This window comes from Acomys minous (assembly GCF_964271855.1).
Source record: "Acomys minous genome assembly, chromosome: 2".
Classification (NCBI taxonomy): domain Eukaryota; kingdom Metazoa; phylum Chordata; class Mammalia; order Rodentia; family Muridae; genus Acomys; species Acomys minous.
In genome coordinates, this window is record NC_140484.1 from 139,478,471 (window position 1) to 139,621,894 (window position 143,424).

At 46.9% G+C, this 143,424-nt stretch overlaps 2 protein-coding genes across 8 annotated transcripts; both read right to left on the reverse strand.

The window, feature by feature from the left end:
- Nucleotides 1-3,651: 3,651 nt before the first annotated feature.
- Nucleotides 3,652-29,775, reverse strand: NRIP3 (nuclear receptor interacting protein 3). 2 transcript variants are annotated; one of them, XM_084756547.1, is made up of 7 exons: nucleotides 29,508-29,775; nucleotides 13,324-13,464; nucleotides 12,490-12,572; nucleotides 10,117-10,256; nucleotides 7,664-7,716; nucleotides 7,472-7,566; nucleotides 3,652-7,003 (listed from the first exon to the last, which is right to left on the reverse strand). In XM_084756547.1, the coding sequence occupies exons 1-7, from the start codon at nucleotides 29,679-29,681 to the stop codon at nucleotides 6,988-6,990; spliced, it is 702 nt and encodes a 233-aa protein (XP_084612673.1). In that variant the 5' UTR covers nucleotides 29,682-29,775; the 3' UTR covers nucleotides 3,652-6,987. The 2 variants fall into 2 exon arrangements, with proteins under 2 accessions (XP_084612673.1, XP_084612672.1); XM_084756546.1 differs by having other exon boundaries at nucleotides 13,324-13,485; nucleotides 29,508-29,771.
- A 12,804-nt stretch (nucleotides 29,776-42,579) lies between these two features.
- SCUBE2 (signal peptide, CUB domain and EGF like domain containing 2) lies at nucleotides 42,580-115,636 on the reverse strand. Of its 6 annotated transcripts, none has more exons than XM_084772514.1 (23): nucleotides 115,373-115,636; nucleotides 114,116-114,238; nucleotides 105,731-105,856; nucleotides 100,023-100,157; nucleotides 94,219-94,344; nucleotides 91,974-92,090; nucleotides 91,092-91,181; nucleotides 85,479-85,589; nucleotides 84,021-84,143; nucleotides 80,127-80,243; nucleotides 78,395-78,517; nucleotides 77,851-77,967; nucleotides 77,555-77,638; nucleotides 75,731-75,835; nucleotides 71,709-71,864; nucleotides 71,099-71,305; nucleotides 54,702-54,872; nucleotides 53,255-53,422; nucleotides 52,608-52,769; nucleotides 51,239-51,436; nucleotides 48,947-49,099; nucleotides 46,337-46,416; nucleotides 42,580-45,041 (listed from the first exon to the last, which is right to left on the reverse strand). In XM_084772514.1, the coding sequence occupies exons 1-23, from the start codon at nucleotides 115,518-115,520 to the stop codon at nucleotides 44,889-44,891; spliced, it is 3,093 nt and encodes a 1,030-aa protein (XP_084628640.1). In that variant the 5' UTR covers nucleotides 115,521-115,636; the 3' UTR covers nucleotides 42,580-44,888. The 6 variants fall into 6 exon arrangements, with proteins under 6 accessions (XP_084628640.1, XP_084628641.1, XP_084628639.1 ...); XM_084772515.1 differs by having other exon boundaries at nucleotides 51,239-51,352; nucleotides 85,473-85,589; XM_084772513.1 differs by having other exon boundaries at nucleotides 85,473-85,589.
- Nucleotides 115,637-143,424: the final 27,788 nt, after the last annotated feature.

Genomic DNA, 143,424 nt, shown 5'->3' on the forward strand with positions numbered 1-143,424 from the left:
ATGTCATTTCTCTTCTCAGAGCAGCTGGTGCCACCATGGCTGCTAAATTCTTGGGTTCCTAAAATAACAAAACAGTTTTAACTGGTGCAAGAGCAGTAGCCAGTGCTCTTAACTACTAAGCCATCTCTTCTGCCCTGCCCCCAGCCATTGTCATCTTGAAATCAGCAGCTGTGACCATCTGCTCCAGACCTTCCCAAGAAGACCTCACCTCAGAGACGAAGTAGACTCCTGTCCCCTCCCTGCTGCCAGCAGTACAAACCCTGTCCCAGATGATGTGGGTTTTGGGGCAGGGTGCTAGGGGAATACAGGTGGTGGAAGGTTGACTGGGGTTGGGATGCCAGTGACAGCTGCCCAAAGTCGTCCATGCTTCTGAGTTTGCCAGCTGAACTTGAGTTTGTCTCTTTTTTCAGCTGCTGTCTCTGGGGGTAAGTAGGTGTTTCAGAGTTTCCCAGGAAAGGTTGCACAGCATTAATTTTTATTCATGTAGTATCACTGAGACTTATAATGAAAAACAGCAGGATTGGCTCTAGCCCTCTACACTCAACTTCTCATCTCTAAAATGCCTTCTATTTTTACCTTCTCTGTGATTTAGCTCCATATTTCTGAATAGCGTGTTTTTATTGTTGTTTGTGGTACTGGAGGCTGGGTTGAACCTAGGGTCTTGTTCATATCAGTGCAGGACTCTAGCAATGCTCTTTTGGAGATAAGATCTCACTAAATTGTCTGGGCTAGCCTTAACTCACTCGGTAGCCCAGGCATGACTTGAATTTAAAGTACTCCTGCCTCAGCCTCTACTGAGTAGCTGGAATCACAGGCCTAGTGCTATTATTTCTTAATTTCTTGGTGCATTGTTTTACGTTTTAACTATAGGAAATAAGGCACACTTATACTGTAAGTCTAAAACTTTTTTGAAAAAAAATTTGCATCCTCTATCCTAATATACCTATTATTATATCATACTATTAAGGTAAATATTTATTATAAATGTATATATACTGTTCATAGTTGTTCCAAATAGCATATGATTACAGTCTCTCGGGAATAAAGTTAGCCATTTCCTCTTTCTACATGAAAGATAAAGCACCTGGCCTTCAAATATTTATAATTTATCTCATAGTCTCAGAACATCCAAACACATGAGACAGCCCCCCACCCCCACCCCATAAATGCTGCAGATTGAGCTCAGGGCCTCAAGTGTTCTGTTTCTGGCTTTCACTAGGGAACCTTCCCAGAATCACTCATTGTCTTTTGCACTGAAATGTTTCTTTATGTCTACTGCATGGTTTTGTTTTTAGAGACAGGGTTTCTCTGTGTAGCCCTAGCTGTCCTTAGAGACAGGGTCTCTCTGTGTAGCCCTGGCTGTCCTGGACTAGCTTTGGCCTCCGACTCACAGTGATCCGCCTGCCTCTGCTTCCTGAGTGCTGGGATTACAGGCGTGCGCCACCACACCCGGCTTACTGCACAGTTTTTGTTCTGGGATAATTTTACCATATCTTCCTCACCTCCCCTCTGTTTGCTTCTCTGTAGCGCTAATGACCAGAGCAGGGCTTTACCCATGGTAGCCACACCGCCACTGAGCTACATCCCCATCCCCAGAACTAGTCTCTTCCTCTGCTAAAAAAAAAAAAAAAAAAAAAAAAAAAAATTATTCCTCTCTGTGTCTCTGTCTCTGTCTCCCCCTCTCTCCCCCCAACAACCCCTGTGTATGTGTGTGTACAGCTGTGCATACATGGTGCACATGCTTGTACAGGTTTCCATAAAAACCCAGGAGAGAACATATGCTATGGAGTTGGAGTTGTAGACGGTTGTAAGATGACTGCGGTGTGTGCTGGGAACAGAACTCTGGTTCTCTGCAAGAGCTCCTAACCATCTCTCCAGCCTTCCTCCAGTCCCCTTTTTGAGACAGTCTTCCCGTGTTGCCCAGGCTAACTCTGAATTCAGAATCCTGCCTCAGCCCTCTAAGTCCTGGAATTTGGAATTTGTACCACCTCACCTGGCTTTCTAGCCCTAATGTTCTAGTCTTTTATAACACACCACACCCTAAATAAAAGGTCTCTGAGAAGATAGGTAAGATTCTGCTGTATTGTTTGTTGAGAAAGGGTTTCTTTCTCTATATAGCCCTTGCTGTCTTGAAACTCACTCTGTAGACCAGAAATCTGCCTGCCTCTGCCTCACAAGTACTAGGATTAAAGGCATGCACCACCACCACCCTGCCATAGGTAAAATAATTATATAGATTTTTCTGGACGTGGAATCTGATCTATCAAACTTTTTTTTCTTTTCTTTCCTAAAGATTTATTTACTTATTATTTATACAGTATTCTGCCTGCATGTATGCCTACATGCCAGAAGATGGCACCAGATCTCATTATAGATGGCTGTGAGCCAGCCAACATGTTGTTTCTCGGAATTGAACTCAGGACCTTTGGAAGAACAGTGCTCTTAACCTCTGAGGCATCTCTCCAGCCCTCTATTAAACTTTTGACATTTTTCATAATTAGAATTTAAAGAGCATAAAATGTTTGAGGTGGAATGGCAGTGCCTGCTGAGCAGCAGAAGCATAGTTCTAGAATGTGAGAGCCACTGTCACAGTTGAAGCTTGTTGCTTGTAGGCTTCTTAACCATATGTTTAAGTACTAAAGATACATACAAGGGGCTGGAGAGATGGCTCAGTGATTAAGAGAACTGGCTGCTCTTCCAAAGGTCCTGAGTTCAATTCCCAGCAACCACATGGTGGATCATAACCATCTATAAAGAGATCCAGTGCCCTCTTCTGGCCTGTTGGCTCACATACAGGCACAATATTGTATAAATAATAAATAAATCTTTAAAAAGATTTATACAAAATAAGCAATGTGAAATAAAAATAAAAATATATGTATACTTAAAAGGTAAATGTTTTTTTGTCTGCAAAATGCATTTCTTTGGAATACTATCTAATGATACAACTATATAAAGTTAATTCAACCCTCTCCCTCCCCAAGCCTAATTTATTATCCAAATAAACCCTTTCTTTCTTTCTTTCTTTCTTTCTTTTTTCTTTTCTTTTTTTTTTAAGATAGGGTTTCTCCGTGTAGCTTTGGCTGTCCTGGACTCACTCTGTAGACCAGGCTGGCCTCAAACTTATAGCAATCTGTTTGAGTGCTGGCATTAAAGGCATGAGCCGCCATGCCTAGCTTAACACTTCTTTTTCTTTATAATTTTTCATTTTTTAAGGTTTATTTATTATTTAAACAGTATTCTGCCTGCACTGGATCTCATTATAGATGGTTGTGAGCCATGTGGTTGCTGGGAATTGAACTCAGGACCTTTGGAAGAACAGCTAGTGCTCTCCAGCCCAACACTTTTTTTTTTTTCTATAAGTAACTCTTTTCGCACACACTGCTGATTGGTTCAACATAAAAGATTGTCCTTGTCCATGAAGGTTTGAGTACCTAGCACTTACATGGATGTTCTCATTCGCCACTGAGTTCAGTACCTTTTCTATATGTTCCATAGACCACAAAGCCAGTCTGTTCAAAGACTTTAAGGGGGAGCTGGAAACCACAAAGCCTTGTGGATGGAAGGCCCTAACGCAGAAATGCTGATGCACTCAGGCTGAGCCCTGGCTCCTCAGCTTCCAGGCGAGGACAGAGACCGTCACACAGGCACTCAGGGAAAGAGTCCACTTTATTGATACATCAGCGTCACAAATAAGCCCAGTTCAGCCAGAAACACTGAGCAGATAAAGTGCTAATGCAGAGAGACCTGGCAGCAGCAGGAGGAGGAATCCAGTTCATCTCCTCCACGTCCCCAGCCTGAAAAGGTATTTCTACTGCACAAGAGTGAGGACAGCTGGGTAATCCAGGCTACAGGTGCTCTGAGCTAAGGGACAGAAAACCACACCAGTGGGCTAGGTCAGAAAATACCCCTTCCTCAAATTAGACATAGAAGTACAAAACAAATCTCTTTCAACTTCCTGGGTGTGACATCTACTGCTACTTTCCAGGGACTCAGAACTATGATGGGGTAGACGCTTTCTTATATCTCTAGAGAGACTACCATTTTCTGCCTAGGAAAAACTCATTTACCTTCTTAGTTTGATAGCTCCCAAAGGAGAGCCAGAGTCCCCTGGTGAACACTGGAAAGACTGAAGCTATAAGAGTAATTAATTTGGCAGCATTTAAAAAGCATTAGTGATGAGAGACAGGCAGATTTCTATGAGTTCGAGGCCAGCCTCATCTACATACTGAGTTTCAGGCCAGCTTAGGCTACATAATAAGATCCTGTCTCAAAAACAAAACAAAAAGGCACTAATGTAACCCAAGACTTCCTATAACTATCTTGAGGCATTTTAGGTATCTCTATGCCTGGGGATTAAAATAATTTAGCTGGAGAGTTCGGATGACTTAAATGAACTGGGTGAACTATGACATGGAGTCCAGCTTGCCCCAGTTGATTCTAGTCCCAAATTAGAAAATCACTGAAAAAAAATTTTTAAAGAAAATTTAGAAAATCACTGACTGGTTTTCAGAGACCAGAAGAAACAGTGAAAGCCACCAGGTGCCATACAGTGCTAAACTCAAAGGGCCAGAATCAATTGCATCTTCCAAGAACCTGAGCATTCCTGGCCTCACTGGTCCACAGGAAATCCAAATAAGGAGATGCCAGTAGGATCTGCAGTATGCGTCCTTTGTGGCTGAGAGCCAAGGCTTGGGGTAGAACTCTCAAGTAGGGAAATAAGGGGTGACATCTTCCAGCTGTCTTATGAGACAAAGCAAACTGGTGTGATGTTGTGATAAATAGAAGTGCAGGGAGGCCTCAGTGGAGGGAGCATGCCCCCCTCACACACGCATAAACGGAGTGGCTCATAGGCAGGTTCAAGGCTGGGACTAGCCAAGCTAGTGGGTGGTACCTGACAAGATTCAAAGTTTGAGAACTGTTATGAGCCAAGGGTAGACCTAGAAATATCTTGAATGGTCACCCAAAGTTAGCTGTTTTTCTGACTTAGCCAAATAACTGAATGGAAGGAGAGATTCTGTTATAGGTACCTCTATGCTCGAGATGACATGCCAGAAAAAAAAATCTTAAAAAACAACTTTGTGTTTTCCCCCAATACACTGAGATGGGCCAGGAAATACTGAACAGTTATAAAGGTTATTCTTTGTTTGTCTTAATTTAAATTTAATTTAATTGTCTTTTGAGACTGTGTATCCATGACTAGCCTGGAACTCTCTATGTAGACAAGGCTATGTTTCCTACTCAGAGATCTTGCCTGCCTCTGCCCCTGCCTTCGGGTATTAAGGGCATTTGCCACACCCAGCTCTTAATGGTTCTTCATGCTGCCAGCTATCTTCTTTCCTTGTACTGAGGGGTTTCTCTCCCTGCCTGGAGGGTTTGCTCCCTATTTCAATCCCCGGAAAGTCTCCCAGGTAGGCTCCCCCAGACTTAGTGCTCAGTCTCCTCCCTTCTGTTCCAGTCTTGCTTTCTTTTGTTTTTGTTGTTGTTTTTTGTTTTTTCCTTTCTCTACCTCTATTTCTGGCTACTTGAATCCTCATGACATGTAACAAGACAGACAGGAATTCTGACTAGTTCTTTCAGGTAATACCTCATAGTGACAACTAGACTATCAGTGGTTTCTCAGCAGCTGGTATTCCTCCACATCTGTGGTGTCTTTTTTTCTCTTGTTCACTGTGAGAAAGTGCCTCATCTTTTGTAGTCTGTGTTTGCCTCCTCACTCTCACTTTTTCCTGTGGTGCGTGTCCATGAGGGTATGTGCAGGGATTTGTATGAGTGCATGTGCGGCTGTGCACCTGTGCAGGCTCATAGAGGCCATGTTGGGAGAACATGTTGCGTGTCCTCTGTTCCTCTATCAAAGATAGGGACTCTGGAGATGTCGCTCACTCTCTTGCTCTCTCTTTCCCCCTCCCCCCTCTTGGTTAGGCTGACAGCTAGAAAGTCCCAGCATTCATCCTGTCTTCAAACCCTCAGTTCTGGGGTTCAGATGTGTGGAACTACACTCAGCCTTTGTTTGGGTACTGGGATCCAAATGGCAGTCTTGATGATTGCTCAGCAAGCACTCTTCGTTTTTTTTTTTGTTGTTGTTTTGGTTCCTGGAGACAGGGTCTCTCCGTGTAGCCCTGGCTGTCCTGGACTCACTTTGTAGACCAGGCTGACCTCTAACTCACAGAGATCTGCCTGCCTCTGCCTCCCAAGTGCTGGGTAAAAGCGTGCACCACCACGCCAGGCTCAGGAAGCCAACTCTCTAGCTCTGGTGCTGTAATTGAAGCCAGCACTGTGTGCACATTAGACAAGCACTCCACCACTAAGCCACATCCAGTACCCCTCCGTTTTCTGCACTCTGACCTTGCTGCCTTCCTCTTAAGGCTTGGAAACAAACGAAGCAGCACAAGAGTGTTGGTCTGGATGCCCGGATTCTGGCTGGCTTCTGCCATTGACTTAATACGTGAATTTAGACAATCCATTTGCCTGTCTGGACTAGATGAGCTTCTGAGACATCTTCTAGATCAGTTACACTGGAAAAACCAATTACTTCAGAAGAGATTCTAATGTCAAGACATATGTGTCTACACCTCTTTGAAACAGCTGAAGAGAAGTTCCTATTTATTATATATTTACTATTTAAAGACAGCAAGTGCTATCTGTGAGGAAATAGAACCTGGCAGACTACACTGGACTAATAAGAGCAAGTTCTTGGAAGAAGCAGAGAAATAGGCCACAAATAAGACCTGGCAGTGTCAAAAAGGTCTATAAATTAAATATTCAAAGAAGTAAAAAACAATGGCTGTTTAACATTAAGCCATTAACCAGACAAGATCTCTAAGCACAGACTATAGTCTAGGAAGGTCTGAGTGGGAAGAAGCCCCTGCAGGGAGCACTGGAGGGAAGGACTTGGTCCATAGCAAGGTGCTACTGCATTTAGTTCAAACCCAGTCTTCTCAGTCTGTCAACCTGCTGCGTACACATGCAGACCGCCTCAGGCTGGGGTTATGCTTCTGAGGTGCTGAAACGACAAGGAAACAAAGAATCGATAGCAAATTCAAAGGAGTTAATCCAAAGGCAAATTAACTTTGGCTCAAAAACTTCTCATGCACACACCTATGATCCCAGCACTTAGGGGGCTGAGGCAGGAAGCTCATGCATTCAAAGCCAGCCTGGGCTACATACCAACACGCTAGCTCAACTCTCCCTCTCCCAACTCACATCCTATTCCATGCCTGGGCTATGTACTGAAACCTTGTTACACACACACACACACACACACACACACACACACACACACACACACACCTTAACAAGCTGTTCATTTCTTCCATCCGTCTGTGTGCCGTCCTTGTTGTTTATTATAGCGTGTGGGCTAGAGCTCTGCGGGACAGTAAGCTCTGGGCTGGGTAAGGGCTTACTTCCGCTATGACTGAAAGCTAACTCGTGGTAGATAGCTTTGACCTCACTGACTACTTTCAGTACTTACTTGTCTTCACTTGAAGAAACTGTCTCCACAAAAGGGATTTCTTCTTTGTCTGTCTTCCCCACGATCAGCCGGTGCTTGTCCAAGTTTATGATACACTAAAACAAGGAGGACCACAGGTCACCTGTCAGCGTTGCCACTCTCATTCCCTGCCTCTGAGAGGAAATATCAAAGGGAAAGTAAAGGCAGTCCTACCTTCAGGGATCTAAGAGTCTGGAGACCAAGCGACAAGGTTTTTTCATTATCATCTAATAAAAAGAAAACAGTAAGGTTTGACATTTCTATGCTGGCTCGGGCGTCAGCCTCATCACCGTTAGGCTCATCTGTTCCATCTGTCCACCCACCCACCCAACAAACCAGCTACCTGCCCAGTAAACATCTGTCGAACATTTTTACTGAGTACTTTCTCAGATCATTATAGCTAAAAGAAGGTAAGAGCCAACATTCAAGCCAGTCTTTTTCTCTCTCCAGTAACAAATAGGCAGGTGCTTGGTGTAGACTAACAGAGAACATGAGAAGCACAGAAGGAGAGTAGGCGATCCGGCACTTATGGCAGAGGAGTAAGAGGATCTTGCTTTCGCCAAAAACATGTTCATAAAAAGTGCCCATGGGGACATTTTAACTTGCACATAAAAAACATCTGTCTGCCAGGTATGGTGGCACACATCTTCAGTTCCAGCACATGGGAGGCAGATGCAGGCAGATCTTTGTGAGCTTGAGGCCAGCCTGGTCTACAAAGTGAGTCCAGGACGGCCACAAAAATGAATAAATAAATAAATAAATAAATAAATAAATAAAATCTGTCTTCAGGCAGGTAGGATGGCTCAGTGGGCAAGGTGCTTGCTGCCAGGTCTAATGACCTGAACTCAATCCTTGGAATCTACATGGTGGAGGGAAAGACCTGACCTCTGACTCCACAAAACTGTCACGTCACAGGAGTATACCTCTCCTGAAACAAATAAAGTAAAAAAAAAAAAAAGTCGGGTTCCTTGGCTTATATGCATAATTCAGGTTTTATCCACAAAGAAGAATGACACTATGTCACTTCTAGGGAAATGGATGCAAGTGGAGATAATCATAGTAAGCCAATTAGATCAGTCTCAGAAACACAAATATTTGATGGGCATGGTGGCGCGTGCCTTTAATCCCAGCACTCGGGAGGCAGAGGCAGTTGAATCACTGTGAGTTCAAGGCCAGCCTGGTCTACAAAGTGAGTCCAGGACATCCAAGTCTACACAGAGAAACCATGTCTCAAAAAACAAAACAAAACAACAACAACAAAAGAAAGACAAATGTTTCATGTTCTCTCTTCATGTGTGGCTTATTTCATATGGGCACATGAAGTCATATATAGACAGGAGACATAAAATAGTACTGAAGCTGTCTAGGGCATCGGTGAGGACTGTGAACAGAGAAGTGAGAAAGGAGCTGGGCTGTGCTCAGAGTGCACTTACATACTTGTATGAACATAGCCTTATGTAATTAAGTATAATTTTTCATTATTAAAGAATTTAATCGCATGTATCTATTTATGGGAGGCACACCTGTGCTGTGGAGCACGCATGGAAGTCAGGACAATTTGCAAAGGTCAGTTCTCTCCTCCCACCATGTAGGTTGTGGGGATCAAATTCAGGTTGACAGGCTTGGTGCCAACCATCTTAATCCACTGATCAATTCCACTGGCTCCACTTTATTTATTTATGTATGTTTTGTTTTTTCAAGATAGGGTTTCTCTGTGTAGCCCTGGCTGTCCTGGACTCCCTTTGTAGACCAGGCTGGCCTCCAAACTCACAGAGATCTGCCTGCCTCTGCCTCCTGAGTGCTGGGATTAAAGGCATGCGGTACCACGCCTGGCTTGGCTCCAATCTATTTTTAAAGACTGACTTGTTTGTTTACTTAATGTTAAGTGTGTGTACCTAAGCATGTATATACACCACATGTGTACAGGAGCCTGAGGATGTCAGGAGAAGGCGTCAGATCTCTCAGAACTGGAGCAATCCTCTATAGATGCTGGGAACCTACCCTGAATCTTCCACAAGAGCATGAAATACCCTAAACCACTGAGCCATCTCTCCAGCCCCTAGTAAAAACATTTTTAAAAAAATTTTAAAATAAGGGCTGGAGAGATAGCTCAGCAGTTAAGAGCACTGACTGCTCTTTCAGAGGACTTGAGTTCAACTCCCAGTACCTACACGGCAGCCCACAACTGTATTTCCTATGCCAGGGAATCTGACACTGTTACACAGACATACATGCAGGCAAAACACCAATGTACATAAAATAAAAATAAATTATTTTTAAAAAATTTTTAAATAATGTGCTGGGCTGAGCATGCATTTGATCTCAGCACTCAGGAGGTGGGACAGGAGAATCTCTGTGAGTTCGAGGCCAGCCTGATGTGTATAGTGAGCCCTAGGACAGACAGGACTATAGAGAGAAGCCCTCCCTGTCTTGAAACAACAACAACAAATGTGCTGGGTATGGTGGCATATGCCTTTAGTCCTAGCACTTGGAAGGGTAAAATTAGCACAAAGGTACACAGTCTAAGGAAATGGCTCTCCTGTGTTTTGAAGAAGTAAATATTATAGGCATGAAACCTCAGGAAGGTTTATGTACAGTCCAACAGTCTAGTCCCCAATTTAACTCACCAACCACAGCTGCTGGGCAGTCCAGCCGGAGAGAGCCCACTGTAATCAGCAGGTGCTCTATCTGGCCTACTACTTTGAGGTGCCGTGGCAGACAAAGCTTTTCTCCTTCATGTTTGTGAGATTTGACATGGTCCTTTAGTCTGAAACAGAAAGAAAACTTTCATAATTCCATTGGCATAATCCCGTTCTGTCTCAGAATCGGGTTCTCTAGGGACTTACTGGGCTAGCCGGATTGTGCTTGCTCCAGCCTTTTTTCCTAAACTTGCCGGGAATACAAAAGAAAGCATGAGATCTGTTTCTTGTCTTTGTTCCTATGTTTGTTTCTCTGTGTGGCCTTGGCTGGCCTGGAACTTGCTCATTAGACCAAGCTGGCCTGAAACTCACAGAGATTCGCCTGGCTCTGCCTGCCAAGTGCTGGGGTTAAAGGCGAGCACCACCACTGTCTGGCTTTGTTTCCTATTTTTAAGAAGCTCACTGGGCTGGAGAGACGGCTCAGCACTTAAGAGCACTGACTGTTCTTCCAAAGGGCCTGAGTTCAGTTCCCAGCAACCACATGGTGGCTCATAACCATCTGTAATGGGGTCTGGTGCCCTCTTCTGGCCTTCCTGTGTATATGTACACAGAGCACTGTATACATAATAAATAAAAAAATACTTGAATCACTACCTGCATTTGTGTAAAGAAGAGTTGACACATTCCAAGAATTCCACTCTGCATCCTGATAGTTTAATTAATCTGTCTTTTTACCCACTGCTGGGTAACAGATATCAGAGGGCAAATTAACCCTAATTTAGAAAAGGCTTCATTCAAGGTCCCATTTTTCCATCCTTTCTATTTCATTTTATTCTAATGAGATTGTCTTAGGCTATAAGGCTAATGGGGATAGGCAATTGTTTGGCAAGAGTGTTGATACTGGTAACAGCAAAGAAGATTATGGTGAAAATTCTCACTGATTTGACTTGCCTTTGCCAGGACAGGAATAAAAAGGAGTAGCACCAAGGTTTCACATAATTACATAAGCTGATTGCAATAGCTAGCACCCAAGCTGTTATGGGTTTGTGGATAAATACTTAATTGTGGACTTTCTGTGCCAGAGCTTCTGCTTTCCTCCACTTCTTCTCTTTTGGTGTTACAGCCCGTCCAAAAGAACACTAATTGCAGTTTTACAGATGGCTATTAATTCCTCCCTAATCATGCAGTCTGCTGCCTAATTATGCACCAGGACACCATTAGTCTTTCTAAAACCATCATATTGTGCATACCTCATCCCTTCACCTCACTAAAAACCAAAACCAAGAACTTGAGATTCTTCTCACCTGAGTCCTGGAATCTACTTTACCCCGACTCTAAATAGCAATGTACAGAACAATTCCCAGAGCCGACTTCAGAGAGTCACGGCAATGGTGGGGCAGGAGAACAAGGCAGACGTGGAAGGGACAGATCGTGTAGTGCAGGCAGTAAGAAGGAAATGGAGCCCTGCGTAAGCCCACTTGAGACTATGCATTATTCGGATGACATTCTAAACAGGCCACTTGGTCTGCCTCAGTAACTGATTTGGTCTAAGGAATGATTTGCTGCACAGCAGTGGTTCTCAACCTGTGGCTCATGACCCCTTTGGGGGCTGAACGACCCTTTCACATGCATCACCTAGGACCATTGGAAAACACAGATTTTTACATCATGATTCATAACAGTAACAAAATTATAGTTATGAAGTAGCAACCAAAATGATTTTACGGTTGGGGACCGCCACAACACAAGGAGCTGTATTAAGGGGTCACAGCGTTAGGAAAGCTGAGAGCCGTGGAAAGCAGCAGTAGGTTGACTCTGTTCACTCTAGGCTGGGCCTCAGGGATCGTCTGGTACTTTGGAAGAGTAGGAGGGAGAGAAAGGTAATAGGAAAGGTTGAGGGAAATGGTAGTAAGAACCAGAATGGCGTTCTCTGTCCAGAAGAGGAGAAGCCTGGGCTTTCTCTCTCCTAGTTAGAGAAAGTCACCCTTGCTTCTTACACATCACGAGTAACAACAGGGCAACTTGTCACCAGTGAATCAAGGCAGGGCATATGCTGAGCGAGAGTCCTACACTCTCATTCCACAGTCTACACACCTGCTTAGAAGTCAGAAACTGGGAGTTAACACAAGACCCAACTTCCTGCATTTCTTTCATTGTCTGACAGTCTGCAATACTCTTTATTAAGGAAACTGGTTCTTGCCTACATAAAAACAAAAAAGGACAAAACAAACAAACAAACAAAAACCCTTTTCATGTTTCTCTGTGCTTCTGTAGATACATCACGCATCTATAACCTTAAGCCCGATTCAGTCAAGGATTATAATTACATCTGACTTCCATTCAGCACAAGTGACTACGTACCCCAATCTGTCCACACAAGCTGAGGAGATGAGATTATATTGACAGCCGGTGTCAACCAAAGCTTTCACGTCCTTTCCAGCACACTGTGGGAAGGAAATATACTCTTTAACAGGCTCTAGAGAAGCAGAAGAGGAGACCAAGAGCAAATAGCAGATGGCAAATGAAGCCACGGTTTAAGAGCAACCTTCCAACTGCTTGGTCAGCGCTGTCCCATCCCCCCACTGCCAAGTCTGTCTTTGACTGGATCTTTTTCCTGCTAACAGAATACCTATAAGGAGCTCTGTGGGGCAGGGGAGGGTCATTCTATATACTAAATATTATAGGTTCATTTTTTTGTTTGATTTTTGAGGCAGGGTTTTTCTGTGTAGCCTTGACTAACCTGGACTCAGTTTGTAGACCAGGCTACCCTTCAACTCATAGTGATCTGCCTGCCTCTGCCTCCTTCAGTGCTAGGACTACTGTGCTCAGTGTGCCACAGAGCCTGGATTTACACAATTTTTTAAAAAAATCATTCTGGGGGTCAAATTCAGGGCCTTGAGCATGCTAAATGAGTTTTCTACCACTGAACTACAGGCCAAATCTTTAAAAAGATAAAAAACATTCTTCTGTAACTCTGATAAAAGCTTTTGTACTTCTTCCAACCCAAATGTGAACACATAAAATATTGTACGCATATCTAATATATATAGACTGTTCAAACCCATTTATTAATTCTATGTTAACAACCACTATCTATAAAGTTTTGAGGAAAGAGCCTACTAGTGGAGTCATAAATGACCCCCAAATTCTACTTTCTAGAAAACTTTAGGGGAAAAAATGTTCTCTGAACATTACCTGGCAAGACACTAAAATCATGTCATCTTCGTCACACTTCTTCAGCCCTTCAGACTTAGCCTGATTGAATTTGTTGGTCTTCGAGGCCCAAGGGACACGACTGCTCCGGAGCTTGGACAGGTTGGTTTCCATGAGGCGCCTCTGCAGAATGTTATGAGGTTGCTTGAGGGATACAAAGCAGAGGCTTCTTACTGCCAGGCCATTCCCTCCTCTCCCAACATCCCACCCCTGGCTCCACAGAGGTAATGAAGGAACCTCGCAAAACAGCTCCAACTTTGCTTCTTATTCTTCCCTCATGTAAGGATGTCATTGGTATTGTCAGGGGAGGGTACTAAAAACCAACGTGTGACAGACTACTCTGGAGTGTGATGCTTAGTTTTTTTGTTTTTTGTTTTTGTTTTGGTTGTTGTTGTTGTTGTTGTCAACTTGACACAAGCTCAGGTCATCTGAGAAGATGGAATGAACTGTAGTTGAGAAAATGTCCCCATCAGGCTGGCAGCAGATAAGCCTGTGGCACATATTTTTGACTGACAGTTGATGTGGAAAAGCCCAGCCTGCTTCCGGAGTGCTGTCCCTGGGGCAGTGAGCCTGGGATGTATAAGGAAGCTGGTTGAGGAAACCATGAGGAGAACGCCATTAAGCTGAATTCACCCATGGCTGGTGCTTCAGTTCCTGGCTCCCGGTTTCTGCCTTGAGTTCCTGCCCTAACTTTCTTCAGTGATGGATTGTGAGCTGGGAGTTGGAGGATAAAATAAACTCTTTCCTCCCCAAGTTGTTTTCGGTCCTTGAGGTTTTATCATAGCAATAGAAACCTAATGAAGATAGCAATTGGTGCCAGAGGGTGGGCTAGTGCTGTAACAGGCCTGACCATGCCATTTTTTGGAAAAATGTGAAAGACTTTGGAACTTTGGACTGAAAAGTGTTGTGGCTGTGAAAGAGTAGAAGCTTTTGAAATTGGACAAAGTGGGTTTTGCATTATGATATGGCTTCTGAGACTCGGGGGACAGGGAGTGGAATGTGGTGGTTTGAATGAGATGTTCCCCATATTCTTCAGCATTTAAATACTTGGTCCCTAGTTGCTGGTGCTACTTTGGGAGGCCTAGGCAGCATGGGCCCCATAGTCATATATCTGAATGCCTAGTGGACAAGAGGTGGGACTCCTCAATAGGCTTAGAAGGATTGCTGAGGATGGGTTTTGAGGTTTCAAAAAGCCCATGCCAGGTTCTCTCTCTCTCTCTCTCTCTCTCTCTCTCTCTCTCTCTCTCTCTCTCTCTCTCTCTCTCCCCTGCTTCAGCACTATTCATGCTGCATGCTCCCCACCATGATGATAATAGACTAAACCTCTGAAACTGTTTAAGCAAACTCCCAATTAAATGCTCTTATTTAGAAGAGCTTTCTTTTTTGTGGTGTCTCTTCACAGCAGTAGAATAATGTCTAAGGCAGACGGTATGGTCTTGTGGGAGGAAGTATGTCACTGGGGCAGACTTTGAGGTCTTCAGACCCTGAAACATACCCACTGTATCCTCTCAGCTTCATGTTTGCAGTTCAAGCTATGAGCCCTCAGCTCTCGGCTTCCACTTCCAATCACCATGCCTGCCTGTTACCGCATTTCCCCACTGCAATTGTGGTAGACTCATCCCTCTGGAATCCTCAGCCCAAATAAACCCTTCCTTCAATAAATTACCTTGGTCCTGGTGTTTTATCACAGTAATAGAGAAAGAATTAATACATGACTATAGGGCCAACTATGACTTAAGAGAATCAAAGGACCCTGATGATGTGGACTTCTACCTTCTTCCCTTTACAAGGGCAATTCAGGAGAAAGAAGTTTATTCTAGAATAGGTGATCTCTGTATTTACCTAGACAACTGTTAAGTCAGTGCCTTATGTCATGGGTATTCAGAAGCTCTGTGTATTGCTATACTAAATGTTACCCCTTATCCCCTTACTTTTCATACCTACTTTGCAAGTGCCTTGCGGGCCTGGCTCTTCTGAAGGTGGAATTACCAACAGGCTTGATGGAATAGAAAGACAGTCATGGCTGAGCAAACCTCTTAACATGTACATTTTGGAACAAGGCAAACCCCACAGGATGATCCGCACTGATAGCCTCCAGATATCAAAATACTTGTATCCCTTGGCCTATCTTGTTATTCATTTACCTACTTTCCTTCTTCCTCTCTCTCCTCTTTACAATCTCTTCCATCCCTCAACATCCTCCTGCAGTAGTGAGGATTTAACCTAGGGTATGCTAGTATTTGCGTACTAGTCAAACACTCTATTACTAAGATATATTCCCAGATTCTCCCACTTTTTAATGAACAAGAAAGTGGGGGCTTAAAACAAACTACCACTGATCAAGAACATACATGCCAGAAACACAATGTTAGGAAACAGAATGACACATGTACATTCAAGTTTGGTTTTCAGAAGAACTTAGTAGGTTCTATATCATATATATTCATGTTCCTCTGTTCCTACTCAAAGTGGCCTCCAGACCATCTAGAACACCTCTTTCTTTTTTTAATTTTAATTTAATTTAATTTAATTTAATTAATTTATTTATTTTTCAAGACAGGGTTTCTCTGTGTAGCCCTGGCTGTCCTGGAACTCACTCTGTAGAACCAGGCTGGCCTCGAACTCACAGAGCTATGCCTGCTTCTGTGCTGGGATTAGAGGCATGTGTCACCACTCCTTTTTTGTTTTGTTTTGTTTGTTTTTTGTTTTTTGTTAAGTCATTTGACTTGAGACATTTTCTACACATATGTATCTTATGCCCACTTTATAATAACATTTCAAAACTCTAAAGAACTAAAGAGCATACTCATCATTCCTAGATCCTGGAAAGAAGAAATCCCCGCAAAACTCAAAGAGGCCAGAAGAGGTATTGGAGCCCCTGGATCTGGAGTTACAGGCAGTTGTGAGCTGCCCAGCACGGGTGCTGGGAACAAGTCCTCTAGAAGAGCAGCAAGCACCCTAACTGATGGCCCATCCCTCAGCCTAATTTTATTTAACTTCTCCAGTGCATGCAGCCCTGCTGGTTTCTCCCTTCTAACTTCATTATCATTGAATAAAAAACATTTAACCATATGCTCAATGCAAAATATTGAAATATCACTAAAGTATACAAAGTTAAAAGTGAAGGCCTTCTAATTAAATTAGGAGCAAGTCCAAAGAAGCATATCCAAACAAAGCAAGCAAGCAAACAAAAAGACCCATCTTTGTAAACATGTTAAAATTGGGACAATAATAATTAAGCTGTCAAAAATTATCTATTTTTAGTTAGTATATGAAAGACATTTTTCTGGGCTGGGGTACTGTAGCCCAGTTAGTGAGTGGTTGCCTAGCATGTAAATAATTTCATTTTCAGTACTGTACAAGCCAGATGTGTTGGTGCATGCCTGCACTTTTGGCACTTGGAAGGTGGAAGACGGAAGATCATAAGTTCAAGGCCATCTTTGGCTACATAGTAAGTTCAAGGCCATCCTAGGATACAACAAGAAAAAAAAGACATTTTATGTTAATGTATATAATTATTTTATTGATTTTTATACTTCTTTTAAGATAATTTTAGATTTATTTTGTTTTCTATGTTTTGTCTGCATGTATGTATGTGTCCCATATGTGTGACTGGTAAGTGAGGAGGACAGAAGAGAGTATCAGATCCCCTGGAATTGGAGTTATGGATATGGATGGTTATAAGCCATCATGTGGGTGTTGGGAATTGAACTTGGTTCCTCTGAAAGAACAACAAAACACTGAGGCACCTCTCCAGCCCTAACCAATTTTTGTGGGTTGTTTTGTTTAGCTTAAGACAGGGTTTCTCTATGTAACTTTGACTAGCCTCAAACTCAGAGAGATCTGCCTGCCTCCACTTTTATACTTCAAAAGAAGTATTCAAAGTACAAAATTTATGGACAACTAACCCATATCAAACTCAGATATTTCATCACTTTAATAAGCCTACATATTTTAAAATTTTACTTACGTATTCATCTTTATGTGTTTGAGTGTTTTGCTTGCCCATAAGTATGTGCATGCCTGGTACCTTCAGGGGCCAGAAGACGGCATCAAATCCTCTGAAGAGTTACAGATGGTTATGAACCACCATGTAGGTGCTGGGAATTCAACCTGGGTCTGCAAATATAGCCAATGCTTTTAACCTTTGAGCTACCATTTCAGTCCTATGTTCACTTGCTCCCAAACAAAATTTCCCTAACATGCTATTAAAGGAAAAATCCCACAAATACAAAAAAAAAAAAAAAAGTAAGAGAAAAAGAAAAACAGATTTTGATAAAATATTAACATCAGAACAGCATGTACTAGAGAAAATTTGAGTGCTTCACACTGTTTTACAGGAATGGCAGGGGCTGATAAATGCTCATTAAAATGTTCCCAGCAGGCATGTTGGCACACGCCTTTAATCCCAGCACCCAGGGAGGCAGAGGCAGGCAGATCTCTATAAATTCAAGGCCAGCCTAGTCTACAAAGAAAGTCTAGGACAGCCAGGGCTACACAGAGAAACCCTGTTTCAAAAAACAGAAACAAAGCAAAACAATCCTAGTTCCCTCTATCCTAGGCTGTTAACTATGATCTGCTTTCTACCCTTCCTTTGGCAGAGCCGCGTGACTGAGCTCTGGAGGATGGACTGTGAGTAGAGTTGACATGTGCACCTTTAAGCCCATATAAAGCTCCTGAACATATTGCTTCACATATTTCTTAAAAGTTCTGACTGACTGGAGAAGAGTTGACTGCTGTAGAAACCTTTTCAGGGGTCATTGTAAACCTTGGTCTCTAGAACTACATGCAGAGTAGTCTTGCTAAATTTCCCACTAGTACAGTCACCCTCGGAATTGATCCTAGGACCCTCAGGCATGGATATTTGGCCCTTATATAAAAAGATGGCATTATTTGCACATAATCTGGTCATATCATCCCCTATATTTCAACCATGTCTAGATTGTTTATAATACAAAGTAAATAGTTGTTATATTATATTGTTTAGAGAATAATGACCAAGGAAAAAGTCATCATATGTTTTGATTTTTTGTTAACCAGGGTCTCATTATGCAGCCCTGGCTGGCTTTGAACTCACAGAGATATCTGGCACACGCCTTTAATTTCAGTGCCCAGGAGGGAGAGGCAGGTGGATCTCTGTGAGTTCAAGGCCAGTCTGGTCTACAGAGAGAGTTCCAGGACAGCCAAGGTTACACAGAGTAACCCTGTCTTGAGAAACCAAAACAAAAGTATGTACTATCACTTGCTGCTCAGAAGTATTTTTTTATATGTTAATTTTATTTAATTTTATTTATTTATGGTTTTTCTAGACAGGGTCTCTCTGTGTTAGCCTTTGTTGTCGCAGACTCACTTTGTAGACCAGGCTGGCCTTGAACTCACAGCAATCTGCCTGCCTCTGTCTCCTGGGTGCTGGGATTAAAGACATGTGCCACCACACCCAGCTATTTTAATTTTTAGTATTTATTTTATTTTTAAGTGTGTGTGTGTGTGTGTGTGTGTGTCCACAAGGCCAAAAGAAAGTGTCAAAATCTCCTGAAGCTGAAGTTGTTCTGGAAGAGAAAGTGCTCATAACTGCTGTGCCATTTCTCCAGCCTCTTTAAACAGTTTTTAAAAATATTTTTTCATCTTACAGGTGGGTGAATCGGTGGATACATATAGAACCCACACATGACAAGTGCCACTTGTACTGATACTTAAGAGAATGATGTTTGAGCTATTACCTGTATAGTGGTGTCTAGCTACAAAGGCAGTTTTCACAATCAGCCCAGAGCCCTGGAAAAGCTAAGAAGATAGAGGTACTGGAACTTCTACCATGGGGTATGAGTAGGAATAGAAACAGAGGAGTTTAAGGCCTGCATATGACTCCCACTTGACCCAAACAATTGGGAAGAATGCTAAAAGTTTACTCTTTCTCATTAAAAGTCTCTGGCTACTAGTTTGCTTTTCAGATGTGGATAACAGCTATGGGAGTATTGGGTACCACACTAAGGAACAGCTGAAGGATGTAGATTTAAAGATTAAGAGGGCAAAGCCTAGTACAAAGAAGGAAAAAGAAACTCTACCTCAAAATAAAACATGCTTAGAGGAAGAAAATACATAAAAAAGAAAACAGACCAAAAGATAACACATCCCTGTGAAACATGGTAAATGACACCAATCCCAAAAGCTTCCAAAGAGAAAAAGTTGAACCAAATACAAAGGATAAGAAACCAGAATGGGGCTGGAGAGATGGCTCAGAGGTTAAGAGCACTGACTGCTCTTCCAGAGGTCCTGAGTTCAATTCCCAGCAACCACATGGTGGCTCCCAACCATCTATAATGTGATCTGATGCCCTCTTCTGGTGTGCAGGTGCACATGCAGGTATAGCACTGTATACATAATAAGTAAACAAATAAATAAATAAATAAATAAATTTAAATATAAATAAATATATTTTTTAAAAAAGAAACCAGAATGATAAAAATTCTTCAAAGGTTAAAAAAAAGATGCTAAAATACAATGGAATAATACGTCCAAAAGTCCAACAGTGGGGCTGGAGAGATGGCTCAGTGGTGGAGAACGTGAGCATCTTGTCCAGAGGAGCCAGATTCAATTCCCTGCACCACATAGTAGCTCACAGCCTCCTATGAGTCCAGTTTCAGGGACTCTGATGCCCTCTTCTGGCTTCTATTGGCACAGACACAGGAAGATAAAAAACAAAGGAAAATAAAAATAAATATTAAAAAATAATCTAACAGTAAATCATTTTCATAATCGTAAGAAGCTATGGAAGGATATCCAACCAAAAAGAAGACAAAGACAAAAAGCATGAGATCCAAGAGATAAAAGCTCCAGTAGAGGTGTCCAGAGCTGGGTTAGTGGTTAAGAGCATTGGCTGCTATGTCAGAGGACCTGGGTTTGATTCCCAGCACCCTCGGTGACTCACAATATTTTATAAGTCAAGGCACAGAGTATCTAATGCTAGCTTCTGGCTTCAGCTGGCACCAGGCATGCATATAGTACACAGACATATATGCAGGCAAAACATTCATATACATATAAATAAAAACCTAAAAGAATCCAGTAGAGAAAGACAGCAAAGGAAATGCTGAGAGCAGTGCTGGGTGAAAAGTTTGACTATTAAGATGAACAGCAGCCAGACCAAAATGAAATGAGAAAATGGGATTCCAGGAAGAATGTCTCAAGGAAAAAAATGGACCAAGTATGGTGTCACATGCTTGTAATCCCAAACAACACTTGAGGCAGGAAGGTCAAGTGTTCTAGGCCAGCCTTAGCTATATAGTGAGCACAGGACAAGCCTGGGCTGCATGAGATTCTGACTCAAAAATAAAAATGAGTCATATATCCTGTGCCAGAGTCTAGCCATATACCTCACCCTTCATTAAAGAACTTTCTCTCTGCAATAGACAGGGCATTACAGAACGCACAACCGATTAAAATGTAAGGACCATATGATCATGGGATGCTCAGATCTAACTGATGCTACCGTAACACAGCTCCTGCTCCTAAGGCTCAAGGAATGCCAAGGAAGGGGGTGTGGGGGTGGAAAGAATGTAAAAACCAGAGAACAGGAATTCTGCTGTGAGACTGCATCTTCTACAAGTGCCAGGGAAGCTACAAGCATGAAATCTCCACATGGCTGCCTAAACAAGACCTGAACATGGACACCATCAACAGACATGCTACACAGAGGGGGAGATCTCATGGGGCCCCCACCTTAGGCCAAGAACAATAGGCAAATACAGAAAGCTGTGAGTGAGAGAAATGGTCTTCCCTGGGAAGACCCCCTCCACACACACACCAAACTGCTCATCCAATACCAAGTAGTCAGCCTCAAAATCATATACATATGAGAAACATTATACAGACTGAGAAGGTTGTATTTATATATTTATTAAAGAAAAAGAAGACATGAGATTGAGAGAGAGGAAAAGGAAGGAAAGGGCCAGGCGGGGGTGGTGTGTGCCTTTAACCCCAGGATTCTGGAGGCAGAGGCCAGGCTAGGCTACAGAACAGGTTCCAGAACAGCCAGGGCTACACAGAGAAACCCTGTAAATAGTAATAGTAATAATAATAATAATAATAATAATAATAATAATAATAATAATAATAATAATAATAATTAGGAAGAAAGAAGGGGGAAATTATGTAATTATACTTTAGTTTCAACTTTTTAAAATGAGCTTATAATCATTTAGTTTTAAAGCAATTTCACATTGAAAATTAAGTAAAAAAAACCCCTACCCAGATCTAGCCAATGGACAGAACATTCTCCACAGTAGAGTGGAGAGTGGGATATGACTTTCTCACATACTCTGGTGCCTCACATTTGACCATGTCCCCTGGAGGGGGAGACCTGGTGGCACTCAGAGGAAGGACAGCAGGTTACCAAGAAGAGACTTGATACCCTATGAGCATATACAGGGGGAGGTAATCCCCCTCAGGAACAGTCATAGGGGAGGGGAATAAGGGGAAAATGGGAGGGAGGGAAGAATGGGAGGATACAAGGGATGGGATAACCATTGAGATGTAACAAGAATAAATTAATAAAAAAATATTTTAAAATAAAAAATAAGTAAAAAAAACTTCAAAGAATTAATTTTGGAAAAATACATAACAAAAATTTGTATATTTGCCTCAGCTGTGAACAATATGAACATGGTCACAATATAACAGCAAATGCTGATTTGATTCAAAATAATAATTGAATAGAATGTTAGTATAACAGGAGAGAGGATATAGTGGGAAGATGTGGTAGTTTGAATAGCTATGGCCCCCACAGACACATTCATGTGTTTAAATGCTTAGCCTATAGGGAGGAGCTCTATTTGGAGGCGTCGCCTTGGTAGAGGAAGTGTGTCACTGTGGGGGCGGGCTGTGAGGTCTCACATGCTCAAGCTATGCGCAGTGTGGCACACAGTCTCCACACAGATCAAGATGTAGACCTCTCCGCTCCTTCTCCAGCACCATGTCTGCCTGCACGCTGCCATATTCCACCATGATGATAATGGACTAACCCTTTAGAACTGTAATCTAGCCCTAATTAAATGTTTTTCTTTATTAGAATTGCCATGGTCATGGTGTCTCTTCACAGCAATAGAAACTCTAATTTAGACATGACTTATTCTTAAGAGAGTGGATTTTTTTTTCCGAGACAGGGTTTCTCTATGTGTAGCCATGGCTGTCCTGGACTTGCTTTGTAGACACCAGGCTGGCCTTGAACTCACAACGATTCAATTCCTCTGCCTCCTGAGTGCTGGGATTAAAGGCATACGCCACCATGTCCCCTGAGAATGGAATTTTTACCCATTCCATGTTATAGCTTAGTGTGTGTGTGTGTACCCATGTCTGCATCATACATATTGGGGCCAGAGGGCAAATTTCAGGAGTGTGTTCTTTCCTTCCACCATGTGAATCCCAAAGATAGAACTCAGGTCATCAGACTCAGTTGCAGGTGCTTTTATCTGCTGAACCATCTTGCTTAATCCATTTAATCCATATTAACAAACTCAATCCATACTAGTAAAATCAATTAATCAGGAATGGACATAATGATAAGGAATCTGGGACAGAAGGATCACAAGTTCAAGGTCAGCCTAGACAATATAGTAAGACCTTTTCTGAAGAAAAAAAGTTGACACATCACCATTTATTTATAAATGTGGTGATTCCATATCATAGGAAAGAGTACAGTCACAAGAAAGGCCATCTTACAGAAGTTTAAGTGGAGTGTTACTTTTCTGAAGTAACAAGAGTCTTGAAAGTGGACACTGCCTACATTAACTCAGCAGATGAACAATTTCATTTCTCTTGCACATCCCCCCCCCCCGCCCCGTTATAAGCAAGGTACCCTAAGATCCAGGCATTCCATCCATATTCAAAAGAAGAGGGAAGAGGATGGGAGCCACCCTAAGGCCATATATCCCTTTTGTCAGGAAAGCAAATGTTTGGTTTTTTTTTTATAAGTTCCATTAGCAGGAAAATTCAACAGCCAATCCTTACTACAAGAGACCTAGAAAGAGAATTAGCTTTTCTAATCAGAGAATCAAATAGAAAAGGACTGAGGGGCTGGAGAGATGGCTCAGCGGTCGAGAGCACTGACTGCTCTTCCAGAGGTCCTGAGTTCAATTCCCAGCAACCACAGGGTGGCTCACAACCATCTATAATGTGATCTGATGCCCTCTTCTGGCCTGCAGGGGTACAAGCAGACAGAGTGCCATATACATGATAAAAAAATACATATTTTAAAAAGAAAATACTGAAAATGGAAAACCAATTAGATAATTAAAACATCTACCAGAACATGAAAGCCTAAAGTATGTGTTTGTATGCATACACAACACGGACACACTCACTGTAAAATTTTCAAGATTTAATTTTTAAGTATATGTATTTGTGTGTGCATGCATCTGTGTGTGTGCATGTGTGTATGTGTGTGTGTCCACTTCTTAACTGCAACACAACGGACCAAGGACCTCAAGTTTTCACTACCATATCTTATCTGCCATGATGGACTGGACCCTCAGTCCATGAGCAAATAAATCATTGTTTTCTAAAGTTCCTTTTGTCAGGTATTTCATCACAGTTACAAGAAAAATAACCAATATGCCCATTTAACACCTTTTCCCTCACAGCTGTCCTAATTGGTGCACTAAATTTATTTTATTTTATTATTTGTAATCATGTGGCAGGGTGGAGAGTGAATACACCTGAGTGCAAGCGCCCTCAGAGAAGAGAAGAGAGCACTGGAGCCCCTGGATCTGCAGTTACAGGTGTAAGTACTGGTAAGCAAACTCAGGTCCCCTGGAAGATCAGTATACATTACAAACCCTGAGCCATCTCGCCACCCATACTTGTGGCTATCATCTGCAGATACTTGAGTGTACTGTGCAAACACATACCAATTTCACTACTTAATTACTAGTGGATTTCTTCCACATGTATGTCATCAGAAAAGCAGCAATAAGCTCAACTTTGTATTTTTCTTGAATGTCTCTTCCAACTAGGCTCTAAAGCCATCTCTCGGTTTACTCTTTGTCTTGTCTACTGGATCATTTACCACTGCTCCTTTTTGAAATGTCAGTGTGGGGGCTGGAGAGATGGCTCAGTGGTTAAGAGCGCCACCTGCTCTTCCAGAGGTCCTGAGTTCAATTCCCAGCAACCACATGGTGGCTCACAGCCATCTGTGATGTGATCTGATGCCCTCTTCTGCAGATAAAGCACTCATATACAATAAATAAATAAATTTTTAAAAAAAGAAATGTCAGTGTCTGTCAGTGCTCAATATTTGGCCTTTTTCTCACTCTGCATACTTGCTACGGGCAACTTTATCTACTTTACTGCATAAATTACTACCTTCATAAGGATTCTCTCTCAAGCATAAGGACTGTGTCTCAAGCACAGCTCTCATAGACCCAACTGTGCCCCTCTACTTGGACATGGCACAGGCACTGCAGACTCAACTTGTCCTACCCATATTTCCCATAAATGTTGTTTTTCTTCTCTATACCCTTCTCTATCTTGGTGAACACAATTCTGCCTCCTCATATATTATTCTATACTTCTACCGCTACTGCTAAATCTAAGCATCTGTACTCCTAAAATATTACCTTCATGATCTCTTCCCCTTACAGTGATTCTCTTGCCAGCTGGATCAAGCAAAAATTCTCAATTTAGCATTCAAGATCCACTAACCACCACTCATCCCCTTCCCTAGCTCTTCTGTTTAATTATCGCTGCATGAAGGCGTTCTACTTTTAGCAAATTACCACTTGCCACATATTACCTTGGGCAAATCACTAATCTCACTAAGCTTTGCTTTCTTTAACAGTAATAAAGGAAGTTTGAGCTCCATGTTTGGTCAGTTACTTCTTCCTGCCAGCCTCAGCTGATGGGACTGCCACCTACTTGTTTTGGTTTGGCTTGATTAAGTTTTGAGAATGGTCTCACTATATTGCCCATTCTAGTCTAAGTAACCAACTCATACACACTCTTTTTTCTTTTAATTTCTATTTTATTTTATATGTATGGGTGTTGCGCCTTCGTGGATGTCTGTGTGTTCCAGGAAGGTCAAAAGAGGGGAGGAGCTGGGTCCCCTAGAACTGGAGTCACAGAAGGTTGTGAGCCACCATGTGGGTGCTGGGAATTGAACCCTAGTCAGCTGCAAGTGCTCTTAGCACCGAGCCATCTCCCTAGCATCACACACATTCTTGATTCTCTTCCTATTCTCCCCTTCCAAGTGCTGTTGCTCCTTCCTCCAAACCACAGCTACTGTCAAGACCCCTCCCCTCAGCTTTACTTCCTCCAGTCTAAGCAAGCTTCCATCATTTTCTATCTATAACGCAGCAGTTACATCCCTTGTCTTCTTGTTTTTATGCTTCAGTTCATTTTCTGCTAAGTCTGTTTGTTTTTAAATGCATGTCAGAGGCTGAGGACGCAGTTTAGTGGTAGACACTTATCTAGTACGTGCAAGGCTCTGGTTCAATGCCCAGCATGGCAAAGACAGATCTAGCCTTCCAATTTGTGTCTATTGCTTTCTCCTATCACCACACTCCTTGCTCATTTTCCTCTAGCCATACTGGTCCTCTCTCAGTTCTCCAACCCATGAAGCATCCAGATGGCGAGACCATTGTACCTGATGTATCGTTTGGGGTGGGGCTTCAAGACAGGCTTTCTCTGTGTAGCCTTGAATGTTCTGGAACTTACTCTATAGATCAGGCTGGCCTCACTCTCAGAGATCTACCTCCCAAGTGCTGAGATTAAAGGTGTACACCACTATCGCCTAGCATATTTTTTACCCAGAACATTCATTTGTTCCTGACATATTTTACTCCTTCATTTTCTTCAATATATCCATAAAAGCAATCCTTTTAAAATAGCATTTTATTTATTGACAATTTCATACATGTGTACAATGTATCTTGACCATATCCACCCCCAACTTCCACTCCTACTCTCCTCATCCCATCATAGGTCCCTTTATAGAGGCTGGTACTATGCTGGCATTTTAATGCTCCTTTTCTAAGGCTACAAAGTTCTCTAGTCCTATCTATAGGGCACCAGACTGAGCTGTTCTCATTTGACAAAGATCTGTTCTCATCAGATATTGGATAGTCACTTTCCCTCGCTGTGTTCTACTATCTCTCCCCTGGCCTTAATTCTAGTAAGTCTGGCTAAAGTTTTGGCTATATGCAGACTCAAACATAGAGAGGAAGGAAACCTTCTCTCTCTGCTACAGGTATGGAAGGATACAGCCAGGCAGGTCAGGAGTAGAATCATATAAGAAACACAGCATATCATCACATGGCACACTGCTTTCAAAAAGTAAAGTCTTTAGTGCAACAAGAACTTTCATTATCCTGGTAGCCAAAACAAGAAAAACTACAATAGGCAAAACTCCAAGAATAAGGATACTTTTGTCTAGCTTTATCAATTTTTTCAGTTAAAATAGTATGGCTAATAAATCTGGTTTTAGTTCTCATTTTGTTACAAAAACCACAACACAATGAAATGATAAAATAAGGCAGCCAGACATAAGGAATATGGTTAATTTCCATGGCAGATTTTGTAGCAGCCAACTCCACACACAAAGGAATTGGACAAAGGCACTATCCTGGGCCATCTTGGATTGCCTTACAGGTGCTATCTGCTAAACCAAAAATATTTGCTACCAAACTAAATATTACAGAAACACCATGGCACACGGTAGATAATTCATAAAAGCTAGAAGCATAATTAAAATATGGGATACTTATGTCATAAAAAACAATCCACAGGCTTAACATTGCTCAAACCATAGAGTCAGTAAAAGCTGGATTTGCATCCTCCTCTCAGGCCTACATCCTCCTCTCAAACCTACATCCTCCTCTCATGCCTCCTTTTTGTCCCATTTCTATTGGGTTGTTTGATAAACGACTTCAAGTAAGAACTACTGTTAATTTTATTACCCTTCAAATTACACATCATGGAAGAAAATGGAGTCAGCACAATCTGCCTTGTCTGTAAAATGAGTTGATAAGACCATGTTTCTAAAACCCTTTCCGAGATTGTACTGAGGTTGCAACACCAGCTCCAAGAGAGCTTTAAGCATGCTGTTTCACCCCAGCACTTGCAGCTCTCCCTACCCTCCCTCAGTCAGCCTTGGTTTCTGTGACGCGTTCTGCTTCCTCCCTGCAATAACTTGCACATTAAAGGTGTGAGAACAGTGAGAGAGGAAAATTAACGCTATGAAAATGGATAGAGAAAATGTGAAACATGGTTCAGGGTTTCACAGTCAACTGCTTTGTGTCATATCCATGGCTATACTCTGAAAGCATCCTCTTTGTAGCCTTCAGCTATGTTCGTTGCTGTCAACTCCTTGTGGTTCAGTTGTGATAGAAGGAGTTAGAACAGTTTTCCTTTCAGGGCTCAAAGCAATGTAAGGACCCTTAGGAAGAAGGGCACTGTGGTAATTCTCATTAGGCAGCTCCTTAGCCACCCAAACCAAGCACCAATGCCTGAGATTCAGCATTCTACAAGCCACACTGATTCCTCTCATAACACCTCCCACCTTACTGAAGAGATGACTTTGGTCTGAAGGAGAGAAGATTTGGACTGAGTTTGTCAAATGAATCATGGATGCTTTAAAGTGAAAGAAGGGAAGAGGGAGCTATCTCTTTGGTGGGAATACATTTCAACCACTCATCCCTCTCAGCATCACTGGATCAACTACACCCATGCTCAAGCAGAAAAACAGCTTTTAAAAACAGAGTAGGATATATGGAGTAACTTTGCTTTCATGAGAGTATCTAATGGCAGGGAGGAAAAAAAATCTTTAGTATTGATGAATCATTCAAACTATTGAAAGAAAGAAAAGAAAAAAAAAAAAGCAAAAGCGCTTGCTTCCTTTGTCATAATGGGGACAGAAATAGCAATGTCAGTGAACCAGGGCCAACAACCCCATTCAAAATTAAGTATTTCCGAAGCTCAAACTATAAAAATACTAGAAAGATTATTTAGAGCATTTATTTTTACTGCAAAGGACATTTAAGTAATGTTTCATAAGTTTCTCCACCGATAATTAAGGAAACTATAAATGCAAGAAAACAATCAAAGCTGGGAGTGGTGGTACATGCCTATATAATCTCAGCAATCATGACACTGAGGCAGGAGGATTAAGAATCAGAAGCCAGTGTGGGCTATGTGATGGGCAAGCTAGCCTAGGCTATATAGCAAGACTCCTGATGACGCTACAAAGTTACATATAAATTTGTGAGCAAAGGTGAGAATTAAATATAGGTCATATCCTTCAGACACCCTTATTCAATAGACGGAGGACAATATGGTTTTGGATTCTGGCTTCCGTCCTGGACGTCTACTTAAAACCAAGAATAATCCTGTCAGAAAGAAAAAGACTGTACCTTCCCCGGCTCCGACTATGTACACACATTATCTGGTCTGTACATGGAACAGTCAGGGCTTCCTCCCTCCTCCCCCTCTATAGAGAAAAAACTGAAGAAGAAGAAGGAGAGATGAGAGTGATGAAACAATGTTTAGGTACTGGAAATGTTCGAGCTAGACCTCCTCTTTTCCCCTGCCAGCACACCCCTCTCCCACCCCACCCCCCCACCCCGCGCCCAGGGTAGAAAATCAAAGGTAGATCAAGACCAAAACTAAACTAAGTAGATTTGGGGTGGCGAGGAGCGGAGAGCAGTAGAATCAACCTAAGTCATATAGATCCAGCAACTGTCAAGAAACCGCGCTTTCCACTGTTTGCAATCACCCACTGAGTCACCTCTGTCTGGGACACAGAACTGGCCATGCAGCCTACGAGGGGGGCAGTGAGAGCCAAGACTTCGCTGCGAGGCTCCAGCTCTGGGAGCCAAATTCAAGATTCCGAGTAAGTGGGATGAAAGGAGGCGATCTGGGGGAAATAGGGCAGGGTCTCTTTCTTCCTTGGACTAGGAAGGAGAGAGCCGGGTGGGAGGAGGCTGCGCTGAGGGAGAACAGGCGAGGAAAGCTACAAGGACCCCCAGGGATGTGAGACACAGAGGATTTTTGCGTTGCACCCGCCTAGGAGCGGGCAGAGTCAGGCCTGGCCGGTGACTCAGTGAAAGCGGCAGCGAGGGCCTGGGCGACAGCGGCAGCCCAGAGTCCGGTGGCGGGCGTGGCCTGGGTGGGGAGCTCACCGTGTCCTTGGATGAGCCCAGCTTTTTGAGGCCGTCCAGGGGCAGCAGGTCAGCGGAGTCCTTGTGGATGAACTGCACCGCCTGCTTCATCCGGCGCTGCTGCCGCAGGGACGCCGCCTCCCGCATGTCGGTCTCCTTGCGGCCGCCCTCGGTGAGGAGCCCTGAGTAAAACATCGCTGAGGCGCCCGCCGCCCGGCGGCCGGGTCTCCCCGCCCGAGCACCCTCAGCCTCGAGCTCCTTGACAGCGCCGCGGGAGCCTGCTCCCGCGCCTTTTATAGCCGAGCGTGACGTCACGGGGAGCAGCCAGTGCGCGCGGGAGAGGGCGTGGCCGACACGGCGCCCCGCCCCTCGGGCGCCCCGTTCAGGAGAGAGGCGGGGAGGGGGTGGGGTGTCCAGTGTCAATCACTCACCTCTGCTCCATTATCCACCCCGAAGAAAAAGCCAACCAGCAGGAGCCCACGGTGGACGGACTGACCCTGAGGCGCTAAGCGTCCAGCGGGGCTGCTTCGCCCACCTGACCCCTGTCTCGCGTGGGTTGCCATGCATGGGATGGGCTGTGCGACCCTGTGCTCCCGTAACCTCCTCCACCCCAGCTGCCGCCCTGGAACTATAAGTTCACCTGTCCACGCCGCGGCTGATCCCGGAATCACTGACAGCTGAGCCATGTTCTGCTTCTCAGAGTCGCACCTCTGTCTTCCAAAGTTGGGAGAGCTCGAGAGTCCTCCAACTTCAGGTCGGTCCCCACCCACCGGGCCACGTGACTGGGGAGGGGTTGCAGGAGGGCGGGCTGGAGCGGGACCTTCTGGGGGACCCTCCTCCTTTTGACATCCACTGTTCCAAGCCCAGCACCAGAGGTGGGGAGGCAGGTCTGATCTGAAGCCTCCACCACTCTGGGAATACACCTGCTCTTAACAACGCCAAGAAAGCACCTGGGCTTTCTTTCTTTCTTTCTTTCTTTCTTTTTTTTTTTCTCTGCAAACACTAGATTTTACCCTCAGGGATGGAAGTGGAATGCATCCTTGTGGGAAAGCCGTTTTTTCTTTGAGATTCATTCATACTTTCTATCCATTCCAAAAGGAGTGTTCTGTTCCTTCTGGGTTGGAGTCTTGACCTATGACAATACAAATCATATTTCTACGTGTGGAATCACCACACTTCTCTCCACCTCATAGAAACGGCATTGAATCAGAAAGATCTGCACTCTGAGAGCACCGGAAGTCACAACAATGACACTTATTTAGCTCTTGTGATTGGGAGCTAGATACGAGAATGAACACTTACAATGTGGTATCTTAGTGAAGGGCAGCAGTTATGAGACAGCGCCACCATTAATCCCCTTTATCCAGGCAAATACCCAACCCACCCAATCTGCGTTCGGAATGTCCCTGACCCCTTCCTATCCATTACTCTGCTGTTAAAGTGTCCTCCAAGTACATCATCTCGCAGTCCTGTTAAGAGCACTCCACTACCAAAGGCATGGCAAAAAGCTAAGCTTGTGTCTTCGGAAAACAAGAAGCCAGAGCTGCGGGATCTGTCCCTAGAATCTGTGCTGTGCTGGTGTTCCCAGATTGGGAATGGCTGGCCTCAACCTCACAGACCTGCCTAATTCCCTCTGCCCTCCCTCCAACTCCTGCCCTAGTTTTTGGAGTACGCAGACTGCTTTTAAGGAAAACAAATGCAGAAAGCTGCTCACCTCGCTTCAAGGAAGTCCCAGGACAGGGGGCTTTTCCGCATACAGAGATCAAGGGCTGTTCATCTTCCAATCCTCTGGCACACTTCCGTGACGGTTGCCCTCGTTCCTTTCTGTCCTGTTGCCTGGGTCCCTGCCTGGTTGCTCGTCCAATGAGTCGCCTAGGGAACCATGAAAGACAACCCTGCCTTGTCTCTCTAGGACAGGTGCCTCCAAGCTTGGCAGGGTGTCAGAACAGCCCAGCACAGAGGGCCCATGTGGTTTGGGTTGGGACATCGTTCCTCAAGAAATAAACTAGGCAGGCAGTTGCTCTGGGGAAGGAGTTGGGATTCTTGAGACAGTTCAGCTCAGTCTTGCAGCCTTTTATTGCTGAGGATGTTCTGACAGAAGACAGGGGCTCCTGTCATAGCTAGTCTCTCCCCTTGGGAACACCAGGAAGCAGAATCTGTCTGGGTAAACTGGAATTTGGCCATATCAAGTGTTGCTGAAAAATCAATGGGCCATGGGACCTTTGTGTGAATTTAGAGCACATTCCTGTAGTGGGGTTTGTGGTCTGCAATTGGATCCATGGCCATAGTACCCGCTAGGCCCCTTACCTCTTAAAGACCTTTCTTGCCAGACTGAGTCCCTCACCGTTCCTACGCGTGGTTGACATGATATGTGATGAGGCTTGGTCCCCCTACCACAGCACACACCCTGAGTTCCTGCAGACCATAGGGAGTCATTTTCTACTTCTGAGTCTGTTACCATGTGTACAAAAAAAAGATGTAGTGATATTGCATATTGAGTTTCACATTATAAACTCTGAGGACTGCATGGACAAGAAATTCAAATAGTAATTATTCACCTAGCCAAAGCCCTCTGCAACACTAGACCATGGGTGGTTTAAAAGTGGTTAAAAGCACACAGGCTTTAAGGCCAGGCAGTGGTAATGCACGCCTTTAATCTCAGCACTTAGGAGGCAGAGGCAGGCAGATCTCTGTGAGTTCGAGGCTAGCCTGGACTACAGAGCGAGTTCCAGGACAGCCAGGGCTGTTACACAGAGAAACCCTGTCTCGAAAAACCAAACCAAACAAAAAAATCACAGGCTTTGGAGTATGATACACTAGCTTTAAAGGATTACTTTGTCACTAATGAGCTGTGTGACTTCCCAACAACGAGAATTTGGTTTTGCCGATGTATTGGTAAATTGTCCTATGTTTGAGCCCACAGAGAACTTGGATCTGAAAGCGGGGGGGGGGGTACCCCCCACTTTCAGACCAAGTATATTTGTCTCAAGGGGTTCTTCAAGGCCTCCTCTGGTCTGGAAATGAAAGGCCCACCCCCAACTCGGTGACAAATAGGGAGACCAGCAAAACAGCCCGAGAGGAAAACTGCTGTGTCCTTGAGAAAGGCTGGGAGGTAAAGGGTTCCCTGCAGCTGCTCCTCTTCTGTACCCCGTGATATATAAGTGCCTACAGTGAGAGCGAGAAGGCGGAAGCTCACCTCCAGACGGCTTGTCCCTTGACAGAGGCTCAGTTGAGAATGCCAGCGGAGTGGCTCAACACCACCAGTCAGTTTCTGCTAGATGCTGTGAGCCCTTAGTTTGCCGTTACCTTTCTGCTGTTTTTTTTATTATTTTCTTTGAAGCCTCACCCAAATGGACTCACCCTGAAGGCTATCAGGATCTCCGGCTGACTGCCTCAACAGGCTCCCAAAGTCCAGATCTGCTGAATGTTTTGAGTGCATAATTTGATGTTTTTCTGCTTGTCTACCTACCTACCGGTCTTTCTGCAATTTGCCGTTTGTTCTTTTATTTGGGCTTGCTCCATACTTAATAAATTCACCCATTCAAAGCTAGATCATTCTCTGGATTTTATGGAATAACTACTAGAAAATGGTGCCAGTACTGTCTTTGTCTATCACGGTGCTAAGAGGATCAAATGAGATTATCCAGATCTTGGCTTGTACCAAGAGCCCAGCAGACAGGAACTATTGTCATTAATAGGCTTTAATTGGACAACCTCCAGAGAACCCATAGGCTGTTTGCTATGTTATGAGTGGGTCTGACTATTGCTCCCTGTAAAACTCCAGGCACACAAATCAGACCTGAAAATCCTTCTTGATCTTTGGGGCTGAGGCAGGGGACTGGCCAGCTTTTCTCTTCTCCCAATGCCTCCCAGATTATGGATTTCCCATGTGTGTTGGCTAGCTTATGTCAACGTGACACAATCTGGAGTCACTCACTGGAAAGGAGGGAATCTCAATTCAGAAAATGCCTCCACAATGCAGCTGTAAGGCACTTTCTTGGTTAGTGATTGGTGGGAGTAGGCCCTGGGCTGTTGATGGTCCTGGGTTGAGAAAAGCAGGCTGCCAGGCATGGTGGTGCATGCCTATAATCCCAGCACTCAGAAAGGCAGAGGCAGGCAGATCTCTGTGAGTTCGAGGCCATCCTGGTCTACAGATCAAGTCCAGGACAGCCAAGGCTGTGCCAGTAAGCAGTGATCTTCCACGGCCTCTACATCAACTCCTGCCTCCAGGTTCCTGCCCTTTTTGAGTTCTGTCCTGACTTCCTTTGATGATGAACTACAGTGTGGAAATGTAAGCCGAATAAACCCTTTCCTCTTCAACTTGTTTTTGGTCGTGGTGTTTCATCATAGCTATAGTAACCCCGAGTAAGACACCATGCTAGGCAGCTCCCATCGAAGGCTCTCTGCGCCCTACCTTGGCTGTTGCGGAGGATCTGTACTTAGAAGTCATAGCAGACAGGTCTGTACTGTTAAGATGTTTTTCACGTTCTTTCTCTTTTAAAAAGATTTATTTTTAACGTGTATGGGGTGCTGTGCCTACATATATATCTGTGTGCCACATGTGTGAAATTCCTGAGGAGGCCAGAAAAGGCTGTCATATCTCCCGGAACTGGAATTACACATGATTGTGATCTGTCATGTACATGCTGAGAATTGGACCCGGGTCCTCTAGAAGAGCAGCCAGCCCTCTTTAAGTGCTGAGCCAACTTTCCAGTGTCCCCTCCCCCCTTTATGTTAGTCTCATGAGTGAAGGAAAAACCCATTGTAACTTTCTTAAGTGAAAACTCAGAGTTGTTGTTGTGTTGTTGTGTTGTTGTTGTGGTGGTGGTGGTGGGTGGTGGTGGTTGTTCCTTTCATCAAAAGATGCAGAGACCGCAGACCCGGCTGGGTCCATGGGCTGCATGGTCTTGTGCATTTCAGGCCGGCTTCTTCCTGCCCAGGCACGGGCTTCCTGTCTTACTTGTCAGCAGTTCCTAGCTTACACTCTGCTCTTCCAGAAACCCTCCTTGCCCCTTCAGCTGACAAAGAGGCCTTTGAGAATGAAATACAAAATGGGAGCTGAGACTGGGTGGCCAGGAGAGAGGAGATGAGCAAAGAGGAGGAAGCTTGAAAGAAACACTCAGCCGCTTTCCCTTTTCAACCCATACGCGTTGCCCATGGTACCCTGAGGTTCGAATGCCCGTTCCCCGGAGCACTCTTATCTCACTTAGACCCATCCTTCCGGTCAGTCTTCCTCCTGCTTGTGCTTCCCACTCTCATGACTTCCCGTGGCAGGAAGATTCTGCAAACATTTGTCCTCTGCAAGTTCCAAGTGTGTGCCCGGATGTCTGGCTACACAACACCCAAGTCTCGGTGCTATCCTGGGAGACCTTTTCTAGGTTGCGGGTTAAAGTAGAAATAAGGCGTCAGTCCGTCCCCTCCTCTTCCCGCCCCACCTCAGAGACATTCCTAGCATCACCACAGAATCAAAGTACAGAGCTGATGGCAGCCCTGTGGCTGCTTTCCAAAGTTGGCTGAGCCTTTTTGGGTCTGTTCCTGTCAGCAGTGATTTGGTTCCATTTCCTGGGATGGGGCCAGATTTTGATGTCAGATCACACAGATAGAAAGAGAAGAAAGAGGGGGAGACCTGGTGGCACTCAGAGGAAGGATAGCAGGTTACCAAGAGGAGACTTGATACCCTATGAGCATATACAGGGGGAGGTAATCCCCCTCAGGAACAGTCATAGGGGAGAGGAATAAGGGGAAAATGGGAGGGAGGGAAGAATGGGAGGATACAAGGGATGGGATAACCATTGAGATGTAATATGAATAAATTAATTAAAAAGAACTCATAAAAAAAAGAGAGAAGAAAGAGACGGAGAGGAAAGAAGAAAGAAAGGAAGGAGGAAGGAAGGAAGGAAGATCCAGAGTCAGAAGCCACGGTCCATTTTGGAAGTAGGAAGGAAGGAGTCTAGGCTTGGCTTTAAGTTCGGTTCAGCCCCTCCCTCCACAGCCCCCCTTGCTGTGCACCCCTGGCCAGGCTGCACAAGTTTCACCTTCCTTTGAGCATGCTGTCAGGGAAAGATGGTGGCAGGCCACAAACAGCAGAAAGATGAAGCAATCAGTACATCACAAGCAGACTGCTGGAAATGTAAATATGCACACATTTACTACACACACACACACACACACACACACACACACACACACACACACATATGTAGGGGCAGGGGAAGAGTATGTGTGTTAGGGGTCAACCTGGGCTATACAGAAAGTTCCAGAGCCATAAAGCTGCACCTCTAAAACCAGAAAGGAGAGAGGAGGAGCTTTTCTCTCACGTAACCACAGTACAGATATAAACTTCATAAATTTACATTGATATAATATTTTTATCTAAATTATTCATGTTCCAGTTTTGTCAGCTGGTGTGATAAAGTTCTTTATTATAATGTTTTCCTCTAGTATAGGAGCCACCTAGAGTCACAGCTCTTCAGTCTCTTTAATGCAGAATGTTTCCACAGCTTTCTCTGTCCTCCATGCCACTGACACAAAGAATACAATCCCCTGTGTTCATTGCTTCCTTTTTTTCCTATGCTGTGACTAAATTCCTGGTGAAAGCATTTGAGGAAGAAAGCTTTATTTTAGCTCATGGCTTATGAGGGGACAGTCTGCCGCAGCAGAGTTTGCAGTGTCAGGAGCCTGCAGTGGGGCTTCCCCGCATCCTGGAAGACCAAGAAGCAGAGAGATGCAAACTGGTGCTCAACTCACTTTCTCATTTTTTCCTTTTTATTCAGCCCAGGACCCCAGTCTGTGGGATGGTGCCACCCACCGTCAGGGTAGCCTGCCTGGAAACACCCTCATGAATACACATAAAGATGTGTCCAACAGATTAGCAAAGCTGTACAACCATCACCCCCAAAGAAACTCCATATAGATTAATTTTTTAAATATTATTTATTTATTTGTTATGTATACAGTGTTCTGCCTGCATTTATGCTTGAATGCCAGAAGGGGATATTAGATCACATTATAGATGGTTGTGAGCCATCATGTGGTTGCTGGGAATTGAACTCAGGACCTCTGGAAGAGCAGTCAGTGCTCTTAACCTTTGAGCCATGTCTCCAGCCCTCCATACCCGTTATTGACCACTCTGCACTTTCTCTAAAAATTTCCAGCCCTAGATGACCTATAACCTGCTTTCTGGCTCCATGGATTTACCTATTCTGGACATCTTATAGACCTGGAACCACTCAATGATTGTGTTTTTGTGAGTCGTCTCTTTTAATTAGTACAATGTCTCCATAGTTCATCTGTTTTGTAACATACCAGTGCTTTTCTGTGGCCACATTATATTCCATTGTGTGGACATCCCTTGTTTTGTTTCACTATTGATTACTGATGAACATTTGAGTTCTTTCTACATTTTGGGTGTAGCCTCTCTCTCTCTCTCTCTCTCTCTCTCTCGTGTGTGTGTGTGTGTGTGTGTATGTGTATAGATGTCTGGAGAGTGGAGATGATGCTGAGTGTCTAAGAAGTGGGCTCTAATCCAGTAACGGAATGGTCTTGCAAGTGAGAGCAAGCAGGAAAAGAGATCACGCTTCCTTCTTCCATGTCTTTTCTATAGGCTACTAGCAGGAGTTGTGACCCAGATTAAAGGTGGGTTTTCCCACCTCAAAAGATCTGGTTTAAAGGTGGATCTTCACATACCAAAAAAAAAAAAAAATCAAGATTTAAAGTATGTCTTCCCACTTCAAATGATTTAATTAAGAAAAAGTCCTTCACAGATGTGCCTAGCCACTTGGGTTTTAGTTAATTCCAGAATCGGTCAAGTTAACAACCCAGAACAGCAATCATAACAACTCAAAGGAGGGAGGAATCAGCCGGGTGTGGTGGCACATGCCTTTGATCCCAGCACTCAAGGAGGCAGAGGCAGAGGCCAGCCTGGTCTACAGGACAACCTGGTCTACAGAACAGCCAGGGTTACACAGAGAAAACCTGACTCAAAACAAAACCAAAAAAAAAAAAAAAAAAAAAAAAAAAAAAGAGGGTAGAAGCATTTTGCACGTGGCTTTTAGAGTATTACGTTCATAGTTTCCTGGCTCTGTGTCTCTGGACCCGTCACTGTGAGGCAGAGCAGAGAGTGATGGGAGCATGTGGAGAAGGAAGGGGAGGCTGTTCACCTGGAGACAGACAAGAGTCAACAAGCAAGGAAAGGCCTGGAAAAACCTTCAAGGGTACATTCCTTGTGGGGACCCACTTCCTCCAAGGCTGCACCTCCTACAGCGCCACCAGCTGGAAATCAGACTCTCAACACCTGAACTTGAGAGGATGCTTCAAATTTGAACCATAACATAGGGAAGGGACAGAAAACACCAGACTGTACCTCCGAATTACCCATCAGTCTTAGAAAATATTCTGGGCTAGGAGACCAATCCAAATTGGGGGATGTCATGGCCCCTAGAACCACAAATGCCAAAGCATTAGACACAATTACAAATTGGAGGTGATTTCCTCCTGTTTCTTTGATTTTTAATAAGGATTTAAAATTTTTTAAGTTGTGCACACATGTCTCTGTGTGAGTCTGTGCACCTATGGGTCTATGCACCTGTGTGGGGGGTGCCTTTGGAAGCCAGGGGAGAATATCGGAGCCCCCGAAGCAAGCAGCCATCCGTGGGTGTTGAGAATTGAATTCTGGTCCTATGCAAGAGCAGCAGGTGTTCTTAACATGGAGCCATCTTTGTAGCCTCTTCTTTCAATTCCTTTTCCTCACCAACTCAGGAATATATATCCAGCCTACCCTAATTCCTGTACCATAAAAGGGAATGCGTAGTGATGGTGTCTGCAGGGGCGGGGGGGGGGGGGGAGGGGGATGGGGGGGTGGTGAGGCATTGACACAGTATTGTTGATCCCTTGAAATCACCTAAATCGACGATGAATTTTGAGGCTAGGCAGAGTAAGGTTCTTGTTTAGATTTAGATCCAGGCATCCCTGGGTCCCGGTCTGCTGCAGGGCATGGCTGGCATACCCTGCCCTTACCCTGTATTCCCTAGCGCAGGGGTGGGGCTTCCCCACTCCCAGAGGCTCTTCACTGTATAATTAGACATTTTGGTACCCCACCCCACTCTGCTCTCTCTTTCTGTATCTCTTCCCCCCCCCTTCTCCCCACCTCCCAACCCTGCACTCTCCCCCTTCTCTCTCCCCCCCTCTACATGGTGGCCAGAGGAGAGCTGCTTCCAGTAAACCTACTTTTATATACTATAACTTCGTCTTGCCATTAGCTCATTCCATTATTTCAGTCAGTTCTAAGCCAGTATTCCCTGTGGTCTATACAGTTCAGCACGTGGCCAACCATTTATCAAAGATCAGCCTTAAGCTATTTGGTAGCATTTTATTTTGAATTTCCAGCATTTCAGTTTCCAGGCAAACAGCGTGGTCAACCGAAACACAGGTCACCTCTGCTTCCCGACCACTAGGTGGCACCAGTTCTAGGACTTCCTTGTTCTCTTGGTGCTATGGCTAGCTAGTGTGCCCACACAACGCTAAGTTCTTGCTGCAGTGAGTAAAGGAACTTGCCAGGGCCAGTGCTGCCAGGCGTGCTTTGAGGATCCAGTGCCCTTGATGGATCTATATTCAGACCCCAGTGATTATCTTATCCTAAAGAGAATAGCCACCGTGGTCACATTGCCATCACTGACACTCGTCATCACCTGCCTTTGTTATGTCCAGTTATGTTTTTGCCTCTCTGCACTGGACTCTCAGTTCACCAAGGGCAGAGACCTATTGGGTTCACTACTCTACCCTTAGCTCCTACAATGCCTAGTGCTTAGTGGGCCCTTGGAAAGTATACATTGCATAAATCAATGACTAAGCAGACGTGCAGCAAAGAAGTATTAATAACTGAGGACTGTAGTTGCATTTTCCTGGTAAACTGAAAACCAAGCAACACTGAGCTTTTGTCAGTGTTTGTGGTAAAGGGTACTTAATTTGTGTCATTTTCATTCAGCTTGAACAACTTGCCCGTAAATTAAAGTGGTTTCATTTTCTAAATCTCCTTTTTCCTACTGTGCTACTTGGGGGAGATCCTTGACAGGTATTTGTGTCTTTCATTATTTTCAGAGTCTTGCTCTGTAGTCTTGGCTGATCTGGTGATTGCATTGTGCTTAGGCCAGTCTCAAAATGACAGCCACACTCCTGCCTTCACTTCCTGAGTGCTGGCATTACATGTGGGAGCTGCCATATCCTGCATGCTCATGTCTGTGTGGCTCGATTCACTGCCTTTAACCTCTGGAATAGTCCTGCTGGGCCACCAGCCAGTCTCTTGCAGGCTGATATGAATACCTAGAGAAAGAAGATGGGATGCTACCTCACTTATCCCTAGAATAGAAGACAGTCACAGAAAGGAGGGCTAATGGTGGCCTCTAACTCCCTGTGGATGGGTCCCCTCTGGTCTCTTCCAGGACCTGCTTCGGGGACAGCTCATGGCTGGCCTATTAGGGATCCATGGGTAAGAAAACTCCCTCTACTTCATGAGGAACCATTTAACATCAGTCGATCCATTTGCCTCTCCCATGCTCCTGAGAAGTGGTATAGACATGGGCAAATCTCTCAGAACCCACCCCACCCCACCCCACCCCACCCCACCCCACTCTGGGGCAGGAAACAGATGCATACAGTCTTACACAAAGGCATCTCATTCTGGGTCAAGAAGATTGTAGCTGGGCCAGTAGGGGATGCTTCGGTTCACCAGGTGACTGACTGAGGCAGTCTGGAGCAGGTCACACAGCCCCGTTCCATCTTCCTGGAACCTTCTACCCAAGGACAAGTGAATCCTTACTTCTTGCTGCCTTTCTCAAGTTCCCACATGCCATGTGAGAATCATCTGCAAATTCAAATCCAGCAACCGCCTATAGGCATGGCACTTACCAGCTCAGAGGATGACTCAGAGGAAGCAATTTACCCAAGGGGAGGTAATCATCTGTCAGTGTGAAAAGGCAGGCTTTCATTAGCATTGGAAGTGGAGGGGGCGCTGCTGGATGCACAAGCGCAGCACTGCAGTACGGGGCTGTAGAACAATAGCCCAGCTGGAAGGTGGGGCTCACAGCCTCCCAGGCCTGCTCAGAACTCCCCCACAGAACCAGCGAGAACGGCAGGAAGGTGGACACTCGGCTTTGGATCCCCCCACCACCACCTGTGTCACCAACCTCCTGTGCACTGCTGCTTCTGTGTCTGCTTCCTCAAAGCCATGCACCATAGGGAGTCCTTGGTACCTTTTGAAAACATAGGTGGGGGGAAGGGATGGAGTGGGGGTGCTAGAGAGGTGGGTCAGTGGATAAAGTACTCTCTGTATGAGCATGAGGACCTGAGTTCCATCTCCAGAACCCTCATTAAAAAAATAAAATTAAATTTTAAAAAGTTAAGCTGGGGGCCGGGCGTGGTGGCGCACGCCTTTAATCCCAGCACTTGGGAGGCAGAGGCAGGTGGATCACTGTGAGTTTGAGGCCAGCCTGGTCTACAAATTGAGTCTAGGACAGCCAAGGCTACACAGAGAGACCCTGTCTCAAAAAACAAACAAACAAACAAAAGTTAAACTGGGTATGGAGGAGTGTGTTTGTAATCCCATTGCCTGGAGGGCAGACTCCAGAAAATCCCTAGGCTCACTTGATGAGCTTCTGGCTGGTGAGACCCGTGGTCATAACGAACAAAGTGGGTGGCATCTGAGAGTGACATCAGATTGTTCTCTGCCCTCCACATACATACCTGTGTACATACAGGTAGGCACACAGACACACACACACACACACACACACACACACACACACACTCCAGGCCTCTCTTTAAATCCATCATAGACTTCGAAGCATATTTGGGATTAAACCCAAACCTGACCTTCTGAGTTCCACAGCTGAGGGAATCCGGCCTGTCTGTGGCTCTCAGGTCCGCTTGCCTTCTAACTAGCCCTCCAAGCTCACAGGCATGTGCCTGCCTACACCTCTGGGTGCCTCTCTGGGATGCTTTTCCCCTTGGTTTCCCCAGGCTGGCACGTAGTTTTCAGCTGAGTTTCAGTTTACTTTCATCCTCGTATAGGCAGCATACTCCCTAAACCTGAAGCAGCCACTGTTACGCCAGCCAGCCTTTGTCTACAACACAACACCACTGGCGAGCTCAAGTTCACTGTCTCTTCCTTCTTAAATACAAGCCCCATGAGGGCTAGGGCCCTATCTTATTCCTGAGGCCTTTGGTCAATCTCTATGGCCTAAAATAGTACCTGGCACCGACTGGAGAATGCAATGTGAGTTGACTGAGCAGGTAGCCAACTGCCTGGCGAGCTAGGCAGCCTCCCAGCAGGGCAGCTGATGCTTCTAGAGTGGGAGCTTGGGGACCCCAGGGGCTCACGCTTGTAGCAGAAGCTCAGCTCTGGTGTATGACTTGCTCCTGGAGGGTCCTTCAAAGCCACTGGCTCCCTGCAGACCCCCCCCCACACACACACACACCAACCCTCAAGCATGTTCACCCCAGCCTTCTGGGAAGACAAAGCAACACACGTCATCATAAACATAAAGTCACAGGGCCTAGCCCTCCGATCCTCCTCACCATCCAGTGAAATCTGAATTTCTACCTTATGGTCAAACCCGGAAATGTAGGTTGACTTGTAGCCTATCGAACTCCAAGAGTTCATTTTAATGATTAAAAAAAAAAAAGATTTATTTTATAGCCAGGTATGATAGTGCATAGCTTTAGTCCCAGCACTCAGGAGGCAGAGGCAGGTGAGTGAGTTCAAGGCTAACCTGATCTACAAAGCCAGTTCAAGGCCAGCCAGGGATATATAATGAGACCCTGACTCAAAAAATAAAAAATAAAATATAAAAATGATTAGTGGCTGGAGAGCTAGCAAACAGTTAAAAGCACTGACTGTTCTTCCAGAGGACCCAGGTTCGATCCCCAGTACCCACACATTGGCTTAAAGTCAGTCAACTCCAGTCTCAGTGAATCCAACACCCTCTTCTGGTTTCTCTGAGCCGGGCCTGCCTGTGCTGCACAGACATACACGCAAACAAAAACACCCACACACATAAAACAAATTTTAAAACATTAAAAACAAAGATTTATTATTTTTAAATTGCATAGGTATGTGTGTGGGCCTGAATATATGTGCACCACATGCATTCAATGCCCAAAGAGGCCGAAGAGAGTGACAGATCGCCTGAAATGGAGTTCTAGATAGTGGTAAGTTATCTGGTGTGGGTGCTGGGAACTGAACCTGGGACCTCTGCAAGAGCAGCAAGTGCTCTGAACTGCTGAGCTGTCTCTCCAGCCCCTTAATGATTTTCGTTTGTTTTGGTTCCCCACCCCCGCCAAGACAGGCTTTCTCTTTTCTCTGTATAACAGTTCTGGCTGTCCTGGAACTTGCTCTGAGGACCAGGTTGGCCTCAAACTCACAGAGATCTGCCTGCCTCTGACCCCAAAGTGCTGGGGTTCAAGGCATGTGCCACCACACCTGCCTTTTGTTTTTGTTTTTGTTTTTGTTTTGTTTTCTTTTGGCTGTCCCGGACTTACTTTGTAGACAAGGATGAGCTTGAACTCACGGAGATTCAGCTGCCTCTGCCTCCCAGAGTGCTTGGGATTACAGGCGTCCGCCACCATATCAGGCTCACACCTACCTCTTAGTGTTTTTTTTTTTAACTTAATATGTTTAAAAAATATTTTTTTGTTTTGTTTTTGTCTTTGAGATACGGTCTCTTGTAGCCCAGGCTGGCCTCAGACTCCTATGTAGGTGAGGGTGACCTCGAATTCCTGATCTTCTTGCTTCTGTGTCCTGAGTGCTGGGATTACAAGTGCCACTGTGCCTAGCGAGACGTTCAAATTCTTGAAGAGAAATTTTATCCAAGTAAAAATGAAACATTTTATTAGGCCCTTTAAAAATGTCACCATCGCCGGGCGGTGGTGGCGCACGCCTTTAATCCCAGTACTCGGGAGGCAGAGGCAGGTGGAACTCTGAGTTTGAGGCCAGCCTGGTCTACATATAGAGTTCCAGGCTAGCCAGGGCTACATAGTAAGACTATCTAAAAAAGGAAAAAGGAAAAAGCCAACGTCATTAATCGATTGAAAACAACATTGAGTTGGAAAAGCAGGTCTAATAATAATGATACATTCTGTGTTCTTTTTTAAAATGCGTGTTAAACTTTTTTTTTTTTTTTTAGTACTTTGGTACACAGAACTTTGGGCTATATAATTGCCACAGAAAGAACGAAACCTTACGGCTGTATGCATATCCATTACAGAGAGGGCAGCTTGATTGACAGGACTGTTTGGGGGGGGTGGTATTGAGGGCCACACCCAGGCAAATGCCTCTACCACTGAGCTACATCACTAACCCAATAGAGTCCTCGTCCACTGTAATAAGAACTTGGCCTGAGGGAGGGTTTAAAATGTTGACAAGTAAAGTTCATGTGTGAAGGGAACACTGTTCAGTCGCACTGTACAGACCAAAGTGGCTCAACTGTGGGGCCTGTGAACCGGTGTGTGGCTGTACCATCAGAGAAGGACAGTGCCCCCCCCCCCCCCCCCCCGTGTGGCGCCACTTTCTTATCTCAGGCTCGGTTTCACCCTTGACAGAATGGAAAAGGAAGGCACCTGTGCCAGTCACTACGGCACTCGGGGAGCCCTGGCAGTACTGGCCCCGGACTGGTGGAGTCTCCCCTCAGTGACAGTGGATAACTGGCATCTGTTAAGATCACAACCAAGAATTCTCCGAGCCTAGCACAGTGCTCAGCATGACTGAGGGCACAGGGGTGCCACCAGCCCAGCCCTCTGCACTCGTTGTGTGTGTACTGATGCCTCCAGAGGGGCTACTCTTGCCTTTTTATTTCTACTTCTTTAGAGTCTTTTTTCTTTTTTAAGTCATCACTGCTTAAAACTCACACATTTAGGATTAAACTGGCGTCACTGAGGCTGGAGAAAGCTGAGAGGAGGGCCTGGGTGGCTCCTGGTGTGCTTGTGTCCCACTCCTGTTTGCCCTGGTCACCTCTGCGTGAGTACAGATGCTCCCTGGGAGGGGACTGGCCCGCAGGAAGTGGAGCTGCAGCCAGAGGGGCTCTTCTGTGGCCTCTTTTCCACTGCAGACCCATCAGAGGAGTGTGAACCCAAAAGGAGGCCAGCTGAGGCAGCTCATGCCACATCCAGGACAGGCGCCCACACAGGACTACTCAAAGCTGTGCGCAGTCCACGTCTGAAATGCTGGGAAAGAAAACCCAAGTTCAGTTTACCAAGATATCTGTATTATCATAAAAACTGAACTCTAATGAATCACAGATACTGGGCATAACGACAGTCCGATGGCAGGCCGGCACGTGCAGGGTAGACGGCTTCAGCCCCCCTCCGGAGCCCACAGTAGGAGGACGCTTCTGAGTGGCAGTGTGGGAAGAGTCATTTGTAAGGCCTCAGAAACCTTGACACTTTGGAACGTAGCAACCGGATGAAAGATCTTGGAAACATCTCTCGGGACTCCTGGGCTGTGTACTTGAAGTAGGTCTGGGGGTGAGCCAGAACATCAAACAGGGCCCTGATAAGCTTCTTATCCTGGGAAGAACACAACGTTTGTTACCAGGCCAAGACTCTCAAACCCTCTGACATCGTGCCAAGGGGCTCGCAGTGAATCACGTCAGAGGGAGGTTCACTAGCTAGCAATCAATCCCTCGGTGAAAATCCTTTCCTCCGATTGCTATCTTCTTCCCAGTTTTAATCTTTCTTAATTGTTAATAGTAAGTATGCATTAACTTATGAAAGAAGATTTGATATATGAAAGTTTTTTTTCTCCTAAACCAGATGAAAAAACAGTTTAGGGTTACAGATATGGTGAGTATTTGCCATTGGTTACTTACAAGTATCTAAAATGTGGTGAGTGTTTGGATCAGGGCATCCCTGAGTCGACAACCTGCTGCAGGGTGTGGCTGGCATACCCTGTCCTCCACCCTGAATTCCCCAGCCCAGGGGGCGGGCCTTCCCCTCGCCCAGACATTTCGGTTCCCCTCTCTCCTCTGCTCTCCTTTCTCTTTCTGTATCTCTCTGTCTCTTCTCCTCCTCTCTCTTGTGGTGGTGTCTGGGAGCTGCTTCCAACAAACCCGCATTTATACATTATAACTTTGTCTTGTAATTAGCTGATTCCCATGTTTCAATCAGCGGGCTTTGAGCCTGAACCATAAACTAGGAGCCAAAGGTCTTTCATTATCCAAGTTGAACATAAGAACACTGTTTCTTTGCTTGGATTTCTCCCAAGAACATAAAAACACTGTTTCTATGCTTGGGTTTCTCTGCAGGCACCCTCCACCCGTACCCAAGGTACACAGCAGCTATGTTTGCCTGCATAAGACCAGTACAAGATCAAGCCAAGGTTGCAGGTTGAGTGAGTGAGGAGTTCCCAAATCGCCACCCTCAACCGAGGAGCTATTGACAGTTGCTGGCTTAGAGGAGAGAGAGACGGTTTTCTTCAGGGAGATGGCCCATGCTCCGGTGGCTGGCCCTACAACATACCCTAACTGTATATACTATGATTGGACTAACTGAACTTAGCGGGTTATTTTAGAAAACCTCAGAGAGAACATGAGGTTGGGGAGGAAATACCTTGGGCAAGGTCTGGCAGGAGTTAGGGGAGAGGGTGGATAAGATCAAAATAGATTACGGATATATGAAAAAATATATATATAACACTAAAGTTTATATGCATAAAATACTAAAAACAGAAAGTTGATAATTAATAAATTAAGTCGTGGTAAAGTATTGAGCTGACCTTGGTCCCCATAGGCTCAGTGTCTGGAAGGTAGAGCTATATGTGGGGAGCGCATGGGTGACTTTCTGTGTGCTGAGGCAGTACCCACCTTCAGTATTTCCTGGTGGTTCTCAGATGCATAGAGCCTGCCATCTCGAACTATGTCTTCAATGAGTTCCTGGTAGTCTTCTGTTGAAATAAAGGACATGTGTGTGTATGTATGTATGTATGTATGTATGTATGTATGTATGTATGTACATATGTATATGTATGTATATATATGTATGTGTGTATATATATACATATGTATTTCAAGAGAGGATTTCCTTGTGTAGCCCTGGCTGTCCTGGACTTGCTTTGTAGCCCAGGCTGACATTGAACTCACAGTGATCCACCTGCCTCTGCCTCCCAAGTGCTGGGATTAAAGGCGTGTACCACCATACCCAGCTAAAGGACATATTTTTCTTCTCAGTGTTTAATTGTTTCTAAACTCGAGCCTTCCGTCTTTTTTAATTCCTAAGACGTCCCCTTGGGTGGCTGCTCTCAGAGAACTCTCCATTCTGGCACAGAGAAGACATTCGGCACCTCTGCTCAGCCGACATCTGCCCCTCCTCCCTCCTCCCTCCTCCCTCCCCCCTCCTCCCTCCTCCCTCCTCCCCCCTCCCCCCTCCCTCCTCCCTCCCCCCTCCTCCCTCCTCCCTCCTCCCTCCTCCGCGGGGCCTTCTGTGCTTCCAGTCAAGATGCATCTTCCCTCCCTAAATCAAGGCATGCACACCAGTCATTCTACACTTTTTCCCACACAAAAGTCATCCTATGATTCCATCAGCATGAGCACACGGGGATCTTAAGGATGCCTTGCTAAACTCCATCTTTCTTTCCAGCTTCCATCTCATGTCCCTCCTCCCTTCCAGAGAAGGGTCAACATTCACTGTCCACAGCTGGACCTTTCTTCTCCTCCTAAACCCACTGCTGTCAGTTTTGTCCCAACCACTCCTCCAAACTGCCTACTGAGGCCAGCAAGGGCCTTCTTGTTGTGTGTCCTGGTGTCAAATGCTGGGCCTCACCTTCCTGCGTGCGTTAGTAGTGTTTGCCCTGGCTGGCCACGCTCCTCCTCCATCCAGTTCCTCTCTGATCTTCTAGAACACGCTCGCTCTGGTTTTCTGGCTCTCTCACTGGCTGCTCCCTGAGGTTCTTGCTTTCCTCTTGTTCCCAGCTTTTTGCTGTCGTGGGGCTTGGGTGCTCCACGCTTGGCGATCTGCTCTTGCCTCTGCTTCCTCCCCTGGGAGTTCACCTAGGCTTCTCCTTCCTTCACTACCAGCACCTGCCACATCCCCACTCTCTCTGTCTCCACGCAGTGTATAAGGTGGCCAAGCTTACCACCAAGAAAGATTCCTCTCTTTAGTTGGCTTAGGGCTAGGGTGGAGAACTCGGCTGTCTGCGGAAGGAGAACATTCTTCTGCTTTCGCATCCATCATCTCTTTGGTCCTGGCATGCACACTGAATGCAGTGCATGCGGTACTACTCCTTTTCCAAATGTAATCTCGCCCGGCTTTGAAGTCTAGCCTGTTTCCCATAGTCATGACTCAAACAAGCATATGCAGAGCACAGCCCTCTCCAGAGACCAGACACGTACCACATGCTGAGAGGCCACGTGAATTCTGAGAGCATCTGTGGAGGGGGTTTGAGGCGCTCCCAAGAAGTTTCTTCTGTCCGGAGACGGTGACGGGACACCATCACAATTAGTATTTGAGACACACAGAACTAGTATTGCTACTACTGACGCGACACCTTCGTCCTCGCTCTCTTATTTTAATGAATATATAATGTAAGTGTACAATTTCAAGGCCAGTTTGGGCAACATATGGTGACTTTGTGAACTATAGAACCCTGTCTCAAAACAAACAAACTACAAAGTCCAAATAAACAAAGTATGCATTTTCTTTCTTTCTTTCTTTTTTAAATAGGGTCTACTGTAGTCTAGGCTAGCCTTGAATTCCTGATCCTCCTGCCTCCACCCCTTAAGTGCTGGGTTGCAGGTATAATGCCACTGTGCCCTGCTTATTTTTGGTGTCTGGACCTCAGAAGATTGGCTTCTTTCCATTAAGGGAATCTACTATTAGGAATTCAGGTGTAACAGAAAACCAAATGCTTCTAGAATATTGTCTTAAAAACAACAACAACAACAACAAAACCACATCCCTGTTTCCAAGAGCCTCCCATGCCTCCTGCCTTCCATCAGCCTTTCAAACACAGAGCGGGTTTGTAGGTAAGAACTCAGGCTCTGAAGTCTCTAGACTCGGGTCATCCCAGCTCGGCAACTTTGTCATGTCATGACCTCAGCTTGGTTATTTAAATCTCTAAGCCTGGGTGGCCTCATTTATCACATCAGAAAGTGACTGGGCCTGCTTCCTGGGGTGACCATGAGGGATGTGCCTTGTAAAAGGTAACTGTGGCACGGACCTGGCGCTCACACCTCACTCTACCAACTTTCCCTGTATTTTCTAACCCATTCTTTTCCATCCCCACAGTAAGTGTCCCCAAATGGCTGTTTAAAATGTGGCCCCACTGAGTCAGCCATGTCCTTTTGCCTCACCCTGCCTGGCTAGCTGAGTGGGTGTGCTTGCTAGCATCTGCCAGCTGGCTCAGAAGCCAATTTCTTCGGAGCAGAGCCACACCACCTGTGCCATGGCGCAGCGTGAGCATCACAGCTCTTGCTTACCATCATATGTCACATAGGGGACCTGAAAGCCTCGGGCACTGTTCCCTTCATTGGACTTGAACTGAATCCACAGTTTCTTTGACCTGGAGGTGAAGGCGATGGGGCGTTCGTAGGTCTGGCAGGTTTCATATGTGGTCACGGAATTTGATGAAGCTGCCAAGGGAAGACAGAGGGGGCGGGGCTTGAGAGGTGTCATGGTGCCGGCAGTCAGGGAATGCTCATCTTTAAAAACACTTAACCCAAGCCCAGCGCTGTGGTGCATGTCTTTAATCCCAGTACTTGCAGATCTCTGTGAGTTCGAGGCCAGCCTGGTCAACAAAGGGAGTCTAGGACAGCCAGGGCTGTTACACAGAGAAACCCTGTCTCAAAAAACCAAAAAAAGAAAAAAGAAAACACTTAACCCACACAATAAGTTAAACTCAAGAATTCTTGGGCTGAGGAAACAGCTCCCTTAGTAAAGTGCTTGCCTTGCAAACATGAAGCTGTGAGATTGATATCCAGAACCCATTGGGGGTGGTGGTGGTGGTGGTTGGTTTTGAAGTCAGACATAGTAGTCATGGGAAAGCTGAGACATGTAGACCCCTGAGGTTTGCTTCCCAGACAGCCTAGCCTGCTTGGCTATGAGAGAACCTGTTTCAAAAAACAAGGTGGATGGCAACTGAGGAATGACAACTTTAGTTGTCCTTAGGCTTCCACAGGTACCTGCATGTACACACACACACACACACACACACACACACACACACACACACACACGGACTCTCTGGCTCATCCTAACAAAGAAAGCCTTGGAAATAAAGAAGATTGCATGGCGGGGGTGGGGGGTGGGGGCAGGGAGGATGGGGGGGCCCAGGAGGGAGGGATTATACTTTACCCCAAGGAAAGCCTAAGCCCCACCTGCCCTCAGCCAGACAAACGGCTGCTGCCCAGGCTGTCCCCACCCATGGTAGGAGTGGAGAGAGGGCCCCAAAGTTCAGAGCCAGTTGCTCATACCCAGCAAGGGTCACCCCCACATACTGTAGCTTTCTGGAAGTACACTGAGCATTTTATGGGCTTGATCTCATTGATTCTTCTGAAAACCACAGAGGCTGACCAATGACTGACTCTGTTACAATAAGGACGCAGGGCCCATAGCCAGGATGTGGCAAGGACAGGATTCAAACCCTCAACTGACTTCAGGCATTTTAACCACGAGTAATGGTCATCACACTCTTGGACTCACACACGGCATCTGTACAAGACTGTGCTTATCAGCATCACTTGATGGAGAGGGGAGGAGCTCATGATCATTGCCCCTCCCCCACCCCACCCTATGATCTATACAATGAACGGCTGCCTGGGAGAGACATGTTTTGTCCAGTTGTGTAGTCACTGGGAAGGTTCCCATGTTCCTGTAAATAACTTTTCTCCCATGCTCGTAGGTCATAAAGAACAAGACAACAAACAACTCCCTCCCAAAGACAAACAAAGGAGAGACTAAGGGAAGAGGAAGGGGCTAGTTAGGAGGGGCACAAAAGGGTAATAGAGAGAGAATATGATCAAAATATATCATATATGTGCATGAAAATATCATAACGAAGCCCATTCTTTTGTACAAGTAGTATGTACCAGCACATTTTTAAAAAGAAGACAGATAGACACATGGCTCCTTCTGAGCATTCTAGAACCTGAACTTTTAGTCCTAACAACCCTACAAGGCAGCAGCTGTCATTTCTACCCGCTTCCCCAGAAGACTACAGTAAGAGGTTCCGTATGTCCAGCCAAGATCACAGACCCAATAGGAGGTGAGCCTGGGATCGAGCCCACTCTCGGCTCTGTCATCAAGCTGCATTGATGCCTAGCATCCCCTAGGCCAATGTCCTCAACCTTCCTAACACTGGGGCGACCCTTTCATACAGCTCCCTGTGTTGTGCTGACCCCCCAACCACAAGATCATTTTCATTGCTACTTCATAACTGTAATTTTTCTACTGTTATGAATCATAATGCAAATATTTGCGGGGAACAGAGCTTTGTCAAAGGGGCTGAGAGCCATAGGTTCAGAACTGCTTCTTCATAGACACCAGAGGCTGAGTCGGGATAACGGGAGGGGCCTTCCTTCCTGGCTGGATCATGCCTTTGGCCTTGGGCAATCCCTAACTATATGTTGCTACCTAGAGTGAACAGTGTCAAGCCAGCCCCGCTCAGCTATAAACTCATGTCCCATTTGTGTTCCGCTATGGGGGGGGGGGGGCAGGTCATCGGGCTCCCCAGGCTGCTTTGGGAAGGGAGGGACGCCCAGGGGGAGACGCACAGGTTTTCCGCATCACCAGGTAGTCACCGCAGTCATCCTCAACGGGCAGGAAGATCTCGGGGACCACAATCAGGATACGACGTTTGGGGGGTGGGTTGATGGTCCAGGTGCACTCTGAATTGGCGGGATAGTTCCCAGGGTAGTTTGGGGATTCAATATACCCTGTGAAATCCCCCAGCTCCCCTCCGCACTTTCTGTCTGGAAAGGAAGTGCATGAGTTAAGAGGGCAGAACACTGTGGGCCCTCCCAAAGCCTAATCTAGCAACACATGAGGCTCTCAGGGGCGCTAGTGAGACTGTCACCAAAGCAGGCCTTCAAGACCGGTGTCTTTGGCTACAACTACACTGAGACAGAGAGGACACTTGGGGCTTGGGCTGCAGCGCAGCGGAAAAGCCCTTGCCTCACATGCATGAGGCTGTAGGTTCAAGCTCCACTGCTGAAATGGGAAACAAGGCAAAACATGACAAACAAACTAACAGAAAACAACCAGGGAGAGAAAACTAATCTCTTACCCAGAAAACTCACAGGTTCACTGCCCCTCTCAACCTCCTGTTTGGGGAGGCCTCCTCACTAGCCTGGGTGGCAGGTCACCCGTGGGAGAGCTCTACTATCAGCCTTTACGATAGCATCTCGTGTAGGAGGGAATGCAGGAAACACCCACATTAGCAAGCCCTTGAGTGATTCTGTTTCTCATCGCTGGAGCTACAAATCCCACTCCTTAGCAGGCCCCACATCAGAGACTTCCTTTTCCTGGCCAGCCAGCCGAGATTCAGAAGTCAGCTGCCAGAGGCCTTCACTTGCCTAAGCTCCGGCTTCCCTCAGGCCTGTCTGGAGCATGAAGCTCTATCCTGTCTGTCCCATCCTCTTTGCATGCTGCCCAGGGTCCTTTCCTCCGCAAACCCGTCCCCTGCTCCTCCAGCAGCCCTGCAGCCTGGCTCCTGGCAGCTTGGCCAGGCTGACTTCACAGGATGCTGGGCACAGAGCAGACCCTCAGACAGTGCCTGTCGAGCCAGGCTGAATGAAAACTATCCTGGGGGAGATTACAGTTGTAAGTATAGAGAGATGGCTAGAGTGGGGCTCAGAGACAGAGGATGTGCTATGTATTAAGCATTTGGTTCAATCCCCTGCACCACACATATTAAAAGGGTAAGGAATTCTGGGGTCACAGCTATCGCTCCCTTTTTAACCATGAGCACTGCGGCCCCTCCCTCCCATAGCACTGGTCCACTTAGCTATGAGGGGAACTAATATCATACATGATCCTGAATGAAGCTGGGACCCAGCTGCCTCCTCACGCTTCCCTGCCCAGGTGTAACCCAGGCACTCACCCTCTGGTCCACCCTGAGAAACACCCTAAAGAAAAACCTACTTTTGCACTGTGTGATGTTAGTGGAGCCATCAAAGTCAGTGGTAGTATTGCCTGGGCAGGAAACACAGTTATTTTTTCCAAATTCAGGCTGGTATGTCCCCAGGGGGCAACGGATACATCGGTGTGTGGTGGTGTTATAGAAATGCCCAGGTGAACACTGAACTGCAAAGAAAGAGACTGTTTTTAGTCAAATGCTTCAAGGCTTATAAAATAAATTATTGCGCCTAAGTGAAATACTGCTTTCCTGGCAAGCTGGCATTAATCAACACTTGATCCCTCAACAGCCAGAGGGAGAGGTATTCAAAACACTCAAAATAACGATCACAAATGCACGTGGCCAGGCAGCAGTGGTCACCTCTTAAATCACCGGGGCGGGAGCACAGAAAGTGGCCCTCCCTCAGGAGAAACCAGGAAATGTTACTCTGGAAGGGACTGGTATGGGGTGGCTAGGCCACTGAGATGGGTGGAGCCCAGGAGGTCTATTTGCAAAATCTGCTCGTTGCTGCCCAATCATCACACTTGTGGGCGTGGCCTAGGTGGCCGAGGAGGCGTTCTAAACCCTGCTACAGGGGCGGGCTGGGCTGGGCTGGATCACGTGGAATTCAGAAGAGGCGTGGAGTTCCAGAAAGGGGCAAGCAAGTACTCACCTCTGGTTTCACAATCCTGGAAGGAAGTGGCTCCCAGATGTTTGGTGAGAAGACCTCCTCCACACAGGAGGCATGATGTACGGCCCGCATCAGGCTGAAAGGTGCCCAGGGCACAGAGCTGGCAAGGGGCAAATCCATCTGCTGAATATTCACCTGGTTGGCACAGGCCTGCAGGGAGTAATGGCATTGAGTGAGGCTCCCCAGAGCCTGTCTGCAGAAAGAGACAGGTCTTTGTGAGGCCGGATACCCCGTGCTGACTTCGGCTCACACAACGGTGAGAAGCCCTGGGCACTGCCATCAGGATCCTCAGGAGGAGATGGGCAAGAACATGAGGTGGGCACACAGGCGGACAGAGCCCACTGAAGAGATGGGCACGAGTAGGCCAGGCTGTCTGCTTCTAGTGTGAGAAAGGCCTAGCATGTGCAGAGCCTTGACCTGCACCCTACCCAGGGATCCCTCGTAATAGGCTTTGGTTGGGGTGGGTCTAGAGTGAGGAGGATGGGACAACGGCTGCTATGGAGCCAACCTGGTGACTAGAGGCAGAAACCTGACTTTGCCTAACTCACCCACATGGACAGAGGGACCCAGTGACACGGACTTTAAACCACGGGTCCTTTCCCCCCTTCACAATCAGAGAAAGGGCCAGACATTAATGAAAGACTCCCCGAAGCTCATCCTGGAGGAAGCAATTTGTCATTACCACGGTGCTTTATTGAGTCTGTGCCTCCTGCAGCCCCACCCAAATCCCATCTTTTGTTTATTCATGAGATTTTTGGCGCTTTTCCTATTCTTTCATTGGTTACTTTTGTACCAGCATGTGTCCAATGGACGCTAACTACTCTCTTGCTTTCTGCTTTTCTCTCCGTCTGCATCGCTACCTGTCCCTTTTCCAGATTCATGAGTTTTGTTTCTGTTTTGTGACCCCATTTAGTTAACCAGGGCCCTTTCAACTGAGAGATGGCCGGGGTCTCCGGTGTTCATATTTACAGAGTGAAGAAAGCACGTGAGTGCAACATTTACACTGCTCTGCAATCTTTTCCCCATCCTTTGGTCTTTATTTTCAAGACAGGGTCTCACGTGGCTCAGGCTGACCTCAAACTCAACTGTGCAGTCAAAGATAACTGTGAACTCCTGAGCTTCCTGCCTCTGCCTCCCAAGGACTGAGATGACAAGTGTCTCCTACCACACCCAGCTAACGCAGTGCTGGAGCTCAAACGCTACCAACCGAGCCGAGTCTCCACCTTCATTCATTGCTCCCGTGGGCACCAGGCCAGTATGTCAGGCACCAACCCAAGCACTAGCAACTAGTAATGAAGCCAGCATGGTTCCTGCTTGTGGGGAGACCAAGGTCCAGTGTGCATCATCTAGAGTCTCTGGGGCGCCACCCCACCTTAGTCTAAGCAATGACACTGGGGACTGGAGGAGCAAGAAGGGGCAGAGTCCTTACCTCCGCACTCAGATACATTCCAGGCTCCTGAGAGTTCCAGGGCCCCAAGAGTTTCTGGTCTGGGGCATGGTTCACAAGTGACTTGTCCTTCCTCGTTTTGGAAGGTTCCGTTTGGACATAAAATGCAGCGTTCTTGTGATCCGTCATAATACGTCCCAGCCCTGCAACTGACTAGCCAAAGGGGAAACAATCTGGTCAGTGTGGAAACAGAGGCCGAGGAAGGGCGATGTGAGCATCAGAGATGAAGGCGTTAAGATGAAGATAGGCCCCACTCCCCACGCAAACCCCTTAAAGACAGAGCTAGCCTTGTCTCTGGACTCCTGTCAGTAGTTCTGTTCCTCCCTAGACCAGCAAGGGCCATAGGTACCTTACTTATTTTGTAGCAGAATCACTTGTTGGTGAAATGTTTGTTTGTTTTTTAACTTTTGGATTGTCCTAGTTTATGGGGCTATCAACAGAGTATGCAGGGGAAGATTGCTCATTCTCTCTCTCTCTCTCCTCCCCCTCCCTCCGTGTGTGTGTGTGTGTGTGTGTGTGTGTGTGTGTGTGTGTGTGTGTGTGTGTGTGTGCATTCCACCTGGAAAAATTAGGGATTGGGCCGATGGCTTCACACATGCCAGTCAAACACTCTACCGCTGAGCTACCTACAGGTCCAGACCTGAGGGAGGTGTTCTGAGCTCTGCCTGGCAGAATCCTCCAAGGCTTCCTAGAGGAAGCCACATTTGAGGGAGGCCTTGAAAGATAGATAGGGAAGCTGGATAAGTCAAAGGAATTCCCGAATTCCAGACATTGGGGTGGGGAGGAGGCCCTGGAAGGAGGAACCCCATTAGAAGCCGTATTTTGTAAAGCTCCCCCTTCAGCTGCTGCAGTGGGTAAAACAGTGCACGCCTTTAATCCCAGCACTCGGGAGGCAGAGGCAGGTGGATCGCTGTGAATTCGAGGCCAGCCTGGTCTACAAAGTGAGTCCAGGACAGCAGAGGCTACACAGAGAAACCCTGTCTTGAAAAAAACAAACAAACAAACAAATGAAAAACCCCAGCATACTTCCGATGTGCAAAAAAAAATGCATAAACACTTGTAAATGTTCCAGAAAGAATAAGCAATAAAAAAATTCATGACTGTGCTTCTGATAAGATCTGTACTCTATTCTGCAGCATGAAAGTGAAGCAAGCCAGGCGTGGTGGTGCACGCCTTTAATCCCAGCACTGGGAGGCAGAGGCAGGTAGATAGATGTGGGTTCGAGGCCAGCCTGGTCTACAAAGTGAGTCCAGCACAGCCAAGGCTATACAGAGAAACCCTGTCTCGGAAAACCAAACCCAAAACAAAACAAAACAAAAAGAAAGTGAAGCAAATATACCCAATTTTGGCTTCCTAGTTCAACAGTCAAGCATCACTTTTTTTAAAGCTTTATTTATTTATTTGTTTGTTTATTTATTTATTTATTTTTATTGAGTATATATGTTCTGCCTGCATCCCAGAAGAGGGCACCATATGTCACTATAGATAGTTGTGAGCCATCATGTGGTTGCTGGGAATTGAACTCAGGACCTTTGGAAGAACAGCTGGTGCTCTTAACCTCTGAGCCATCTCTCCAGCCCAAGCATCATTCTTACAGCACCCCCATAAGTACCTACAGCATATATGACACCATGGCAGACACTTTACCTGTGATATGTCGTGTACGCCTGGGGAGCAGGTGACCTCACTGGCTCCAGTTTACAGAGAGAGGAGGAGGAGTTAAATAACCGGGTCCAAAGCCTGACAGCTATGCTCAGGAAACATCTCTGCTGAGGTTTAGAGCTTTGGAGTTAAGAGAGGAGCTTCCCTTGTGTGGTGGTTGGCACCATGGACTCTGAACTCAGGAGAGGAGAGGTTACTGGGCACAAGTGGAGACAGAAGCTCAATTCAGGACCTTGCTAAGCAGCTAAGAATCTGACTAGAACAAACGCATTCTCTTTTAAACTTAATTCTTTCAGGAAATAGAAAAAAAAAAGAACCACGGGACAAAGTTAACTGTTGTACATCTCAAGTGTTCATGGGGTGGGGGAGATATTTGTTTTTGTCCTATCCTAGGAATGCAATTTTCAGATGGGTTGGACATAGTAAATGATCTGTCATCAAATATCCAGCACTTGGCAAGATAGCGTGCACGCCTTTAATCCCAACTCTCAGGAGGCAGAGACAGATAGGTCTCTGTGAGCCCAAGGCTGACCTGGCCTTACACAGCGAGTTCAAGGCCCACATAGTAAAACCTCATCTCAAAAACAACAAAAAGATTTTATTACTCACTTTTCATTACTCTCTCAGAAACATTACTTAAAATGAGGTTTTTGGATCACAATGAGACTATTTAATACTTCATGTATTATTTCTACAGTTAAATGTACTAAACCAATAACATTTACATTTATATTTAAATCTTAATAATTTTTGTATTGTTCATATTTTCTCTTATATGAGTCTCTGATTTAAAAAAAAAAGACTTATTTTTTTATTTTATGCTATAGGCGTTTCGTCTCTGTGTATGTCTGTGCACCATGTGTATGCCTGGTACTTGCAGAGTACAAAGAAGATGTCGGATCCCCTGACATTGCAGTCTCACATGGTTGTTGCCACGTGGGTGCTATGAATAAAGCCTGGGTCCTCTGAAAGAGCAGCTAGTGCCCTTAACCACCAAGTTATCTCCCCAGCCCCCAAAGAGTTTGTCATGTTGTTATAACTGAAATTTTAAGTGTGAACCCACTTTGCTTCCTTGGTACTCAATATTATAATGAGCAGGATATATCTGTGGCAGAGTCTATACCTTACACTTCCTGTCTCTACACAGCCTCACTGCACGATGGTTGCCACAGCCGCTCTGCTTCTAGCCCATGTCTCATGGAAAGGTGGACTGAGTTGTAGACAAAGCATTCTCGTGTCATGCTGGGTCTCACCTGTCCACCCCAGTGTTTCTAGTGGCTGAGTAAATAAGTACATAACTCTTTTGTGGATTTCTCCAGCCAAACTGTCATGGAGAAATGCAGAAAGCAAATCAACGCTAGCCTGGCCAGAGTGCCTCTGACCTGAGCCATTTCCCACTGGAGGAAGAGCCCCAAGCTATAAACCATGGCCCCGGTCCTCATGTAGAGGCAGAGCACTGTGACTGGCTCCTCTGGAAGAAAAAACAGTGCCCATGGTCAGGCCTAGACCTGCGTCTCACTGGACAGGGTGACAGGATGGACAAAGGACTGTGCAGGTGTGACTCCGCCTTAGAGCCATTTGCCCAACTCCCAATCCTTGTCAGGGTTCCACTTGGAGAAGCTTCACATTATCCCATATCAGTTGGGATTTCTTAACCAATCACAGCTGCCCAGCGGCCAAGAAGGCCCTGTTTCTTTCTCCCCACAGTGAGAGGCCTGCTGCACATGGACTACCGCCCCCAGGGAAATAATTCATGCCACACACCCACGCACACTTGCTACTTTCACAAGGCAAACATGAGTGAACCCTGACTGTCCGTGACGGATGCCTGGGAACACTGCTGTGCACATGTGCTGGGTAGCACCTCAGTCACATGTCACAGTTGTTTCTCTCTTCCCCTGAGTGGCCTGCTTGTGTCACTGCCCTCAGACAAAGGACGCAATTGCCCCCAGAACACTTTCACCATCACAGTGCAGCTTTTGTGTCCTGTCAGTGACCATTAAAATCCCATTCTCAAATCCTGCACAGCTGTTTCTCCTCCACTTAAAAAAGAAAAAGAAAAAGAAAGAAAAAAATACAAGAAAGCTTTTCTGATGCAAAAGAGTAGAAATCAGCAGGGGCCAGGATTAATGGTGACAAAAAGGCCTAAAGGCTTGCCCTCTTTTCAGCACCCTAGCCTTTGAATATTTCAGGCTATAGGCAAACACTATGGTCTCTGCAGCTAAGAGGGCAAACCTAGTAAAAGGGGCCACTCTCCAGCATCTCCCGTTGTCTTAAGGATTGAGCCTTGACTTCTGAAGGAGAGCCACAAGCAACCCATGCGGATTCCCAGGTATCCCAGGGCGGCTGCTTTGTCCCAGCTCAGAGACAAGTCCCAAGAGTCCCAGGGCAGTGCAGCAGCCTCAGGAACCTGGTTTGAGCCCCCCTTTAAAGGTGCGCCCCAAGATAACAGGGCACAGTGGCTCCTTGGACTGAGAGATTGCTTCTACATCCTCTTTGCAGGAGTTTGGGGGTGCACTCAGGGTTGCTGTCTGAAAACATCCTCGTGGTTGGTGCCCAGAAATGAGCCCAGCTGGATACCTCCCTTGCTGGGGACCCAGCTGGGTGCTATGGTCTCTTCATGCCTAGTTAAGTGGAGCTAAAATTTTACTTCCTTCAGAGTGACTTTTTGGCCCTCTATTCAAATGCCTCCCCTACCCCCATAATTTTTTTTTTAACATTTTTATCTTGTGGGTGGGTGGGGGAGGGGGGAGTCAGCTCTCACCTGTGAGTCCCAGGGATTGAACTCAGGTCGTCAGGTTTGGTGGCAGGCACCTCTACCCACTGAGTTATCTTGCTAGCTCTGGCCTTCAGTGGTGCCCATGAAGAATTGTTTGCTTCTTCATTTGACAAGGAAACCAGACAAGAACTGTGTATCTCGTGTCACTCCAGGAGCTGGAGATGCAGCAGGGAGGTGGGCAGGCGTGGCCTTACCTAATAGAGCCTTTGCTCTCGTGCAGAGTATGGACAATAAACAGGCAAAAGAAGGCACAATAGAGCGCCAAGCAGTGGCCGTGGTGGTGCAAAGTAAACAGGGTACTAGTATAACAGGGCCCCAGACCTTAGCACAACTGACTCCATGATGGAAATGCCATTCAGGCTGTAAAACTCAGCACGTAGACAGCACCACAGCCCGAAACGAAAGCAAAGGCCGAATCCATCAACGTCCGTATAGTTCTTGGAAAGTCTCTAAACTTACTAACCTTGCTTTTTAGCTTCTGCAGTTCTGTATCTGGCCAACTGATCTTGTAAACTGACGTATGTCGACCTGGAACATGGTTTTTGTGCTTAAAAGGTCATCCTGAGAAAGGCTTGGGCTACACTGGGATCCCAAACACTCAGTGCAGCTGCCAGCTGGCTAATAAAGAGTTTCTGTTGGCTTAAACCCGTATCTGAACACAAGACCCAGCGCCTGCATGTGTGTCCTTCAGTAAGGTGGCTTGAAAGGACCACCCTGGGCAGAGACTGGATCAGAAGGAAGGAAACAGGCTGGCAATGAGACTGCCTCGCTGCAGATGCCCTGTGTCCCAAGGGCAGGAGGAAAGGAGCAGGGTGTCTGGAGGCTGAAGAAGCCAGAGAATTGCAGGGTTTAGGCCATCGTGTGCTCCACAGCGAGGCCCTATCAGAAAGAAAGAAAGAAAGAAAGAAAGAAAGAAAGAAAGAAAGAGCTAGGTGTGGCAGCATACACCTATAATCCTAACCCTTGGGAGGCTGAGTCAGGAAGATCCCTATGAGTTCAAGGCCAGCCTGTGCGGCATAGTGAAACCCTGAAAAGCAAACTGGCAAACAAGAACCAAGCAGACAACAGGAAACAAGCAAGGCATGTTGTGCTGGGTCTTGAAGGTCATGGTAAGGGAGGAAGGCTTTATAGCGTGTAGAGAGGGTCTGGATGGGCAGGCGGCGTGACAGAATTTCTGTCTCTAACCCATCTTTTGGCTGCTGTGTGAGAACAGATTGAGGGGAAGGAGAACATTAGGAGCCTGTGAGGACAGACAGGGGAAAGGAGGGCGGTTTGGAAAGCAGCAATAGCAGTGGAGGAGAGGGCACTAGCGCCTCAGGAGCCTATCTGCAGGAAGGCCTGACAGGATTGACCACGGGTGGGGTGAGGGGTACTGCGGGGGAGATACCAGAAAGACTCCAGGTTTGGGGCTTGGACCACTGTGTAAAGAGAAGGGTCATATGATGAGGGGAAGAAAGGCAGGTTTGGATGGGAAGGAGGAGGAAACAGTGAGTCTGGTACCCAGCCAGCCAGCCAAGTGCTGGTCCTGAGAGCACTAGCTAGCTCTCTGTGCTCTCGGAGGCAATACTGCACTGACTCAGAGGGGTAAGAAAAACATTCTCGGATCTCTACATATGCATGTTTCCCTACTAAGTAGGAGACAAGCCTCCATGGCTACATAGATGATGTAAGACTGGCCCCCTCATTCAACCCACCTGTTCAAGAGTCCCATGACACAGTTGTAGGGATGAAGGGTCTGGGTGGTGGCGGCGGCACATCCCTTTAATCCCAGCATTCAGGAGGCAGAGGCAGGCGGATCTCTATGAATTCAAGGCCAGCCTAGTCTACAGAGTGGCAGGAAAGGAAGGAAGGAAGGAAGGAAGGAAGGAAGGAAGGAAATTGTGAGCATTCCACAACTCTGGGGCTGATAGATTTATTTCTTGCCATACCCTTTGAGGAATTACAATTTAACTGTGTCTGGTCAAATAGACTTAATTAATTAGAATATCTAGTTTCTAACTAAGTGACTAGCCACCGTAAGATCACAGAAAGCAGCTGTGGAGGGCTGGAGGAGCCATCGCTCTGAAGGTTCACCAATGGCACAAACACTGGAGCAAGGCAGGAATGCGCTGGGGTAGACACATCTTCTGCTACTATCACTAGCTCTTGATCAAGCCTTATCATGAGACAAACAGTCATGACTCAATCAGATCTGACAGGAGTTCACACAGAGCATTAGCAACAAATGAAATGTCTGCTTTAGAAATGGATTTACACCAGTACAATCGCAGCGAGCCTTGCCAAGTAGGAAAGAGTATACCTGAAGAGGAATACCAATTGGAACTATGTTTATTTATGCTAATTATTGCCTTATTCTATCTTTTATTATGTATCACTTATATTAACTAATAGTACCAGAAGACAGTCATAAATTCAAATATATATTAAAGAGACACAGAGAGAGGAATGGGGAGAGGTAGACAGAATAAGAGACAGACAGACCTATAGTTGGATAGGGCAGTTAAGGGGTTGCTACCATATAGTGCTGTCTGTCTGTCTGTCTGTCTGTCTGTCTGTCTGTCTGTCCATCCATCTATCATGAGCATGATTTATGTGCACATTCATGTATGTATACAGGCCTGTGTCCATACATGTGGAACTCAGAGATAGATATCAGGTATCTTCCTTTGGTAGTCTCACCTTATTTTTTGTGGCAGGGTCTCTCACTGAACCTGAAGCTCACTGTTTTCACTAGCCTGCCTGGCCAGCAAGCTCCTGGGTGCTGTCTCTGCTTTCCAACATTGAGGCTACATGACATGCAGCCGTGCCCCAGCTTCTACATAGGTGCTGGGGATTTGCGCTCAAATCCTCTTGTTTCGAAGCAAATGCTCTTACCCACTTAGCCATCTGCCTAGTCTCTATAGTGGTATTTAAAGCAGAGGTTATCTAAGAGAGCAAGAAACTAGAGGAAGGAGACAGGACTGAGCCCTGGACCTTGATGCCAGATACTAGAAACTTGGGGCAGAACCAGTATTGAAAATGGAAAGGGAGCTGCCATCTAAGTAGAGAGACCAGAAGTGCATGGTGCCTGTAGCACACATAAAGAGTGTGTTTGCAGTGGGATGAGTAGTCTGCCTTCCTGTACAGGGAGAGTTAGCAATATGACGGCCATTAGGGATCCCGGAAAAAGCCTCTTCGGTGGTGAAGTTGGGATGAAAACCTAACTAAGGGGAAGATGAAAGGCAGGAAAGCACTGTACAGTCCTGTAAAAGAGTTCTGTCCCTGGAGACAAAAAACGCAAGGACAAGCAGGAGAAGGCAAGGGGGGGTGTTTTCTAAGAGAAGACGTCAGTGTGTGTGAAGCCAGCAATGGTCTCACAGAGAAGGAGAACTCTGGGAGGTAGGGCACAACCGCAGAACCACGTGGGTAAGCAATGGAGGGCATGGGCTCTGATAGAGGAGTGGAAGAGCAGGCCGCAGACAGGCACAGCAGTGGGCCGCAGACAGGCCACAGCAGTGGGCCGCAGACAGGCCACAGCAGTGGGCCGCAGACAGGCCACAGCAGTGGGCCGCAGACAGGCCACAGCAGTGGGCCGCAGACAGGCACAGCAGTGGGCCGCAGACAGGCACAGCAGTGGGCCGCAGACAGGCACAGCAGTGGGCCGCAGACAGGCACAGCAGTGGGCCGCAGACAGGCACAGCAGTGGGCCGCAGACAGGCCACAGCAGTGGGCCGCAGACAGGCACAGCAGTGGGCCGCAGACAGGCACAGCAGTGGGCCGCAGACAGGCACAGCAGTGGGCCGCACACAGGCACAGCAGTGGGCCGCAGACAGGCACAGCAGTGGGCCGCAGACAGGCACAGCAGTGGGCCGCAGACAGGCACAGCAGTGGGCCGCAGACAGGCACAGCAGTGGGCCGCAGACGGGCACATAGCAGTGGGACGACCATTACAACAGGACAAGGCAAGGTAGAGTTTGTGTGTACCAAGCGTGACAGGAGGGCTTGAACGGATACCTGACACAATTAATCTCAGCTGTCAACTTGACAACACCTTGGAATCACCTAGGAGACACGCCTTTGAATGTGGCTGTGAGATTGCTTCCTGAGATATTTAACCAAGAGGGAGGGCCATCTTAACGGTGGGTGGCACCATGCTCTGCCTTGGGGGTCCCAGGATAAAGAAAGAGGAGAAAGTACGCTGGGCACCAGCACTTCGTCTCCTTCTGCTCCTGACTGCAGCGATGATGCGAGCAGCTGTCGCATGCCCCTGCCACCTCTGTGTATTGCATACCCAAACTGTGATCCAAAATAGACCCTTCCTTTTAAAAATTGCTCTTTTCAAGCATGTTGTCACAATCGCAGGAAAAGTAAATAATACAATGCCTCTGCCCGGAGACTTCAAATTCACCTGGTGCAGGGGCACTTGTCTGCTTTCTGAGGACTTGACTTTACTCTTTTACTAAGTGGCATCCCTATTCTCCCTGCTACTAATGCTCCAAACCACAGCTATTCCTCACTCTCCATCACTTGGCTGCGGCATCCTCCAGGGCCTCTCGCCCAGCCCTGCTCCCATCTCCACAGCACCCAAATCTCCTCCTCATCTCTTATTTGGATTACTGCAAGAAACTTCCCCCTAACTCTCCTGTCCACCGTACCCCTAGATTCATCTTTACTTTAAAATGCTTATTATCTCTCTGTGTGTGTGTGTGTGTGTGTGTGTGTGTGTGTGTGTGTGTGTGCGCGCGCGCGCAGGTGCCCTCAGTGGCCAGGAAGAGGGCTGTGGCTATCCCGGAGCTGGAGTCTCAGGCATTGTGGGTCCAGTCTTCTGGAAGAGCAGCACACGCTCTTGACCCCTGAGCCGTCTGTCCACTCCCCAGTCTCTAATGGGCCCCTCTCTGCCTCGCTCCCTGTGCTCCCCTGCCCTTTTGACTCCATATTCAGTGCTGCATCTCCTCTCAGCATCCGAGTTCCAGGCTTTCTCGAGAGTCTGTTTTTCCCCTGCTTCTATAAATCTCGTCCTGTCTAACGTTGGCTCAGCCATTCAACCCACCCACTAGCTTCCTCTCAGCGCCTTCTGCATATGGAACAGGGCTGGGAGAGGTGAGGGATGTATGGGAGGCGAGTGGCAGGATCAGAGGCTACCCCAGCGCTTTCTCTTTACAGATCCTGATGCACACACTTAACAAATGCCACCCCTTCCTCCTAACTGCCTCGGAGATACTGTGTTCTCCCTCCAGACGATGCTCTTAACTGCTGAGCCACTCTCCAACTCCTCAAGACCAACCCCAGGCTCAGCAAAAACTTTACCGTGAGCTACAGCCTCAGACCAGGAATCTGTACTTTGTAAATAGAATTGCTTTTCTATTGAGTTATCTGTATTTATTTCTGTGTGTATGTCTGTGTCCTTGTTCATGTATGTACATGTATGTGTGATCACATGGAGAGGTCATATATGTTGGATGTCTTTGTCAATTGTCAATTGTCAATTATTTTTTGAGAAAGGATTTCCCACTTAGAGCTGGAGCTTGTCAATTGATAAGCTGGCTGTGAGCTCCAGCGGCCTTCCCGGCTCTGTTTCCCCACGCAGGGTTACAGGCACACACCGCCGTGCCTGGCTTCTTATGTGAGTGCTGGGGATGCAGACTCAGATCCTCGTGCTTGCACAGCGAGCACTTTATCGACTGAGCCATGTCCCCAGCCCCAGAATTGCTTTTCTTTTCTGACATCTTGCTAAAACCACTCACAGATGGTACAAAGGTTACTTGAAGAACAGGCTGTCCCTAAATGCCAAATTCATAAACTTTACTATGTACAAGTAGCAATAAGGAAGTTATTCAACTTGATCAGAAGTGAGTCCTTTTTTGGTGTAACTGGGACTTTAGATTTTATTTAAATTTTTTAAAAAAATTATTTTATATAAGTGTGTGTGCATATGCATGGCATAGCATGAGTGGGGGACAGAGGACAACTTGGGGGAATTGGTTCTGTCCTACCACATGGAAGTTGGAGACTGAATTCAGGCCATCAGGGTTAGTGGCACCTTTACCCACAGAACCCTCTTGTCAGACCTAAATTTTGTTTTATTTTTTATTAGTTGTTTTGTTTCAAGATAGGGTCTCACTACACAGCCCTGGCTGTACTGGAACTAGCTGTGTAGACCAGGCTGGGCTCAACTCACAGAAATCAGCCTGTAGCAATTAAAAGTGTGCACCACCATGCCTGACTTTTTTTTTTTAAATGATACTGAGAAGACAATTTAATGTAAGTAGGCAAAACCTATACATGTTCTTAAAAGAAATACAAATAATTTAAGACAGTGTATTTGTGTGTTCTTACTGATCAAAAAAGTTAGTGATCTTGTTATATTTTTTGCTTATTGAGTTTGCAAAAAATTTAAAGAATCAATGATAAATATTCCATGTAAGTGAGGCTGGGGGGGCATTGGACACTCTCATGCAGTGCTGGAGGCAGCATGCACTGAGTGGGGACTCAGGAGGGTAAGTTGGCAGCGTCTACCAGTTTGCATATGCATGTTCTTGATTTGGCAGTTACATTTCCAGAAATCTAGCCTCCCATAATATTGGTGTGTACACGAAGAAGGCTATCCGCCTTAGCTCTGCTTATAAAAGGAAAGTTAGGCATCACGTCACTGTGTACTCATAGGGGCTGGCTGACGGATACTGATGGCTTAGTTACAGCCCGGGAGTGGAGAGTGTGAGTCCCTGGGTTGGAATCATGCTTAGGAAACACACTGGTTTCTCGCCTCCTACTGCCCTGAGGTCATTCCCTCCAAACCCCCAGCCCTCTTCATCCTGTGTTTTCTCATTTGGTTTGGTTTGGTTTTGTCTTTTGTCTTTTGCTTTGGTTTTTGAGGGTTTTGTTTTGTTTTGTCTTTTGATTTTTGGTTTGGTTTTCCTTCTTTTTTTTTTTTTTTAAATCGGGCTTTCTTTTTTTTTTTTTTCAAGATTTATTTATTATTATGTATACAGTGCGCTGCCTGCACATACACCTGTAGGCCAGAAGGCATCAGATCACATTATAGATGGTTGTGAGCCACCATGTGGTTGCTGGGAATTGAACTCAGGACCTCTGGAGGAGCAGTCAGTGTCCTTGACCTCTGAGCCATCTCTCCAGCCCCTGGTTTTACTTGCTATTCCTTTGCCTGAAACACTCTTTCTCCAAGCACCCCCACATTCACTTTCTCTTTCCTTTGTGTGCCTATACCATCATGCTTTGCAATGGAGCCTTCTCTGACCACATCTGGATCATAGGGATATGACCCCTCCCGCCTCCTCACCTTGCCTGGGCTCTTCTTATCTCACTCCCCAGGTGACTTGTTTTCCATACCCTTGTTGTCATTTGATACATACTCTGTGTCCTTGTTTATGGAGTAGCCACCTGCTTCTTTTTCCTAACACTATAAACTTTAAGAGAGCTGAGACTTTTGCTAGTCTGTCTTCTTCACTGGATTTTCAGCATCTACAATAGTACCTGACACACAGTAGTCTCCTTCACTGCTGGAATCTTGCCATCTACTATGACACACAGTAGGAGCTTTTTACTAGTCTCCTTCACTGCTGGAGTCTCACCATCTACTATGACACACAGTAGGAGCTTTTTACTAGTCTCCTTCACTGCTGGAGTCTCACCATCTACAATGACACACACTAGGAGCTTTTTGCTAGTCTTCTTCACTGCTGGAGTCTTACCATCTACAATGGTAGGGCACACAGTAGGGCCTTCTTTTAGTCTCCTTTATGGCCGGAGTCTCAGCATCTACAATGGTACCTAGTACACAGTAGGAGCTTAATAAATATTTATTGATGAATAAATAACATCTTATATGCATGAAAGCATATAAAACCAGCAAATTTTAACAGTGTTGGGAAGCAGGATTGGGGAGAATGCTCACCGTTGGACATTTCTGTACCATTTGAAGTATGTACCACATTATAATTAAAAAGATACACATAATGGCTTCCATTCTCCCTTCAGGTCATTCGAAACACTTCTTGGGGCTCTGCTATGGTTTGAATGATACATGTGTTGAAATTTAATCTTCACTAAGTAGTAAATATTAAAAAGGATTGAGAATTCCAACTAAGGTCTTTAGAGGTGGGGGGCTTTGGGGAGAAATTATTAGAACTATATAAATTCATGAGGATGGGCCCATGTGACTGACCACTGATGGCTTAGTAAGAATAGGGAGAGCACTGGGCGTGGTGGCGCACGCCTTTAATCCCAGCACTTGGGAGGGAGAAACAGGAAAATCGCTGTGGGGCCAGCCTGGTCTACAGTAGGGCGAAGTGCAGAAAAGCCTAGGCTACAAAGAGAAACCCTGTCTTGAAAAAAAAGCAAAAAACAAAAACAAATAGGGAGAATAATGTCAGCTCCTCAGGAGGCTGAGGTGGAGGATCAGTTAAATCCACGAGTTTGAGGAGCCAGGACCACACAGCAAGACATAAACAGAGCAAACCAGGAAAGAAGAAGAAAGGGAGGTGGGGGACCAAAAGCCATGCGTACCCTCATCTGCCATCTGAGGCCACAAGTCTCCTTGAGACTATGACTAAAAAAAGGCCATCATGAGGTGTGGCCCTTTTACAACTGATACACAGAATCATAAGCCAAAATAAACCCCTTTCTTTGTAAAAGTGCCCAACCTCCATAACAGGAACACAACCAAGGACCATCCTAGCCTTGTCTCCATTGTATGCCAACTAGGTTTCAGAAATATCAGTATGCCTGGACAACTTTCAAGGGCCCTCTCCTTCAACCGTGTGGATCCCAGGGATTGACTTCAGGTCACGGACTCGGCTCCACGTGCCTTTACCTGCTGAGCCTTCCCACAGCCTCCCAAGTCCTTTCTAATTAGTATACCTGACCCTTGGTACCCACATCCTCCGGCACTAACAATCCCTGTGCTGTGTTCTTCCCGTAGGGAAGTTTTCAACATTGGTCCCATGCTGGGTACCGGATTCATCTAGATTACAGGAAAACATACTGCGTCTTTAAGATGTCAGAGACACATTCACATGACATAATAACTTAACTATATTGGATTCTCCCCCTTGGCTTGTGGCCAAGAGGCCTGAGTTAGTGAGGCCTGCTTCTCTTCTTGAGCCTTTGCTCCCCCAAAGCACATCATGGTAGAACTGCTAACAAGATCCCTGAAGGCCCACAGGCCTTGACACTACTTTTCCTGAATTGTTGACTATCCAGAGTCTCCTTGATGAACCCACAAGCCCTTACCCCAACAGGCCTAGAAAGGGAGGGGCTGCAATTTAGCTCCCAAAGACCAGAAAGAGGGCCTGCTGGCCTGCCTGCCTGCTGCCTCCTGCCTGCCTGCTGCCTCCTGCCTGCCTGCTGCCTGCTGCCTACCTGCCTGTCTGCCTGCCTGCCTGCTGCCTACCTGCCTGTCTGCCTGCCTGCCTGCTGCCTGCTGCCTACCTGCCTGCCTGCCTGCTGCCTGCCTGCCTGCCTGCCTGCCTGCCTGCTGCCTGCTGCCTGCCTGCTGCCTGCCTGCCTGCCTGTCTGCCTGCTGCTTGCCTGCTGCCTCCTGCCTGCCTGCTGCCTGCTGCCTGCTGCCTGCCTGCCTGCTGCCTGCTGCTTGCCTGTCTGCCTGTCTACCTGCTGCCTGCCTGCCTGCTGCCTGCTGCCTCCTGCCTGCCTGCTGCCTCCTGCCTGCCTGCTGCCTGCTGCCTACCTGCCTGTCTGCCTGCCTGCCTGCTGCCTGCCTGCCTGTCTGCCTGCCTGCCTGCCTGCCTGCTGCCTACCTGCCTGCCTGCCTGCCTGCCTGCTGCCTGCCTGCCTGCTGCCTGCTGCCTGCCTGCCTGCCTGTCTGCCTGCTGCTTGCCTGTCTGCCTGTCTACCTGCTGCCTGCCTGCCTGCCTGCTGCCTGCTGCTTGCCTGCCTGCCTGCCTGATGCCTGCCTGCCTGCCTGCTGCCTGCTGCTTGCCTGTCTGCCTGTCTACCTGCTGCCTGCCTGCCTGCCTGTTGCCTGCTGCCTGCTGCCTGCCTGCCTGCTGCCTGCTGCCTGCTGCCTGCCTGCCTGCTGCCTGCTGCCTGCTGCCTGCTGCCTGCCTGCCTGCTGCCTGCTGCCTGCTGCCTGCCCAAGAGTTCCTTCCATCCACCCTAGAGCACAGAGCAGCAAGAGCCAGCTCTTGTCACTAGCTTGATATGGAGACTGGAGCACAGAGGACTCCAAACGAGAGGCCAGCCAGCTGGGTTTATTGCCCTCTTTTCTTTTTAAGAAAATCAGCTGGAATAAGAGTCAAGACTATCTGGGAACTGGCCCCTTGTGGGTAATTCCACTCAATGTACTCGAAGCGTTGGCAACGCAGCAGACTGGAGTGGTGGCTCTTGCTGAAAGTTCTCCAGAACAAAGCTGACTTCAGCCGTTGCCCATGCAGAAACACTGACTCTCTACCCCTTCTCTCAAGCTCCACCACTCGGGTCCAAGTGTCGGCTGACCCTTCAGTTACTGAACTTCACCATACATCAGAGTGAAAACAGGCTTTGCAATTCAACTATAAATTCAATCTTTAAGCGCCTGGCGGTGGTGGCACAGGCCTTTAATCTCAGCACTCAGGATGCAAAGGAAAACAGATCACTGTGAGTTCAAGGCCAGCCTGGTCTACAAAGCGAGTCTAGAACAGCTATAACTACACAGAGAAACCCTATCTTGAAACTCCCTCCCCCAAAATTCAATCTTTAAAAAAAAATTACTACTATTACTACTACTACTACTGCTTCCATCATCGTTATTATTATTACTTGGGGCCATGCACAGAGTATGTGTAGGATGTACATGTGCATGCGTGCACATGTGTATGTACTCATGTGAAGGTCAGAAGACAGCCTAGACTGTTGGTCCTCAGATAACATGCAGACTTTTCTTTGAGACAGGTCACTCACTAGGGCCCGGGGCTCTTCAATTAGGCAAGGCTGGCTGTCCAGCGAGCTTCAGGGCTCCTCCGTCTCTGCCTCACCAGCACTGGGATCACCAGTATGCACTCCCAAGCCTGGCTTTTTATGTGAGTGCCACAGATCAAATTCAGATCCTTGTGTTTCCCACAGTAATGCTTTCCTGACCTGAGGTATCTCCCACCAGTGAGACTTTAGACAACGGTACATAGACCTCTGCGTTCATTCTGTTGCCTGCAGGAGACGCTGGTCCCTGCTGGGTTATGATTATCGCTAGATCAAAGGAGCTAGGACAATGTTACATCCCTAAAAGATAAGAACCAAAGCGATCGCACTTATCACCAAAGAGAGACCCCCAACTTCCCTCTGTGAGGCTTTTTCACACAGTGTCTCTTGTAACTGCCCAGAGCAGATCTTACGTCTGACCATCCCAGAGCCTCTTCCTGGATTTCATACCGATTATTTGCTCTGAAACACACACACACACACACACACACACACACACACACACACACACCAAGAACACAGCAAGGAACTGACTCTGCATGGCACCTGGGCCTAAAGCTCAGGTGTCTTCAAGGCGTCTACGCAGCCTCTAGCTTTGCCTTTGCACGAAACTAAGGGCAGGAATGAATTCATTCGTCACCACGGCGGGGGGGTGGGGGTGGGGGGGTGGGGGTGGGGATGGGGGGGGAGCCCAAAAGTGGTAACTACAGAAACCGTGACAACAGCACGTGTAAAGGCTCAGGGGTGCCTTGCATCCTGCCCTAGCCAGGCAGCGTTGCTAAGCCTGCATTTGTTTTTCTGTCCTTCTGTCTCATGAGCACTGCCTACCACAGGCCAGCAAACATGCCAGGCATGAGAAGGACAGGTAAGTCACACCTCAGCAGCTACAGATGAAGAAAACGCATCCACAGTGTTCCTTGGAGTGAGCACAGAGAAGGAAGGCTGCCTCAGGCCTGTCACTGGCTCCCTTGCGTATGCGTCTGGCACTCCAGGCCGCTCTGTCAGCAATCACATCTTGGGCCATACTCACCACACTGGCTTTCTTCACGGCCCTGGCCTACTCCGCAGGTCTCCTCCTGCCGTCCCGACACTCCAGGGGACTTTTTAGCCACGTTGAGGTCCATGCCTGAGAGCTGCAGGTGGAACTGCTCCCTGTGCGCAGCCCTCCTGAGTGCTCGGATGGCCTTGCGCAGCCGCTTCTCTGTCCGCTTTAACATGCAGCTCAGATTGCAGGAAGCTGCAGAAACAAGGGGGGGGGGCACAGCATGGGGAGGGGCCCTCAAGCTGCAGAGAGGATGTCTGGTGACCCACCAACACCCCAAGTTCCCTGGAGCCAGGAACCTAGCAGCCTGGGCAGCGTTAAATTCAAAGATAAATTTGTGGGACCCAAATGGTAACTTTGGGTTTTATGAAGTTGAGGAGGGGAAAAAAACCCCAAAAAAATCCATCAGGTTCTAAGCCAATTTAGTGTAATTTGTGGGGTGAAAATCAAACAGGAGATACTTGAGTGCTTACGCTAGTCTCTGGCCCTTCCCCTCCCCCCACCACCCCGCACCCCCAGGAATGATGGGAAATGCAAGGCGAAGAGAGAGGGAACAAGGTGTGAGAAGCCTGGCACCACAGATGGCTCTCAGACCAACCTGTCACCTCCTTTTTGTAAGCTTCCTGTTCAAACTCAACCGTGATAAACATTTCCTTAGGGGCGCTCGGTCGGCCAGGGGCTCCCGGGACTTGCTTGACAGAGCTGCATGTAAGGTTTGTGTAGTGGAAACTCTCTTTCACTGAGCTGTGCTTCTCTGTATGAAGAAACGAAAGGATCGGAAGCCAGGTCCTGGCAGAGCCGCGAGCTGAGCATTCGCGAGAGCTCAGTAAACATTTCATTACAATCCTCTAGGGACTGCGCGATTCACTGTGCGAGCCTAGCCCTGCCAGCGCCTAGCCTGCAGCCAGGACATTTTCGTTCCGATGTAACTTTACAGCCTAGCTCTTGAACTTTCTTCTCACGGTTGAGGCTGAACCTCTCCCAGCGGCCACCACAGGACTGGGACAGTCCGAGTAGATGCTGAAGCTTCAACCAGAGCGAAAGGAAACCAACCGTGGCTGTCACCCAGCTGACCTCGGTGCAACTCCATCCCACAGGGAGCGACTGAACGGACATCAGCGGTGACATCTCCTTTTAGCCAGCCACAAACAGTAAATTGCACAAAGATCCAATAAACCAAACAGCACCATGAGACCATCGAGGGCACAGTGGAATGCTGTAAGACAGGCATTGCATGCCCCTACTCTTGACTTTTCGTGGTGTCCCCTCTTGTCCAGCACTTACGGTGAATTTGTTGACTCTTGATAGACAAAACTGAACTGAACCAAACTACAAAGCAGGACCACGTGTCCATAAAATCTATTTGCATGTCCTTTTAAAACATTTTACTGAACTAAAAGTTATCTGGGCCATAGTCATTAATGACAAAGCAACAAACCATCAAGGCCAGAGGAAGAGACAAATTTATTTTCTACCTATATTTCCCTTCCCCAAACATACGTTTCATAGTTTTTAAAAATTTGTTTTTACTTTTTGTTTATGGGTGTGTATGTATGCCACATATGTGCAGGTGTGTATGTATATGCCACATATGTGCAAGTGCCTGGGAGGACAAAAGAGGATGTCAGATGCCCTTGAGCTAGAGAGATACAGGCAGCTGGGAGTTGCCCAAAATGAGTGCTAGGAACTGCGCCTGGGCCCTCTAGAAGAGCAGCCAGTGCACTTAATCTGAGCCGCCTTTTCAGTCCTATTTTATACTTTTTAAAGAGCTAATCTCAAAGCTCGAGTGGATGTTAAATTTGAACTTGTTTTCCTTTCAATTTTCCCATACTCTACTGTGCCACAGGTACAGGGTGTATGTGGAAATCAGATGACAACTCGCAGAAGTTAGTTCTCTCTCTCTCTCTCACACACACACACACACACATAGACACACACACACACACACACACACACACACACACACACACACACACAGGACCTGGGAATCGAACCCAGGCTGTCAGGCTTGGCAGCAGTCACCTTTACCTGCTGAGCCAGCTCATCGGCCCTAAAACTATCTTTATCACTTTATTTTGTTTTTATACAAAGTTCACTCTGTGGTCCAGGCTGGCCTGGAATTCACTATGTACTCAGAGCCCACCTTGAATTCACATCAGTCTCTACCCTGAGGCCCTCAAGTGCTGGAAAAACTTAGTATTTTGAAATACATTTAGATTTACAGAAAAGTTGATGAAAAGTACAGACTTCCTGCACACCCTCCTCTCTGCGCCCCTGATGTTAGCATCTTACTTCAACACTGTTAGGATCCACTAAGGAAAACCCCGAGCAAATCCATCTATAAGTAATACTTCCCTGGGCTGAGGACGGCTAGGTGGTTAAGAGCCTGTGCTGCTCCTGCAGAGGGCCCAGACTTTGGTTCTCAGCACCCACGCTGGGTGGCTAACAACTTCTGTAACTCCAGCTCCAAAGAAAGCTGACACCTCTGGGCTCTGTAGGCACCATACTTAACATGCACATACCACATACATGCCCACACATGTACACATAGTTGAAAATAAAAACAAATCTTTAAAAGTAAGTGACACTGGGGCTAGAGAGAGATGGCTCAGTCAGCGGTTAAGAGCACTGGCCATTCTTCTAGAAGACCTAGGTTTGGCTCGCACACCCACAGGGTGGCTCAGGACTGTTTGTAATTCCAGCTCCAAGAGATCAGACACTCTCTTCCAGCCTCCTTGGGCACAAGACACAGATACACATGAAGTCAAAACACCCATAACATAAAATTAAATCAAACAAACAAAAAACAAAACCCAGTAACACACATCTGTAATCCCAGCACTCAGGGAGGCAGAGGCAGGCGGATGACTGTGAGTTTGAGGCCAGCCTGGTCTACAAAAAGAGTTCAAGACAGCCAAGGCTACACAGACAAACCTTGTCTTGAAAAACCAAAATAATAATACAAAAATTAAAATTAAAAATACTTTCCTAATTTAAAAGTACAAAAAAAAAATGACTCAGCCCTAAACAGGACATTACATCACTCCCATGAAGGCCCAGGGAGCATCGTGGATGAATGGATAGACAGTGTGGAAGAGGCAGAAGGCAGGGAGAGGGGGCAGTGAAATACTTTCTTCTGGCCACAACACAGCCAATGCAATCATGATCTCACAGCAGCTGAAGCTACCAGCAATGGGCCTGCCAACAGTCAACCATGCATCTCAGAGGGGCTCATGGGGCCCTATCCCTCCCGACTGAACTGTGTCCTGAGTCTGAAGGAGGAACAGCCATTCTCTTCAGCTGTGTACCCACTGATGTGCCCAGTGGTTAGCTCCAAACCCATGGGCATACAAATGGGTAAACTCAGTTGGTCACAAAGCAAAACAAAAAGACACAGATGTGGGAAAGATATAGGGATGAGAGGGAGGTAAAAGAGGGTGGAGAGGTGTTAGTAATCAGAATGAACTATGAATATATATGATTTTAAAAGAACAAGTTTAGTAAAAGCTACAGAAAAGTGTGAATATAAAAACAAAATAGGAAAAATACGGAAGAAAATGACCCAGCATTCTCTCACCCAGACAAATGCCTCCTAGTGACACAGCCAACTCTCTGGAGCTTTTCCCTTCAACTTTACTTTTGTTCATACAATTTTGATTAGTTAGGCATGTAGAATTCTACTGTTCCCCTTTCTATCTCTTTTTTTGTTTGTTTGGTTTTGGTTTTGGAGACAGGGTTTCTCTGTCCTGGACTCACTTTATAGACCAGGCTGGCCTTGAACTCACAGAGATCCACCTGCCTCTGCCTCCCGAGCGCTGGGGCTAAAGGTGTGCTCCACCACGCCCAGCTACTATCTCAGCCAGATACCAAAATACTTCTTGTGTCATTAACATTCTTTGAAAACACATAGTTGAGTGGGTGCGCATGCTCCATCAACGGAAGGACCCAAATGCATCTTGATTATTCTGCAGTAGTCAAAGTAGCTAGGATGTGCTTTAGGTGAATTTGTTTGAGGGTAGACCAAGGGGGCAAAAACTTCCTAATCTATGTCTCAATTTGTTTTAAGACCCAGAAGTATTCTCTGAGGTTATGGTGGAACGGAAAGCTAGGAAAGAAAGGAGCGCATTAGACTTGCTTGTTTTGCTAAGCGCAGTTATTCTTGCGTGGCGTTTGTTCTGCTACAGCCAATGGGATCACAGTTTCCAAACACCAGAGGGCAAGAATGCTGGATATTCTATCTTTATTCATCGATGCTCTCATTTCTGAGTCAACCCCCTTTTTTCATAGTGTATGCTTCAACCAAACTCTAAGACTAAGAACTTTAATCCAACGCAGCAGGCAGAAGTGGCTGACACATCTGAAGCGCCATTGACTCATGTGAACTCCAAGGTTTCAACAATGACCTCACAAAGGACCTCCCTGGGTATAAGCCCAGAACTGCACAGGAGTTAGGGCAGGCTCTGCCTCCTCTACAGAAGAAAGTCCCTGCAGATTCTGAGCACCTCAGTGCCGTCTGACACGTGCTTGTCTCAGCTGGACAGCCATCTCCAGCTCAGCTGGCCACAGGTCCTTTACCTACCATGTAGGCAAGCTCCCTGCACCAGCCGTCTGATGTCATACCTGGTAGTGCTGGTCGCAGGACCTCAGGAGACAGCTTGGCCTTTTGCAAACTACACTTGCCTTCATTTAGCTTAAAGGTTACACTTGTCCTGACGATGACGACATCTTCAGAAAGAAATGAGAGAAATTACCTTCATGGGCAAAGGAAGAGAACACTCCCAGATGCTGGCAAGTTCCTACCGGCTGGGTCTCACCATAGGCTGTAGCCAACGAGACCCTCTTAATGCTTGAGATGATCCAATAAAGGTTTGGATCAGGAAGTACCCATTACCTTGCACAGGTTCACATGGAGCCCCTGATCCACACCTCAAGGGAGAGATGAATCCAATGCTCAAATGTAACAGAGAAAGGGCCCCAAACAGTCTCCAAAGATGAAGTCATTTTTGTGCCCTCCTAAAGCTCAAATCTGGATAAGACTGTTGAGGGAAGTCTTTCCTATGTGTGGCTTCCAAGGGCTGAGTAGGCTGCCGGTCCAGATGTTACTACCACTTCTGGAACAGAATTCTGTTCTCCCAAAATCGTTCCTAACTATGTTGGGCTGGAGCCCATGCCTCTAATTGAAAGCCCCCTGATTTGTGAAAACGTCAGTACATTCCTTAACCTTCCTCATCTCAGCTTCCTCATCTGTTAAATGCACATAGTTAAGCACCTTGATTACCAGAATACTGTAAGGGTTAAATGAGATATTAGAAAAAGTATATAGATATATATATATATATATCTGGTTGCCTGTTACACAGTAAGGACTGTTGGATATTTGTTTGCCAATGCTTAGAACACACCAGATGACCAAGGACTTAGCGCTGAGGGATTTGGCGAGCCAGACCATGCTGTCTCCTCTGTCTTGGTCCTAACATCCATCAGAAAGGGCAGCAAAGAACAGTGTTTAAGACTCTGGACTCAGATTGTGTGAGTTCAAATCCCAGCTTCTATTTTTTTTTTTTTTTTTTTTTGCGGGTGGGGGGGGTTTGAGACAGGGTTTCTCTGTGTATTCTTGGCTGTCCTAGACTTGCTTTGTAGACCAGGCTGGCCTCAAACTCACAGCATTCCACCTGCCTCTGCCTTCTGAGTATTGGGATTAAAGGCATGTGTCACCACCACTGGCTTTTTACTTTTCTTTTAAAGATTTATTTATTTATTTATTTATTTATTTATTTATTTATTTATTATGTATACAATGCTCTGCCTGCATGTACACCTTCAGGCCATAAGAGGGCAGCAGATCCCCATTATAGATGGTTGTGAGCCACCATGTGGGCGCTTGGAATTGAACTCAGGACCTTTGGAAGAACAGCCAGTGCTCTTAACCTCTGAGCCATCTCTTTAGCCCCTTAAATTTTTTGAAGATATGCTTATTATTTATTATGTATACAGTATTCTGTCTGAATGCCAGAAGAGGGCACCAGGTTTCATTATGGATGGTTGGGAGCCACCATGTGGTTGCTGGAAATTGAACTCATGACCTTTGGAAAAGCAGTCAGAAGCATCTCTCCAGTCTGCTTCTATATTTCTTATCTGAGTCACTTTGAGTAAGTTCTTCTACCCTCTGAGCCTCGGTTTCTTTGTTTAGTAAGGATAATAATAAAATTGATGCCATCAAGTGTGGTAAACTCACTCCTGTAATCTCAACACCTGGGCAGCTGAGGCAGGAGGACTGTCATAAATTCAAGGTCATCCTGAACTATATTACATTCCAGGCTAACCTGGGTTACAAACTGTTCACGGCATCCAGGTAAGAAAAGAAAGCCAACAAACCCACCCCCACGAACAGCACCCCCTGAAAGAACGCAACGAGCCCCTGTGAGAACGCAGTTCAGTAATTACCCTCAAAAGCAGAGTCATTTGATTTTTGCTGTCTGCTTCTGAGAGAGGAAGAGCCGCAGGTGACAGAGTAGGCCTCTTGCAGTCCTGACAGACAGAATGTGGAATTGTCAAAACGCGTAAGCAAGATGACAGGCTATCCTGATAGCTGCTAAAGTCACCCCCACCCCACTCTGCCTCAGCCACTGGGAAAAAAACCCTGGACATGGGGCTCTCAACGCCAGAAACCCCTCTGAGCTCATCTGAGACCTGCCGGCCCCGCCATGAGAACCTTCCCAGGGAGTTATTATGCCACTCACCTGAAGAGAGGTGAATGCCAGAGTGACATCTGAGGAAGCACCTGTCTCCTCCACCACTCTTACCACAGTGCAGGGATACATGGGGTGTCGCGCTAGTGGGCGGGAAGCCCTTCACTTCTAGACAGGACAAAACACAGGTGCTTAAGGGAAGAGAACCACGCACCCAAGTGTGATGAGAGTAGAGTGCACCAAAGGCCCCAAGAAAAGAAGGCAGAGCTGACCTCCCTCCCCGGCCCAGCCTAGCTGACTGACACAAGCCTTGCTCCCAGGGAGGACAGGGAGGCACTTGTCTGCTGTTCGTGCAGAGAAGCAACCACAAGACAGAAGGAACACTCCAATCTGAGCAGAAGCACAGAGCTAAACGTCAAGGAGCCTGCAAAGTATCTCCTGTTTTTGGACTTGTTAAAGACGAGCTGCTGCGGCTTCAGGGGAGAGAACACTTGGTGGGAAAGGCGCATTGTGAGCCCAGTGGGATATGTGAGCACACAGAGACTCCAGCCTCTGGACTTGGGGTGAGCCTGTGGCCCACATGGGATCCTCTTACCCACACAGTCTTTTTTATTCCAATGGAGCTTGTACCCTGGATGACACTGGCACTCATAGCCACCCACTGTGTTGACGCAAACTTGCTGGCAGCCTCCATTGTTGACGCTGCACTCATTGGTGTCTGTGGAACAAAAATGGCCCCCTGTCATAACAGTACATCAAGGGCTGACTACCTCTCCCTTAAGGAGGAAGCAGTAGACGAGTCACATGGTTGACAGACAGTCATTTTCAAGGACGCGTACTTGATACCCGCTGGCTGAACACGGCACAATCCCCACTGGCATGAACCTTAGTTGGGAGGTTTTTGGGTTTTTTTTCCATCAGGGGTTGGGGGGAGTTGAGACAGGGTTTCACTGTGTAACAGCCCTGGCTGTCCTGGACTCCCTTTGTATACCAGGCTGGTCTTGAACTCACAGTGATCCATCTGCCTCTGCCTCCCAAATGCTGGGATTAGAGGCATGCACCACCACACCCAGCTGGTTGGGAGGTTTTAACCATTAATAGATACACTCAGAAGGGTGCACAGCACTTTCAGATGTCCAGACTCAGACCTCGGATGGGCTTTGAACTTGAAACTCCACCATCCTCTGGTCTGGTGGAGAGAGACCAAGGGAGAGAGACAGAGTCAAGATTCCCTACTTGAACTGTTTCCTCAGTTGAGAGAGACGAAAAGCCATGAGCATCTCCTCATCCCCATCAACTTGGGACTGAATCCAAACTGGAAGGTAGCTCCCAACCAGGTTGACATCTGTGTTCAAGGGGTATCTCACTGGGGTCTCATGGTAGATGGGGTAGGATGGAAGACATGTTTTTTGTTTTTTGTTTTTTGTTTTGGTTTTTTTGAGACAGGGTTTCTTTGTGTAGCCTTGGCTGTCCTAGACTCACTTTGTAGACCAGGCTGGCCTCGAACTCACAGGGATCCACCTGCCTCTGCCTCCCAAGTGCTAGGATTAAAGGCGTGTGCCACCACGCCCGGCAGAAGACATGTTTTTAGTTGTGCCAATAACGTGTGGAGAGAGAGAAAGAAGGAGACACTGTCATCTATAGCAAAGCAACATTATCTGTTCTTCTCAAACAAAGGGCATGAGGATTGGCAGGAAGTGTTCCAACCAGTGGTCCCCAAATCCCACAGATACTTAGAATCACCATGGAGACCTTAGACACATTGTTCTGGGGTCTAGATCTCAATGACAGATGATGCCAGGAAAGTAGACTGAGAGTCAGTTAGCATACAATCTGATTCATATATACCACAGCCTACTTGACCATAAGGGGATGAGACATGAGCCTATACTGTTAAACAGGCACAGAATGAAGAGACAGAGTCAACATTCCCTTCTGGATCCAAGCCCTAACTGTAGAGCTTGAACCAAGGCTTTGCAGCCAATGCCCAGACAGAGCCGAATTACGAGTTTGCTGGATGTCCTGCCAAGTCTTTCTGAAGACAGCAGCATTACCTTCTGCTGGGAAGGCCAGTGGGATATTGTCTCAGCACCTGCAAGACTCTTCCATCCTCCAAATATAAGCACAAGTCAAGTGACTGATGGATCCACAGCTGATGTGGCATGCCTGATGTGCTAACAGGGTAAAATAAGCACATTCCCTTTGATGGATGCTTTTCTTGTTGTTACGGTCCAAGATTGTTCCTTTTGCCCCAGAATACGAAGATAACCCTCAAGGGTGGCCCTGCTCCCAGATTTGGCCTCACTGTAGAGGGCCAGCTCACTCACCTCCACAGTGGGTGAAGCTATAGAGTGTGTACCCTCTATTGCAGGTACAAATAAATGTGCCAGGGTAGTTGATGCAGCTGTGGTCACAGGTCCTTTCCAAAGAGCATTCATCCACATCTGTAATTATCAACGAGAGAGGGGAGCTGACACCAACTCTGCTGTATGAGTAGAGGTGTTTATAGTAATTGCAAGCTGCTGACCAACAACAAAACAACCCATGTAAGGGTAAGGACAACTGGTCAACCCATCCCCTCAGCTCATTTGTATCAAAGAATATGTTGAGGAGCCCATAAGAAGTACAGTTATTTCCAGGCTCCTTGGTTGTAAATCCTATTGCAAGCTTTACTTTGGAGTTCATATGATCTCTCTCACCCATACTTAATTTGCAGGGCTGAGTAATTTAAGTTAGATAAATTATTTTATTTTATTTTTTGTCAACTTGACACACGCTAAGGTCAGCGAGAAGAGAGACTCTAATTGAGAAAATGCCTCCATAAGATTGGCTGGTAGGAGCATTTTATTGGTTGATAACTAAGGTAGGAGAGTCTGGTCCTCTGTGGGATGATTCCACCCGTGGGTAAGTTATCCTGAGTGGCAGAAGAAAGCCAGCTGAGCAAGCCAGTAAGTAGTGCTCCTCCGCCACGGCCTCTGCGTCAGTCCTGGCCTCCAGGTTCTCAGCTTTGGTTCCTGTCCTGGCTTCCCTCGGCAACGGGTAGTGATCTGATGTGTAAGCCAAATAAACCCTTTACCCGCCAAGTTGCTTTTGGTCAAGGTGTTTTGTCACAGCAATATAAAGCAAGCTAACATATAAATGAAGGAAATGAGATACCTAAAAATAGGTTTGCAACCTGATTTATAAATAATAACACTAGCTAGTCATTATCATTGTTCTACAATTGTTAGTAAACGGTGAAACAAAAGGAGAAAGTGTTTTGGATGAAGAAAATTCTGGTTTCTCTCTTTCTCACCTTTGTAGAATTATTCTTCTGGCCATAACAGGCCACTTGATCCTGTGTCTTAATGCCCTATGCATTAAAAGAATGCATTAACACTAATCCTTGGTGATTGTCTATGAAAGATGCTGAAGTTGGGTTAGTTAAAGCCTAAACTGGATCTCCCTGGAAAATCTCTTGGTTTTGTTCTGTTTTTTGTTTTTGTTTGTTTGTTTGTTTGTTTGTTTGTTTTCTCTTCCCTGTGTCTTCTATGTCTGTGGCTCAGGAGAGATACATCCCTAGCAGCAAGTAGAGCCTTGGAAGCCAGCATCTGCAAGCTGCATCTGGGACCTGATCATGTGTTTTCTACATCTCACTCCCAGAACTCTTGGGATGGTTTTAATTGGTACCTCCAAATAGAGAGCCTTGGGTCCAGTTAGTGGACGACAACCACAACCACAGTTAGAGTGGCTGGACCACTTTTCTACACCAAACATACCATGAAACGCTACATTAACAGAAGGCAGACATGTTAGCCAGATGTGGTAGTATGTGCCTGTAATTGCAGCACTTGGGAGGCAAAGGCAGCAGGACCACCATGAGGTCAGCATAGCTGAAGCAACTTCCAGGCCAATCAGGACCTGATTCGACTCAAAAGAGCAATAAATTCTCTCTCTCTCTCTCTCTCTCTCTCTCTCTCTCTCTCTCTCTCTCTCTCTCTCTCACACACACACACACACACACACACACACACACAGTAGAGGGAGGAGGGAGAAAAAGAAAAATTGATTAAGGGGGGAGAGGGAGGGAGTGGAGGAGGGAGGCATGGATGGATAAAAAAAGAAAGAAAAAAAGAAAGAAAGAAAGAAGGGCAAATTCTTGCAAAGCCCTTCTTTCCCTGGCTTTTTCCAGAAGTCCTGACAGTTTCTTTAGCAAATTCACTCTGTGCAAACATTTGTTCTACCAAGAGCAATGGATGGAAAAATGAGGAAAAGTCAGTTTCTTTCCTCGTTCTTGCTGCCATTGCGTGAGATCTGCTGCTAACATCAGCCAGTTGCTGACAAAGTGCCCTCCGTCAGTAGCTGGCTTTGGCTGCTCACTGTGGACGTTTGCTTTGCCAAAAATAATGAGATCACTTTCCTAATTCCTTTTTAATGTGTTTACACAGCTTAAACATATTTCTTGCCCTATACATTTTGAAACATTGTGTGGAACAGCAAATTTGCTTTCCAAGTCAAACTGAAGAAAGCCATGAAATACATCTAGAATTAACTCACTGAATTTAGAGGAGAATGTATTTGAACTGCCTGGCAAATTGTGTATTAGGAACAAAGAGGGAAGGAGAGCCTCACTTATCTGTAAAGTGTCTTTAAAAACACAGATGTTGCATCTTTTGTCTTGTGTTTATGTATGCATTCATGTGTGTGTGCACATGTGCATGAAGGCCAGAGGTCAGCATCAAGGTCTTCCTGAATTGCTCCCCACCTTATTTTTGGAGACAGGGTCTCTATTGAACCTAATTCTGCCAAACTGGCTGGCCTTTGCACTCCAGGGAATCCTCTGGTCTCTGGTCTCTGCCTCCCAGGGCTGGAATTTCAGGCACACACCAACACACCCAGCTTTGCGGGTGGGTGCTGGAGACCCAAACACAAACCTGCATGCTTACACAGCAGGTACTTTGTCCACTGAGCCTTCTCCCTGGCTGTCTCCCCAGCTCCCAGTGTTTTGTTTTATATTCTGGTTTTTATACGGTGTTGAACTTTGTTTTGTTCTTTGGTCTGAGATTTTTGTGGGTTTGTTTGTTTGTTTGTTTTGCCTGTATCTCTAGCCAGCCTGGTCTCAGACTTGATAGGTAACCAAGGATGTCTTTGAAGCTCTGTTCCTCCTGCTTCTTCCTCCCTAGCTCTGTAATTACAGGTATGAGACACCGCATATGGCTCATGCAGTGCTGGGGCATGGCGGCGGGTCCGATCCAGGTCTTTGTGCATGCTGGGCAAGCAATTCTGCCAACCAGACCTCCACCCCTCAAGGAGCTCGATGCTGAGACATCTAACAAAATAAGCAAGGCAGTCCTTATTTCCAGAAACGGAACAAGAGTAATGGCATCGCATCGTTCCTGGGACTTTCTTCTTATATGTACTGATAGGGCATAACAGCTGCTTATCTAAAAACAGTTGTTAACCTTGACAACTGTTATCCACCGTATGTGGGAAGCACACAGTTGAAAGGGGGTGGGTTAGGGGCTAGAGGGATGGATCAGTAGTTGAGAGCGTATACCACTCTTGCAGAAGGCCCAGTGGAGTTTAGCTCCCAGCACCCACATCGGGTGGCTCATGGCTACCTGTAACTCCAGCTCCACAGGACCTGATGCCTCTGGCCTCTGTGGACACCTGCACTTGCATGCACACACCCACACAAAGACATGTGCATACACATATTTAAAACAATACAAAATAAATCTTGAAGTAAAAGAAGCAAAAAAAAAAAAAAAAAGAGGGGGCGAGGTTTCTATAATCTTCCCATTAGCCAACCAGTATCTCTTCCACTCACTCCTTCCAACTTAGGTATGAATGTTATCCAAGTCTACAGATTCTTTTTGCCACCAACTTTGGCCAAATATTCAACTGCAGTAAAATAAATTTTAGAAAAGGAAGATTATCTTTAGTCTCAAGACGCCACCGTAAGCATGCTGGCACCACATGCTCTGCTCCCTTTCTAGCAGTGGGCCCTGCTAAGGTGTCCCCTAAGGTTAACAGCTTAGTTTCCAAAATGTATGTGAGCTACACCATGTTTTCATTCAACCTAAGATGAAGCAAGTAAAATCCAGGTTGGAGGCTGGAACCCCTGAGTCCGTCAGGAGCAGGGTGAGGCAGTCTCTACCGAGCCAGGACTCACTCGTTCACACGTTCTCTATCCCAACCAGCAGCCCGCGGCTCACCTCAGCTTCCGCTTCAGCACATACCTTGGCAAGACTTCTCGTCTGTTAGTAATTTAAATCCTTTTTTGCAGCTGCAGTCAAAACTGCCCACGGTGTTTTTGCAGAAATGGTTACAACCTCCATTCCGGGTCTGGCACTCATCGATATCTGTAAGAGGCAAGCGCTAGGGGACCAGAAAGCAATGGCTGCCTGGCTACCCCAAGCCCCAAACTGCTGCTGTGTGTGCCACTTATCCTCAGAAAGGCAAGTGGGCCCACGAGAGCGCTTAAGAATGTTCACTGATGTTTCAGTCTTACAAGCATTTCCTTGTCTGGCTGAAGGACAAGTGTCCAGCTAACAGTTCTGGCTTTCCATGCCATTGACAAGGGAATGGTGATATCGTGTTTTATTTTATTCTCACCCTCTAATGCCCTCCAAAGAAGGGCAGACAACCCCTGTCAGCACACTTTGTATTCTAGCTTAATGACTAAAGCCATAAGGGACAAGAGCTTTTGTTTTGGCAAGTTACACAATCACCAAAAGGTCTCAACGTTTTTAAATGATTCCTGATACTTAATCTTATCTTTCTTCAGTTTCATCTCACAACCAGGTTATCTTTCTCTCCCTTTTTTTTCTTCTTATTCTTTTTTTTTTTTTTATCATGCTAAAGAACTAACAAACCCTTTGTACTCTTGCCCATAAAAGACCAGCAAGTCATTAGGGTCTGTCTTCATTAGTAAAAGTTAATGGCGCAGTTATTCGTTAAGTGCTCTGATAATAATCTTGGCCGTTACTTACATGGGATCCCAAGGCCATTATTTATGATAGGTTGATATTATCTGCTGCCAATGAACTGTTCCATGAACTGCCTTTTGCTCATAAGGCCACTCGCCTGAAATGGATTATCTGATGCTTGCAGAGGCTGACCTTCTCAGCAGTTAGTGTAATTAAGTTGCTTCTAATTAAGCTTACTCAATTATAACCGTCCACTAGCCCAGGGAAGAAAAGCTCCTATCAGTCCGAATCATAAGCAAATCTGGAAGTGCTCAGATGGTAATGGTGCGGAAGGGCAGAACTGCCTGTGCCCCACACTTCAGCCGGGCAGGACTCCCTTCACCCAGCCACCCAGCCCCACAGCCCCACAGCCCCACAGCCCACAGCCCACAGCCCCACAGCCCACAGCCCCACAGCCCCACAGCCCCACAGCCCACAGCCCACAGCCCCACAGCCCACAGCCCACAGCCCCACAGCCCCACAGCCCACAGCCCCACAGCCCCACAGCCCACAGCCCCACAGCCCCACAGCCCCACAGCCCCACAGCCCCACAGCCCACAGCCCCACAGCCCCACAGCCCACAGCCCCACAGCCCCACAGCCCCACAGTTCCACAGCCCCACAGCCCCAAGCCCATAGCCCCACAGCCCCATAGCCCCCCAAACCCCCAACCCCCGAGCCCCACAGCCCCACAGCCTCCACCTCCAGGGTACACAAAGGCCACCTTTACATGTCTTCCCATCCAACTGGAGAGTGAATCCAATGGGACAACTGCAGTGAACACCTGTTGACGTGTCCTTACAGGTGCGATCACAGCCTCCATTGTTGACAGCACACGTTTCTGGTGAGAGGTGGGAATGGCAGTTAGATTCCTAAAGGAGTCCTAATACAGGTAACACTGTGTGACAACCCAGAAAGCACAGAGGGGTGCTCATAGTCACACCCCAAGTCTCTACCACCTATAGGTGAGACAGAGGAGAGCTGCTGCTGCATCTCCTGCCCTTGTAAGGGTTACTCAGGAAGCTGGTGACCAGAGGGAAGATACCTCCCGACCAAAGAAACATTCTCCACTGACTAAAGGTTCCTGGTGACCCATAGCCAACAACTGGCTAAGTGTGACCACTCAATCTGGCAGGCTAGATTGAGTACAGAACAGGGCAAAGTTCCTTTCTTGTTCCAGAACCTTCTCTCAATGAATGATGGGCCCATTCCTGACCATTGCATCGCTACAGATTAAAGACTTTGTCCTTGCAAATGCCAATTTACCTCTCTCTGTCTCTCTCTGTCTCTGTCTCTCTGTCTCTGTCTCTCTCTCTCTCTCTCTCTGTCTCTCTCTCTGTCTCTCTCTCTCTCTATCTTTCTCTCTCTCTCTCTCTCTCTCTCTCTCTCTCTCTCTCTCTCTCTCTTTCTCTCTCTCACTCACTCACTCACATGGTCATTATCTAACTCAATGTTAGCACCCAGATGCCCAGAAACTTCCCTAGCTACCTCATATGAAAGCCTGGGGGAACAAGCTTAGCACTAATTAAACACAATGTGCTTATCTGTGCTTCCTCTCAAAACTTCACTCCCCTAAGATTAAGTAAGTGTTTAATCTCAGAGAGTTAACTCCTCAGGGACAAAGAAAATGAAAGAGAAGACAAAGAAGATGGCAACTATTAGGAAGTGGCATGTCAACAGAGAAGAAAGTCAGTCCCTTAGGTGTGCAGAGGGGCTGCCCACAGGAGCAAAGCTATATGGACCCCAGAATCCAGGGAGGCCCAGGAGTTAGACACAGGAACTTCCTCTAAGAGCAGAGACAAGGATGGAGTAAAAAAGTGCAACAGGTTGCCTGAGAAAAAGTGCCCATCCCCCAGCCCCCACACCCAGCCCCAACACCTACCTCCCCATACCCCATCCCTAGCCCTAAGACCCACATTTCCCACACCTTAACACCCCACCCCCACCCCAAAGCTCTTATTTCCAGATAGCCAGGTGACCGCCAGGTCCCAGCTAAAGTACAGTTTACTCTCTAGGGAAGTCAAACCAGTGCACCAGGACCATGGAGGAGGCAGAGGGAGTCACAATTGGTCCCACAGAAGTCCAGTGCCTGGAAAGACAGATTCCCAACCCCACACCCCCAGCCTCAGCTCCAGGAATTCCGGAAGCTAAGCTTCTATCCCCAACCAAGAGACTGAAGGACTTCTCAAGAGCTGAATCAACCTGCCCAAATGAAAAGACTTCAAAACGAAGGTCGAGGCACAGGCACACCAATACAAAGTCCATCAATCAATATAAGATCCAACTGGCTCTTTAGTTTTTCACTATGGAATATGAAAAATCGGTCAAGAATTACCAGATATTTAGAATATCTAAGATTTTAGATACATACCAAAGTGAACAAGAAAAAAGAAACTCAGAGAAAACAAAGATGGTGGAGGAAGGGCCTGGAGAGATGGCTTAGCTGTTAAGAGTGCATCATAGCCAGCTGCAGTGGCGCACGCCTGTAATCCCAGTACCGGAAAGGCTGAGGCAGGTGGATCTCTGTGAGTTCGAGGCCAGCCTGGTCTACAAAGTGAGTCCATGACAGCCAGGGCTACACAGAGAAACTCTTGTCTTGAAACAAAAACAAAACAACAAAAAACAAATGAAGAAGAAGAAGAAGGAGAAGGAGAAGGAGAAGGAGAAGAAGGCGGCATCATACTCCTGCAGAGGACCTGTAAGCCACCCCAGAGGGATCTGACGCTTCTGGCCTCCAGCCTCTAGAGGCATCTGCAGTCACATGCATATCCACACAACTGAAAATAACAACATCCAGTTTTAGAAAGATAATACAGAAAAAGGAGAGAGTAAAATATACTAACACCAGGGTGGTAAGAGGAACCCATGAAATATGAGCAGGTCCCTATAACAGAGACCAGAGGAAATGCTGAGGGGAAATGCAGGAAAGCGGAAATTTTAAAAAGTCTCAGGGCTGGGCGGTGGTGACGCCTTTAATCCCAGCACTTGGGAGGCAGAGGCAGGAGGATCGCTGTGAGTTTGAGGCCAGCTTGGTCTACAGAGCGAGTTCCAGGACAGACAGGGCTACACAGAGAAACGGTGTCTCGGAAAACCAAAAAAGAGAAGAAACAAAAAACAAAAAAAGAAAGGAAGGAAGGGCCGGGCGTGGTCGCGCACGCCTTTAATCCCAGCACTCAGGAGGCAGAGGCAGGCGGATCGCTGTGAGTTCAAGGCCAGCCTGGTCTACAAAAGTGAGTCCAGGATAGCCAAGGCTACACAGAGAAACCCTGTCTCGAAAAACAAAAAAACAAAAAAAACAAAAAAAAAAAAAGGAAGGAAGAAGGGAGGAAAGGAAGAATGAGTGACAGAAAGGCAGACAAGCCTAGTGAGAGCACACAGAGCAGGAAGACACCAAACTGGACACTGCTTTATAATCTCAGATCACCGAGGACAAAGAGAAGACCTTGAAATGTCCCAGAGTGAAGCTTCTACAGGCTTCACACACTAGATCAAGCATAAGAATAGGAGAGCTGGGGTGTAGCTCAGCTGGGACGGTGTTTGCCTGGCATGCGTGAAGCCCTGGGCTGCATCCCCAGCAATGCAGAAACTGAGCGTGGCGACACGTGCGCCTAATCCCAGCACCTGGAGGGTGGAGGCAGGGGGGATCCCAAGTTCAAGATCACCCTCAGCTCTAGTGAGTTGGAGGCCAGCCTGGGCTACATGAGATGAGAGAGGAAGGTGGGGAGGGGGGAAAAAGGGAGGGAGGGAGCGAGGGAGCGAGGGAGGGAGCAAGAGAGAGGAAAATAAGATACAGACAATGGAGCATTCTGATGATAGAATATTCTGTCCAACTCTGAATTTTGTAATGAGCCAAATTTTCAATGAAGGGCAAAGGAAGGGTACATAGAAATGCATTCTGAGGGACACACAGTTTTTAGAAACCTTTATCTCGCCCACAATATAAAGTGACAAAGTCAAGACATGGGCTCTGCCAAAACAGGGGAGCAGCGAAAGGGGGTTCCTAGGCCCATGGGAAAGGCACAGCTGACAGAACTGCGGGCCAGGAGTCAGGCCCTCCCCAGCAGCGGGAAGCCTCAGAGAGACTGATGCTCAGAGAAGAGAAGGGAGCTAAGAAGAGCCCTGCCGCCTCTGAACACACTGGGGAGGGCTTTGGAAAGCTCTGCCAGAGCCGGTGGGAGGGTCTTAGAAAACAGCTCTCCTATTTGCAGCCAAAGAAAGCACACAACCGTGGTGCATTACAGGACTTGGGTGAATGGTGTATGAATGCTCACTGTACTGCAGACACTTAATAGTGACTTAAATTTTGATAAGCCATGTTAAGCACGGAAGGCGTGTGTGTGTGTGTGTGTGTGTGTGTGTGTGTGTGTGTGTGTGTGTGTGTACCTAAGTTTGAATCCCTAGCATCCTTTATTTGGGTGGGGGGAGGGGAGGCAGGTGACCCGAGGAACTCAGTGGTCAGCCAGTCTAGTCAAATCTTGGTGAGCTTGGGGTTCAGTGAGAGACCTTGTATCAAAATATAAAGTGGATGGCACTGGAGGAGAACACCCGACATATATGTCTGGCCTCCACACTTGTGTGCATGGGTGATCTGTGTACAAGTATGTACATGTGTGTACATGAGAGAGAGAGAGAGAGAGAGAGAGAGAGAAGGAGAGGGGAGGGAGGGAGGAGAAAAGAAAAGAAAAGAAATTAAACAGAAGAGGGATCCAAAAGGTCCCTGCTTGGTAACCAGTGGTGGGTTCATATCATACCTGACTAGTAAACCCAGGAGCTGTCAGGTGGACAGCTTTATGTAAGTCAAACCAAACTTTGCAGAATAATGTGCCAAAAGATCTGTCTGGTCCCATCGCCACGACTCCGGCCCCCTCTCTCTCATCTCTAGCTTGACTGTGAGGGCTGTGGGCCAACGGTCTCGTGTGCCCCAGCCAAATGCCACTCTTCCCTATTCAGTTCCTGTAGGGCTAACATTGGCTGAGTCGGAGGTGGGAGGCTAGTGGGCACAAAAGCAAACTGCCATGCTAAGCTGGAGGCTGCCCAGAATGCTTTGTCATTACAGCTAATCAGAAAGGGGAGAGCTGGGGTTCCATGGCCCCCCACTGTGTCCCATACACTGGCTCTGGGCACCTCTGCATACTATTATCTTTTTAAAATGTATTATGCTTATGTATGTATGTATATATGTATGTATGTATGTATGTATGTGTGAATGTGTATGTATGTATGTTTGTGTGTATGTGTATATGTATGTGTGTGTATGTATGTGTATATGTGTGTATGTGTGTATGTATGTATGTATGTATGTATATGTATGTGTGTATGTGTGTGTATATGTATGTGTGTGTGTGTATGTGTATATGTATGTATGTGTGTGTGTATGGATGTATGTGTGTATGTATATGTGTATGTGTGTATATGTATGTGTGTGTCTGTATGTGTGTATATGTGTGTATGTATGTGTGTGTAGGCATGCACATGTTGTAGCACATGTGTGGAGGTCAGAGGACAATCTGTGGTAGTCCATTCTCTCCTTCCACCATGTGGGCCCCAGGATCAACCTCGGGTCATCAGGCTTGACGGCAAGTACTGTATTCCACATGATTCTCTTAACTGAATTCTCTGATAACCCAAAAAGATAGATTTTATTACATCCTGTTTATTTGTATTTATTTATTGTTGAGGTAGGGTCTCACTATGTAGCCCTGACTAGCCTGGAACTCACTATGTAGATCAGGATGCGCCCCCCAATCTCACAAAATTCCACCTGTCTCTGCCTCCCAAGTGCTGGGATTAAAGGCATGCACCACCATGCCTACCTTACATTTATTTATTTTGAGACAAGGTTTCATGTATCCTAGCCTGGCTTTGCTATGTAAGCAAAGTGGCCTTGAACTTCTTATCCCCCTGCCTCCACCTCCTGAGTGCTAGAATTATAGTCATGTGACATTGAGTCTAATTTGCACTGTGGTGGGGATCAAACTCAGGGCTTTGTACATGCTAGGCAGGCACTCTATTGATGGAGCTCCGCCCCTGGCCACTGCATGTATTTCAGAGAGAGAGACCTACAGAAGGGAGAGTCCCAGAGCGGTTTGTCAAGTCTCACACATAGTTGGGCAGTGCTGGGACATCAACCTGATTATTCCAATGACTTGGCACAGTTCCAGGGATCTTGGATTATGACAAAGGGACAGTTTTGGGTAAAGAAAAGAACATATCCTGGCTTCACAGAAGGTGCTCATCCCAGTCCAGTTGGCCTTGGGACACATGGGCTCTAAGCCTAGGCCTGATGCAATGAGCGAGAGAGAGAAGGGAACAGACAGGGCAAGGAAGAGAGAGGGTTGCGTACCCATGAGCAGCCGCCGTTTCACCCGTTTATCTCCGTCCGCCACTGATGTGGTGTTGTTCTCCGTCCCCTCCAGGACGGTGCCCTCTTGCTCTACAAGAGAAGCAAAGCCACAGTTGTCAAGATGAATGATCAAAGTATCCATTCCCTGAGCTACCGTTTCTGCTGGAATCTTAGACAGGAGATGCTGTGACCAACGGCAGATGGGTAACTGTCCGCTCCATAAAAACAAGCCATTATATGGCTCTGTGGAAAACAGCGCATTAAATGACTGAAGATGCTTATAAACATGAAGGAGGGAAAGGGTTCTGGAATGCACTGGGCAAAGAGACTCCAGGGGATGCAAGCTTCAGAGTGACTGCAGGACCCTCAGTTCAGGACAAGAATTCCAAGAGAGCCAGCAAAGGCCATGTCTTGAAAAGCAGGGTGGAGTTCAACTGTAATGGTTGCTGTGCCATCCCACACAGGGCTGGCCTCTGTCACTCTGTCCCTTTGGAATATGTTGTCCAGGTCTCTAGAATACCAGCTTCCAGAGCATCCCAGTTCATGGGAAGAAAGTAGTACTCAGCCAGGCATGGTGGTATACACCTGTAATTCCAGCACTCAGGGAGGCAGAGGCAGGCGGATCTCTGTGAGTTCAAGGCCAGCCTGGTCTACAAAGAGAGTCCAGGACAGCCAGGGATACACAACAGCAACAACAACAACAACAACAAAACCCTGACAGTGTAAAGAGAGAGGGACTCCCACTGTGGCATGTGAAGGAGCTTTAGTTACCCGCCACACCTCGCCCTCTAGGACTAAACACTATTAAGGGTTAAGGTTCAGAAGAGTTAAGGAGGCTTAGGGTTCAGGGTAGGGTTGGGCAGGCTGAAGCAAACCACTCACCAAGGCAGCTCCTTCCATCAGTGTGCAATCTATAGTGTGGATGGCAGCTACACTCAGGGCCTTCTGCGGTATCTTCACAGGAGTGTTGACACCCACCGTTTCCATGGTTACAAGTCACTGAGATCAAAATGAGTCAATACTTAAAGCACCAAGGTTTCCACTGGTCTTATTTCAGGGCTGGTTTCATTTCCAAAGTTTTGTTTTTTTTTTAATGTTTTAATGACAAGGTCTCACTACCTAACTAACCTCCATAACTCACTATGCAGCCCCAGTCGCCCTCGAACTCACAAAGATCCACCTGCTCCTGTTTGCCGAGTGCTGAGATTAAAGGCGTGTGCTACTATGCTTCCCCTCAAAATCGATTCTTTTTTCCCCCTCCAAGTATCTGAGCGTCCAGTGCCTGCCTGGCATGTGACATAAAAGACCTTCCACTCAGAGCTCGTCCTTGTCTGTGTATGCAGCATCACAATGTCACAGCATAAACCACAATAGTGCCACACACAAGGCCTGGACCAAGAGAGATGGAGCTGGTAAGGCCAGTGTGGGGAAGCAGTTAGGGGATTATGCCTGGAGATCCTAGACTGTCGCTTCCCTCTGCTGGTATGTCTGCCTGTTAGTCCAGCTGCACCCTGGGCTTCTGGAAATTCTCTAGCACTTCATGTCTGGAACATACTGACAATTTATTTTATTTTATTTTATTTATTTCTCTTTTGGTTTTTTGAGACAGGGTTTCTCTGTGTAGCCTTGGCTGTCCTGGATTCGCATTGTAGACCAGGCTGGCCTTGAACTCACAGGGATCCACCTGCCTCTGCCTCTCGAGTGCTGGGACTAAAGGCGTGCGCCACCACTGCCCAGCCACACTGACAATATTTAACTTGCAGGTCTAGGTTAGGGCTGCTCTCATCACACTTCACCTGGCTTCGTTACGAGGGAAACGGCAGCCCCCTGCACACAGTGAACGGCAGCCCCCTGCACACAGTGAACGGCAGCAAGATCGCCCAGGAATTATGAAGACTGTGCATGAACTGGGCACGACAGGCCAAAACGTAAACATAAAAACCAACTATAAGATGATCGTTCTTCTCTCCCTCGGGAGAGGGAGAGGGAGGGAACGCAGTCTGAGTGGACTTCGGCTTACTTAATACGGTGATTAAAATCAGAGCCCTAAAAAAAAAAAAAAAAAAAAAACTATAAAACTGTGTGACTGCACCAGGGGGAGGTGGCGCACGCCTTCAATCCCAGCGCTAGGGAAGCAGAGGCAGGCAGATCTCTGTGAGTTCCGGGCCAGCTACCCTGTGAAAACCTGTCTGAAAACAAGAACAACAACAACAACAAAAAAACCTGTCAGGCAGTTAACAGATTTATCTCTGGCAAAGGAGGCAGAAAAGGAGAGTGAAGTTTTCACTATATGCCTCTGTGTTGATGATTTTTAATATGTAATTTTTCTAATTTAAAAGAATGAACTGTATATTTGTGCTATAATCACACCTATGTAGAAACTGGACACGAATATGAATGATGACAAAAATAGGAATATGGAAGAAAGAACTGGCTATGTTATATGATTCTGGGTCATGGTCCTTTTTTCTTTTTTTTTAATCTTTTGAGACAGGGTCTCACGTAGCCCAGGTTGGTCCCTAACTTATTCTATAGCCAAGTGCCCAAGGGTGACCTTGAACTCTTGATCTTCCTGCTGCCACCTCCTAAGTGCTGGGATCACGTGAATTTGCTGGGGTTCTTGTTTGTCTATTTGGTTGGTTTCTAGGTGTTTTTTTTTTTAAATTCTTCAAATGTTACAACAAAAAAGTATTTAAACATTGACATCTTAAATACATTAAAGGGGGAACAAAAAAACAAAACAAAAACAAACAAAAAGCCGGGCGAGGTGGCGCACGCCTTTAATCCCAGCACTTGGGAGGCAGAGGCAGGTGGATCGCTGTGAGTTCGAGGCCTGGTCTACAAAGCGAGTCCAGGACAGCCAAGACTACACAGAGAAACCCTGTCTTGAAAAACAAAAAAAACAAAAACAAAAACATTAAAGGGGGTAAAAGCTTATAAAACAGGGTAGAGACCCCTGTGACTGGGTTGGAGACATGAGTTTGATCCCCGGGACCCACGTGGTAGAAGAAAAGACTGACCCCCACAAGACGCTCTTGTGTCCCTGAGCTCTGGCTGTGGCTGTGGCTGTTTTTCTGACTTCTGGGTAGGCTGTCCCCACCTCAGCTGAGTGACAGCTCATACTCACAGATGCAGTCTCTCTGATTCTTGGCCAGTTCAAAGCCAGGCCTGCACTCACAGGCAGCACTGCCTCTCGGGGCCTCCTTGCAGATGTGACTACAGCCGTGGTCCTGGTTCATGCAGCTCAGGCCCTCTGCAAAACAGCAGTGTGCATCAGGTGACAGGCGGGAGAGAGCCATGAGGGTGGGCAGTGGGGAGGGCCATGGGCTTGCTGTCCTGGATCTCTATTGGCTCCATTTATTTTTGTTTTGTGAGACAGGGTCTTGCTTTGTAGCCCCAGTTGGCCTTAAACTCCCTATGTAACACAGACTTACTTAGAATTCACTATGCCCCTGCCTCCTCCTTCTCCCAGGAACTCAGATTACAGGCAAATGCCACCCTACATAGCTTTAGCCGCTGGTGAGATGGCTCAGTGCGTAAAGAACACCATCCCACCAAACCTCACAAATTCACTTTTATGCCCTAAACCCACATGGTAGGAGAGAACCAATTCCCACAAGTTGTCCTCTGACTGTCACTCATGTGCAATGGCCTGTACCCACAGACCCACAGAGTGCGTGCGCGTGCACACATACACACACACACACACACACACACACACACACACACGCATACACACATGCACATGGGCGTACACGTACAATAAACAAATAAGAATATCCATTAAAATCAGGCTGGGGCTCCACAAAATAAAAATTAAAAAAAGATAAAGAGCCAGGTGGTGGTGGCACATGCCTTTAATCCTAGCACTTGGGAGGCAGGGGCAGGCAAATCTGAGTTCAAGGACAGCCTGGTCTATTGAGCAAGTTTCAGGACAACCAGGGCTATATGGAGAAATCTTTCTTGAAAAACCAAATAAATAAATCATCAGGTGGGGCAATTAAAAGGGACATGAAAGATTTCTTTTGTCACTTAAGACATAGGACCCTTCAAATTTTCCTTTAAAAAAAAAAACAAACAAAAAACAAAAGAAGAAGAGGAGGAGGAGGAGGAGGAGCTAGGGCTGGAGCGATGGCTCAGCAGCTAAGAGCACTGGCTACTCTTTCAGAAGACCTAGCTTTGATTTTCAGCTTCCACATGACAGCTCACAACCATCTTCAACTTCAGCTCCAGAAGATTCAGCGGCAGCATCTGGCTTCTGTGGGCACCAGGCATGCCTGTGGTGCACAGACATACATGCAGGCCGAGCATTCATACATATAAAACAAACTTTTAAAAATAAAGAAAAGAAGCCCTCACCATAAACTGGTGCCTTCATCCCGGAAAGCAGTACCCAAACCTTACATCTGCCATAGATTTACACTCACTCCACGGGAGTGTACAGACACCTGCCTTGTGACCCTCGGTTATCCATAGATTTACACTCACTCCTCGGGAGTGTACAGACACCTGCCTTGTGACCCTTGGTTATCCTCTTGGCCCCTCCTCCTGCATGCTCAGGGCAGTATGCCTCTCACAGACAACACCACACAGCAACATAGCAAGGGGAATATAAGGAAAGAGGGGAAGACGTGGGGCATGAGGGTTTCCTTAGCTGCTGTGCAACGATGTTCGCCATCTCTAAGAGCCCATCAGGCCCAATCTGTGTTAACTGTGGTAGGAAAGAGGAAACATTAGGTAGCTATAATGCTTGGTGGTTTGACAAGCATCTAAACCAGTGGTTCTCAGCCCTCCTAATGTGACCTTTTAACACAGTTCCTAATAAAGCAATTTTTGTTGCTACTTCATAACTGCAATTTTGCCACTGTCAAAATCGCAATGTAAATATTCTGTTGGAGGGGTCATGACTCACAGGTTGAGAACCACTGGTCTATATGCTGGTACAACAGTGGAAGAGGCACTTGTGTGTGTTATCGGCCACCTAAGTCACCGGGAAAACAGCTCATAGAGACCTTGCTCTCTGGGTATCAGACCCAAGCAAACACTCAAGATGTCCTCTTGGTTAAGACTGCATAAGCGAGGATGTGTACACGTGTTTGTTTCTTGGCATTTGTGTAAAACAACTGTGAAACATCCCTGAGGATGGGGCTTCAGTTCTCATTGGTTAGAGAGCCCATAAGACTCTAATTCTAGAATTAGGGCTGTTTTAAAGCTAAGTACTGGAAGATATTATTCAATTTCCCCAGGATGGAACACTATTCTGTATTCTGCCCCTAAAACCATAGCCAATAGACTTTAAGTGACAGGTCTCCTCTATGCCTGTGTGTCTGGGGAACTGTTACTTCAGAAGAGAGTGCAGCCATGAAGGCATCTTCTAAGTCTCTCGGGTCTGTCCAAAGACTGACCACCTTGTTTTTCATCTGACCGTTCTGAGCTGCATGCCCTCCCCCCTTCCCCTGCCCCCTGTGCCCCACCCCCTACCCCCTACAGACCCCACCCACCCCGCACACAACCTGCCTCATGCTCTGCTGGGATTCATCGGCCCCTGCCAAGCGCTGCTGTCAAGTAGCACAGAAAGAGGTTTGCACTGGGCTGTTGCGAAGCTCTCTCCGCTCTGGCTGGTTCTTTATGAAGATGTCATTCACACCCCAGCACCGAAATGGCACAGGAGGTGAGAGCTGCCCATGGAGGGAGTGTTCTTCCCTCCCCCAAAGGCCCAGCAAGTCCTGTGTTTGTCTTTGGGTCAGTGGAGCATTTGAAGTAATTGAGGCAGGGGGGATACTTGCAGGTTAATTGTTAGTAGCGCTTGAGATACAGTGGTAGGAACCCATAGAAACTCTACCCCCAAAACAGTCCCCTTCACCTTCTGGCTATTTCACTCTGTTTATGTGCCTAAGACATTTGCAAAGTGACCTCTACTGCCCCTGAGCAGTTCGCTTACATGACAAATATTTCATACGAAAGACCAGAAGCCGTCAGGACACACAGAGAAGCTGCCCCTGCTGTCCCCTCATAGCAAACAGGACCTGAAGTCACCAGGAAGGGATGAAGTCTGAGACAATTCTGGAAATGCAAGTAGCTTTTCAAGAGGTGACATCCAAAGCCCTTTACAGTACCCCAGCTCAAAACAAGGCCATAGCTAGAGGTGGCAGATGGATCTAGTCTAAACCAGGAAGGCCAGCCAGGGCCCTAACATCCCTAGGACCTGCTCGGGTAGCCATGACTAAAGCTAAGGTTCACCAAAAAGGAAGATGCTCAGGAACCTTGGTGATGCCCCAAACTTTTGCTCCCTGTCCAGGCTTCCACTTTGGGATGTTCCTGGAAATTTAAAATAAGGCCATGCCTTGAGAATGAGACAGGCAAGACAGAAGATATCTACAAAATGAGAAATGTACAAAATCTTCCTGATGCCCCGCAGTGTCTTCCTACAGCCAGGCAGGGCAACAGAACGCTGTGTAAATACCTTCAGAACAGACAAGACAAAAGAGAAATGCTCATTTTGAGAGCCTGAGCACCCCTGAATGAGAACAAAGGCAGACTGAGGGGGAGGCTTCTCTCCGGCCCACCCTCCATTACATGGGTGAAAACGCACATTCTCTTGATCGAAGCTTTGGGCTTTCTAAGGATTTTTAACAAAAATTCAGTAGCTTAAGTTTTCATCAATATCAGCTACTAGTTCCTCTTATTGAAAAAAAAAACTTAGTAAATAATTATTTAAAAATCAAAACAGAAAAATAAATAAATAAATAAAAATTTTAAAGATTAAAAAATAAAAATAAAAACAGTAGCAATAGGGAATACTAACCTGTGACATTAACTTTTTTTTTTGGTTTTTTGAGACAGGGTTTCTCTGTTTAGCCTTGGCTGTCCTGGATTCATTGTGTAGACCAGGCTGGTCTCAAACTCACAGAGATGCGCCTGCTGGGACTAAAAGCATGAGTCACCACGCCCGGCCGACATTAATTTTTTTAAAAAATCTGTTTTAATATCGTCTCCAAGAGGCTACACATGAAGAAGGAAGTCCAAAGGAACATTTTTTTAAAGAAGTCATTTGTTGAAGAACTAAAATCCTAGAATGGAAGGGAGTCACCACTGCAAACTGCTGCAACCTGCTAGCTCACACTGGCAGATAGCTGTGCAGCAGCCAAGCTGAGACACACATAAAACCAGAGCACTTCCAGACCACAAGAGCAATTGTTGGATTTGGGTTTGGGTTCCAGACATATCTATTCATGCTAAGTACCCATCAGGGGACACAAGAATGTCTGAACTGTGGAAGGGTTAGATTCTAATGCAGCTTGCAGAGAGGCCTGCCTCTGTGTTTACCTCTGCTCTGAGAAACCTGGATCTCAAATCAGCCGAGGGGCTTGTGGGAGGGGAGAGGAGGGCTGAGCCAGGGGTCTGGAACACAGGGTAAGTTGGAGACCAGAAGCCCCAGCATGCCGCTGCAGGTAGATGGAGTCTATACTGGGGGTGTTGAGGCAATGGCTTTACCAGCAGGCTGGTGCGCGCGCGCGCGCACACACACACACACACACACACACACACACACACACACACAAACACACACACACACTAGCCACCAGAGGAAAAAACCGCCAAGTGACTTCCCTGAAAGCAGCCTTGAGCAACCAAAAGGCAAGATGCTCTGAGAGATTCAGGTCACTCCCTGCCTGGCTCCTTACAAGAGTGCCATCTCCAGTTCTGACTTGTGAAACTTCATTCAGTGCCACCGGAATCCAGAGACAGGAAGAAAAAAGCCATCACTACTGTTCAAGGGCCACGTCTAACATGAGGTAAGAAACCAGGACAGTGCATATGACTCACACCCCTGGGCACTGAAGCTGAATAGGCTGGGGTGCTATCAAACACACCGCCCCCCAACAACAAAGCATTCTAGTCCAGGGTAGCCTAACGCCATTCTTGGAAAACTGGGTAAGATCATCTTCTATGAAAAAAGGCTTGAAGAGGCCACTAACACTAAAGCCGTGGTAAATGATACATTTATAAGTCTGTAACTAATACTGGAAGAACTTAAAGTGACTTCACTCTTAAATGTGGGAATCCATAGGCATCATTGCTAAAATGAATGAGTTGCCTAATATTTGGGCTCTTAAATCTAAAAACAGGCCGGGGCAACACCAGAGAAATACAGTCACTAAGACGTTCCTATTTGGCTTAAGATAAAGCAGAGACTTTAAAAGATGGCATTTGGTTAAAAATAACTGTTTGGCCACTTGCCCTTAATGCCTCTCCCTCCCAAAACTTGAACAAAGTCATGGGAATTTAAAAATAGGAATAATAAAAGACACAAACTCAAGGCAAAGCATATGAGAGGGAGGTCATCAGAAGAGTGGTAATGGCTGAGTGGATGAGAGAAAGGGTAGAGAGTGCTCTAGTCTAGAAGAATCTTTCTCCCCAGCCCCAACCCCCACCGAGCCCTAGAAACACAGAGTACAAGAAATGCAAAACTCAGGGGAGGGCCAGATATGGCTCAAGGCTACAAGCAGCCAGTCCCAGGGGGAGGAGCCAGCTTCCATCCCACTCCAGAACCCCAGCCCAGAGCAAGGGGCAGGCTTGCACTGGTACTGTGGTTTTCAGCATCTTTTTGAAAAAAAAAAAAAAAACTTGGCAAATCACACACCTTATTTCTCTGGAGCCATGTACTGATGTTTGAAATGTTCTCTATTTAGAGATTAGGATCAGAGGGTGTGAAGTTTGCAAGGGCCTCAGAGATCCCACAGCCTGCCACGTTGCTAGGAGATGAAGGTGATGGGAACAGAGCTTGCTACGTCTCTCTAGCAGCACTTTCTGGACTTGTCCCCAGCTTCTAGACACTCTGTTTCCGGGATAAAGTCACTGTGTGTGCTAGGGGGTGGGGACTCTGATGAGATTTGGCCTCGCGCCCCGCCCTCAGCCAGACCAAGGTACCTTCTGAGCGGTGAATGCAGGTGTGCTGATTGTCACTCAGAAAGAAGCCTTCTTTGCAGCGACACTCATAGCTGCCCATGACGTTGGCGCAGGTGTGCTGGCAGCCGCCATTGTTCTCCAGGCACTCGTCCACATCTGGAGGGAGAGAGGGACCAAGATTCGCTTTCATGGCTATTTCAAAAACCCAACGCAGCCCGGGACCCCGGCTAAGAAGGTCCCTCTTGTCCCTCTATCACAGAAACTCTCCAAGCCAGAGCCAAAGGAGCCAGTGTTTGGTTGACCCAGCCCCCATGGGGCCGTGGGCCGGGGGGGGGGGGGGGGGGGCTCGCCAAGTCAAGCTCCTGAGACAAACACAAAGGCTGTGGAACACCTTCACTTTCTGAAGCGGAGTGCTAGATGGACGAGATAATGCTTAGCTTCCTGAGAATGCCTTCAGGGGGGAGAAAGACAAAGTACAAAGGATGCTGAGATAAGACAAGGGTGGACCGGGAAAGGTAGGTGGCGCACGATCCTGGGCTAGCCTTTATGGGAAAGGCTGATAAAGGATGGGCTCTTAGGATCCCTACGGTTACAAACCTGGAGAAAAGAGACTGCCTCCAGGCTAAAGGGCCAGAGCCCTCCCCTTCCTTGCACAGAGGCTGGGAAGCTTGGAGTATATTGGAGAGCAGTGAGTCATTTCATTTGGCTAGAGCCTGGGAGACATGGAGGATACATTCAGGAAGATAGATTAATGCTGCTTGGGTCTTAAGTAGCAAGTCGAGGAACTTCTTTTTCACTGGAGTGGGATGACATAGCCAAGCCCTCTCGTTGGGAAATCTAAGACAGCAGTAGGGATAGACAGGGAAAAAAAAAAAAAGGAAAACCTGGGGTCTGAAAAATGTGTGGACCCAAGACAGCCCAAGTCAGTGCTGTGGGAGGAGACAGAGCAGAGTGGCTGCCCTTGGGGTAAGCGAAGAGGCAGGCATAGACAACTCCTGGGTAGACCAGATGCCCCAAGGAGAGTATCACTCTTCTGATGCTCCTTAGAGGATATGAAGGCTTTCCAGAAAGACACATAGGGAAGACTGACTCTGGTCTCAGAAATGGAAATGGAAACACAGTTTTGCTCCCTTCCCCCCTTCCGCCCTACCCCACCCCCCACCGCAGGTAGAGAAAGCTATCCTAACACACTGAGGTGCAAGGCAGGGTCCAGCAGGCATGAAGGAGGAGAGGAGTAGTGGGCAGGCAACACTTGTAGAAGATGAGAGGGGCCAAGGCCAGGAATGTGGGAAAGCAGAGAAAGGGAGCAGCATGGTGCAAGCAGGGGGGAGGATTCTGGGCAGGGCCAGGGCCAGAGAAGATGCAGAGAAGTCAACAGGAGTCCCCAGGACCTGGGAAGGCAGGAAGTTGGGCTGCCCTGACTGTTACCACGACTCACTCCTAAGGGAACCTTCCTTCCACTGTGGCCTGAGACTCTGGCACAGCTACCCTGAGCCTCTGACTGGACTGCCCTCTCAGTACTCTCTGTGAGTCCCCACCAGTCTGTGCACTCCTGGTAGGTATATATATATATTTTTTTATAATACAATAACATAAAATAGTAATTAGTAGAGCACTGGACAAGGTAACGTCCATTACTAGTCAATGGATGAGCAACAAGCAACACAGGGCAGATGACCAGAGCAAGGGAAGAAACTTCTAGAATCTGATAGCTCAGATATCATCAAGGCTCAAGAAGAAAGCTGATTCAAAAAAAAAAAAGAACCCAACTTCTCCAGCCTAATATCTTCTATGCCTATCACTGACTCCTGGGTGTATCTGTAACCAGAAAACTCACATTTAAATGTCTGTTATCTGGTTTCAAGTTTCAGATCTTACAGGCATGGGTCCTCCTACACTCCTGAGCAACGTTCTCCTAAACTGATGGGACTGCCGCCATCGCCTGAAGCCTGACAAACTTGCCCTGTCTGTGCCAAAGGGCGAAGGAAGCACATTCCAGAGGGACGCCTGTGCCGGGACACCTGGCCTAGGTGTTCTGTGACGAGGGCTCATGGTGAGCAAGGGAGGACTGTCTCCCTGTATGCCTGAAGGCAAGCTCTCCTGAGCCACAACAGCCCTGTCCCATGTGTCACTTTCCAAGCAATCAGCAATGTGTCATCAGATTGGGTGACCCAGTGAGCTAGCATAAATACAACGCATGCTCGCATGACGGATGTGGGACGGGAGCTAGTGGCTGTCTTCAGGCTCTGTCTTGAGGCAGCCCCCAGATGCCTGGCTGCATCCTCCAGAGACACTGATGTAACTGGACTGGGGTGAGGCCTGGGCAGTGGTGAAACCTCTCAGAAGAAGGAAATAGCTGTGATACAACTTGCCATAAATGGGAACTGAGTTCAGGTGGGCTGAACTCGGATATCAGGAGGAGCTGTATTCATTTCCTGTGTACTTGCTTCCCAGACGACAGAGCTGGGGGCTTCAGAGCCACGTGTTGTGAGATCCTGAGAGGCTTGCACGCTGGCTTCTGTATTTGAAACTAATGTGTGTTTACGAGGCTGGCCACAGGGAGAGACTTGCCATAGAGAACACAGGAACCTGCCACTCTGGAGGAAGTGTTTTGTTCCAAAGTGTGCAGGCCCAGAGAAGTCCCTCTGTGTGTTGGTCCTGCCTTCCCAGCACCCAGACAACACAGACAGCATTCCCTCATATCTTTCTTCTTTTTCCTTCTCCTCCTCTTTTTTTTTTTTTTTTTTGTTTGTTTATTTTGTTTTGTCTTGTGTTTTGTTTTGGTTTTTTGTTTGGTTGTTTTGCGAGACCGGGTTTCTCTGTAATAGCCCTGGCTGTCTTGGAACTCTCTTTGTAGACCAGACTGACCTTGAACTCACAGCCATCCACCTGCCTCTGCCTCTCCTCCTCTTCTTCTTTAAGACAGGGTTCCATGTAGCCGAGGCTGGCCACAAAATCACTATGTAGCTAAGGATAACCTCGAACTCCTAATCCTCCTGCTCTGCCTCCAGAATACTGAGGTTGCAGGTGTGTGCCGCTATACCTGCTTTCTCATGGGCTGGATATTAAACTCAGGGATTTGTGCAAGTTAATTAAACATTCTACCAACCAGCTAGGGAGATGGGTCAGAGGCTGAGAGCACTGGCTGTCCTTCCAGAGGACCTGGGTTCAATTCCCAGCACCCACATGGCAGCTCACATTGTCTGTAACTCTAGATCCAGGGGACCCGCACATAGACATACATGCAGGCAAAACATTAATGCTCTACTACCTCCCCTTTAAGGAATCCTTAGCCGTTGAATACATGCTCAGTGGATGCTTGTGGTCTCTACAAAGCAGATGCTTGGCAGAATCCATGAAGAGACCCCAGGTGGGTGACAAGGGCATCCTGCTGAGCCATCTTGGCTAAGGCAAGACTCTAGGCCTGGAAATTCATGGGCATGCTTGTGTTCAGAAAGCTCCAGTTGGCCCTGGCTGACATTGTTAGTCCTTGAATGGTTCTGAGGAGGCTACCACCCCACAGTAATGCCAGGGTCAGCCATCGGATATCAACCTTCAAAATGACACTCTGGGCAAAGCAAAGATAAATCTTCCCCCTGAAGAAGAAAAACAAAACCAACAACAACCACTACAAGCCCCTAGTGTGTATGTTGTCCAACAAATTGAAGTCTTTTATGAGTTTTTAATTCATTGTGATTTATTTCTGCTCTCATGCTCTCAGGGTTGTCTCCAACTGGATGCTTTTGAGGTGCTGCCTGCTTAGGAGGAGTTTTTGGTCCTTCCCATGATGTCTGATTGACAGGCACATGGTCTGTGCACTCAGAGTCTGGCCTCTCTCATGGTGGCACAGACAGAAAAGGCCCACACCAGATAATACTAAAATGTCACATCAGGACTGAATCCCAAATGGAAACACTCTCCTCCTCTTCCTCCTCCTCCTCCTCCTCCTCCTCTTCCTCCTCCTCCTCCTCTTCCTCCTCCTCCTCCTCCTCCTCCTCCTCCTCCACGCCCCCCACCCCCAACCCACTCCAGGGACCAACCTTTCAAACACAAATTAAGCCTGGACTCAGAGAGAGAGGAAGGGGTGTTCAGGTGGGTGTCTAGAGGTCAGAGGTCAATGTCAAGTGTCTTCCATAGGTGCTCTCCAACTTGTATTTTATGTCAGGGTCTCTCAGTGGACATGGAGCTCATTAACTGGGCTAAGTCATCTGACCAAGGAGCTCCAAGGAACATCAGTGCCAGGATTTCAAGCATGTACCACTATGCCTGGCTTTTACTCGGGTGCTGGGGATCTGAACTCAGCTCCTCAGACTTTCACAGCAGATACTTTACCAATTGTGCCATTTCCCTCGCACTTCTAGAGCTTTTTTGTTTGTTTGGTTGGTTGGTTTTGGTTTTGGATTTCTGTGCATAGCCCTGGCTGTCCTGGACTCACTTTGTAGACCAGGCTGGCCTCGAACTCACAGTGATCTGCCTGCCTCTGCCTCCCAAGTGCTGGAATTAAAGGTGTGCGCCACTATGCCTAGCTCTTCTAGAGCTTTTTCAGCTGACTTCAAGGCATCGGGTCAAGTGACTATTCCCTACCACGCTATAAAGGAAAATTTGAACAGCTGCTCCCCAGACACAGAGCCTGGTTCAAGTTGTTCCCTCCTTGGCCAGCAGGTCAGCCGCAGTGAGGCTCATCTGCACAATGCTTTCCTGTAGAGTAGATAAGCACCTGCCTGTGTGCTGCATCCTCCCAGACTGTGCAAGCCCAGCTCCATCCGCCGGGCCTCTAAGTTCTGCTCTACAGCTCTCGTGAGGAGCTGTGGTAACCCTCTGTAGCCTTCACTTCAGGGACTGAAGTGCCAGTGCGTAGTTCTGCCTTGTGGGAAGTCTTGGAGGGTGCTTGTTAGTCTTTCAAGAAGAAAAAACAAAAAAGCCGGGCGTGGTGGCGCACACCTATAATCCCAGCACTCGGGAGGCAGAGGCAGGTGGATTGCTGTGAGGTCGAGGCCAGCCTGGTCCACAAAGCGGGTCCAGGACAGCCAAGGCTACACAGAGAGACCCTATCTCGGGGAAAAAAAGAAGAAGAAGAAGAAGAAGAAGAAGAAGAAGAAGAAGAAGAAGAAGAAGAAGAAGAAGAAGAAGAAATTGTGAGGATCTGGCTGGCTGTGACCCAACATGCATCTGAGGCAAGAATAAAGACATAAAGAATAGAGACTCAGAACTTAAAGAATATCGGGGATCTTTTCAACAGAACACCTAAGGTGTAAAGGGCAGAAGTCAGAAAAATCAATAAACAGCAATGACAACCCATCCCCTTGGACTAAAGCAGTTTGCCTACCTCATTTTCTGTCACATAAGCCAATATCTAAGGGGCCAAAACCTACATTTCTCTGACCCTTGGATCTTTTGGTCTTTTTTTTTTTTTTTATACACAGACAGGGTCTCATGTAGCCCAGGCTAGCCTCAAGTTTGCTATGTAGCTAACAATGAACTTGAGTTATTGCTCCTCCTGCCTCTATTTCCAGAGCTGGGGTTACAGACGGGCAACACCTTGTCTGGTTTGCAGCGCTGGGGATGGAACAGGAGGACTCTCTGCGTGCTGGGCAAGCACTCTACTGACCAAAACGTACCCCACGCCCTCCTTTTTTTTTTTTTCTATCATGAGTAAGTTTTCAAAAAGAAAGAGGATTCTCGAGGGTGAGGAGATGAAAACTGTTACAGTCAAATGTTGTTTTTCTTACCCAAACAATTATGACCGTCATGAGCCAACATGAAGCCATCGAAACAGGTGCAGCGATAGTTGCCCGGAATATTTAGACATTCGTGGACACAGCCTCCATTGAGTTCATTGTCACATTCATCTATGTCTGAGAAATAAAACAGAAGTGAGCCCAGCACGTGCTATTTCTCTGGGAGACATATGTATGCATTTACCTGTTAGCCAGCCTTCCCATTACCTAGAAGCCACCCAAACAGAAAAATAAACAAGCACTAATCATTCATTATAGTGTTTGGAATTACAAAATACTAGAAGCACCTAAAAGTCCATACTTAGGAGAACTGTTTAATGGATGTGGTATGTGCTGACTGGTCTTATGTCAACTCAACACACGCCAACTAGAGTTATCTAAGAGGGGAGGAGGACTCTTAATTGAGAAAATGTCTCTATATGATTCAACTGTAAGGCATTTTCTTAATTAGTTATTGATCAGGGAGGGGGGCAACCCTTGTGGTTGGTTTCCATTCCTGAGCTGGTGGTCCTAGGTTCTAGAAGAAAGCAGGCTGAGCAAGCCATGGGAAGCAAGCCAGGAAGCAGCACTCCTCCATGGCCTCTGCACCAGCTTCTGCCTCCAGGTCCCCAAGGTGTTTGAGTTCCTGTCCTGACCTCCTTCAATGATGAACAGTGATGTGGAACTGTGGGTGAAATAAAGGCTTGCCCCCACAAATCGCTTTTGGTTATGGTGTTTCATCACAGCACTAGAAACCCTAGTTCAGCCGTGGTGTATTTGCTTGATGGAATACTATATAACTCTCAAAGAGAATGAAGACGGTCTCTGCGAATGGATTTGAAATAATTAATAGAATATACTGATAAATGGAAAACAAATCAAAATTTAAAAGAAGGCCTAGAATATGTTAACCTCGAGATACCATCAAACACACACCTGCATACAACATTTCAACATGTGTGAAGTTTATGTGGGAATAAAGAGACTCAAAAGAGCCTACACAACTTGGGAACATCCAGAGGAACTTACTATACGGCTGTTCTTATTAAAACAGCAGTGTCAGGATAAGGAAATCATGAGATAAAACTAAGATTACAGAAACGAATACAGAGGCATTACAGCTTGACATTATTCGGAGAGTGAAAGACCTTGGAACATCAGCCCAGCAAATCCTTTCCCTCAGGGATCAGGGATCCTTTTGGAATGGGGAGATCAGAAAGAGTGTAAGAGACAGAAGGATTGGAACACCCCAAGGAAAGGCCCTCTAAACTCATAGGGCTGACACAGATATGAACTTACAGACCAAGGCAACATGCACAGGGCCTGCAGAGGTCGGCACCAGATGGGGTCCTGGAGCTGAAAGAAGTGGACACACCTATCTCCAGCTGATAACCACTTACAAAGGAAAATTTAGTTTCTTCCAAGGGAGTCTACGGAAGAAACGAACCACTTTAAAGGTAGGTCACCTGTCCCCAGCAGTAGATGCCAACAGAAAATGAACTCAGTGGCATCTTTGAAGGTTCCCTGTCTCATAAAGTCATGTCAGGGATTTTTTTCCTTTATTTATTTATTTATTTTTTAACTTTATCTTCCCTCCCAGCCCATTCCTCTCTCTCTCACTTTTCCAGTGTTGTATTTTTATGAGTGTATAAACAAGCAGGCGTCTGCACCTAATCTGTTTCTTGTGCCTTCTCTTGGGTCCTTTTCCTTCTGTTTGTTTAATTGTTTGTTTGTCTTGTTAGTTTTTATTTTATTTTACTATTATCCCTTAAGAAGCTTATATGAGCAGGGCATGGTGGCATATGCCTTTAATCCCAGCACTCAGGAGGCAGAGGCAAGCGGATCTCTGTGAGTTCAAGACCAACCTGGTCTACAAAATGAGTCCAGGACAGCCAGGGCTACACAGAGAAACCATGTCTCAGAAAAAGTAGAAGGGGGGAGGGGGAAGGAAGAAGAGGGGGAGGAGGAGGAAGAAGCATCTTTGTTTTCTAATGAGAGACATAAAGGAAGGGAGGAACTATGAGGAGTAGAGAGAGGGGAAACTGTAATCAGGATATATTATGTGAGGAAAAAGAATCTATTTTCTTTTTTTTTAATTTATTTATTTATTGTATATGAGTGCTTTTTCTGCAGGAGAGGGCATCAGATCACAGTATAGATGGTTGTGAGCCACCATGTGGTTGCTGGAACTTGAACTCAGGACCTCTGGAAGAGCAGGCAGCGCTCTTAACCACTGAGCCATCTCTCCAGCCCCCCAAAAAATCTATTTTCAATAAAGGAAAAAGACAGGAGGTCACAAGCTTGAAGCCAGCCTGGGCTGCATGGTGAGTTTGAGGACACCTTGGATCATATAGAAAGACTCTGTCTCAAGAACAAACAAACAAAGCCTGTGGTAGCTCTGTAGAACAGACTACTACTTATTCAGTGAGAAAAAGGAATGGCGTGTGGCTGCAGACTACAGCATGACACTACTTCAAAAGCAGCATTCTAACAGGAATAATCCAAACACAAGGAACCTGGATTACATGAGTTCATTTATATGAGGCATCCAGGAAGGGCGCTGGGGACAGGCTGCTGGTTAGCTGTAGGGGGACTGGGAAGAGCCCAGGAATCGCGACTGGTTAGCTGTTCCTGGGGAAGGGCTGAGGATGAAGTGTAAAGAGTGGATATTACTGAGAAAGCAAAATGTTTGAGAACTCTGTACATACGGCTGCACAATTCAGACAACTGTTTACACATTTATTACAAACCTTTGATTTGTATATATAAAATTGGTGACATTTATGGTACATACGGGATGCATCTGAAAATATGTTGACAAAGAAAATAGGCTTCTATTTGCTTATTTGTATAAAAGACACAAAGGAAGAGTAGACAGGAAACTACAGGTGTGAAGGGAAGGATGGAAAGAGGCGTCACGGGACAGGGTAAGGGGAACAGGAAGGCACCACGCCTCTTTGAGGATACCAATTTGGTACAGCTTGACTCTTAGAAATGCAGTGGTTTTGTTTATGTGCATAATACAAACAAATAACCAGGAGGTGAGGGGTCAGGGGGGTGGGAATGGATATAAGTAAGATACAGAAAGAAAAAAGTAAGTATATGCACGTCTGTAATTCCAGCACTCAGGGAGGCAGAGGCAGGGGGAATCTCTGTGAGTTCTCAGCCTGCCTGGTCTACAAAGCTTGTCCAGGACAGCCAAGGCTACACAGAGAAACCCTGTCTTGAAAACCCAAGAAATAAAATTAAAACTAAGTATACTATGAATTAAAACTTAACCAGGTGCCTCACAAATATGTCTGTCAGATATATTGGGCCAGTAGGCTGAAGAAGATGCTCCAATGTTAGAGAGAATTTTAGGGTGACTATTCAGGTAGCAGACTGTCTCTGTCATCTTCTCATTTGGGAAGCCGCTAACCTGCACTCCCGGTATACTCAGGTAATCAATTTTATTCCTTCTCAAGTCTCTGATGGGGTTGAAGACCAGATAGTTTAGTTTTACAATTAATCTTAGTTGTTTAGGGGTTGAGATGTTTTTAGGTCAGATAGATGTTTAAGTTGATAATGATGAGATATGATAGATATTGATTTACATTCAGAATTTTAGACACGCCAGGATAGGAAAGATGTCTTCTTCAAGGCTGGCAAATACAAATAGCAAAAACACTAAGAATGTAACATTTATATAATTCCTGATTGTTTCATGGTTCTTCTTGTTGTATGTAGTGTATTGTATTTATATGTAAAAATTAAAAAAAAAAAACAGCAAGAGCTGGACTTCTCACTGTGGGAGGAAAAAGCTGCAAGAAGGCCAGAGAGACTTGGTACTAGTTCAAAATTCAAAATGTCAGCACTGCTCATAGCTTTTGATGTTATGCAGAGGAATAAGAACAAAGAATAAATAAGTTAGGCACAGGGGTGCATACCTGGAATCCCAGCACTTGGCAGGCAGGCAAGTGGATCTCTGTGAGCTCGAGGCCAGCCTGGTCTACATGGCAAAGTTCCAGGACAGCCGGGGCTACAAAATAGCCCTGTCTCATAAAAACAAGCAACAACAAAAATGAATATACAGTATACATTCAAGGACATCCTAGCTCCATGCACTGAGGAGGCCGAGGAAACAATGGCACCCCTAAGAGCACCACACACCCACGTCCTGGTTTCTTACCCTTTTCCATCCAAGGAACCAGAGCCCATTATGAGAAGTGGTTGATTCCAAGGTAAGCAGAAAGTCTAAGAAAGGTGTGGAGGACCTTGCAATACAAAATATTAGAAAATCCTCACCAAAAAAAAAAAAAGTATGTCAAAATGACACAGGCAACACTGAGGAGGAGCGTCCAATGGCTAGAGCTGGAACAATTTGAAAATAAATAATGATATAAAGCCAATATACAGAAGTAGACAGTGAACTAGAAGGAGGAATGGATGAATGAGCAAGAATGGGCAGATCTTCCTTAAAGAAGCCCAGTTTATGGATGCATAAATGAGGGTTCAGTGCAGAGTCTCAAGGAGGTGCACCCCACAGTGATAGCCACTGCAGGCAAGGTCCACAGCCGGATGCTAACATCAGTGAACAAAGACTTGAGGGGGAGGAAGGATGTCAGCATCATTTCAAAAGCACCCGCTCCAAATATGCTCCCGCTGTAAATATGGGAAGGGAATAGTAACTTTACAGTAGAGAAAGCCATTAGATATCATTTGTTTGTTTTGTTTTGTTTTTCAAGACAAGGTTTCTCTGTGTAGCTCTGGCTGTCCTGGAACTCGCTCTGTAGACCAAGCTGGCCTCAAACTCAGAGAGATCCATCTGTCTCTGCCTCCCAAGTACTGGGATTAAGAGCACACCCCACCATTCCTAGCTCAACAGACACCATCTTAAACCAGGTGATTAAGGTTAGCCTCACCCAGATGGAACACAGTGAGATCAGACATGGCTGATGGTCCCTGTGGTGTCTGTGACAGCCTTACTGAAATGCCAGCAGATCCTACCACGAGAGGACAAAAGACAATCTCTTTTGGCTGGTCTTAAATTCCGCGTATAGCCAAGGCTGGACTCAAACTCATGGCAATCCTCCTGTCTCAGCCGCCATGCCACGCTCTATCAATCCTTTGCCTCTTAACACGAGGCAAATGAAAGAACAGTGTTCATTGAAAGTGTCGATGTTGGGACTGAAGAGATGGCTTTGGCAACCAAGAGTACTTGCTGCTCTTGCAGAGGACCCAGGTTCAGTCTCAGCACCCACAATAGGCCGTTCACCTTCACCCTTGCCAGCCTCCTCGGACACCTGCACATGTGTAGTGCACATACATATAAAGTAAAATAAGTAAACCTTTTTTGTTTAAGTGTTGGTGTCACACAGCTGGAGATGTAGCTCAGCTAGAAGAGTGCTGAGCATGAATGAGACGCTATTCAGTCTCCAGTACGACATAAGTCCCGGTGGTGTCCCATGCCTGTGGTCCCAGCACTTAGGAGGTGGAGGCGGGATGGTCCGGAGTTTGGCAGTATCATCTTTTCTGCCTCACAGAAAGTTCAAGGCGAGCCTGAGCTACATGAGACCCTGTTTTGATTTTGTTTACAAAAAAAAAAGTTGATGTGAAAGACAAAGAAAGACTAAGGGCTGAGGAAACAGAGACACAGGACCTGGCGATGTGAATCAGGACCTGGAATTGATTATGGTGCGGACACGAACATCAGGGAAGAACTGGTGAAATTTCAATGACGTTTACAGTTGTTTTCTTAATGAGATTGTGCTATTGCTGACTTCCTGGTCTGGGTGTCTATCTAGTGCTTTTGCTAAGGTGATAGCATTGGGGTAAGATGAGTGAAGGGCACCCACGAGCTTTGCAACCTTTTTGTTCTAAAAGAAAAGTTCTCTTTCAAAAAAAATAAAACAACAACAACAACAACAAACCCACCTTTAATCCCAGCACTTGGGAGGCAGAGGATGGATCTCTGTGAGTTTGAGGCCAGCCTGGTCTACAAAGTGACTCCAGGGCAGCCAAGACTACACAGAGAAATCCTGTCTCTAAAAACAACAACAAAACCCTACTCTGATCTAGCCAATGGACAGGACATTCTCCACAGTTATGTGGAGAGCAGGCACTGACTCTGACATAAACTCTGATGCCCCATATTTGACCACCCCTTGGTGGGGAGGCCTGATGGCACTCATAGAAAGAATAAGCAGGCTACCAAGATGAGACTTGATAGCCTATGACCATATAGTGGGGGAGGAGGTGTCCTTCCGTCTTAGACCTAGGAGAGGGGAATAGGGTGAAAGCGGGAGAGAGGGAGGAATGGGACGATACAAGTGATGGGATAACAATTTAGTTGTAATCTGAATAAATTAATAAAAATTTTAAAATAGGAAAAAAAAGAAGAAAAAAAGTGAGTCCAGGACAGCCAGGGCTACACGAGAAACCCTGTCTTGGAAAAACAAAACAAAACAAAATAAAAACAAATCAAAACAAAAACCCACCAAATTTTAGAAAAGTAAAAGAAAAATAGAGGCTGGAGAGATGGCTCATCAATTAAAGCATGCACTGCTCTTGATAAGGATGTGAGTTCAGTTCCCAGCACTCACAGTTGGGCTCCAGCTCTGAAGGATCTGACACCTCTGGTCTCCAAGAACTCCTGCCCTTGTATGCACACACTTACATACAGATACGTGCAAATACATAATTAAAAATAAATGACTAAATAAATCAGTGGAAAGATGTAGCTGGGTGAGGTGGTACACACCTACAATCCCAGCACTTGGAAGGTAGAGGCAGGAGGATCAGCTTTGGCTGTATGTCTGAGGCCATGCTAGGCTACATGAGCCCCGGTCTCCAAAAACCAAAAAATTCAAAACCAAAACAAGAACAACAGCAAAACCCAAGAATGGATGTCTACCACACACACCAGGTACCTCTGGATGTTACACACTGCCCAATACCAAGAACTGGACTTCGCAGAGGCCATAAGATGAGGCAGGGTCGTCTGAGACATCAACCAAGACACCAAACACCACCCAAAGAGACGCATGTTACAAATTTCCTCCTGCTTGAAGGAGTTAATGCTGTTTCCAAGTCCTTAGATGAGACTTTCTTACTCACTCTGTAGGTTTCATTCCTGCAGGCATTCAGATCAACTCCCACCAGGAGTGAACCCCAAGTTGTAAAGAGTTTAAAACTTCTCAGAGTGGCCCGGCATGGTGGCGTACGCCTTTAATTCCAGCACTCGGGAGGCAAAGGCAGGAAGATTACTGTGAGTTCGAGGCCAGCCTGGTCTACAATGTGAGTCCAGGACAGCCAAGACTACACAGAGAGACCCTGGCTCAAGAAACCAACAACAACAGCAAAAATTTCTCAAAGTGAAAGAGGCCTCCAATACGCTCATCAAAGTTGGGTCCAGAGGCAAGAAGACTCACCACAGCTGAGCTCAGTTACCTCTCATCAGTTTTATAGGGATGTCTTGTCTGAGAGGCAGCTGCAGACTAAGCAAGCATGACAAACCAGCAGTTGAGGCAAAGATGTTCACCTACAGGCTAATGATGTGTTTATAGCCCCAAGTCTCCTGTCCTCAGTGTTCCCATGCATAAAATGAGTAATGGCCCAAAAAGACCTGTCACAGCTAACATTCCACTTCTCTCTCTCTCTCTTTCTCTCTCTCATTTTAAAAAAAAAATTATTTTTTTTTTTTTGGTTTTTCCAGACAGGGTTTCTCTGTTTAGCCTTGGCTGTCCGGGACTCGCTTTGTAGACTAGGCTGGCCTCGAACTCACAGCGTTCCACCTGCCTCTGCCTCCTGAGTGCTGGGATTAAAGGCATGCACCACCACGTTCAGCTTCATTCTGCATCTTTCTGTGAGAGCAGTTTCCATCCAGTTCTGAGGCTGAGTTCAGACACTGAACTAATAATCCCTGGTGGGCAGAGTCCAGCCTTGAGATCTCAGGTCTGGAGCTCCGAAGAATTAAAATCTCCCTTTGCACAGGGTGAGTTTGCCACTCAAATAAAGCGGTACCTGGGTATAATTCTAAGCCCAGCAATTCCCAGTATCAACTAGCCCCAAACCACAGCCAGGACGAATCCTCCAGAGACAGCCAAAGGCAGGAAGACCTCGGTCCTTAAGTCTCCAGGGAGGTAGGAAGCTTGCAGCTCTGAGAGTCTGCCTGTCCTGGTGAGTAGAACCAAAAGATAGCAAAGTGCCATTGCATTTCCTTTTCCAGAGTCTACACAAAAGGACCTTTTAGAGCCAGAAAAAAAGTGTGATCGTTCTGGGAAAGGACCTAATGTCCCCACCCTTTGAGGATCTGAAGAGCAGGTGAGAAGACAGGTCATTTAGTCAGCATGCTCTATAGGGGCTAAGAAGGTGGTAGCTGCCCTGCTGCCCACCTACCCACGTCCCCAAGTCACTTACCCTCGCACTGCCTGCCCTCCCCTTGGTAGCCTGCCTTGCAGGAGCACTTGTATGAGGTGGGTGTGTTCTGACACAGCGCATCAGCATGGCAGTCATCTAGCCCTTGGGCACACTCATCCACATCTACAAAAGAACACAGCGAGCTGTGAGGAGCTGCCCCCCCCCACCTCCCACAAGCCCACCGCACGCTACTCCTCCAGCGCCCATCCTGGGATAAACCACGCCATGTTCAGGCCCATTCCCAGGTGCACTGTTCTGAGTGGAATCGCCCAAGCGTCCCTTACTGGCCTCCAAGACTTAGTTCAGATCTGCCTCCTCCCAGAAGTGAGCCATGATCCCCTAACGTCACACAGATGTCCCCACCACATGCTCCCATATAGTTAGCTCATTCATAGCACTGAGAATGCACGGTTGTCCCTGTCCACTCTCTCCCGCCTCTCCACGGTGCCCTAACAACCGAGCCAGGTCTTTGATGCCAAGCCAGCACCGTGCCTGGCACATAAGAGTATAGTAGATTGCCTGCTAAGGGAGAGGAACGAAGAGCAGAGTTGGCTAGAACATTCCGGAAGACCGCCAAGACAGCTGTCTCTCGGCTTTCTCAGAGTTTGGGAAGGGGAGGGGGGGGTTGAAAGTTTCCCTGGTCTCTGAACAAACAGCATCCTAAACTCTCAGACCGTGCAATGTAGCAATGGTGTCCCAAAGACCCCAGCCCTGCAAACCCACCATAGCCAAAGCATTTTTTCAGGGTCGACATCACTCTAGGATATGAAGATAAAAACGAAAGGGTTTTTGAAAGAAGTTTAAGTCCAGTCAAAACAGACTGTGAGTTCTAATCTATGGCTGCTGGAGGCTTTGGGACATCCCAGGTCTTGGCACAGTAGCTGATCTATGCTTGCTCACAGACGTCTGTACAGCTCATCCTGGAACGTATGAGCCCCAAAGGAGAAAAGAGAGCCAAATTGCCACGAGCTCCGTTTCCCCATCTACACAAGAGGGAGTTGGACTCCAAACCCCAGAGCCCTCCACCGCACTCAGCCAGCAACAATCTGGGCAGAAGGCACTCTCAGGATACCCTGAAAACGACAGGTACCAGCGCGGGAAAGGTCAACAGCCTGGAGCAGGAGCCTCTGGCCGCCTCGACGGCTTTGACGGAGGGTGAGGGCTCCCGGCGGGGGTGGGGGGGTGGAGATCACTCCAGGGGACCCAGGCGTCCCTGCCCTTCGCCGTGCCAGGTGCGTCCCGCGGCTGCACACTCACCCTCGGGCGGCCGGTTGGCGCGACCCCGGCTGGAAGAGACCGCAGCGGCCAGCAGAGGCGCCGGCGCCGGCGGCGGCAGCAGCAGCAGCAGCAGTAGCAGCAGCAGCGTCCCGGCCTCCCGAAGCCGACTGCAGCCCGCGACCCCCATGGCAGCGGCCTCCCAGGGAAGCGGCGGAGAGCCCGCGGCAGCGGCGGCGGGGGAGCGGGGAGGCGTGTGCGGGCTCTCGGACTCCTAGCCCGCAGACACCCCGGGCCCCGCCCGCCTTCGAGCCCCGGCCTCATTTTCACACGGTCGCCGGTGCCGCCCCGCCCGCCTGGCCCCTCCCCGGCCCGGGGCGGAGGGGGCGCGGCCGGCCGCGGTGGCCGGAGCGTCTGTCAGCGGAGCCCAGTGCTCGCTGAGCCTAGGCTCCCCAGCGCGGAGCGCCCTCCAACTTGACGAGGTCCTTCCAGCCAGATGTCGTCTCAGGAAGCTCAAGAGTGCTCCCGCTTAGTCCTCACACAATGGGACACTGGACCCCAGACCCAGTACCCGTCCAACAACACTTTCTTGGGTTTCCACAAACCCTGTCAGGACAAAGCTATCTGAGTGGGGTGAGTGACCGCGGCTGCTATATACTCAGGCCAACCTACAGAGAGGCCCTAGCCAGGCCTCTCTGATACCCTAGCCGCTGCAGCAGCAGCACTGTGAGATGTGAGAACTCTGTCTCTCTGTCTGTCTGTCTCTCTCTCTCTGTCTCTCTCTCTCTGTGTCTCTCTCTCTCTCTGCAGCTGCAAATCAGAGGCAATGGCCACCACCTGTTCCCCACAGCCAAGTCGTCCCATCTTTTTTCAGGCGCAGGTGGCTGAGGCCACTATAGTCAGAATCATTCTAGGAACAAATGCTTAATGGATCCTTCAGTGGGTGAAACAGAGGTCTATATGCAGACGATTTCTCTGCATGGTTCTTATTCCGTTTTCCCATGTGAATATTTACATACATCTTCACGTGTATGTGGACATGTCTACATATGCTGCACATGTATATGTGTACACACACACACACTAATTCTTTGATGAGAAAAAAAAGAAAAACCTCTCCAATCCCGCCTCCTAGTTCACGCACAGGAGCACAGGTCTGCTTGGGGGCTCTGGCTGCCACCTACAGCTTCCCACCTCAGCTCTCTGAGCATCTCTGTCTGCCACCCCAGCCTGTGTCTGTCTGCTCAGGGCCCTGGCTGAGCCTGTCTCTTTGGAGATGTTATGTATTATTCTGCAGCTGGATGGAGGCTCTGAGAAAAGAGCTTTCCTCCGCCTTCCCTTTAACCTTCCCTGGGCAGTGAAGGCACTCAGGTCCCACCCCTTTCTCTGTCTCTGGCTCCGCCCTCCCACTCCTTTTGTACTTGGTGCTGAGAGAGGGACGCTGGGCTATTTCTAGTTTGAAGGGTGGGTTTTTGTTTTGTTTTGTTTTAACACATTTGTAAATCTTCCCTTAGTGAAACGCTGCCCCGCAGCCTTTGTCTTTGTGTCTTTAATGGTTGCCATAAATTACCTACCGCTTTTCTCCTGGCTGCATCAGGCTTCATTGCTTTTGAAACGATCAAAGTTATTTCTTCTAAAATCCAACTCAAAACTTCCCATTGTGTGGCACAGCGCACAGCGCTCTTTAACTCCAGTCAAAGCACGTAAATACAGAAAGCTGCCCATTAAACTCTAAGTAGCCTCTTCCAGCGCCCTCCGGCCCGGTAAAGAAGACAGTTGCCGTTTGTTTACCCTGCTCCATTACTCCGTTACTCCGAGTTTATGTATCAACATAACATACAAATATAAATTCACACTGATAAGGCCTGGAGCTTTTTGCCTACGAGGGTCTTTTTTTTTTTTTTTTTTTGGTTTTTTTGTTTTGTTTTGTTTTGTTTGTTTTTTGTTTTGTTATGGCCCCTGGAAAAAAAATAAACCACCCGGCTCCAATGTCAAAAACTGTTCTGAATCCTGTTTTATTTGCTCTGGCTTCCACACAAACCTGTTTTTAGTTGGTCAGCTCCTGGACTCCTGGGCAACCTTTCTGACACTTGAGCTTAAAGTCAATATGGTTTATGACTTTGATTTCCAGGGAGGAAGGGGGGGGGCTGTATATAAATGCCACCAATGCCAGTGTCTGACGGGACCTGATGGGGTTGGCTCTGCACTAGCTGCTTTCTGCCCTCTGTCCTTTAGCTGGAGTCCCCAGAGGCTTTGTGTCTGAACTGAAGCTTCTCCCTGTCACCTCCCCTCCTGCAGGCTGCAGGCCATGAAGCAGACCTGAAGGGACAGGTGGCCCAGCCAGTGTGGAGGAGAGAGAGCATTCCTGGCCTATAGCTGGGTTGAACGTGGCATCATTGGGCAGTGGCAGTGCCCATCTTTTCCTGCCACAGACCAGGCTCTGAGGGGCTGAGCTCTCCCAACCTCTCAGAACACGGGACACCCGTCCTTCCTTAGCTGACAAGTTCCTCCCTGCTGTCTTCCTGGGACCCTGTTCCTACATCCTCTTTCTGAAAAGTTCTCTCATTCCCTTGATGCCATAACATCAATCTGCAGGCTCAAGCGTCCCTTAGCTGTGAGCCAACATAGCATCCTAGCATCCGCCTCGACTGCCTGTTATTCCTGCTGACCCAAACTAGTCTAAAGAGAACTCATTCGCCCTCTTCCAATATTGTCTTCGTGCTAGTGGCCTCAGTATTTCATATCTTTAGAACTGTCTGTCCACTTATTGACTGGATCATCTGGGTTCTTTCTTTTCTTTTTCTCTCTGTGTAGCCTTGGCTGCCCTGGACTCACTTTGTAGACCAGGCTGACCTCAAAGGTACAACGATCCGCCTGCCTCCGCCTCCCAGAGTGCTGAGATTAAAGGCGTGTGCCCAGCTCAGTCGTCTGTTTCTTGTTTCACTTTTTTGTTTTTTTCAAGTTCTTTGGCAACTCTGCATGTTGAGCCTCCGATGTACAGCTAGCAGAGACTTGACTTTCTCCCATTCTATAGGCTGTGTTTTCACTCGGTTAATTGTTTCGTTTGCTTTTTAATCTCAAGAAGTTCCATGTGCTAAGTGTAGTAATGCAATACTTTTGTTTTGTTTTGTTTTGTTTTGTTTTGTTTTGTTTTTCAAGACAGTGGTTTTTTTGTGTAGCCTTGGCTATCTTAGACTCACTTTGTAGACAGACTGACCTTGAACTACAGTGATCTACCTGCCTCTGCCTTCCAAGTACTGGGATTAAAGGAGTGTGCCACCATGCCCAGCTAGAAATGAAACACTTTTTATCCTTGGTTTCTAAGCGTGACTACATTTATTTTGCAAGGCTGTGGTAGTTGTGTGCACCACTGATTCTAAACTCTTCAGGGAATTCTAATTCCCTGAATTTTGCTTCATCTGAGAGTCTATGGGTTTGCTTTGTTTTGTAATAAGTTATTAGCAACCTGTCTTGTCAGAGCACCACGGCTCCTGTCTCAGTGTTCAGAGCAAGGTAGTTGAATATCAGTGCAGATATCACAGGAAAAGCACCACACTGCCCCCACGCAGAATCCCTTTCTTCTGTGCCTCAGCTGCTATTTCCACAGCCTCGGCAGGCAGCACGGACGGGCCCAAGAGCTCCAAGATGCTGTGCATTCACCAAGGCATGCCCAGCGCCAGGAGGAACAATCCTGAGCCCACATGTGATGACTCTGTGGTCCAGGTATCTTAACCGCCCATACGTGTGCAATGTACTGTACCAGACTTCATTTGCAAAGCACATATCTGGCCGAATGTCATGGTGTTCACCTGTAACCCAGCACTCAGGGAGCTGAGGCCAGAGGACACCAGCCTGGGTTACACAATGATACTGTATTTAAAACAGAACAAAATAAAATCCTCAGTTTCAAGACGGCCAAAACAAGGCATAACACCAAATGTGGGACCTTTCTGTCTGACTCCCCAGGGTGCATGTCTAAACCAGTGTATCATGAACACAGTATTCAGGACCTTTTATAACCTAACTTTACTTTAGTGTGTGTACATGTGTTTGTGTGTGTGTGTGTGTGTGTGAGTGAGAGAGAGAGAGAGAGAGAGAGAGAGAGAGAGAGAGAGAGAGAGAGCATGCGCATATGTGCATTGGCCTCCAACTCCCTGCAGAGCTGAGAGTGAACTTGAATGCCTGGCCCTCTGGCTTCCAACTGCCAAGTACTGAAGTTTACAGCCAGTGAGCCACCACACCCAGCTCTGGAGTCATCCTTAAGCCCACTGACTTAGGTACCTCTGCCTCCCCACACAGCAGGCAGCACACAGTCATAAGTGTAAGAGTCCCTGGCCGTCCTCCCAGTGTGGCTCTGAGTTCCACAAGGGCTGGTGTTAACTGACTTATTCTGTATTCCTCACTCTCAGCTTGGTCAGGGACATGACAGACATTCAGTAAAGGGTTATTGAAAGAGTAAATAGAGTTTCCCAAGGGAAAAAAAGTAGTAAAATATAAGTAAACTTTAGTGCCTTCATTTTGAGAAAGTCATAGATACTGTGCGATGAGACAGGGAATGAAGAAAATGAAGAAAAGCCAACATTTCTAAGTAGCAAAAGAGGCAAATGCACAAAACTAGTCTCAAGAAGAGTGGTGACAGTTGGTGTGTGTGGAGAAATAGAGAGGCTCAGAGAGCTCCAGTACACAGTGGAAAAGCAGTTTCAGGACAGCCAGGGCCACACAGAGAAACCCTGTCTTGGAAAAATAATAAAACAAGACAAAACAAGTAATCCAGCATTATACTAAGTGGAATATAGTCCAGAGTGCAAAGATTATGAACTGTGGCTCAGTAAATAAGCATGCTACATAGCAAGAGCTCAGAGGGAAAACTATAGAATCCTCTCCACGGAGTTTTTAAAAGCATAATGGTAAGAAACAATATTCAGTCCCTGGAAATAAACCTAGCAGGTAACACTCAAGCCCCGCGTGAAGGAACGTCTACAGCACAAGCCAAAAAGAGCGTGCGCTTAGATATAAAATCCAGTATGGCAAAAGTGAAAGTCTTCCATAACTTAATTGATCATTTATTTATTTGTTGTTTTTCCAGGAGATGGACCCCAAGGCCTTCTGTGTATGAGTAAGCCTCCAGGCCTAGTTAGCTGTAACTGTTAACTTGACACACATGTATTTCATTGGTAATTGTCATGTGCTGTTTGAGTACTAAGAAGCTAGGACAGGAAGTGAGGTCAGTTGTGTCCCCCACCCCCCCCCCAGTCTCCCATCCCCTTTCCGCCGTCCTCCCTACTTCAGACGCACATACTTGTCTCAAGGCCCCTCATCTTGGATGAGGAGAGAAACAGAGTAAAAGCACCGTGGCCCTGGGAGCAGCTAGAAGGGAAATCACCTTCAATGGAGGGAACTCCAGCCGGCCGCCTTGCTCTCCCCGTGTTCTGCTGGATGCCTTGAGCACCCGATTTTATATCATCGCTCTCCCAGTTGATTTCTGCTGCATGTTTTTTGATCACCCAATGTGATGCTTCCGTAGCTGTCATCTGCTATTTTTTCTTTTACTTTGGCTCCCTATATGTGTAATAAACTTACTCCAAACCAAAAATATTGCTATCATAGATCATTTTCTGGACCACACATAACACAACGTAAATGGTAGGACGCCCATAAAGCAGAGCAGCAGGGCCAGGGCCAGGGCCAGCTGCTAAGGGCACCTGCCACAAAGCCTGGTCCTAGGATTCACATCAGAACCAACTCCCTGCCACATGTCGTCCGCTGCCCTCCACATGTGCATGACGGTGCAGAGACTAACTGCCACACATGTGCCCCCCATAAATAAGTAATTAAACGAGTATAGCAAACACCAAAAAAAAAGCATAGAGCATTGTACAGGTGTACAAATGGAAGGGAAACTTTCTGTGCTCTGTGTGTAAGAGCTCTCATGCCCATAATTAGAAAGAGATACCAAACGTTGCGTGCATTTGGTTACCTTTTGCAAGTAGAAGGAGGTGGAAGAAAAGCCTGTATTTGTGTTTGCTTGCACGGATAAGCATGGAGACTCTAGGAAGACAGGTGAGATGTGAAGGAGACAGGCAGCGGATGCTGTTACTGGGGAAACGAGGGTCTAGTACGGGAGGACTGGATGACAATGTGATTCTGTCTGCATCGAAGCAGGAGGAGAGTTAACTGACAGTGGGACTCTGTGATGCGGTCCCCACGGTCACTCTCGGTGATAGCACGGGGCTCTGTGACAATGCGGCAGTTTTGGGGTCACCGATCTTTATGGAGGTAACCTTTTATCTGTGTTCCTGAAATGAGCCCAGTCAACTCACTGGTTCACCAAAAGGTAAAATAAAAATAAAGACCAAGAGAAGGAGGAAGGGTAGGGTGGCCAGAACTGGTGGTGGAGTTTATTCTATAAGCCCCACGCAACTTCAAATGCAATGGGGAGCCCTGACCCCACCCCACTTGGAGCCCCTGCTGAGAACCACAGTGCCCTTTCACAGAGGACTTTTTATTTCTTTTTTAAAAATTACTTATTTTGTGTGGGGGTTGGTGGCAGCGTGTGGAGGTCAGAGGACTACGCGAAGGAGTCATCTCTCCTTCCACCCTGTAAGTCCCTGGAATTGAACTCAGGTCAACTGACTTGGTGGCAATCACCTTCCCCAATGAGCCACAGAGTATCACCCTGACTTTCTCCTGTAGCCTTAGACTTATTGACACTGTCATGGTGAATTATCCTCCTGGACCAATTAAAGCTGATCTTTTAAACCCTGTGGAAACAGTAGTAAGTGTTGCCTGCAGCCTGTGGGAAAAATACTAAGCATCCAAATGCTCTGATTCTCTCTCTCTCCCTCGCCTCACCCCCTCCCCCAAATCCTGGTCACTGTGATTTTATGTGATAAAAATCATCACATAAGATTACCAGTAAAGTAACCAGTAAAAATGGTGCAATCTTTTTTTAATTACCTCCCAGAGTCAATTAATAAGATAACAAGGAACGGTGTGAGCTTCGATTCCTTGCAATTATCTGTCGGTCTGTTTTGCAATTTCATTACAGGTCGCTGGCAGTGCTTTTCATTTATTAACAGGTAAACGCAAAGCCAGTTTGTCAATTATTTATCTCAGTGCTCAACGGAAGAGAAAATAAAGTTCACATTTCTTCTTTCAGAAAATGAGCACGTGTGAGAGAAGCAGCAGGGCCTTTCTTCACAGTTACCTACAGGTATTAGTTGGGAAAGCTACCCCTGTGTGCAGAGACGCGGCTCAGTTGGCAGGGCTTGTCTAGCAGGCGTCTGATCCCCAGAAGTGTGTACCCAGAGTGTGGTGCAGCTTGCCTGTAGTCCCACCACTCAGAGGCAGAGGCAAGAAACTCAAGGTCATCCTCAAGAACAGCCAGTTTGGAACTGTTAAAGAAAGGGGAGGGCGTGTTTCGCAGGGTTGGAGAGGTGGCGAAAGGGTTAATTAAGAATGATTTGTGGGGCTGGAGAGATGGCTCAGCGGTTAAGAACACAGGCTGTTCTTCCAGAGGTCCTGAGTTCAATTCCCAGCAACCATATGGTGGCTCACAACCATCTATAATGAGATCTGGTGCTCTCTTCTGTATATATAATAGACAAAAAAAAAAAAAAAAGAATGATTACTGCTTTCTGTAGACCAGAGTTTGGTTCTCAACAAATGTTGGGTGGCTCAAAACCACCTTTAATTCCAGCTTCAGGTGATCAGACAGCCTCTCTGGCTTCCTAGAAGACACACACACACACTTTAAAATAAATCTTTAAGCCGAGCAGCTGTGGCACACACCTATAATCCCAGCATTTGGGAGGCAGAGGCAGGCAGATGGCTGTGAGTTCGAGACTAGCCTGGTCCACAAAGCGAGTCCTGGACACCCAAGGTTACACAGAGAAACCCTGTCTCAAAAACAAAACAAAACCCAATAAATAAATACATACACAAAGACTTCTAGAGGCCCCTTATGCTGCAGATTCCACAGGATTCAGAGATTACCAGAAACCCATTCACGTTCTAGACTCTTCTGGGTCCACGAGGACTAAGGCTGGTTCCTGTGGAATAAGAGGCTGCCCAGGAGACAACATGGAGGCAGCAGCACATCTGATTACAGTTTGAGACACACCCAGGTGTTAAGTGAAGGCACAGGAAACAGAAGCCTGGAAATCCCTCCAGCCCTCAGCCCTCTACTTAGACCTGACTGGAAAGCCAGAGCCTTCTGTGGGAGTAGAAAGTAATTAAACACAAAGTCAGCCTGGTTGGGGGTGGGGTGGGGTGGGGTGGGGCTAGGGTAGGGGTGAGGCATCTAGAGCTGTTTCTGAGGATGTCTATCAGAGGGGCAGGAAGAAGAGCTGGGGATGTTTCCTTGTGCTGAGGAGCTTGCAGAGTTGGTACCAGACTGATGGGGCCAAGAGGCCCTGCACAGCATCCTGGGATACTGACACCAGAACACTGACTCCACTCCTCTCTTTGCTGGCAATGCTGACTCCCCATACCCTCAGCATCACCTCTGATGGAATGTGGCATCCCAGTCCCTGTGGGGAGCTGCAGTGGGTTCTCCTAAGAGGCTCCTTTGGTACCTGGGTGGGAGGCCTGCGACATGAGTCTCCCACAGGTGGCTCCTCATGGCTTCTGCCATCATCCCATGAGATCCAGCCTCCACCGTGGTGGGCAACCTCTAGTCACCACCCAGATCCTCAATAAAGATGCGTGGAAACTGACTGCCTCCCTCTAAAGAGCCTTAGACTAGCACAGTTTTGTCTGTCTGTCTGTCGGTCTATTACTTGTTTGTTGGGCCTTTTGGTTGTCCCACCACCACCCATAGACAGGTTTTCTCTGTGTGCCGGGATAAAGGCCTGCACCACCAACATCCAGCTTACTAGTGCAGTTTGTAATCGGTAGCTCCCTGCTCCACTTCATCTGAGAGTAACATGAGAATTGAGAGGGGAAAAAGAAAGCTGCTTCTGCTCCTGTCTTGCTGCCATGACAGCAAAGGCAGGTTATCAACATTTCCCTAATGAATATGCATCATCTTCATCATTAAAGTGAGAAGGCATTTTAAATGCAAAAGAGCTTAGGCTGAGGATGAAGACAGATCCTGTCATTTGTTATCTGGGACATCTTAGGTAGGTTACTTTGACCTCTGAGACTTAGTTTCTCCAGTGTAGACTGAGGCTAAGTATCTTTGTTTTTCAAGGTTACAGTGAGCTGGTGCTGAGACGGATACAGGCGCAGGCATAGCGAAAAGATTTCTACACCAGTGGAACCAGGGTGCTCAGAAGCGCAGCCCAGCCTGCAGCACATTTCCTCAGTGTCTCCATCTACACTGTGCCAGAGAACAGACGCTTGCCCCTGCTTGTTGGGAAGAACTGATTATTAATCTGTCTATGGCACAGTGTAAATGAGGTACTTGGGGCTTGGGGAGATAACCAGCTCTGACCAGATCCCAGAAGGCATCTCTCTTATGATGTCATGAGGTGTCAGTGCAGGAAATCAAAAAGCTCTCCATATTTAAAGCAGACAGGTAGTGGTAGAGAGGACTGAATAGTGACGGGCAGAGCTGAAGGCTGAAGCTCTAGGCTGGACTTTCAGAATTGGACCCACCAGGGAAGCCACTACCGCATCCGCAGCTGGTGGGCAAACGTCAAGAGCTCACCCTGCATCCTAACATCACCATGCATCCTAACACCAAGCTTGAACTTGGACTTGCTAGGCATGCACCCTGTCATTTTAGGCCAAGTGTGATGGTACATGCCTTTAATCCCAGCAGGGAGGCAGAAGCAGGTGGATCTCTAAGTTAAAGGCTAGCCTAGGCTACACAGAGTTTTCCATGTCAACAAGGGCTTCATAGACCCTTTCTCAAAACAGAATAAAAGTTGGAAAGAAAAAAAAAACCAATCAACCAACCAACCAACAAACAAACAAGTAACAACAAAAACCTGAATCTCTCCAGACTGGAAAGCTGTCATCCCAGCAACTGCTTCTTGCTTCTCTCCATCCCCCCCTTGGGCTCATCAGCATCTCTGCTCCCTTGGGAGCAAGCAAAGCCAGATAACATCCTCACTTCCACTTTTCAAATCCACATGAATACTTTCACCAGTAGAGAAGAAGTCACACCCAGAAAGCAAGGTACCTGGAAAAGCTGTCTCTGCCTCTCGAGCTCTGCGTGCAGGAAAAAATCCCCGTACTTGAAGTCCAGGCTGAGCACCAATCAATCGATCATGGAAACCTCGAACAGTCCAGACCATTAGCTGTTTTGCTGGGAAGGCCCCACCACCAGTGGAGCCCTGCAGCCTGCGTTTTCTGTGGAGGTGCAGGGCGTGTTTGGTTGCTTTGCAGGGACACACTACCCCTACTCTCTCCAACAGCATATAGATTTTCATCTATTCTTGTCTTTCTCCTATTCATTTCTCCTCTAGCAACACACAGGCTTTGGAAAACCACTCCAAGCACGGACTCTAGCAAACCCGCCTGTTCCATCTTTCCAGCCACAGAAGTGGCCCAAGAACAGACAAGACAGCAAAATCAGAAGAGCCACCGTGAACCCAAGGATCCCGCTGGGCTGGGGACGTGAAGCCCGCTCACCCTGCCGCACGCGCCCCCTGATTCCATCTTGAGACCATGAGTGAAGCTGCTGTTGTTATTTCAAAAGTACAGCCTAATACATGTTTCTTATTAGGCTTATAATTATAGCGTTAATATCTAACCCGTGATCATAACAAGAAGACACAGGCGCCTGTTGTATTTTAGAATAAGCCGTATTTTACCTCGGCCTGGGCAGATATTAACCCCCTAAACCACCCCTGCAATAGCTCTCATCCTCCATCCCACGCCATCTGTTCTAGCAGTTTCTGTCTGGGCTACTTCCCATCCATAGTCCCCAAACGCTTGCTAAGGCTGTTCATCTGGGACATATTCTCTCTCTCTCTCTCTCTCTCTCTCTCTCTCTCTCTCTCTCTCTCTCTCTCTGTTTCTTTCTTTCTTTTTATATTTTTCGAGACAAGGTTTCTCTGTGTAACAGCCCAGACAAACAAACAAAACCCGAACAAGCTGGGAGTGCTGGTGCATGCCTCAGCACTCGGGAGAGAAGCATAGACAGATGATTCACTGTGAGTTTGAGGCCACTGAGACCTTGTGTCAAAAAAAAACAACAAAAGAAATGCCAGAACAGGGAGATAGCTCAGCAGGTAAAAGCACATGCAAGCCTAATGACCTACATTCCACCTAGCTCCCATAAATTATTCTCTCATCTCCCCACGTACACATGGACTCTCACGTACACACACACACAAACACATGCACACATACATGTGTACATACACAGACTATATATGTGTGTGTGTGTGTATATACCTTTTAAATTAATTTCCAAGCTAACAGAAGTGGGAAGTGGAATAATTGAATTATTCAAAGACCTAAAAGTACACAAATCACCTTGGGCCATAGTCTGAGCTAAAGTTAAGACCTGTTCCCTAAGATCTAGGGGACAGTGATAAGGCCAGAAATATCTGGGGAAGGCATCCCCTCGTGAGTCACTATCAGGTACAAGCTGTGGCATCAAATTAAAGTTGCCAGTTCGCTTTGGTCCAGAGAGAGTGGGGAAGCATTTCTTTGTCTCTGTCTCTGTCTCTGTCTCTCTCTCTCTCTCTCTCTCTCTCTCTCTCTCTCTCTCTCAGACAAGTTCCACCCTGTAAGAACTGTGAGGCCCCACACTTTTGTTCATGTTGTTTTCTTTCATTTTGATTGTTAAATATGACATTTTTTGCCACACACCCTCTGAAAATATGATCAAAGATGAGTATTTATTGAAACGGGAAGTGTTCATAATAGTATGTACAGTGGAAAAGCAGACTGCAAAAGTGCAAGTTAAATCTCACTTCAAAACCCAGACGTACGGGGCGCCTGAGAGATGGCTCAGTAGGGGTTCTGTTCCAGCACTCATATTAGGCAGCTCGCAACTGACCGGAACTCCAGCTCTAGGGGAGTAGACACACTCTCTCCTCTGGCCTCCGGGGGCATCCCCACACATGTGCACGAACACACAGACTCATAAACTTTTTTAAAGTTTGCCAAGCCTGACAATCTGTGCTCAGTTGCTAGAACTCATGGTGGAAAAAGAGAAGTGATTCCCAAAATATTCACTATGTTACCTATGCTCCAGCCCTCACACCCCTCCCCCGCCACACACACAAACAATAATAATAAATAAAATTTAAGTTTGATGTGGAGGTACACGAATACATAGGAAACAATCTGGTACGGGGTAAAGATGTGACCTGCCTACGTGCACAAAGCTGGGTTTGACCCCAAAACTACATAAACTGGGCATGGGGGTGCACACCTGTGATTCTAGCACTTGGGAGGTGGAGGCAGGAAGATCAGGAATTCAACTCATGAGGGGATAAGGGAGCAAAGGAAAGAGAGTGAGCAAGGACCACCGAGGGAACAAGCAGGAGGGCAAAAGCGTGTGCAGAAGAAATGCTCTCAAAAAAAAAGAAAGAAAGAAATGCCCTCAAGTGTTTGGAGTTAGTCAAGTTGCCGTCTTCGTGGCGGACATGGGGACTTTTCATCCTCCCTTTGTGCATGCCTGCAGCTCATTTATCTGCTGTCCTTGCATCCTCAAGTTCCCCACACTCCCAGACCATCCTTTCTCTGGCAAGTATTCACCCTGTATAGTGTGCACATTCCAAGGCCCTCCCCCGGCCTTGTGGTAAGTTTCCTAGTTCCTGCTCAAGTTTGCTTCTCCTGCGTCTTCCTGCGTCTCCCTCTCTGCAGCTGTTCTCTCTGTCCTCGTTTAACCCAAATATGGAATGCTGCCCCCATTTCCTTGATCCCCTCCACATCCGAGGTGCTACTGAGAGGCCACAGCTCCCTGCGGTAGCGTGGCCAACTTTGACTCAGCAGGAGCACCCTGGACATGTCCTAGCAGCCGTTCTTTCAGAAAGAGTCTCACTGGACAATCTTCTTTAAACCTGCCTCTTAGCTCCCTGACTTCTGCCCCAAGGACCTTCCCTGCATCCACTGAGTCCCCACCTGCCGCTGACCTACCACACTTTAAACTGTTTTTCTTCTTCTACATGGTAGGTGACCTCCCTTTTGGAATCTCCAAAAGATTGTCAAGAAACCTTTTAGGGGCTGGAGAGATGGCTCAGCTGTTAAGAGTTCCTACTTGTCCCTGGGCATGGTGGCACACGCCTACAATCCCAGCACTAGGGAGGCAAAGGTAGGTGGTCTACAAAGCAAGTCCAGGACAGCCAGGACTATGAGAGAAACCCTGTCTTGAAAAACCAAAAAAAAGGAAGAAAACAAAAAAGAGTTCCTACTTGTCACCAGGCAGTGGTGGCGCACACTTTTAATCTCAGGACTCTGGAGGCAGAGGCAAGTGGATCGCTATGCATTTGAGGCCAGCCGGGTGTACAGAGTGAGTTCCAGGACAGTCAGGGCTACACAGAGAAACCCTGTCTCAAAAAACAAACAAAGAGTTTTACTGGTCTTACAGAGGACCTAAGTTTTATTCCCAGCAGCAGGCCAAAAAAAACCCCAAACTGAACATCAGAGCAAGATGGAAGGCCAAGCCTCAGGGCCAGGAAAAGGGAAAGTAGCCAACCACTCTATCCCTTTGGGGTCCACCAAACAGGTGCTGGCTTGGGTATCTTATGAGGGCCCCTGGCTCCTCCCCCTTTCCTGTCCGTCCTGTTCAGATGCTTGCCCCATGCCGACCTGCCATTTTCCCTCACAATGTCTTCCACAAATAAGAAGTCGCACTGTTAGAGCATGGCCTCTCTAACTTACTCTAACTCGCTTCAACGCCATGGGTCCCCGCAACCCTCTGCTTCCTGCAGGCTATGAGGAAAGTCACTGGGACCACTTGGGCATACAAACTACCCCAGTACTCCACGGGCTGCTGAGTCTAACCTGGGCAGGTAAAGAGCAGGATCCCAGAGGGACAGGTGGCCAGGGCAATTAAGGTAGGACCACAGCCCAGCTACCCAGGACACCGTCCACTTTCCTTCCTGTTGACATTACTTGCCCGGGCCCAGAACGAGGACAGTCCCTTCTCCTGTCTTGCCCAAATGTTCAGTTTTTGTCTGTGTCGAGAAATAAGCTCCGTGATCTCCCGGATGGCCACACTGCAGGGGCACGGAACTTGGTATTCACACTGTTCGCTGGAAGCCTTCCCCGAGAGGCCCCTCCCTCACTAGCTTTGTCACTTGTCAGTGTGCGACAAGTCTGTTCACTTCCCACCAGGCCTTGGTTTTTTCACCTACAAAACAGGGATAACAGTTGTAAGAAGCCAGTTAGTACTTTGTGTAAAGTACTTGAATCAGGCCTGTGGGTTAGTGCTCCACCAGTGTCCGAGTTTGCTTCCCATTGCTATGATAAACGCCATGGCCTTAAGCAACCTGGGTAGGAAAGGATTTATTTCAAGTTACAGCTATAGTCCATCATAAAGGGAGGGCAGGGCAGGAAACCAAGGCAGGAACTTAGAGGCAGGAGCTAAAGTAGACACCATAGAAGAACACTGCTTAGTGGGCTGCTCTCGTGGCCTGCTCACTTTGCTTAGTGGGCTGCTCTCGTGGCCTGCTCACTTTGCTTAGTGGGCTGCTCTCGTGGCTTGCTCACTTTGCTTAGTGGGCTGCTCTCGTGGCTTGCTCACTTTGCTTAGTGGGCTGCTCTCGTGGCTTGCTCACTTTGCTTAGTGGGCTGCTCTCGTGGCCTGCTCACTTTGCTTAGTGGGCTGCTCTCGTGGCTTGCTCACTTTGCTTTCTTATACAACCCAGGACCACCTGTGCAGAGGTGGCACAACCCACAGAGGGCTGGGCCCTGTCACATCAATCATTAATTAAGAAAATGTTCCTGCCGGGCATGGCGGCACACATCCTTAATCCCAGCACTAGGGAGGCAGAGGCAGGTGGAGCTATGTGAGTTTGAGGCCAGCCTGGTCTACAAAGCGAGTCTAGGGCAGCTAAGACTACACAGAGAGATCTTGTCTTGAAAAACAAAAACAAAAATAGCTTAAAAAGAAAAAGAAAGGAAGGAAGAAAGAAACCACTTGGCACACCTTTTCTGATACCCTGCCACCTCTTCAGCATCCCTTCTTAGGTTAGTCTGCTTTCTTCCTCTAAACAGCTTTGAAAAATATCACCTACTCCTCATAGAAACGTAAGAAGAAAACAGCTGAAGGAGAGACCAGGGCTGGCTGCGGAATAGGAAACTGCACACAGTAAAAGGAGAGAGAGCTGGGGTACGGCTTAGTAGTTGAGTGCTCAGGGACGTGAGAGACACTTTGAATTTGATCTCCAGCATGGAAAAAAGTAATACATTTTTTAAAAGCCAAAATTACATAAAAACAGATCTCTTCTGAGTGGTCCCTGGGGCTGATGAACCCTCAGAAGGTGGATTCTACTCTGCGCTGATAATTAGAGAAAGGAAGCTTGTCTGACCCTGGGCCTTTACGGGCACAAAGGAGGCTGGCCTGGGTGATGGAGGTGTGGGCCTGCATGGGCCATTGGCAGAGGACAATTTCCTGAGAGTTGGCTCTCTCCTTCCACTGTAGGAGCTAGGGGTTAAATTCAGGTCATCTGGGTGGGACAGCAAGTGCCAGTGGTTCTCAATCTATGGGGTTTGACCCCTCTCAGGGGAGTAGAACTGTTTGGAGAGATTTGGGGGATGTGGCCTTGTGGGAGAAGGTGTGTCACTGGGGGTGGGCTTTGAGGTTTTAAATGTTTTTTGGTTTTTCAAGACAGGGTTTCTTTATGTAGCACTGGCTGTCCTGGACTTGCTTTGTAGACTAGGCTGGCTTTTCGCGCACACACACACAGAGATCCTCCTGCCTCTGCCTCCCAAGTGCTGGGATAAAAGGTGTGCGCCACCACACCTGGCCTAAATTATTTCTTTTTAATTTTATGTAGATTGGTGTTTTGCCTGTATGTATGTCTGTGTGACAGTGTCCGGTCACCTGGAGCTGGAATTGCTCACAGCTGTCTCGTGGGTGCTAGAAATTGAATCCAGGTCCATTTGGAAGAGCAGCCAGTGCTCTTACCTGCTGAGCCATCTCTCCAGTCCCAGCCTTGAAGGTTTAAAGACAACACCATTCCCAGTTGGTTCTCTGCCTCGTGCTTGTAGATTAAGATGTAACCACTCAGCTACTGTCATGTCTGTCAGTGTGCTGCCATGCTTCCTGCTGTGGTGGTCATGGTCTCCAACGCTCTGAAACTGTAAGCCCCGATCAACTCTTTCTTCTCTAAGTTGCCCTGGTCCTGGTGTCTTAATCAAAGCAATAGAAAGTAACTAAGACACCAGTATTAGATGAAGTCGTGAAGGCGAAGCCCGCATAAATGGGATGAGCATCTTTACGGCTGGAGAGATTGCTTCCTTTCTCAGTTACGTAAGACCATGACCGAAAGATGACTCATCTTTGAACAGGAAGTATGCCTTCAGCAGACTCCAAAGCAGGGAGTATCTTATTCCTGGACTGAAGTATAGGAAAGCACCCAGACCCCTATGTACCACCTGGGAATTTATGCTCTGCCAGCAGCTGTGGCTAGAAGGCACTCCCATGGTTTCCCAGGACAGTGCACAGAGGCTTATTCCTCCAGCTTCTCTGGCCTTGGCAACCATCTCCCTGTCAAAGCCGGAGGCCTGGAGAATGGCAGTTCTCAGGCCGTAGCTCCTGGGTTTTGGCAAGAGACACATCACCTTAGACCAGAGGACAGCCAGCTCTCCAGCTGTTCTCTGCTGCAATGAGGTTCTAAGAGGGATGTAGAAACACTGTGAGTAAGTTAGCAAAAGGGCTTTGGGATAAGGGCCAGGCCATGTGTGATGACTCTGCTGCCTTTTACATGACGATGGTCCTGACGCCTGCAGGTCAGATCCGAAGGGCTGGTGGCTGCAAAGCCGAGTGGAGGCATGTTAGAGGCAGGGCCCACAGACGCCTTCAAGAGCACACCAGAGCCCTGCCCATCTGTGCTGGACCAGGACTGATCACACGATGCTAACCTAGCTTTGAGGATGCTGGACTGTATCTGTGGGGAGGTAAAGAGTATATTTAGTGAGTGTAAGTCCTCGCTGCATGGGACATTAGTTCTTATTGTGTGACAGCGTAACTGTGTCGACAGCCGGAAGCACTACAGAACACTCTCTCCAAGGCTTTGTTTCTGGTTTGTTCTGCTTTCATCGCCAGGTATGCTTTACTGGCTGAAGGAGGAGACCGTCTCTACTACTCCATATCTTCCCCAGAACAGAGCTGAGAGCCGGGCATCGTGGCGCACGCCTTTAATCCCAGCACTCAGGGAGGCAGAGGCAGGCAGATCTGTGAGTTCGAGGCCAGCCCAGTCTACGTAGTGAGTCCAGGACAGTCAGAGCTCTTGTTACACAGGAAAGCCCTGTCTCGAACAGATCTGAGAACAGAACAGTCCCTGCACCTTCCTTGGGTCAGGCAGATGCTGGTCCTCATCCTAAAGGAATGTCCCTTGGAGAAAGGTGTCTAGCTCATCCCAATTTGTTCTGGAATTTGTGGGATTCAGTACAGATTGTCCTGTATCTTGAAGACCCCTTTCACAAGAACATCCTACTTAAAGGGGAAGAACTAGACTCTAGGCTGTAAAACTGCATTGGGAATTGTTGACATTTATTTTATTTTTGCAGTGCTGAGAGGATCAAAGCAGGCTCCACACATGTTAAACATGTGCTCTACCACTGAGCTGTGTCTCTAGCTCCTGACTTAAACTAAATAAATAAATAACAGCTTTACTGAGATATAATTCACACACCACAGAACTCACCAACGTAGGCTGCAACTTAACAGTCTTAGTACATTTACAGAGTTGTGCCAACTGTCAGATTGACGTTAAAACATTTTCACTATTCCCCAAAGAAACTCTGTGTCCACAACTGTTATTCTCTGCTTGCCTGTTCTCAGGCATACAAGGCTCTGACTTTCTGACCCCACAGATGTGTCTAGTTTGGTCATTTCAGACTAATGTGGTCACACCACACACATTCTTTCTACAGCTCGGTACCATCCACTGTAGAACGTGTTTTACATTGGGTGTGTAATACCCAGTACTGTGTGCTAAGTACCAGTTAAGTAGCAGTGTGTTTAGCCATTCCTCAGCTGACAGACATCTGGACCGTTCCGCCTTTGGAACCATCTACTATAAAGTTTCATGTCCAGCCTTTTGTGCTAGCATGCATGTTCATCTATCCTGGATGCATACCTGGGGCTAGAATTGCTGGGCCATTTACTAATATTTATTAATATGTAACCTTCTGATGGCTGAACTAGTGTACACTGAGGGCTCCTGTTTCTCTGCACCCTTGCAAAGAACATATTTATCTTTTTTTTTCCTTGCTTCATTTTTCTTTTGCTTTCTTTGCGGGGGGGGGGGGGGTGGATAAAAGGAGGCACTTGGGGTTAAACCCAGGGCTCTGCCTTCCCGGTAGTTGTGACTACAGCCATTAGGTTCTCACAGTTGAGTGTGACCCATTTGGATGATAAGAATTGGACCTAGGTTTTCTGCAAAGGCAGTAAGCACTTTAACTACTGAGCCATCTCTCCAGCCCTCTTTACCCATTTTTAAGCTGGGATGTCTTCTTATTAAGTTATAGGTCTTTATGTATTACGGATATTGGTCCTATGTCAGATATATGATTTACAAATATTTTACTCTGTCCTGTGAGTTGTCCTTTTACTTAACAACGATCCTTTGAAGCCAGAAGTTTAAAATTTGTAAAGGGAATTCTTTTTTTGCTTGTGTTTTATATGCCATAGCTAAGAAACTATTGCCTAATCCAAGGTCACAACGTTTTATGATATTTTTCATAGGGTTTTGGGGGGGAGGTTCTAGACAGGGTTTCTCTATGTTAGCCTTGGCTATCCTGGACTTGCTTTGTAGACCAGGCTGGCCTTGAAATCACAGCGATCCACCTGCCTCTGCCTCCCAAGTGCTGGGATTAAAGGTGTGCATCACCAGCATTTTTCCTAGTTTTATAGCATTAGCTATTACATGCAGATCGTCAACCCATTTTGAGTTGATTTTTTTATGTGTTGTGAGCTAGGATCAAACTTTGCATGTGGATAACCAACCAACTGTCGGGGCATCCACTGTTGGAGTATGTTCCCCATTGTACTGCCCTGGCACCCTTTCTAAAAATTGATTGACCATTAATATGACAATTAACGAATTTGGATTTCACAGATCTCTATGTCTACCTTTATGCCAATACTACACTAACTTGATTACTGTAGTAGATTTTAGGATGAAGAAATAAGTATTTCAATTTTATTCTTTTTTTTTTTTTTTTTTTTTTTTTTTTTAGTTTTTTTGTTTTTCGAGATAGGGTTTTCTCTGTGTAGCCTTGGCTGTCCTGGACTAACTTTGTAGACCAGGCTGGCCTCAAACTCACAGCAATCTGCCTGCCTCTGCCTCCCAAGTGCTGGGATTAAAGGCGTGCGCCATCACTGTCCAGCTCAACTTTATTCTTTTACAAGTTTGCCTTAGCTAACCTACATTCCCTTGACTTCCAGATGAGTTTTTAAGATTGGCGTATTATATGTACAGAGAAGTCAGATTGGATTGTGTTTGAAAGATATATAGGTACACTGGTGCCATGATTCAGGAGTCGGTCCTCACTACCCACCTGTTACTGTGCTGTGCTGTCCAGCCTCACTGGGCAGGTCTCCTGTCTCCACTTACTGTCTTAATGTAAGAGTGCTGGGATTAAAGATGCACACCATCACACCCTGTTTTTAACCTGGGTTCTGGGGATCAGACTCATCTCATCCAGCGTGCACACCTATTGCTTTTATCCACTGAGCCCTCTGCTGGCCCATCTGCTGGCCCATAGGTGGGACTGTAATAGAGACCCTAGCTTGGCTGTATAGCTCAGCTGGGTAATGCTGCCATCCTACCCTCCTCTGATGCATGAACATGGGCTATCTCTTTCCCAAGGTCTTCTGTCTCTCAATGATCTTTTGTGGTATTCAGAGTATACATTCTGTACTTGTTCTTCCTAGATTCCCTGAGCATTTTATTCTTTTTGATGCTGTTGTAAATTGAACTTAGTTTGCAATGTGTTTATCGCCATTATGTAAAAATATAACTTATATTTGTATAGTAATCTTGAAATCTTACTTAGCTCTCTTATTAGTCCTCAAAATAGGTCTTAGTGGATTATTTGGAATTTTCTACATACAAGATCATATGATAAAGCTGGCTGTGGTTAGTATGTGTGTGTTTCATGTGTTTATGTATACCATTTGCACATAGTACTGACAGAGACCAGAGTAGGCTGTCAGATTCCTCGGAACTGGAATCACAGGTGGTTGTGAGGTACCCAGTGTGGGTGCTGGGGGGGGGGGGGACCAAGCCAGGGTCCCTGGAGATGCAGTTAACCTCTGAGCCGTTTTTCCAGTTGTGGTGGTGCACATCTGTAACCCAGCTCTTTTGGGGCCTGACCAGGTTCCATGGGATCCTGTCTCAGGAAACCAAAACTAAGCAACAACAAATCACATAATCTACAAATAGATACGTTTAATTTTTTTTTTCTTATTTAGGTGCCTCTTTTTTTTCCAGAATATGAAAGTTTATTACTATGTTTCCATTGTCAAATTTTATGATCTTGGTCTTCCCTTCTTGCTTTTGTACAGGGCCAAAAGAGACACACTGGCTACTTAAACAACCTTAAAGCAGACTCAGGAATATCACCTACAACATAAACTTTTCAACCAAATCCAGCAACCAGAACTTCATCGTTTTCCTCAATGAAGTTCAAGCCGCCATCACTGGGCACAAATGTTGTGCTCTTCTTGCCGTTCTTGATGAGCTGCGCCCTCACGCACTTCCAGAGAGCAGAATTTGGGTTTTTTTGGCTTCAACCCCTACTTTTACCAGCACAATTCCCTTTGCATGAGAGGCACCTCCCAAGGGAATGGCCTTGAGAGCTGTGCCCAACTGGGCTTTCTTGGCTTGTTTATCATGCCACTTCTGGTGCCATCGGTGACTTCGGAAGTCACCTGGACTGGAAGTTCCTGGAAGTACAGAGATGACAACACTTGCCCATCTTGCCAGCACCACCAAGAGAAAGAGCTCTCTTTTTCTTTTTTCTTCCTTAAATTTAAAAGGTTTTTCTTTTCTTTTCTTTTCTTTCAATTTTATGTATATTGGTGTTTTGCCTGCATGTATATCTGTCTGGAATGTATGTGCTTACGTTGCAGAGACCAGAAAGGGGAGCCAGATCCCCTGGAACTGGAGTTTCAGATGGTTGTGAGTTGCCAAATAGGTGTTGAGAATTCAACCTGGGTCCTCTGGAAGAGTGGCTAGACTTCTTAACTGCTGAGCCATTGCACCAGCCCCTTATTTAATTCGCTTTGCTTTTTGCTTATTTTTGGAGACTGTGCTGGCTAGTTTTATGTCAACTTGACACAAGCTAAAGTCATCTGAGAGGAGGGAACCTCAAGAAAATGTCTTGTAAGATCAGGCTGTAGGCAAGGCTATAGGGCATTTTCTTATTTAGTGATTGATGGGGAGAGGGTCCAGCCCACTGTGGGTGGGACTACCCTTCAGTTGGTGATCCTGGGTTGTATAAGAAAGCAGGTCGAGCAAGCCATGGGAGAGCAAGCCAGTAAGAAGCACCCCTCCATGGCTTCTGCATCAGCTCCTGCCTCCAGGTTCCTGTCTTGCTTTAGTTCCTCCCTCACTGTTTTTGGTGATGAACTGGTATATGAAAATCTGAGCAAAATAACTCCTTTCCTCCTCCAATCAGTTTGGTCATGGTGTTTCTTTGTAGCAATAGAAACCCTGGCAACTGGGTGTGGTGACGCAGGCCTTTAATCCCAGCACTTGGGAGGCAGAGGCAGACGGATTAATGTGAGTTCCAGGCCAGCCTGGTCTACAATGTGAGTCTAGGACAGCCAAGGCTACACAGAGAAACACTGTCTCAAAAAACCAAAAAAAAGGGGCTGGAGAGATGGCTCAAAGGTTAAGAGCACCTGTCTGCTCTTCCAGAGGTCCTGAGTTCAATTCCCAGCAACCACATGGTGGTTCACAACCATCTACAATGAGATCTGGTACCCTCTTCTGGCCTGAAGTAGTTACACGCAGACAGAGCATTCTATACATCATAAATAAATAAATCTTAAAAAAAAAAAAAAAAGAAATAAGAAAGAAAAGAAAAAGAAAGACAAGAAACCCTAGGGAAGACAGAGGCCATTTATCGGCTTGTTCCTTTTGTCTTTGGGCTGAAGTGCTTATTTCATACATAAAAGGAAGTGAGGAACAGTCAGGCTGGCCTGTGGGGGTTCTAGGCTGAGACAAAGGCTTCACTGACTCAGTGTCTCAGATTAATGCCTAACCTTGGGGTCCATCAACATTAGTAAATAAAAAATACCCCCATAGGTGTTCTAAGTTGATAATGACAATATGCGATGGAGATTGATTTACAGTCAGAAATTTAGATGCACCAGGATAGGAAAGATGTCTTCTTCAAGGCTGTCAAATACAAATAGCCAAAGCACTAAGAATGTAACATTTATACAATTCCTGATTGTGTCATAGTTCTACTTGCCATAGGTAATCTATTGTATATATGTGTAATAGTATAAATGTATACATACAAAAATAATTTTTTAAATTATTAATATTTAAAAAAAATAACCCTCCAATACCAAACTCACTTACAGTTGCAAAAATAATACAGTACTTTATAAACAAACAGCAGCAGTTTTCACTTGACCTTCTGATGGCTTTTTGCTAACAACGTTGTACAAACCTGCACAGTTTTGGGATGCTTTAAGGTTGAGGTCTGCACGGTGCATGGCCAGGGCCTCACCTGTAACTCAGGTCCCTCAATTCCCAGTCTCCCCAGAGACCTCCAAACTCCCAACACAAACAAATGCAAAGTCAGAAAAGAGTGGTTTTTGGAGTTCTGCAAGGGATCTTTCTAAACATTTTGTTTGTTTTAATGTGCATGTGTTCGTACACAAATACAAGTGTATGAATAGGGGCCAGAGGACACGCTTCAGTGTAGGTCCCTGCCTTCTGCTTGGTTTGTGTCTTATTACTGTCCTATTGCTGTGAAGAGACACCATGCACAAGGCAACTCATAGGAGGCACTTTATTGGGAGGATTACTTACAGTTTTAGAGGGTTAATCCACGGTCACCATGGTGGAAAAAAGGGCGGCAGGCAGGCACCAGAGCAGTAGCTGAGAGTTTACATCTGCAACCTCAATGCCCAACCCCCCAGTGACACACCTCCAAGAAGGCCACACCTCCTAATCCTTCCCAAACAGTTCCACCTAGGGCTGTGCATTTAAACATAGGAGCCTATGGGGACCATTCTCATCCAAACCACTGGCTTGAGAGGGGTTCTTGCTCACCACAGCCTCTGCCAGGCTAGCTGGCCCACAAACGTCCAGGGATTCACTTGTTTCCACCTCACATCTCATTTTAGAGGCACTGCAGTGGGATGTCTGATTTAGACATACACACCACCACATTCAGCTTGAGTGTGTGCTGGGGATCTGAACTCGGGTCCTCACGCCTGGGTAAAGCAAGCACTTTACCCAAAGGCCATTTCCCCAACCTCTAACAACTTGCTGGATGGCCTGTCCCTAGTGCGCTCTGTGGCTTAGCTTCTAGTTAATATCGTCACTGAGAGAACAAAGCTGCCTGGCCAGAGGGGCCTGAGGGACAGGGAAGACAGCACTGTTTCCTGAGGACAGAGACTGGATCAGGAAGAAAAGCTTGAGGCAAGATGGAAAGTTTAGTCAAGGGACAAGTTGGGCCAACTGTAGGGCTGGGAGCAGCAGCCTAGGGATCTGGCTGAGCTTGGTGCCAGGATCAGGGAGATTAATAGTGCAGTTCTGAGGCTGCTGCAATGGTCAGCCTGTGCAGCTCGAGTTAAAGGTCAGACCCTATAATAAACCTTTGGGAATCAGAGATCCCTGGGACCCCAGAGGACCAGGGGCAAGTTTTCAGGGCCTGCTTACTCTACCCGGAAGGAAATTTCAGAAACTGCTGGCTTCACTTTCAGGGTCAGTGAAAGCGAAGAACTTGCCCTCAGTTCCTGTGGCCACTCCAAAGTCAGGCGGCCCCGGTCCTTCCTTTTGGTAGTATGGGAACTGAAGTTCCAAAGAGCTTGATGAGACACCAGCTGGGGACTCATTTGCTCACCCCACATCCAGTCCAACAACACCTCTGCCTCTAAGCAACTGCGTAATTCACTCTCCCTCCAACCCCCCCACCCCCACTCACCCAAGTGACACATCCTCTTTGACCACTAGCCAGGATGCTCACATCCTTCCTCCAAATGCGAACCTGAAAAGTCACTCTTCTCCAGGAAACCCTGTGACTTCTCGGGCTCTAAGGGAAGATGTAGTTCCCTTGGATACCTCCAAAGTCCCTGCGCTGTGAAAGGAAGCAGGCCTCCTTGCATTCTGGAGGATACATCCCACTCCTAGGAACTCTCTGGTGACACCAAAAATGTCAGCTTGCAGTGAAGCCTCAAATGGAAAAGGCCTCTCCAGGAGGGTAATGGCCTGGCCCTAGGCTCTTAAGATGTACTCCCTATGTGCTGGAACTCCCCGCATGGACCTCTCTGGTAAACCCCATTGAGCCACTAGGCAAGGCTCTTGGGGTCCAGAGTGAAGCTGGGCCATCTGTAGAAAGATTTTTGAGTAATAACTCACATAACCAGGCCCTTTTTTTTCTTTTCTTTTCTTTTCCCTCTCTCTTTCTCTTTTATTATTACTTTGTTTTTTTTGGTTTTTTTTTTTTTTTTTTGGTTTTTCAAGTCAGTGTTTCTCTGTGTAGCCTTGGCTGTCCTAGACTCGCTTTGTAGACCAGGCTGGCCTCAAACTCACAGTGATCCACCTGCCTCTGCTTCCTAAGTGCTGGGATTAAAGGCGTGTACAACCACACCCAGCTAGGCCCTTCTTTTGATGACACACTTGACCATCAAGTGACAGGACATACAGAACTGCCTGCTATGAACTGGGTCCTTCAGACCTGCCAAGGAAAAAGTGTTGCCCCAGCTTGTTGGCTGATGGACCAGGTAAAGGCCCAAAATGGACAGTGGCTGCATGACAGGCCCATTTGAGGGTCACCTTGAAAGGTAAGAGAGAGTAGCCCCAGGACACAGGACTGCAGGTGTGCATCTGGTCAGGACCAGAAGCACACAGGGAAACTGTGTCAGCTCCTGGGCCAGGGCTAGTGAGCTCCATGATCCTGACTGAACTAGGACTATTTCCAGATCCCTGGATAGTCAGGGGTCACGAAGGCAAAGTTCTGGAAGGTTTCAGAAAACATCTGATAGAGACACATGGGGGATGTGTGTGTTGCAGGGGTGCGCTTAAGAGAGCACAAACACATTAACCACCACCAGAGAGCATTGCCACCAAGGAAAACTGAAAACTGAGTAGACTGGCTATCCTGGAGCAAATGCACTGAGCATGAGAAGGGATTGATGACAGTAGTAGGACAGGACCAACAGTGTAGACTCCCACATACTGAAGCCACACACTCACAGCTGCCACCAGCTGCCTCCCACAGGCACAAGTGGCATGCATCCCCTCACGGACAGATACAATTAGGTTTTAAGAATTATTTTATGTAGTGAGTATTTTGCCTGCATTTATGTATGTATACCATGTGCCTGTCTGGTGCCCATGGAGGTCAGAAGACGGAGCAGGATCCCATGGAACTGGTTGTGAACCACCATGTGGGTGCAGGAGACTGAACATGGGTCCTCTGCCAGAGCAGAGCAACCAGTGCTCTTAACTGCTGAGCCACCGCTCCAGCCCTGATTTTAAAATGTTAAAAAAACAAAACAGAGCCAGGCGTGATGGCGCACAGCTTTAATCCCAGCACTCAGGAGGCAGAGGCTGGCGGATCGCTGTGAGTTCAAGGCCAGCCCGGTCCAGGCCTGGCAAGGCTAACACAGAGAAACCCTGTCTCGGAAAAAAAAAAAAAAAAGTCTAGCAGTTGTAAGGAGGAAGACCACTGGGACTGAGACAGGGAGGGGACATGTAGTTAGGGCTGGCAAAGGTTCGCTCGACCTGGGTGTAATTACAAGGTGCCAGCTTTTCAGTACTTCACCTGAGTTCATCTGCTTGCTTGTTTACTTACCCAGAAATCTCAGCATGTGGGAAGCACGGGAGGAGAGCAGGAGCAGATGCTGAGGCAGGAAGGGCCGTGTGCTGGATCCAGCTTCCCCAGAGTTTCTACAGAGGCCTGCCTGCCTGAGCCCCATGCAGGATACAGCTGACTCAAGTGTCCTTGAAACCGTGAGCTACTGGATGTGGCTGCTCTCTTAAGTCATTCCTCCCATATTCTGGCGATGATAAAAAACACAGTAGAAAGAGGTATTCACAGCAGACGCAGCTGTTAGAAGTAGTGGCAGCAAAGCCCTAATTTGGGAAACATGTTCACACCCACCTTCTCAGCAGGGGCTCACAGCTGACCCAGGCCACTGACTCCCTCACTGAAACGCACAGCTAAGGTCTGGCTGCTGTGCAGAACCACAGCCCGATGGCCAGTTGTCCCACTTTGATCCTACAGACAGCGTGAGAGCTGGCTCAGGTTATTAGCTCCGAAGAGCTGAAGGAGACAAAGGAACTGGGATGACTGGTTCGTTTTCATTGTCAACTTGACACAATCTAGAATCACCTGGAAGACAGTCTGTAAGGAATTCTATAATGAGGTTGGCCTGGGCGGGACTTTCTTACTCGAGGTCTGAAGACTCACCCAGAATGTGGGTGGCACCATCTCATGGGCTGGATCTCACACTGAATGAAAAGGAGTGAGCTCATCACTGTGGTGCCTGCCTGCCTGCCTGCCTTCCTTCCTTCCTTCCTTCCTTCCTTCCTTCCTTCCTTCCTTCCGTCCTTCCTTCTTCTCTTTACTGTGGATGTGATATGACCAGCTGCTTCAAGCCCCTGTTGCCTTAACTTCCCCATAGTAACTATAACGTGAACTAAATAAACCTTCCCCCCTAAATTGCTTCTGCCAGTTATTTTTATCACAGCAATAGCAACAAGATAAAGACAACAGCATATTCCCTGGCTACCCAAACGACATTCCATGTTCCTGAGTCCTGTGACCACCTCATGAGGGTTCAACCAGACCCCTCGGTTACAAGCATATCTGTGTGTGACCTGAAACACGCTACCGTAGACACACACTTCCTGCTACCCAGCTGTGCAGCAGCATTCAGGCCACGAGTTTCCACTTCTCAGTTCATCGTGAAACAAGGAGCACTAGGAACAACGGGGCCACGCATGGGGTGGAGCCCTGCGCTGAGACTGGTGCGCGACACATGGGGATTCCACACTAGTCCACAGATTGCGAGCATCCGTGAGGGAAGTGCCCTTCCATACCTGCCAGCTACCGCCTCTAACCTTCTGGATGTGGGGCCCACAACCTTCACCCCTCCCTAGCTCAGGCTGGCCTCTGAACTGCCCCAAGCTTCCAACCCACTGGTACTTTCACACCTCTTTGCTCCCACTGCTCTCTCAGAACGCAAGGCCCACTCCCTTGACAACCTGCTACCCAGAGCAGATCCCACAGGGAATTAACATCCTCCCTGGAGTCACACTTCCACCTCTGGGTTTCGGTCATCTCTATATCAGGAAAGGACAGGATGTAGCATGTGGTGACAGCAACAGCAGACACTGGCGCACAGCTGACATTTCTTTTTATTACATTTGCTTGTGTGTGTGTGTAGACACAGGACAGAGGGCACGTGTGGAGATGAGAGGAAGGCTATCAGCAGTTAGTTCTCTCCTAGCGTGGGCCCAGCACTGAGCACAGGTCACCAGCAGCAAGCAACTTACTGCTCAGCCCTGTCACTGGCCCATGCCTGACATATTTAACATTTACAGCATCTCTAGAATGCAGATACTATTATTGACTTTTTTTCTGAGGTTTGGGGAAATCATAGTTTGCCCTCAGTCGGTATCCTATGACCAATGAAGTCACTTTATTCCAAACACTTACTGGATTCCTACCACAGGCCAGGCAAAATCCGGAGAACAAGACAAGCAACTCTCACCTTCACAGAGCTGACACTCAGAATAAACAAATACCCGCATAATGCT

What these genes read in the sequence shown, in the direction of transcription:
- NRIP3 (XM_084756546.1), bottom strand. Translation starts at nt 29,681, where the DNA reads ATGTTTTACTCAGGGCTCCTCACCGAGGGCGGCCGCAAGGAGACCGAC. An exon ending in TGGGCTCATCCAAGGACACG is followed by an intron (nt 13,486 to 29,507) that starts GTGAGCTCCCCA and finishes GTATCCCTCAAG; the next exon opens with CAACCTCATAACATTCTGCA. An exon ending in TGATTTTAGTGTCTTGCCAG is followed by an intron (nt 12,573 to 13,323) that starts GTAATGTTCAGA and finishes TCCTTCCCACAG; the next exon opens with TGTGCTGGAAAGGACGTGAA.
- SCUBE2 (XM_084772513.1), bottom strand. Translation starts at nt 115,520, where the DNA reads ATGGGGGTCGCGGGCTGCAGTCGGCTTCGGGAGGCCGGGACGCTGCTG. An exon ending in GAATAAAAAAGACTGTGTGG is followed by an intron (nt 77,968 to 78,394) that starts GTAAGAGGATCC and finishes TGTCCTGTCTAG; the next exon opens with AAGTGAAGGGCTTCCCGCCC. An exon ending in CCTGGTGATGCGGAAAACCT is followed by an intron (nt 49,100 to 51,238) that starts GTGCGTCTCCCC and finishes TTCCCTTGGCAG; the next exon opens with CTTCATCAAATTCCGTGACC.